The sequence below is a fragment of the Pipistrellus hanaki genome, assembly GCF_964339955.1.
Source record: "Pipistrellus hanaki genome assembly, chromosome: 16".
Taxonomy (NCBI): Eukaryota; Metazoa; Chordata; class Mammalia; order Chiroptera; family Vespertilionidae; genus Pipistrellus; species Pipistrellus hanaki.
In genome coordinates, this window is record NC_140518.1 from 11242511 (window position 1) to 11385318 (window position 142808).

General features: G+C 43.8%; 4 protein-coding genes and 1 long non-coding RNA gene across 17 annotated transcripts; 3 read left to right on the forward strand and 2 right to left on the reverse strand.

Annotated features, from left to right (window-relative positions):
- The first annotated feature begins 14055 nt into the window (after window positions 1–14055).
- NME1 (NME/NM23 nucleoside diphosphate kinase 1) lies at window positions 14056–18836 on the forward strand. The gene is made up of 5 exons (XM_084863665.1): window positions 14056–14178; window positions 15570–15699; window positions 17321–17422; window positions 17956–18068; window positions 18523–18836. Exons 2-5 carry the CDS (start codon window positions 15574–15576, stop codon window positions 18638–18640), a joined length of 459 nt encoding a protein of 152 aa, XP_084719791.1. The 5' UTR covers window positions 14056–14178; window positions 15570–15573; the 3' UTR covers window positions 18641–18836.
- A 1797-nt stretch (window positions 18837–20633) lies between these two features.
- Window positions 20634–26126, forward strand: LOC311611431 (nucleoside diphosphate kinase B). 3 transcript variants are annotated; one of them, XM_084863662.1, is made up of 5 exons: window positions 20634–20763; window positions 21937–22066; window positions 22971–23072; window positions 23738–23850; window positions 25877–26126. In XM_084863662.1, exons 1-5 carry the CDS (start codon window positions 20732–20734, stop codon window positions 25992–25994), a joined length of 495 nt encoding a protein of 164 aa, XP_084719788.1. In that variant the 5' UTR covers window positions 20634–20731; the 3' UTR covers window positions 25995–26126. The 3 variants fall into 3 exon arrangements, with proteins under 3 accessions (XP_084719788.1, XP_084719790.1, XP_084719789.1); XM_084863664.1 differs by having other exon boundaries at window positions 20705–20796; XM_084863663.1 differs by lacking the exon at window positions 20634–20763 and adding an exon at window positions 20985–21466.
- A 3437-nt stretch (window positions 26127–29563) lies between these two features.
- Window positions 29564–75921, reverse strand: MBTD1 (mbt domain containing 1). 10 transcript variants are annotated; one of them, XM_084863474.1, is made up of 19 exons: window positions 75360–75609; window positions 74635–74698; window positions 70647–70740; window positions 63295–63496; window positions 60829–60968; window positions 59419–59533; window positions 58581–58663; window positions 50456–50573; window positions 47702–47836; window positions 47340–47428; window positions 46634–46868; window positions 45977–46032; window positions 45537–45641; window positions 44334–44481; window positions 43470–43552; window positions 42749–42983; window positions 42143–42220; window positions 37450–37641; window positions 29564–32751 (listed from the first exon to the last, which is right to left on the reverse strand). In XM_084863474.1, exons 4-19 carry the CDS (start codon window positions 63446–63448, stop codon window positions 32633–32635), a joined length of 2085 nt encoding a protein of 694 aa, XP_084719600.1. In that variant the 5' UTR covers window positions 63449–63496; window positions 70647–70740; window positions 74635–74698; window positions 75360–75609; the 3' UTR covers window positions 29564–32632. The 10 variants fall into 10 exon arrangements, with proteins under 10 accessions (XP_084719600.1, XP_084719603.1, XP_084719601.1 ...); XM_084863477.1 differs by lacking the exons at window positions 74635–74698; window positions 75360–75609 and adding an exon at window positions 75645–75921 and having other exon boundaries at window positions 63295–63470; XM_084863475.1 differs by lacking the exons at window positions 74635–74698; window positions 75360–75609 and adding an exon at window positions 75645–75921.
- An 84-nt stretch (window positions 75922–76005) lies between these two features.
- Window positions 76006–97267, forward strand: UTP18 (UTP18 small subunit processome component). Of its 2 annotated transcripts, none has more exons than XM_084863508.1 (14): window positions 76006–76460; window positions 78010–78122; window positions 80314–80412; window positions 82703–82770; window positions 84486–84574; window positions 86281–86406; window positions 86510–86684; window positions 87008–87108; window positions 87390–87480; window positions 88400–88523; window positions 89304–89478; window positions 91492–91634; window positions 92866–92904; window positions 97003–97267. In XM_084863508.1, exons 1-13 carry the CDS (start codon window positions 76125–76127, stop codon window positions 92888–92890), a joined length of 1665 nt encoding a protein of 554 aa, XP_084719634.1. In that variant the 5' UTR covers window positions 76006–76124; the 3' UTR covers window positions 92891–92904; window positions 97003–97267. The 2 variants fall into 2 exon arrangements, with proteins under 2 accessions (XP_084719634.1, XP_084719633.1); XM_084863507.1 differs by lacking the exon at window positions 97003–97267 and adding an exon at window positions 94355–94488.
- A 1515-nt stretch (window positions 97268–98782) lies between these two features.
- On the reverse strand, window positions 98783–101639 carry LOC311611315. Its single transcript, XR_014793098.1, has 3 exons — window positions 101510–101639; window positions 100166–100280; window positions 98783–99163 (listed from the first exon to the last, which is right to left on the reverse strand). It is a non-coding gene; the product is annotated as an uncharacterized lncRNA (long non-coding RNA).
- Between the last annotated feature and the right edge of the window lie 41169 nt (window positions 101640–142808).

The window sequence follows — 142808 nt, forward strand, 5'->3', positions numbered from 1 at the left end:
AGGGGATGTGCAGGAGGCAGATGATCAATGATTCTTTCTCATCATTGATGTTTCTATCTCTCTCCTCCCTTCCTCTCTGAAATAAGTAAAAATATATTTAAATAAATAAATAAATAAATAAATAAATAAATAAATAAATTCTCAGGCTAAGCTTATGTACCTGACTGAAGGGGTCCATTTGCCTGTCTGCATCAAAGCCCAGTAAGACATGAATAGGAGTTTGCAGCCAGGAAAGTAAGGATTTATTAAGAAGATGGTGCCATGCCTGGAGTCATAGGTAGCTCACACTCAAAAACCTGTCTCCCCAATGGCTTCCCAATGGCTTCCAGAGGATGGATTATATGGGGGTCGGGTGGGTGTGGGGATCATTAATCATGGTAACTAACAGAGTTAAAGTTGTGGTCACTATTAATTGGTGGTAGGGGTAGGGGTAATTGATCACAGCAACTTGATGTTAGCCATGGAGTTGACTTGTTCAGTTTCCCAAGGATTTGCTCTGTGGGATCATTCCATTTTCCTGGGTCAGGAGCTAAAACACAACTGAGGCCAAGATATTATGCTTTGTTTGATTGAAACCTCTGTTTCAATAGTCAATAGACCCAGGACCTTGTTTCTAAGACTATTGGATGCTGACTAGACCTCACTGTTCTCCAGAGCTAGATACACTGTCAGATCCTTTGGCATTAGGAGAAATGAAAAGTCAACTGCACTGTCCATGGGGCTGAGGCAGAAGAAATCTTGGCGAAAGTTCTGAAGGTGAGACAGTATGATTTACTAAAAAATAACTCCTCAGATACTGGAAGCTTGGGTTTTGGGACCCAGGAATACATGGATCTGGAGATCAGATATGTCCCAAGCATTGGCATCTATGGCCTGGATTTCTGTGTGGTGCTGGGTAGGCCAAGTTTTAGCTTCACAGACAAGAAATGCAGGACAGGCTGCACAGGGGCCAAACTCAGAATCAGCAAAGAGGCAGCCATGTGCTGGTTCCAGCATAAGTGTGATGGGATCGTCCTTCCTGGCAAGTAAATCCCCATTTCTATCCAAAAGGCCAATAAAATGTTTTCAGTGAAATGTTAAGGGGGAAAAAAAATCTAAACTGTTTCAAGTTTAAAGCTACTGAAGCATTATTAGGTATTGCTTTGATGCTGGGTTTTAAATTTTTTAATGTTGTTAGCAAGCATGCTAACCTATTTTAATGCCAAAAGCAAACTGCTTGCTCTTCGCCCATAGTTTATTTAAGAACTCTTCAGAAAAGGATTTGTTTGCCCTAATGAATGCTGCTGGGTAAGAACACAGCATAATGAGTGAAATGCAGAAGCAAGCACTCCTAAACCTAAGCAACTCCAAGAAGAATGAATGTCCACTTTCAGTTGGTACATTATGAAGACTCTAACTTTTCCTTAAATACAATAACGTTTTCTTTTTCCTTTATTCACAAGATTTCTAAATATATTTTTCATGCAGGACAGTTTTTCAACCTTGATGTACAGTGACTGTGTAAAATTTTCCTTTCATTGGCAACCTATAATCTTTAAGATATGGTAAGTATTTTATCTGTTTTGAAGGGAATATGTCAATAAATCTACCAGATGAAAAATCCTGCTAAAAAGTAGAAAAGCTTTTGTAATTTACTCATTGTGGTGGTTTTATCCTTTTTCTTTTTTCCTTTTCTCCCTTGGTCTATAATGAAATTATTACAGCAGTGCAAAATGAAATCCTATGTATGGGGGGGAAAAAAGATTGAGAAGCTTTGGAAAGAAAGCAGAATGGGGGCACTGACCACACAGATGGGAGAGGGGAACGGAGATCCCCAGAAGGTGGGACAGAATATCCAAAAACTAAATAGAAAAACCATCTTAAAACTGGGCAGAATTACTTTACAATTTTCTCTAAGATGGGAGCTTCAGTGAAGATATGGTAAAATCCAAGAGCCACACCTTGAACAAACTATCCTGAAAATGACACCAAAATGACCTCAAGCAATCCCAATCACAGCCCTGGCTGGTGTGTCTCAATGGATAGAGCATCAGCCTACACACCGAAGGTTCATGGATTCCATTCTTAGTCAAGGGCATGTATGTACTTGGGTTTCAAGTTCGACCTCCAGTTGGGGCACATGTGGGAGGCAACCAATCGATGTGTCTCTCATCAATGCTTCTCTTTCTCTGTCTTTCTCCCTCCCTCCCTCCTTCTCTTCCTTTCTCTCTAAAAATAATCAATGGGGGAAAATATCCTCTGGTGAGGCCACCACGGAGATTGTTTGCCCAGTTTCAAAGCACATTGTCTACAAATGGAAACTGAAATAATTTATAAGAATATTGACATTACTATGTTTTTTAAAAAGTTCTTAATTTTTCACTAAAAGGAGGAAGCTATTAGTTTTATTATTAAATACGGTAGATATTAAAATTCCTCTTAGAAAACCAGTGATCCAATGGTCCCAGTTTGAGCTAAGTACCCTGTGAGTATGAAATGAATTAGTGACAATCAGAACAAGTCTTAGTAACAGATATTCAAGAGGAAGTTGCTATTGTTGCATTGATTTTAATATTTGTACATAAACACTGATTTTTTTGAGCATTATTTTGTATCTGTTGTACTTTAATACCTGTACAGTTCCAGAAATAAAAATCTGGAAATCTTTAAAAAAAAAAAAAAAAAGAAAAAAAAGAAAATATCCTCTGGTGAGAATTAACAAAAAGAAGGAAAGAAAGAAAGAAAGAAAGAAAGAAAGAAAGAAAGAAAGGAAGGAAGGAAGGAAGGAAGGAAGGAAGGAAGGAAGGAAGGGGAAAGAGAGAGAGAAATCCTGATTACTAAGATATGAATCTCTTAAGGGGATAGACCCCAAGTTCTTTGCCAAGAAGCACAAGAAGGCTAAACACACCAAGAAGAAGCAGGACAACAACACCAAGGCCGTGAGTGCATGTGCCACGGCTATCGAGGTCCTCGTTAAACCCAAGGAGGTCAAGTCCAAGATCCCAAAGGGCAGCGGTCACCTTGCCTACATAGCTCACCCAAGTTTGGGAAGCAGGCTGGTGCGCATCACCAAGGATCTTGGGCTCTGTCAGCCGAAGTCCAAGGCAAAGGCTCAAACCAAGCCCCAGGCTGTAGCTGTGGCTACAGCTCAGGCTCAGGCTCCCAAAGGTGCCCAGATGCCTACAAAGGCTCTGTCTGCTGATGTGACGACAGAAGGAATGATGTGACCCCTGGGCTGGTGTCTTCCTATGGTATTTGTACAAATAAATCTGAGGCAGAATCTATCCCAACAAGAAACAGACCAAAAAAACTATTTCAACTTCTATTCCTGAGAAAAATACAAAAACACAATTCTAAGGATAAGGCCAATCCACCCACAGAGAAAAGGATATAAACAAATTAAAACATAGTAACATACTGTTGAATATGTTTTGTTTATTTATTTATTTATTTATTTATTTTTATTTTTATTTTTAAAATATATTTTATTGATTTTTTACAGAGAGGAAGGGAGAGAGATAGAAAGCTAGAAACGTTGATGAGAGAGAAACATCGATCAGCTGCCTCTTGCGCACCCCCCCTCAGGGATATGCCCGCAACCAATGTACATGCCCTTGACCGGAATCGAACCCGGGACCTTTCAGTCCGCAGACCGACGCTCTGCCGCTGAGCCAAACCGGTTTTGGCTTGTTTTGTCTTTAATTGTTTTCTATTTAACATATGCAGCTTATGTAAAATAAAACAGAGAAAGAGGGGCTGGCTGAGAGCAAGTTCTGGTCAGAAGGTAAATAATCCACAGAGCCTCTATGACCTTTGCCACTTTTTTCCTCCACATATTCATGTATGAAAATGACTCAGCCCTAACACGGGTGTCTTATTTTTAGAAGGGGCAATAGAGCCAGGTGAAAACTTAAGCAGAGTAACCATTGCCAATCAACAGCCTCACACGTCAGCAGCAGGGAACAGACACTAGTGCGTTCTTTTCAATTTTATATGTGTGACTTAAAGGGAAATGGAGAGCCTGCTTCTTTCAAGCTGTGTGTTTGCTCTCTCCTTCCACCACAGTGTTGGAAATTCCTGGCAGGAGAGTTTCTCTCTGGCCACGAGATTTCAGCATCAGGAGGTCCCTTAGTCAGTGTGGAAATGAGTCCAATTCCGTCCTTTTCTAACTGAGGAATCACCCACAGTTACATGTCAAGCTATGGCTGCGTTGGAGCTATGAACTCTCAGCTCAGTGTCCCATTCGACCTCCCTTTTTTCAAATTAGTAAGTCAGAAGCCAAATAAGCCCTAACGGGTTTGGCTCAGTGGCTAGAGTGTCGGCCTGCAGACTGAAGGGTCCCAGGTTCGATTCCATTCAAGGGCATGTATCTTGGTTATGGGCACATCCCCAGTGGGAGGTGTGCAGGAGGCATCTGGTAGATGTCTCTCTCTCATCGATGTTTTTAGTGCTCTATCCCTCTCCCTTCCTCTGTAAAAAATCAATTATATATATATATATATATATATATATATATATATGTATAATTTTATTTTATTTTATTTTTTTAAGAAGCCAAATAACACATCTGACATAAGGCCGTCGGTCTGGAAGAAAAAGACATATCCTGGGCTGGTGTCCCATTCTAATGTAATGTAAATGTTGCATGCAGAGGAATAACATTCTGTTGTCCATGATCAGATGACCAAAAATCAGGGTTTAAAGGGAAGTGGTAAAAATGTTAAAATTCAAAATCTCAGCCAAGCAGGAAGCAATAAATAACAGTGAGGAAGTACAAAGGTGTCTATAGTTAACTGCAAGGGCCTGAACTGTGCTTCTGCCCCTTATTTGCTATGATGTCTCCAACAAGTTACGTACTCTCTGTGCCTCTGTTCTCATCTGTAAATGAGGTTGAGAATAAGAGTTCACATTTCATAGGGTTGTTCTGAAGGTTCAGAGAATTAATGCACATAAAGCACTTAGGAAGTGTCCACCACTTGCGTGTTTAATAAATGGAAGGGAGAGAGTGGACCAGCAGTGGCCTCGGACCTGCCTTCCAGAGGATTAGTTCAATCTGCTTCTATCCCTTCAGTATTTCCCCTTTTTGCATCTCACCCCTGTGAAAGAATGTTTTTTGCTCTTAATAACTCCAGTTTTAGGGGGTCTTTCCAGACCGCTCTCAGCTGGGCAGCTCTTGGAAAATGACTGGATGTAAAACTAAGATGGGGCTAAGGAAGAAAACATTCCAACCTTGGGGCATGCCCGTGAAAGGGCAGAGGCAGGGTCACCTGGCAGGAGATTAAACATTCCAAACAAGAATCAGATTAAACAATAATTTGTGGTTTTAGAGGTAGAAGGATAAAGTCCAAGGTAAAATGGATGCACTGGGACTAGACTGGGAAAGGAAGAAAGAGTACAGGGGAGAATACATTCGAGAGAAGAAGGCAAAGAAATTCCTGCTCTCAGAATGGCACCTGATCCTCCATACTTCCTAGGTCCCTTAGAGTTACAAGGCCATTTGAATGGTCTGGTCAACGGGCTGGAAGGAGCACGGACAGGTGTCATCTCCAGGTCAAATCAACCATTTAGGAACTTTCTGGCCCTTCAGCTCTCTGCCCTGTTCTACTACACATAGGCTTTATACTGAGATGCCAGAGCCATACACTGGGAGAACTGTGCTCCCAGAATCAGGGCAGGGTGAACTAACTGCAGTGCTGACCCTGCAGCAGATTTTGGGTAAGTATGCTTTTTGTTCAGGGCAATGATTGAATGTTTATGTGTCTCCCCTCCCCCCACCCAATTAATATGTTGAAATACTCAAGGATATGCTTATTGATTTTAGAGAGGGGAAGGGGGGACAGAGAGAGAGAGAGAGAGAGAGAGAGAGAGAGAGAGAGAGAGAGAGAGAGAGAGAGAAACATCCATCAATTGGTTGCCTCTTCTACAAGCCCTGACCAGGAATCAAACCCAAAACCTTTGGAGTAGGGACAAAGAAAGCTTCAACCCAGTGAACCACACTGGCCAGGGCTCATATGTTGAAATCTTATCTCCCCGGGGTTGGGGGAAGGGAGGTGGGTGGAGATGGAAAAGGGTATATGGGGGATAAATTATGATGGAAAAAATAAATAAATAAATAAAATTTTAAATGAAAAGAGAGAGAGAGAGAGAGAGAGAGAGAGAGAGAGAGAGAGAAATCCTAACTCCCCAGATGATGGCATTATTAGGAAGCAGGGCTGTGGGGAGATGATTAGGTCACTAGAGTGGTGCTCTCATGAATGGGATTAGTGTGCTGCTAAAAAAAAAACCCTGGGAAATTCCAATGAGAAGACTATATGAATGAGGAAGGAGATTCTCACCAGACAAAATCTGGCATCACCATGACCTTGGACTTCTCCAGAACTGTGGGAAATCAATGTCTGTTGTTTATGTAGATGAAAAAGGGGTTCTAGCCCTGGTGGGGTGACCCAGTTGGTTTGAGTGTCATACACCAAAAGGTGGCGGTTCAATTCCAGGCTGGGGCACATACCTAGGTTGCAGATTTGATCCCTGGTGGACGCAGGAACTGGAGGCAACCGATCCTTGTTTCTCTCTCTCCTTCCCTCCAGCCATCCCTCTCCCTTCCCTCTCCCCCCTTCATTTCCTAAACATATTCTAGGGTGAGGATTAAAAAAAAAGGGAGAGAGAGGATTTGCCCTGACCAGTGTGACTCAGTTGGGTGAGCCTCCTCCCAGGCACCAGGAGGTTGCCTGATTCCCAGTCAGGGCACACATTCAGACCCAATTTGGAGAGGCTGAAAGGAGGAAGGAGAAACTTGCTGAACCAGTCTAGTATCATAATCATCATCAGTAAAGACAAAAGATACCAGGCCCATGTCAAAGACCCAGTAGCGGTCCTGGGTCTGGAGAGTCAAACCACATGAAAGCAAGAGGGAGATTAATGCTAAATCACTGCTCTGTGCCTCTTCAGTCACATAATCCTTCCCCCCTGAGAGTTTTAGTCTGAAAGACTAGACCAGGGTCAAGGCAAGTGGAGATTCTGTTACAGGCAAAGAGCCCATATTTTTGCTAAAGGCTTTATTATATTTAAGCTTAGAAAGTGGAAACAAGAGGAGGCTTGTAAGAGAATGTAAAAATAAATGGGACTGAGGAGTTTAAGGAGAAAAGATAAGTGGTATTAGTGTCACTGTTCTTAGGCCAGAAAATGCAGGGGAGTCAAAGGCAACGTTGTTGGAATAGGAAGAAAAAAGATGAATGATATGACTTGGATTGGATTGTGACCCTTAAGGTCTCACTGGGCCAAGGAAATCTATGATTGACATCATAGTCTATGGTGCATAGTATGGTAGTTAAGCAGGTAAACTCTAAGCACAAATCAGATGGATTCACAGTCAGGCTCTGCCACTTACTAGTTTTGTGGCCTTGGCTAAATTGCTTAATCTTTCTTTCTTTCTTTTTTTTTTTTTTAATTGCTTAATCTTTCTGTGTCTCAGTTTTCCCACCTATAAAGTAGGAACTAGAATAGTGCCCAGATTGTATGGTTGTTGCACCAGACTATGTGAGTGTCTAAGGACTTCCTTCCCCAATCAGCAAATAACTCAGGTTTCCAAAAACACTCTCCCTCTCCCTCCCTCCTTGGGGATTAGTGCTTCACCCAGAAGACTGAAGAGGCAGTCTCCAGGGACATAGTCTGGAGCCAGAAGCAGACTGATGAGCTGTGTGTAGTTTTTGTGAAACAGGCAATTCCTTCCCCCAAAGGTCCTGCTATTTGATTTGTTGTTTGACTCTGGAGTCAAAGGTGGGAGGGTTCATACTTCATTCTTGATTATGGGCCATGACGATCCCCTGGGGGCTCATTCCCAATTACGATTATGAATGTTCTCTCTTTGCCCTGCATCCCAAGATGCCTTTCTCTTTCTCACATGAGTGCATATTGCATTAGTTGCTCTGACTCCTTAAATCATTAATAACAGGACCGACATGACCTGGATCAATTCTATTCTTTGCAGGGTATTCGAGCTAGCCGTTTTGTTGGTCTCCCATTATAATTTCCCTGCACTCATGGCGTCCCTCACAGAAGTGAGGCCTAGGAATAAAGCTCTGCACACAGTCAAGCAGCACATGGGGTGTAGAGCTCAGGCTGTCTGAACTTGGGCAAGTCACTCACTCTTCATGAATCTCAGTTTCCCCAACTAAACGTGGATTATAGTAGGATTTACCTCATTAAGTAGTTGTGCAGCTTAAATAAGTTATTATAGGTAAAGGACTTACATTTTTAAAAAGTGATTTTAGAGAAAGTAAGGGAGAGAGGGAGAAACATTGATCTATTGTTCTACTTAGTTATGCATTCATTGGTTACCTTTTGTATGTACCCTGACCAGAGATCAAACCCGCAACCTTGCTATATTGGATGACGCTCTATCCAACTGAGCTTCCCGGCCAGGGCTAAGTAAAGTACTTTTTGCCTGGCACAAACCAATTTTTCCATAAACTTTAGCTATTATTATTAATTTATGTGTAACAAATGAATGGTAATTATTGCTCCTTTTAAAATATTGTTTAGATGACCTACAGATCATGTTTTATGTAGATAATTCCCACTTCTCTCTACATAGGCCTAGCGTATCATCTAACTCTAAAATAAGTACCTTTAATTGATTACTATACATTTTTTTCCTTTTTTTTTTTTATTAAGGTATTATATGTGTACATATCTTTCCATTGCCTCTCTACCCCATGATTACTATACATTTTCTCTCTTGTATCACCCACCAGCAAATTCAACATGACACCAAATTCATCTTCTTCTGGCTGGCACTCTCTGGTCTCCCCTATTTCTGTTAACATCGTTATTGTTACAATTTATTAGGTATAAAATTTGGTTACCAAAAATCTAAAAAAAATACCCAAACAGCTGACACTTATTGTTTACTATGTGCCAGACAATGTTAAATTTTTAATGGGTTCCCTGGCTTGGTAGCTCAGTTGGTTAGAGCATCATCCTGACATGCTCACATTGTGGTTGGATCCTTAGTCAGGGCATGTACAAGAAGCAACCAATGAATGCATCAATAAGTGGAACAACAAACTGATGTTTCTCTTGTCCTTCCTCTCTCTCTCTAAAATCAATTTTAAAAATTAAAACATTTTAATTGGATTACTTTATATAATCTTCACAATAACCTTTTAAAAATATTTTTATTGATTTCAGAGGGGAAGAGAGATATACTAGTAGAAACATCAATGATGTTAATCATTGATTGGCTGCCCCCTGCATGCTCCATGCTGTGGATTGAGCCTGAAACCTGGGAATGTGCTCTGACTGGGAATAGAACCATGACTTCCTGGTTCATAGGTCAATACTCAACTACTGAGTGAGCCGGCCGATACACAACAATCATAGTGAAATTATTACTCCCATTTAGCAAATACAGAAACTGGGGTTTAGTGATGGCTGAGTAACTTGTTCAAGGTTACAAAATTAATAAGTAACTGAGCCTAGAATCAACCCCCATCCTTTGAAAACAGAGCCATGTTCTTACTATTGCTATGATATAGGTCCTCTCTATCCCTTGTTCATTATATCTAATCAACTCCCAAATCTTGTCATTCATCCTAGGAATCTATATATATAAAAACCTAATATGCAAATAGACCAAAAGGCAGAACAACTGAACCACTGGTCGCTATGCCATGCACTGACCACCAGGGGTTGTGCGTGGAACATGGCGGGCATTGGCCACGGTGGAATGTTGGAGAGGTAAGTGGTGGTGCCAGACCAAGGCAGGGCGCCAGTCACTGTCATTGGAGCGAGCCTCAGATGGTTACTGAAAATTCTTTGATCTCACACACTGTGGTCCTGCCAGCACTTGCACCTGCTGCTGGTGCCAGCCCTGCTCGCACCCGCTGCCAGTACCGGAGCCACTGCTTGCACCTGCTGTCGGTGCCTGGTGCTGGTCCTGATTGCTTAGCGCCATTAGCAGATTCAAACTGCGGCTGCTGGCCCCGATCACCCCTGAGGTCTTCTCCACCTCCCCTGCTCCTGAGGGGCTATTGGGGCAGCAGCTGCCGCTTGCACCTGTTGCTGGCGCCAGCCCAATTGCTCTGCACCATCAGTGGGTGCAAGCAGGGTCAGCACTCTCAGTGCATGGGAGCAGTGGCAGCAGGAGCAGGGCTGCTGGCAGACAGGAGACTGGGAACCATGCCGGAAGGAGCCGGGGAGGCACACAGAGGATGAGCTGAGACCCTCCCCCGTGCCCACTGCAGCCTCATGGCCCACAGTTCCTTTCATGGTGCATGAATATGTGCACTGGGCCCTTAGTCTATATATATAAAAGCCTAAGCAACCATTAGGATGGAATGACCAGAACAATTGGAATGACCGGTCGCTAAGATGTGCACTGACCATCAGGGGGCAGATGCTCAACACAGGAGCTTCCCCCTGGTGGTCAGTGTGCTCCCACAGAGGGAGCACTGCTCAGCCAGAACCCAGACTCATGGTTGGTGAATACAGTGGTGGTGGTAGGAGCCTCTCCTGCCTCTATGGCAGCACTAAGGATTGGTGAGAGTGAAGAGAGAGAGAGAGAGATTGAGAGAGAGAGAGAGAGAGAGAGAGAGAGAGAGAGAGAGAGAGAGAAAACAGCGAGCAGGAGAGCACTGAGCTCGAGCCAGGCAGCACCTGGCCCACCTCGGGCTCCTCCCTGGCCTCCTGCCACTTCGCACACTGCTACATCCCCTGAGGGGTCCCAGATTTCAAGAGGGTGCAGGCCAGGCTGAGGCTCCGCTCCCCCCATGCACGAATCCATGCACTGGGCCTTTAGTTCTACCATATAATAAACATTCATTTGACCACTTTAATCAGAAGAACTGTTATCCTCATACCTTGATTATTGATGATGCCAACACCCTTCTCATCGGTGTCTGCTTCCAGCCTCTCCTTGTGCAACTATCTACCCTTTGGAATACAACTTGATTTCCTACTGTCTAAAGCTCTCCATACCAGTGTCACCTTAAAGAAATTGGGTCATCTCTTTTGGTCTGTTTGTATCTCTGTAAAGTGAGGGAATTTAATGGCTTTGAGGCAGGAGAGAAAGAAGTTAGGGAAAAATCCCGAGGAGTGGAATGAGGAAGTAGGAGCTGACATCCTCCGGCCAGAGCCCCCCACATCCCAGCAGGATCAAAGATAAAACAGTTAACGGAAGGAAAGCCCTTCTATGATCTTGGAAGTCACAACAAGGTCTCTCCCAATCAGAAGGTGGAGTCAGAATTTAGTGCCACAAACTAGGGGACAACTCCTTACCCTTGGAAATGCATAAAATCCCACGGACTAACTGACCACACCCACAACTTTCCCCGGAGTCGGCCCTCGTTCACTGGGACAGGTACTTTTGTATTTTTAGCTTCTTTCACAGAGGCGCCCGAGCCCTGCCCTCTTTGTTTTTCTCTACCTGAATAAAACCTGCTTTATTCTTACTCCAATTCTTCCTTAAGTCTTTTCTAGGTGAGTCAATGCCCTGGCGGTCGCCTCATACGGAAAGGTCCCAGACCCTGCGTAGACAGGACCAGCACCCAGCAAGGAAGCAGTCGGTAAATAGTTTCAACAGTTTCTTTGAGTTCTAGAATTTTAAGATGTTTCTCATGTCACTGTCCTATCCCCCAAATTCAGTGACTTGCCATTAACTACAGTCCAGGGTCTCAGCTTTTAAGACTAGCATTCAAAGTTTGTCACTAATCTGGTGGTTTTATCCCTCAAGGGTTATACTCTTTTAGGAATGTCTAATCAGTTTCTGAGACATTTCCTACTTTCCCCTGCTTGCTTTCCCTCCCTTGCTCTTAGCTATTTTTCTGGTCCCGTGATACCTACAGACTTATCTATTTACATCTTATTTTTGTATGTTGAAATCCTACTCCTCTATACTAGTAAAATCTTCTCCACACTCTATCCAGGCAGCCCAATGACCACTCTCCCTCTCTTTAAAACAGTCGATATCTTAGAGCAGTTCACTAAACATTTCTCATTATTGGCCTTGGCTGGGTAGCTCGGTTGGTTACAGCATCGTCCCAATATGCCAAGCTTGGAAGTTTGATCCCCAGCCAAGCACATACAAGAAGCAACCAATGAATGCATAAATAAGTGGAACAACAAATCCAAGTTTCTCTCTTTCCTTTCCTCTCTCTCTCTCTCTCTCTCTCTCTCTCTCTCAAAAAAAAAAAAAATTTTTTTTTAAACATTATTATTATTATTTTTGAAGATGAATACATTTGATTATGTTTTAGCAAGGGGTGGGTGGAAGGCCAGTGTGATCTGATGTTTGAGGGAATAGATGTCCTTTCTTGGAGCTTTCAAGAAGAGGTGGAACCCCCTTCCTAGGATTTCTGGAGAGGGGACTGGTCCATATGCCCTTTAAGATCACTTTTAGTTCTAGCCCTGGCTGAGTAGTTCAGTTGGTTAGAGTGTAGTTCCTATAAGTCAAGGTTGTGGATTCCATCCAAGGTCAGGGCACAAACAAGGGTCAACCAATGAATGCATAAATAAGAGGAACAACAAATTGATGTTTCTCTCTCTCTCTCCTCCAATCTCCTATTTCTCTTTTCTTGTTTCCCTTCCTCTCTCTCTAAAATCAATAAATAAAAAATTTTAAGACGATTACTTTTAGCTCTAAATTCTTAAGTTGTCTGATTTAGTTTGCAGAAACATTTAGTAACAGTGGAAGCCTGGAGGCTGGGTTGGGAAAGGAAGGTTAGGGTGGAGTCATCTAATCAGGAAGGCTTCCAGGAAGAGATGAGACTTCCTGTTTTCTACTGCTCACCCCCCTTCTCCAATCTGCCTGGGCGAGACCTTCCTCACCTGGATCAGCCATTTAAAAGAACCTGGCCTCCGAAGGTGGATGTGGCTCAGTGGGTTCGGCATGGCCTGTGTACTAAAAGGTTTCTGGCTCCATGTTAACCTCTCTCAATCAATCCATGTTAACCTTTCTCACTTGGATGTGCCCCTCTCTAAAAATCAATAAACTATTCTTTTAAAAAATATATATTTTATTGATTTTTTTATAGAGAGGAAAGGAGAGGGATAGATAGTTAGAAACATCGATGAGAGAGAATCATCAATCAGCCGCCTCTTGCACCCCCCCCCCCCCCACTGGGGATGTGCCAGCAACCAAGGTACATGACCTTGACCGGAATTGAACCCGTGACCTTTCAGTCCGCAGGGTGACGTTCTATCCACTGAGCCAAACCAGTTTCGGCCAATAAACTATTCTTAAAAAATAAAAAAAGAACCTAGCTCTAGGATCAGGTCTTGTAGAGTCTATCAACCAACAGTATTGAAAGCATCAAACTGCCTTCCAGGTTTGGCTACATGGAAGGAGCCTGTGGACCTAAGGGTCCCGGGTTCGATTTTGAATAAGGGCACAGCCCAGGTTGCGGGCTTGATCCCCAGTAGGGGGCGTGCAGGAGGCAGCTGATCAATGAATAATTCACTCGCATCGTTAAAAAACAAGCAAAACTCATCTCTCAGATAACAACCGAACTTGCCCCCTCCCTTTATGCACATCGATCTTCAGAGAGAGATTTCCTCAACCAGCCTTTTAAAATATGTAGTTAAATCCTTCAATCTCCCACCTTCCCCTTGGTTGTTTTTAAAATAGAATTTACATAATGCCATATCCATTTCTTTATTGTTTGCCTCCATTCCCAACCCCGCCAGAAGGACCAGGAGAGTCACTGCTGTACCTCCCAGGCTCTAGAACAGTGCTTGGCACACAGTAGGTACTCAATAAAGAAGTTATGGTTTGACAGACCGGAAAAGTTGAGTAAATTAACTAAAGCGATAAAACGTGTCTACCTCCGAGTCGGGCGCGCGTCGGCTTCACGCAAAGTATGAGCGCCACCTCGCGGGCAGCCAATTTGCTCCAGAAAAAGCAGGAAGTGAGTCACAGTCTTTAAAAAAAAAAAAGAAAGAAAGAAAGAAAAAAGATGGCGGCGGTCTGCCGGAAGAGCATGGAACAGCAGTGCCGGAAGTTAAAGATCGGAAAGTTGCTTCCTAGAATGACAACCGACTCACCGGAAGAACCGTGGGCAAGTGGTGTTCCGCAAAACGGGCTCTCCGGCAGCGGACTTAAGCAGAAGGGTTCCGCGCGTGCGAGTACCGGCAACCACGTGGGGCCGGGGCGCGTTTCCGGTGCGGAGGACGGAGGGCGAAGTGGGAGCTCCAACAGCTGGAAGGGTGAGAAGGGTCCAGGGTCCCCAGGGGAAGGGAGAGCGATGGGGCCGGGGGAGCGGGGAGCTGCAGGGGTCCTATGAGATATGAGAGGTGGTGAGGGGGGCGGACTGGAAGGAAGGGTGGGGCGGCGCCGCGGGCAGGTGCGAACCTGTCAGCCCACGTCCCGCGCCACGTGGACTCGCCTTTGTCGGTGGCTCGCGGCTGCCTTTTGCACCAGGCCGCGGCTGAGGAGCTGAGCCTTATCTGCCCCCGGGTCTCGGAACTGGCGCTCCAGTGTGTGATTGCTGAATGAATGGCGGGGGTGTGTCAGGGTGGGCGTGGAGGGACGTTTATAGGCACTATTTCTGGCTCTTTAGCCACGTTTCCTCCCGGTGAATCCATGCCTGTCTCGAGCTTTCTCCAGTCATTGTGCTTGGTCTCTTTTTCTTGGAGGGCAAAGTGGTTATCAGTTAAGACTTTTTTTGTTGTTGCATTTTTTTTAAGTGCTAGGCCCTGGCTAGGTGCCAAGAACAAGAACAGTCCACAGATCACCAGGGAAGACAGATACACAAACATAAGATTCAAATGTATCGTTAAGGTGCTATATTAGGGGGTTAACTAAGGTGGAGGAAGCTAGAGCCAGGAGGTGGTCGTGATCCTCTTTAGGGGTTGTCTTCCAAGGTGAGGGGCCTCTTTTCTCATCTTGTGGAGGCAGAGTAGGTCTTGAATCTTCTCTGTAAAAGAAAAGATCTGGTATAGATGCTTTCCAGGCTTCCTTCCAGCAAATGCCCCGTATCAGATAGTATTACTAATGGCTCAAGTTCTCCCGCAATCCAATGTTCATTGGTCAGAGTATTCGTTACATTTTATGATGAACATAAATTGCATATGGATGGGAAAATCTGGATTTTTGCCCTCATTCTGGTGCTCTAGATCTGTTCCCTCGTCTGCAAAATGAAGGGGATTGAAATGGAAATAACCTTTAAAACTCCTTCCAGTTCTAATGCCATGATGTGTTAGTAGGTCAAATCGTATTTCAGACTGCCCTCTACCAGATGTCACTTTCACATCATCAGTGTTATTTTGCCTCATCTGGATAATTAAGATGGTCTTTTTAATTAAAAAATTTTTTTTTTACATCCCCTATCTTAATTCTGCCACAGTATTGGGACTCAATAGATGCTTAATATAAGTGTATTAAATAAAATGGGATAGAAATGATAGCTGCTCCTTTTGCACTCTGGAATATTAGTTCATACATGAGAGAGGAATAGGGTTTTACTAGAGAGACTTGGAGTCGACAGGGCAGATTTAAGCCAGATTTATGGGGTGATCCGCTTGAGAAGGATAATGCTGGAGGCAGGATATTCACTGCTGTTTCACTGTCGGGCGCTGTTCCCCTCATCTGTCCCCAGGACCATGGCCAACAGTGAGCGCACCTTCATTGCCATCAAGCCCGATGGGGTCCAGCGCCAGCTTGTGGGGGAGATCATCAAGCGTTTTGAGCAGAAGGGATTCCGCCTTGTTGCTATGAAATTCATGCAGGTAAGTGGCCTTTATTCTATCCGTTTCTTTTGTGGGGGAGGGAACATTGTAGGTGAGTCTCTTTCTCCCCTCCCCTTCTTAAACCTCTCCATGTAAGGTCATCACAAATGTTCTGGAACCTGGAAGCTCTTCGGTGACCCAGCACCTTGGATCTTGAAGCAAGCCAAGCTATTTGGGACTTTAGAGAGTAGCCTCCACTTTCCTCAGCGATGCAGACTTCCATATTCACGGCAGGACTGTCCTCTGGCTCAAAGCTCTGGGCATGTTTGACCACTGCTCCTGAGTTTCCTGAGCAGATAAATTTAGAGATTTTTTTTTTCTCTCCTTTGAGGGAAGTAGTGTTCACCAAGGAAATCTTTCCATCATTTACCACACACTTAGTGTCTCCCATATACAATATTAGGCATCATCCACCATTGGGACATGTCGGGGGAGAAGTATGGTTTTGCCCTTGGGGATGCCCATCTGAAACAGCAATATTTCAAAACACCTGCAAAGCAATATTTCAAAAAATGCGCAGGATTGATTGGCCAAGAACCCTTCCTCACACCAACCTGGAGTAGGAGACTTCACATTCTCAAAAAAAAGTATTAGGGGACAAATTTTTTTTCCTATTAAAGAGCCAACTTTGGACTCTGGTGCATCTTAACTTTGGTTTGATTTGCAGTTTAGTTCCTATGTGATGTTTAGAAAACCTGCTTTAATAGTGAAGGGAGTAGACCGATGTCAATGCTGAGGGGAGAGCATGATGCAGTGATCAGAGCCAAGCATTGGACAGACAGTGCTTTCCAGATAGTTAGCATGTTATGTTAGGTTGGAAGGTCGGGTGACATCAAAGCATTGTTGATCGGACATTTACCATGTGCTGGGCACATGAGCTTTCTCACCCAGCCCTGGTAACAACCCTGAGAGCTGCCTCTTCCTATTCCTGGTTGTTAGTGATGAGGAACCTGACACTGGAAGGTTAAGTCATGTGGCTGAAAGCACAGAGTCAGTGATGCAGCTGGAATTTTACCTCGGGCTTCTCTGACTCCTAAATGCATCTATTTCCTCCTTTCCAGTTTCCTAATAAAGGTGTGGGCATGGTGAAGAGTTGTAGGAGGCGTAGCTGCCACGAGTCTGCTGTGTTATATATATATATTTTTAAAATATATTTTTATTGATTTTTTACAGAGAGAAAGGGAGAGGGATAGAGAGCGAGAAACATCGACCAGCTGCCTCCTGCATATCTCACCGGGGATGTGCCCACAACCAAAGTACATGCCCCTGACCGGAATTGAACCCGGGACCCTTCAGTCCGCAGACTGACATTCTATCCACTGAGCCAAACCAGTCAGGGTGCATTGTTAGATTTTCTGTCTAAACTGTGATGGTTGGACATGAATCTAATATTCTGTAGCTTTATTCTGATCAGACAAGGCCAATAGGGGGAGAATTGGTACAAAGCTGAAGCATTTAGTCCTGGTCACTGCTCCCCTCTGGTCCCGTTGAGAATGAACTGGGTTAGAACAGAATTAATGAGCCGAGAGCTCATGTTTTAAACTGCAGGATGGGTGAGTGGGAAGCAGCCACTGGTTTGTAGTTTTGGGGGCCAATTCTCATTCTCTGTCTTGCGGAATAGGCTTCGGAAGACCTTCTCAAGGAACACTACATCGACCTGAAGGACCGCCCCTTTTTTACCGGCCTGGTGAAATACATGCACTCAGGGCCAGTGGTTGCCATGGTGAGTGTGCCTGTGTGGGGTGTTGACGTGAATGACTCAGTTGAGAGTGAAGAATGAGTGGTGTGATGCCAGGTCCTCATTGATGCAGAGGGACCTGGGGCTGGGAGGATTGGACAGTTAAGATGAGTCAGCTCTCTGATCCACTCAAGACAAGATGCATTTGCTTGCTGAACTGAAGACTCATTGCTGGGAGAGGTCGAGAGGGCTCTGCCTGATTATAAGCTTCTGGAGGGCAGGACTTAACCCAGAAATTCTCCAGATATGTATGGCGATCATCATTCTGCCAGGCTCTTTCCTAGTCACTGGGGATGCAGTCATGATTGAGACAACTTAGCTTTCCTTGCCTTCACAACTTTAAAGGGAATGGGCAGGTCATGAATAAACCTGTTTCTGTCTCTGTATATTTGCGCAATGAATGAATGTTGGATCCAGGGGGGGGTTTAACCTTTCTTTTGAAACAGTAGTTTTCAGATTTTCTCCCGGGGGGGGGGGGGGTGTTTCTTCCCTGACCACCTCTTCTTTTGTCTTTCAAGGTCTGGGAGGGGCTGAATGTTGTGAAGACAGGCCGAGTGATGCTTGGGGAGACCAACCCCGCGGACTCCAAACCTGGGACCATCCGAGGGGACTTTTGTATCCAAGTTGGCAGGTGGGAGTTGGTGCTCTTTACCCTTTTCCAAAAGCTGAGTTGCTATGGAATTTGGGTTCTTGTAGCTAGTGATGTACATGATACCTTATGCAGAACATTTTCAATCAGTTCTGTTTTCCTCTCTCTGAAGTTGGTGTTGGGCTTTATAGGCTCTCTCTTTCTCTCTATGTCCACTCGCTGCGGTTGTGCCTCTGATGAGAGGGTAAAACCTGGCACAACACACTTTGCTGGCTAACGTCCTTCCCGGAGGCTCGCTGCTAGCCTCCATGTTGCTAGGAGGGCATTCTTCATCCTACCTTCATGGTAGTCATTAGTTTTTCTTTTAACGTGAACTAGTGACGTGAGCTTGGGCTTTTTCTGCAGCGGTGGGCTTTCTGGCAGTGGGAATGAGGGGCGCTTCTGGGCAGTTTAACCCTGTGGTCTTGGTAACGTGGCCATCTCTTTCCCTGCCCAGGAACATCATCCACGGCAGCGATTCCGTGGAGAGCGCGGAGAAGGAGATTGGCCTGTGGTTTCGGCCGGAGGAGCTGGTAGATTACAAGAGCTGTGCTCAGAACTGGATCTACGAGTGACGGGAAGGCCGCCGACGGTGGCTTTCCTCGCCGTCTCCTCTCCCTCCCACGGCAGGGGACCAGACTGGCTGCTCTACTTACCTCTGAGAACTTCCTTCTAACCTGGAGGGACACTCCTGGAGCTGAGAGTGGTCCCGGGACAGGGTTACGTGCTACCATCAGATTAAAACGTTTTACCCTAACTGGGATTCATCGCGTTGGCTACTGTGTGCGGCTGTATTGCTCTGCATTCTTTTTTTCTTTCCACATCTTCTGGCTAACCTGAGCTAATAGAGAGTATAAATACTATATAAATGGTTTATATTGGTCTGAGGGATCACACACACACACACACACACACACACACACAATCTTTGCCTGTCCCTTTCCCCCCTGTATCCCATCCACTCTTGTCACTGAGCCAGTCAACGGGCAGGTACAGAGGATCTGTTGGCTGCTCTAATCAAATAGACGTGAGACATTTATTTATTTATTTATTTTTTAAATATATTTTATTGATTTTTCACAGAGAGGAAGGGAGAGAGATAGAGAGCTAGAAACGTTCATGAGAGAGAAACATCAACCAGCTGCCTCTTGCACACCCCCTACTGGGGATGTGCCCGCAACCAAGGTACATGCCCTTGACCGGAATCAAACCTGGGACCTTTCAGTCCGCAGACCGATGCTCTACCACTGAGCCAAACCGGCTTCGGCTAGACGTGAGACATTTAAAGAAGAGGAAATAACCAAATATAATTACGTCCGCATGACGGAGTCTGAGAGCCCACATGGATGAGGTTCAAAGACGGGAGGGGAAATAGGTACACCCCACATTCTGAGCTAGGGATAAGGTAAGCACCCCGGGGCTTCAGTCACTGCAGGGAACGTGTTCGGGAATTAGCAGTTTGTCCAACGAGGTTACCGCCGATGTCTTCTTACGGACAAGGCCTTCCACTCAGTGCTAGGTAGTTAAGGGCAAGGCAGAGATTTCTCTGGAGCCTGCAGCTAGAGTTGCCTTGGGCTCAAAACTATCCACATACCACAGAGGTGCATCCTGGGGTAACTCATTTTGAACCCCATGGTTGCCAAGACTCACCTGGGGGCAGAGGATTCATTGGAAATAAAAGGCATCCTTTCTGCAGATGGTGGGCCTGGGTCCCTGGGATGGCCTCAAAAGCAGAAGTCTTATAATGAACTTGGATTTGTTAGGACACTGATTTGACTATCAGAGACAAGGTAGAGATTTACTTCTCTTTTATTTAAAAGTCCACACTGGAGACCTGTTCAGTGCTGTGATTATCCTACATAATAAAAGGCTAATATGCAAATTGTCCCCTCCACAGGGATTTCGACCAGGGGCCAGGGCCCCTCCCCTGGCCAGCCCCAGATCGCCCCCATGACCTCTAGTAGTTAATACTATTATATGCTGTAATTTGCTAAGAGGGTAGATCTTACATGTTTTCACTACACACCAAAAAGAAAGAAAAATGGTAACTGAAATGACGGTTATGTTGGTGGTGATCATTTTACAATACATACAGGGATGGGCCAAAGCAGGTTTGCAGTGGTGAGAACACAAAAGTTAATTTTTGTAATAATTATAACCCGCATATCTTTCTCCATATGACAACTGTAAACCTGCATTTCCCCACCCCTGTGTGTATATCAGAACATCTAATTGTATGCCTTACATATAATACAATATTTACTTATCCAATATGCCTCAGTAAAGCTCAAAAAAAGTTCAAGTAGGTGAGTAGGGCGGGGATGGTGCTAAGGCTATGATTCTGGGGCTGGCCCAGGGGCAAACAGCTCAGCTAACAGTGCAGCCCCAAGACCACTGGGTGACAACGCCATTCCGTGGCCAGCGGCAGCTCACCGCCCTGAGGACAGAAACAGGCTCTGACCATTTCAGAGCACTGTCACTGCTGGGCGGGTGTAACCGCTGGGTGTAAGGGTACGCACACACATACACTCATTCTCTCCAGCGGGCCCAACCACCAAAGGGCGGGGAGGAGGTGGGGACTGTCTGTAAATGGAAGGCCTGATTTGTAGGAGTCTTGAATCTTGTCAAGGGTGTGTCCCCGGCTGGAGTGGAGAGCCTGACCGCACATGCTAGGCGGGGCAGAGATCTCCATCTCCGGGTAGGAAGAGCAGCCGGCTACCGGGGCAGGAAGGTGGGTGGGATGGGGAGGTGGGTGGGATGGAGTGGAGGAGACAGGCAGAGGGAGCAGGGCTCTCGGTGGGGTGCATGGCTGTCTGGCTAAGCGGCTGGACAGAGGCTCGGATGGGTGCTGGCGAAGGGTGCGGAGGGAGGCCGGGTGCGGGGAGGGGTCCGGGTAAGGCCGGCTGGGAGCTGCGGGTTTGAATGAGGAAGGCGGAGGGCTAGCACCAGGGATCGGCCGAGGGGCGGGGCGGGGAAAAGGATCGGGACTGGTGGGTGCATGAGAGGAGGAAAGAGAGCCCAATTCTGGGTGAAAGCAGATGGTGAGGCCCAGACCAGGAGAGGTTTGAGAGAGAGGAGGAGAGAGGGAGAGGGAGAGAGAAAAAAAGAGAGAGAGGAGAGGGAGAGAGGGGAGGGAGAGAGGGGGGAGAGAGAGGAGGAGGGAGTTGGCTGGGTTTGGAGCTGCCAGTTCTCCTGGCGGGGCACCCGGCGGGGAGAAATCACTTCCTGCCCCGGAGCTCACTGGCCGCCGGGGGCGTGGACAGCGGCCGGCGGCGTGCGGCCCGCGGGTTGGGCGGCGGGCCCTCGGGGTGTGGCCGCCGCGGCCCCTCCTCCCGGCGGCTCCGCTCGGTGGTCGCCCCGTCCCCGCTCCGGCTCCGCAGCACCGCCGCGCGCTCCTCTCGGTAAGGGCGAGGGGACGAGGGCGCTTTTCCTCCCTTCCACCCCACCCCCTGGGCCCTCACCCCCACCCCCCGGCCCGGGGCCCTCCCCCGCACCCCCAACCCCTCCCCCGCCGCGCAGGCCACTCGGGTCTCCGGGGCCCGCGGCCCCGCGTGGTCCGAGCGCGCCCTCCGGGCTCTGCGCCCCGGAGCCCGGCGCCCTCCGCGGGGCCTGGGGGGCGGGCGGCGGCGCCGGCAGCCACGTGTCCGCGGCCGCGGGGGGAGAGGGAGGGGACGGGGCAGCGGCCGCGGGGGGAGAGGGAGGGGACGGGGCAGCGGCCGCGGGGGGAGAGGGAGGGGACGGGGCAGCGGCCGCGGGGGGAGAGGGAGGAGGACCGGGGCGCTGCCCGGCGGTGCACGCCCCACGTGGGCTCCGGGCCGGGCGCGGGGCGCGGCCCCTGGACCCTGACCGCCCGCCCGCTCTCCGCCCGCAGGACCATGGCCAACACGGAGCGCACCTTCATCGCCATCAAGCCGGACGGCGTGCAGCGCGGCCTGGTGGGCGACATCGTCAAGCGCTTCGAGCAGAAGGGCTTCCGCCTCGTGGCCATGAAGTTCCTGCGGGTACGCGCCTCCCCTCCCCCTTCGCCCCCGGAGCCCGGCCGCGGGGCTGTGTGCGTCCCGGCGGGGGCCGGATGCCTCCTCTGCCACCTCCGCCCCGCGGGGATCCCTGTGCCCGCCCGCCCCCCTGAGCCTCCCCAGGCCCGGAGCGCCGGCGCCCTTGGGAAGGTTAAGCGGAGGTAACGTGACTCCCGCCCGGAACCGGCTTCCGACCCGCGCGGCGTGGCGCCGGCGCCTGCCCGCGGCCGCAGGGGGGCAGCAGAGAGTGAAGCCAGCGCCCCTTCCCGCTTCCCCTCCCACGTGTGTCTGCCTGTGCCCTGTGCCCTGTGCCCAGATGGGAGCTTGTGTTTCAGCTTGCAGCTGAGATGAGTGCGGTTTGGGGTGGGGTGTTCCTTCCTCTGCCCTTTCTCTGGGCTCCCTGGGTGGATGGCGGTCATTGTTCTCCACATTAAGTTTGGGGCACGCAGATCTGGACCTTAAGGGATAAGGACCCAAGCTCTGAAATGTTACCCAAGCTCATCCGTGAACAAGAGAATGTTTCCAGTTCACATCCGAAATGTTGGAACGGGGAATGTGAAGGGCCACCGGAGGCGGCCAGTCCTCCATCTGACATAGTTCAGTTGCATCCACTCTCCCCCTGAACTTGGTCCTAAAGCCGTCTACTTTAAGGGTTATAGCATCCAGACAGTCATTGACGTGATGAGGGTGCCGTCAGCAGCAGAACAGTCTTTTGGTAAAAGTTTCATGGTTTGAATGGTTTTTTTTTGTTTGTTTGTTTTTTAATATACACACCTTATGAGCTGAAATACTCAATTGGCTACCAAGTTAGTAGGTTCTGAGCCGGGGATGGACCATAGTCGAGCCTCCCCGGTGTAGTCACTAATCGGTACCCTCTCTGCGGCGGCAGGCCTCCGAGGAGCTCCTGAAGCAGCACTACATCGACCTGAAGGACCGCCCCTTCTACCCGGGGCTGGTGAAGTACATGAACTCGGGGCCTGTGGTGGCCATGGTGAGTGCTGGCCAGGGAGGAGGGAAACCAAGGAAAAGGAGGGCGGACAGTAAACGGCCTGGGTCAGTGACTGCCTCTTTTTTAGACATCTTCCAGTGTCCTTGTTTGACAGATGGAGCCTGCTGGCTTTTAGTTAACGGAGCAACTAGGAGCTTGGGAGGCAAAAGGAGTCAGAGCTTAGGGAACGTTCTGTGTGCCCCCAGCCGGACACAGAGCAGGCTGTTCCTTCCCGTGGCGTCAAGGGCCAGTTGGGAGTGAAAGTAGAGGGTGCAAATGATTGAGAAAGTAGATCTACTTCTTGTTCCGTGAGGATGACCTTTTCTTCTTTGTTCTTCCGGAATACACTTTCCTCTCTCATGGCAATCTTTGCCATCTGTTGCTCTTAACAGTTTTCTGGGATGCCCTTGCCACTGATCCTATTTCAATCTGGTCACTTTCTCTACCCTTCTTCAGTATTGTGTATCTCTGCCTCAGCTAGACTAGAAAGTTGTGCAGTTCTGTTGACTTTTTCTGTGTGTCCTAGATGGAATACTTTGGGCAGGCCCCCTGCTGAGGTTAGCTGATGCTCATGTCACTGGTGGGTCTGATGGATGGGTGCTCTTAGGGGTGTTTGTTCTCAATGGTCCTGAAGGGCACACCTGATGTTCCTTTTCCCTCCCGTCAAGGTCTGGGAGGGGCTGAACGTGGTGAAGACAGGGAGACTGATGCTTGGGGAGACCAATCCAGCCGATTCTAAGCCAGGCACCATTCGTGGAGACTTTTGCATTCAAGTTGGCAGGTAAGTCCTGAGGGTCACTTATAAAAATCATTATTTGGCATATCTCAATTTTAGAAGAATTTGAAGTCCTAAATTAGGTGGTAATTATCATCGGATGAAAGTGTTTTGTTTTAAATGTATTTTTATTGATTTCAGAGAGGCAGGGAGATGGAAACAATGACGAGAATCATTCATTAGTTGCCTCCTGCACACCCCCTACTGAGGAATTGAGCCAGCAACCCAAGCATGTGCCCTTCCGTCCAAAGGCTGACACTATCCACTGAGCAAAACCAGCTAGAGCTCTAAGTGTTTTTATTTTTTTTATTTATTTTAAAACATTTTATTGATTTTTTTTTTTATATAGAGGAAGAGAGGGATAGAGAGTTAGAAACATCGATGAGAAATATGAATGAGCTGGGGATGTGCCCACAACCAAGGTGTACATGCCCTTGACTGGAATCAAACCCAGGACCCTTTAGTCCGCAGGCCGACACTCTGTCCACTGAGCCAAACTGGTTTCGGCTCCAAGTGTTTTTAAATAGCTATTCCCTAGGCTACTTCAGATTCTAACTAAGACAGTGCACAAGGGAGCTTCCTGCCAGTGGAAAGCACAGAGCATGGGAAAGGCAGGGTTCTAGCCTCCGCTCTGCTGTTTGTGGCACTATGCCCATGGGTCTGTCCCTTTACCTTTTGGGTCCCTCACCCATACAAAATCTGTCCAAAAACTTTCCAGACGAGATTCCAATGGAAAAAAGGGATTGTTAATAAGCATGTATGTCTTGGTGGGGTTTTGCAAATTAGTATTAAGAAAATGCCCTTGATAATGAATATGTCACTACTTCAAGGTATTTATTTTTAAAATACATTTTTATTGATTTCAGAGAGGAAGGGAGAGGGAGAGAGACAGAAACATCATCAATGAGAGCCGAAACTGGTTTGGCTCAGTGGATAGAGCATCAGCCTGCAGACTGAAGGGTCCTGGGTTCCATTTCGGTTAAGGGCATGTACCTTGGTTGTGGGCACATCCCCAGTAGGGGGCGTGCAGGAGACAGCGGATGGATGTTTCTCATCGATGTTTCTTAACTCCCTTCCTCTCTGTAAAAAGTAAATAAAATATATTTAAAAAAAATTTTTTTTTAAAGAAAAAAAAAGAAACATCATCGATGAGAGAATCATGGGTCAGCTGCCTCCTGCACACCCCCTAGTGGAGACCAAGCCTGCTCCCTTGACTGGAATGGAATCCACGACCCTTCAGTCCACAGGCTGATGCTCTATTCCCTGAGCCAAACCTAGTTCAGGTTTTGACTATTCCCATATTTTCAAAATTAGAGAAGGAATGTTTTGTGGTACAGCATTCTTAGGGTATGAGCACTATTTCTTTTTATTTTTAAAGTTTTAACTTACTGATGTTTGTTTAGAAAGAGAAACATTGATTGTTACACTTATTTATGCATTCCTTGGTTGATTCTTGTATGTGCTCTGACTGGGGATTGAACCCGCAACCTTGGCATATTGGGACAATGCTCTAACCAACTGAGCTACCTGGGCAGGGCACGAACACTATATCAAAGGGGGAAAGTTGGAAGCATAATAAAGTTGAACTAAGGGGTGTTTTGGATTAAGTGCTTTTTTTTTTAAACGATAAGACACATTTATTTTTAAAAAAATATAGTTTTGATTTCAGAGAAGGGAGAGAGGACTAGAGAGAGAAAAATCAACGATGAGAATCCTTGATTGCTGCCGCCTGCCTGCCCACTACTAGGGGAGTGGGAGGAACCGAACCCACAACCGGGGCATGTGCCCTTGGCCGGAATCAAACCTCAGACCCTTTAGTCTGCAGGGTGACATTCTATCCACTGAGCCAAACCAGCTAGGGCTGGGTTAATGCTTTTATAGTTGCTTTTAAAGAGGAAATACTTTGGGGTAGTTTCCTGATTCAAGTGGCAGTTTGGCTGACGAGGTCTGCAAGGGTTGGTTGTCCTGTGCTTTACCCATTCCACAGCCTTGGTACTTCGAAATGGGGTGACGGAGTCTTTTTCTCTCTTAGGAACATCATTCACGGCAGCGACTCGGTAAAAAGTGCCGAGAGAGAAATCGGCCTGTGGTTTAAGCCTGAAGAGCTGGTTGACTACAAGTCTTGTGCTTTTGACTGGATCTATGAGTAAGAGGTGGACAAAGCATCCGTCCCCTCGGCTCCACTTGAGGTGTCCCCGGACACAGCTCTTCATTCCACGGACTTGGAAGCAAACGATCCATCTTTTCTAAAGCGTATTTACAATAAAGCCTTTGGAAACTGGCGCCGCCTCCTGTGCTTCCTTGGTGCTGAGCTGGAAGGAGAGACTTGGTTTCCTGGCTCGAGCCGTTAGGTTAGCATTACCCAGGACTAATCAATCCTCAGCACCTCGGTGTATTTCCCGACTCGTGGGAAAGTAGTGAAACTAAAGGGGGGCCACGTGCGGCACTAGTAGTGCCTCTAAGAAAACCAATAAGGAAATCTATAAAAGTGTAATTTGCTAATTAGAGTGGACGACTTTCCAGACGAAGCCATGGCTGCAAAGGAAGCGGGTCCTGGGTGCCAGAGGGGAGGCCTGCTCCACAGATTTTGTGCATCGGGCCTCTAGGAGCCTAATGTCCCAATCTCTTTAGCTGATGTAGAAATGTACATTTCTGTAGTTTGTTGAAACTTGATAGTGAAACATACTATCATCCCATGTACATTTATGGACTGCAAGTTGGGCGAGTTCTACATGAGGAGACAGAAGCCCCCTGGCTTCTGTGAAACGGGGGCATCACTGCGGGGCAGGGGTGGGTGAGCGAAGGAGTGCCGGCCCACTGCGGGTGCACGAGTTCTGCAACCCTCCGGCTCTCTCCTCCCCGGGGTAAAATACTTACCGTGCCTCTTTCTTGGATCAGAGCAGTGAGTGGTTACAAAATTCATCCTCTGATGCCAAATGGCACTGATCACCCGGGGTCGGGCTTAAAAACGAGATTCTAAAAATATGTGGGTCTATGAATAACTGTTTTGTTAGGAAACTGGTGAAAGCTAAATGCCACTTCCATATGAAAGACTCAGTGTTATACTTTATTTTAATTATTTGGTTTTTCTTTACTTTCTGTTTTGACTTCAGTGTTACTTTTAATGCATACTGCTGCACAAGACAATGGCAAATAACACAGCTTGGTGTAAAAAAATGCCAGGAGTCAAGAAATGTAACATTTTCTAAATTATTTTCCCACTTAAAATTTACTCTCGTGTTCACATGTGGTACATGATTTCACCACATTAAGCGGTGAAGTTAGATGGTTAAGGTTCCATGTTCTGGGGTGGGCCTGCGGATCTGCCTTTTAATGTGTGCTCCCCTGTGATTCTCGTGCACACTGGCGGAGGTACTCAGATCCAAAGCAGTCCTTAGTGCTAGCTTACTCTGTCTGGGCCAGGGCTGTTCTAAGAACTTTACACACATGAATTCATTTTAATCTTCACAACTCTTAGGAGGTTGGTACTAGTGTCCCCATTTTACAACGGAGGAAACAGACATCTCATGCGACTAAGAAGGGAAGGTATCAGTCTCCAATCTGAGCAGCTGGCTTCAGATGCCATGTTCTTGGCCACTGTGCTTTACCGTCTTTACAGTAATCCACGGGATTGAGCAAGTCCTGAATTTGTAGGGATAAGTGAAGTCAAATTTGGAGTGGTGAGAGCTAAGAGGAAGGAGTGGATGCTAGGACTTCATTTTGGTAGAAGTGAAAGGAAAGGATAGGCTATGGTGAGATCGAAAGCACTGCCTCTGAGGGAATATAGTCAACAATAACAACTGCATGGTGCCAGGTGGGTGTGCTGGCAACATTGGGCAGCCACTTTGTAAAGTATATGGTTGCCTAACCACTAAGCTGTACACCAGAAACGGAGGCAGAAGACTGAATGCAGTGCTGGCCTGTGCGGCTCGGTTGGTCGGAAGGTTGTGGGTTTGTTCCTGGTCAGGGCACATACCTGGGCTTGCAGGTTCCATCCTGGTCTGGCCGTGTGTGTGGAGGTGGCCCATCGATGTCTCTTTCACATCCTGTTTCTCTTTCTCCCTGTCTAGGACCAATAAAAAAAATTCCGTACCGGTAATTGAAAAATAAAATTAAAAAAAGTACTGCTTTGGAGGAAGGTTGGGTTTTGGACATAATCCTATATACCAGCTGGTTGTGAAGTGGATAACTCATGCATGATTTCAATAAAGCTTTTGTTTGAATACAGTAAATGCATTATGGGTGGGCAAAAGTAGGCTTACAGTTCTTCAGATGGAAAATAATACAATAATAAATTAAACTTTCATGTACTCATAACTGTAAACCTGTCACCCGCCCCTGTATTTAAAATAATTTTTTTTTTTTTTACATTCTCATCTATTTGTCGGCTATAGGCAGTCCTTATTTTGCCTGCTTGAGAGGCCTGACACTGAACAGGCCCACAGCATTACTCTAGCCTCAGTAATGATCTATAGGAAGGAAATAGAGTCACTGTTCTCCCAATCTCAGCGGCTGGATAAACACAGAGCTAAACATTGACTTATTAGGGAAAAGCACTGGATGCTCTTAAAACATAATCCTGGGCATAAAGCACATTAGGAAATAGTTTCCCAAGAGGCTGGAATGGTTTAAAGAACATATACAGATAAAAACTTAAAAATAACATATATACCAGAGCTTATGGGATAGTAAATGGGACCCAATCTGGGAATTTGAACTTTCTAGGGCAATTGTTCAAGCCATTTAAGGTAGCAAACGGCAGGAATTAGGTTCCACACCTGTTTCTTGGAATGCCTTTAAACTCCCGAAGAGACCCAAACCATCTCCTCTCTTATATCTAGAAAATTCTCTACGAACTGCTTTTGCACAAAAATTGAATAATTTTCCATACAGTCAGTCATTGGTAAGGAAGAGGTCCTTGTATTCCCTCTCAATGCAAACAGCACCAGCTGGCTGGGACAACTTATTTATATCCTATGAACTTTGCTTAAGAGGTGAACTGAGCTTGAAAAAAAGGCCCCTAGCAAGCAAGTCAACCTTGAAACACCACGTTCCAGCTAATGTTGTGTAAGTCCTCTCTGGCCTCTTGGCTGGTATCCGGGGGCAGGGGGTAATCCGAGATGCCTGCCTTGTATTCCCCGCACCTCAGAGACGGGCATTGCAAAATGGAGGCAATCGGGAACTTCCTGCTCCCAGCCAGGTGAAAGGATGCCGAACGTGCCAAGATCAAGGAAAAGAGAGATAATGAGAAGTTTAAAGTCTGATGCTACAGACACTTTTATAACCTTGGTCATCACTGAAATAGTCCCTGCTCCCGGGTTTGGCAGGGAAGGAGCTGAAATGAACCAGACTCCCACTTCCTGGTTCCACCACATACAGCAATTAATTTTTAATGTTTAATGTTAAACATTAAAAAACAAACAAAAAACCCCACTCAGTTAATGAAGTAAATCACTCTGAGCGGTCCACACTCACCTCTGCTTCTGTGGTCTGTAAAACCAGCTCGGATCCTCCTTGTCCACACCCCCACCGTATCCTCTGCCTTCCCTCTCAGCCAGGAGTCAATTCCCTTTACCTTGTTCGCCGGCAGGGGCCGTGAGGAAGAATCTGGACTGACTCTCACAGGGGCCGCTGACTGCTTACAGAAGGCACTCAATATTTTTAAGAAAAAAAAAAAAAAACCTCCCAAGGACAAAAGCGTATTAAAGAATTGCTCAAATACAAAGTAACTTTAACATTTTTATTTTGTGTAAAAAAGGGCAAATTTAGTGAATTATTTTCATCTTGTACACAAAGTTATAATTTTAATGCTTTCACATTCATGCTGGAAATTTGCAATTTGGTAAAAATGAAAGGAACATAAATTTCTCCGAAGAATTTTTCACGCCATTATATACACTTCCTGAGAAAGTTTCAAATACTTTCTCAATGATCACAAGTTACCAAGAAAATAAAGGATTAAATTTGTACAGATATTGGTCTATATATCAAATACATACAGAAATGATGTAAAAACCTTATGCAGTTTACTTTGACCTCTGTCCTCCAAAGACTCGCCCAGGGACAGACGCTTTTCTTTTGTATAAATGACTGTGGCTTTATTTAAAATATGAAAATCAAAGGAAGAAACCCAGTTTAATCACAGTATTTTTAAAATCCCTTCCCAAATAGTAAAGGATCATTACCAAATATATAGCACCATAATACAAATATCGATGGGAAGAGGGTATTCACATCACGCAAAATTAATAATAACAACAAACAAACACTGAAAACCCGTGTTAGTATCCGTAGAATAAGAAGTTGATAACAGCTTTAGCTTTCCTCATACACAGCAAAGAAAAGGTTAAAGAATTTAAACTACCAATAGCCCCAAATAATCCTAACAGGAAAAAAACCAAAACAAACCCAAGGTCAGCAGTACATTTTGAACCGTAATAGATACTGGGGCCGAGTTGTACAACTGGAGTTATGGCTAATACAGAGCCCTCCTCTGCGTGAACTGACTCTCTGTTCACTGGCAGCAGGAGTTAGAGTCTGAGCAACAAAGAGGGCTTCAGATTGTACTGAGACTGTAGGAAGTCCTACCAACCTTTAACTGTGGCCATGGGATCAAGACAAGAAACACCTGTATCAAGAGGTGGGAAATGCACACACACCCAGAGCCTGGCTTTGCTCTAGAACCGGAAGCTTATAAACAAGTGAGCGTTTCACAGAACTAATGACCAGGCTCCAAATCCAATCCCTCCAGACTCACTCAGTTCCCCACTGAGCCTCTGAGCCCAGCACACTGGAGGAGCGAGCCATGCACCGGGCTGCACGCCCGGCTCCTGACCTCGGAGTCCTGGGTTTGAGCCACTGAGTCTGAGGATAAAGATGGTTTGACTCTTGCTTTGGAAGTCTTCTAGGCTTTAAGTTTACGGGAAGATCCTTGAAAGTTAAAGATTTGGGAAGTGTGAGGATGTCACATTTACAGTAGGTCCCTCTCAGCAATGTTGTTTAAGATAAACATCCAGTAATTGAACAGCTGAATTTCACATATATTTGACACATGAGGATCAACTTGACGTTGATATGATCTGCATGTATGCCCCTCAAGATTCAGTATTAAGAAATGTTGACATGCAATTCCACACATTCTTACATCATAAAGCAACACATTTTACTTCCAGTAGCAACTACAAAACCTTATGTTATTAACCCCTCTTGCATAGAATGAGGTAAACCTGTGCGTATTACCAATGCTATTATTCCCAAAAGTAGAGCATTATTTTAGAAAATAAATTGCTGGTTTTTAATGTTCTATGCACTTTAAAATTCAAACAAAAAATCTTACCTACACGTCTCCTGGGGCTTTCCATAACATTTTTTAAAGCATTCCATAGGTGGAAGGACTGTAGAGTTTAATCATTTTGATTAATTTCTAATGAGCCCTACCTATATTCCAGAGCAGATGCTCACTGTCACCACTCTGAAGAGGCCAGGCCAAGACCCAGAAGCACTTCTAGAACAGACGCAGTAATTCCTGAGAGTTTAGTTTATGAACCTCACTGGTAAACGCTAGAGCTCTCTCATTCAGTCACAACTCAACGCTAGAAAATGCAGAGAGCAAACCTTTCACCAATTTACGCTTAGATCCTTTGCTGAAAGGAAGCCATACGAATTTTAAAACAGGGAATGTTCAAAATGGTCCAAATCAGTTATTTTTGTTCAAACTAATTCTGAACACAAATAAAGGCAGCTCATACTATATAGATTATATATGAAATTTTAAGAAAATTAAATTCTCTTTCAAATTAGTTTTCTAACAAATCCAGGATAGTTAAAAGCAGAGCTGGAATGATTTTGAGATCAAAACTTATTTTGGCTTTCAACAACTTTGAATTTGATTCTCCTGATGATACAGAACATTGGTTTTGGGGTGTGGTCATATCAAGTTATTATCTCACAGATAGATGGAGGGAAGTGGCAGAGAACTAATCAAAAATCCCTTTTGCAGGGTACTTTTTTGGTAAGGAAAATAAAATAAACTTAGAACAATATTGCATTTTTCCCTACCCCTCAACTTGTAGAATGACATCCTGTATATCCGGTCAACCATTCCAGTTTAACACTTTAGTGTTAGGATCATTTTTAACTTTTTTTTAATTAAAGGAGAACATATAAAAGTATCCAGAGTTCTTCCAGTTTCATATAGAACTCCAAATAAATGTTCACAGAAAGAAAAACATTTCTGTACAAACATTTAAAACGGGCTGCAATGAAGATGCCGACAAGCGGAATCATCCCCCCTTCCATGATCCCCTCTGGGAGGGGCCCAGTTGCATATTCTGCAGCAGAGGAAGCTGGAGATGTGACTGGCCTCACTTCTAAGATCCCCAAGTCTCCCAACAGGTACCAAAAAGGTTCATTTGTATTGACAGTTCACTTGCATTTACAACTATATCCTTCTGAAATCATTTCCTTCAGTCCTGCTACCTAAACTTTAATCTTACCAGAAAAGTTAGAATTTCAGTTCTTGTTAACAATGCACATAAATCCAAACGTGTAAAATATTACAAAATTCTTTCAAAAGCTTCAAATACAACACAAAAATTGTCCATCTTTATAAATTGAAAAATTTCCCCCCACGACTAAAATAGCTTCCCCGCCCACCTGAAAAATCTGGAACGGAAATTTTCTATGTTTAGCAAAATGTCCCAGTAGAATAGCCCCGCTGTACAGCTGGATCGATTACAAATCAGTCCTGTGTAAAAGTCTCCCCGCCCCCCCCGCAGTGTCCGAGCCCTCAGGGCTCCTGTTTGATGTAGAAGTTGGCAGAGCCATTGCTTTCCTGGTCGGAGGCTCCTTGCAGGAAACTATAGTCCTCTCCGTCTATCAACTCCTCCTTCAGCTGCAATGCAGTCACTGCGGGAGAGAAAGGTATGGATGTCACTAAGCCTTTCTGGGCATTCGGATTGCTTTTAATCTTCAGGTTCTACCGGCTTTACGGAGAAGTACAAACGTTTTGGTTTTCAAAATCTATTAGCAGTTAAGGAAAGTTCCAAAATAGAACAATAGTGCATAGTGGACACTGCACAATAGATATCTTCAATAAAATAGTCAAGGTAAGAGCGCTCCCAAATTTGATCAGAATAATTAAAAATTTTCTTATGGTTAAGTATTCACTTTTATGTCAATGTCTATACAGACAATGCTGTATTATGTTGTATGGTCCTGAGCTATATTTAAAAACTAACAACACAAGAAATATGACTTCAATATACCGGTACTCTTAATAACTCCAAGGAGTATCTTTATTAAGAAGACTCCCGGTAGAAAAGAGATATAAATCTGATATGCAAATACAAAGTATTGCCTATAATATAAGTAGAATATGAAGTATATAAATAACCTACTAATAAATAATAAACTGATATTAGGTAAAACAAAAAATGTATTGACATCAACAATTTGAAAATAATTGGTGCAAAATGGCTAATAGTACCCATAGGATCACTTAATAGCAGTATTGTCTGTGTGAGTTCTCATCTAATGACTTGCTTTTTAATTAAAAACAAAACAACAAAAAAACCCTACAGTATAGGCAATCCTCAATTTACAAATAGGTCATGATCTAACTGGTCTTTATTTTTATGGAGAATTATTTTTCTGTTTCCATATTTTTCAGTGGAGTTTAGATTTCTGGATAGCCATTCAAATCATGCTAGGCAGAATTTCTAGTGACAGAAAGGCTCTTTCTATTACACGGGCAAGGATGAAGACAAAAAAGAAATTTTTCTTTGCTGGGTCCAGCACTGGTCTTTTTCTTTTTCTTTTTCTTTTTTTAAAAAAATAAAAACATTTTTTATGGACTCAGCCCTGGGTCAATAAAATATTTTTTATGTGCCCGGGCTGGGAATGAACCAGCAACCAACCAACTGAGCCACACCGGCCAGGGCCCAGCACTGGTCTCATGCAAACATTTTAGCTGTTCAATTCTGGGATTCTGCTAACTCTTTTTATAAGCCCCTCAATTTAAATGGATGTCTCTTGGAATAATTACCCAGTAACTTCAGATTGTCCCAATTCCCTTCCCTGAGAGCTAACCCCAACTTCCTATAGAACTCATCTCTTCCAAAAACCACTTTCCTACTTTCTAAATAAAAATGACCTCAGTCCTGGCCGGTGGCTCAGCTGGCTGAGCATCGTCCCACATCCAAAGGTGTCGGTTCAGTTCCTGGTCAGGGCACCAACCCAGGTTGGGGGTTTGATTTCCGGTTAGGGTTCGTAGGGGAGGCAGCCCAGTGGATGTTTCTCTCTCTCCCCCTACCTCTCTCTAAAGAGAAAAAAAGACCTCAGCTAAGTGTTAAAAATAAGTTTTAATAACAACCAACCCCTAAGAGATGTGTTCGCAAGTTTCTTAAAAAGTTATTGCTGAACCAAAATTGAGTTGGTCAGGTTTCAAAGAATTTAAAGAACAGGTGATCTTGTATAACATACTCCCTGGAATCTAATCCATGGCGAGCAATGCTAGATGCCTCACCCAGATCTGCTAAGTCAGAGGTAGGTAACACACTGTGCTTCCCCCATCTTCCCTGTGTCCCTTGGTTCATTTTAAATGTGAATATTTTGAAACCAAGAGATTTCACACAAAGGGCTCTGCAGTGGAGGGCTGGCGGCTGCTGTCCTGGCGGCAGCGGCAGTCCAGGCTCCCACACGACGTGTGGCTCCCGGAGGGGCCTGCTTGCTTTCTGCAGGCTCTGGCTCACAGAAGAGGAGGAAGTGTCTGTATCCTCCATACGGATTTTCCGTTACAATGGGAGGGATGTGTATATAGGGATGTAAGGTGGGAACTGCTTATACGGAAAAGAAGTTGATTTATGGGAGAACGAGGGCTCTGTTTAGATTAGTAAGCCAAATGAGCTTTCATAGAGGAGAAACTCGGCAGTGTCTCCGTGTAGAACAACATTCAAGTGGCTACACTTTTAAAGTCAGATAGTGTAGGCATAGAAAAATACGTCTTGATTTTAGTTTAAAAGATCGGTTTTAAAAATAATGGTCTTGGATATATTATTTAATATTTTAAAGAATAATCACTACAGAGGTACCAATTTATTCTATTTTACTTTGTTATTTGTTTTCGTAATGATTAAAAAACTCAGTAGCCAAAGGCAGAAAAGTGAATACAGTATACCTTGATAATAGCAAAACAATACCGATCAGACTGCTGAAAGGAAAAGCAAACAAGACTGTGCAGTTTTCCTTTCTTTAAAAAAAGCACTTACTAAAAATGCTTTTATAGAGTATCAACTATATATGCTTCAAATTTACCCAACATGCATTAATGGTTATGGACATCTGAACAATACCATGAAAATAAACACACAAAAAGAAAAAAAAACCACCCAAGTTTCATTAAAGGTGCAGTACCCACAATAAAAGGTTGATTAAAACAGTGTCTTGTTATATGATGATCAGATGGCTAAATGAATGATAAAAGAATTACCGTGCTTCAAGACCAAACATGTTCCATTCAAACAGATGTTGATTTTTTTTAAATGCAAGAAAGGTAAGTTAAGATTCTAAAGCACATCCTGAAACTATGTATGTGCATTTATTATTAACACCAAATTTCTGGATTATGCTTCTACTCATGTTAAAATATGGAAACAATATGCTTAAAAAAAAGAAACTCAAGATAAAGGTGAAACATTCACTCAGATGTGGAATGTTCGGATGCAGTTTTGTTTTAATGGAACTAAAGGAAAGCATGCCTGTATCTTCACACTGCTCATTCCTCCTCTCCAATAGCTGGCTAATTTCCAGGTCTTATTCTCAATGAAGGATGGATGAAACAAAATAGATCCTGTGGCTACATTTCACTTTCTACACAAATGCACCTTTCCTTAGCTCCATTTTTAAAAGGAGTCACATTGCTGACTCTAACCATTAACATTTCAGGAGATATGCTAAGGGGAATCACATTTTCCTAGCAAGAAGCCCATAAATATAATAAACTCAACAGCTAACCAACCGCAGCTTTTACAAAGTTTAGACATCGTAGTCCCTCGTTGCACCAGAGTAGGACACATGGGCCGCAGGGATGTGCCCAGCTCAGAGGACACTACAGATGCCGGGGGCGGGGGAGGGAAGGGGGAGGAGGGAACCACCGGGACCTGCCGTTCCCATACCAGGCAATGAGCTAAGTTCCTGGGTTTGAAGTCAAGTCTCATTTTACACGAACCAGTCACCGCTCACAAAATGTGGCACCATCTTCAAAATCAATCTAATGCAACTAAAAGCCAATAAAAATGAAAGTACCTACAGCGCTCACAATATCCATAGTTAATTACGTACATTGAAGAAGACAATTTCTTATGTAACAAGTACAAATAGATAAAATTATAGAGACAAACAAGAAAGAAAACGATAATGTTCTTTAGCTGGACTTTGAAGTTTCTTTCATTAAAGAGCACATCAAGTTGGGTTTGCAGTCCTAATTGATTACATATACACACATATATATGTGTAATGTCCTCTAGCTATAAGGATATCAGAAAAAACAGTCTAGGAAGGGTCAAGTTGACCTATTAACACCATTAGGCAAAAACTAAAGAACATCTTAAAATGGCAGGGGAAAAAAAAAAAAAAGGCTGATAACATAAGGTGCCAAAATATTATCAACCAACCAACCAACCAACCAAATAAATAAATTAGCAAACAGAGGAATAAGGAGACGGCAGGTATCAGTCCCACCTTGGTTTTCAACGTACAAAAGGGATTTTAAACAATGCTGGTTAGATAGAACAACCTGGTTTAAAAGCAACAGTTAGGACGTGGCAGAATATATGCCAAGGCAGACACAGCTGTGGTTTTCAGCCATCTGATCTGCTCACACCCACTCTAGTTCATCTCACGCAAATGCAGCCTATCGGATATTCCACAAAAATGTTTGTTCTTGGCAATTACAAAGGGCAAAACCTTCTGCAGTCTTCCTAACAACCTACCAGCTTGGCCTAACCAACTAAACTCAAATGAAATACAACTCAATCATTATACATAAACAAATTTCACTCAAATCCAACACCAAAATTATACGGGTACTGTATTTCCAAGTCCATGTTACTCAACTAAAGATTGTGGTAAATGTTATTACCGGAACCAAGACTCCACTGAAACACATCTGTTCTAAGGAGGGAGATGCTATGGAATGCTATGATCCAAGTCTCATCTCTGGATTGATTAATCAGAGCGATCCCTAATGGCGCATTTCTCCCCCAGGTCAAGTCAAACAGAACTCTGTAATGCAAATGTTCAACCATTCCAATGAAACCAGGAACTCATCCAAGTTGTCTCACAGTGCCATAAACTGAAATAACTTTACCCTAATTTGAAGCTCAGATATGGTTTATGACAAAGATAAAAAACCTTCCTTCCCTGATGATTCACCTCTCACTAAGAGTGAAGTAAGTGACTGTTGAGGAGGACTAGTGAAAATGAAGTTTCAGTTGAAAGAAATGGAAAGTTTAATGAGTCCGCACCTGTCACGCCAGACCCTGTCTCCCACCACCCTGCCCAGACGTGACCCTCTGCAGTACCTGAGGTGCTGACGCCACTTGTTACCTGTTTTGAGGCTGGGACTGAACTCTCGGCTAGTGCTGGGAGGTGGGAAGGCCTCCAGGGCTGTCTGTGCTGGAAGGGTTCGATATGGAGGAGGAGTCAACTCTTCGTCCCCAGAGAAGCTCCTCCGCACCCCGCCTGTCATGGGCAGGCTCGACAAACTGACAGGCTTCTTCCCAATTGGCATCTTCCTCTCTAAATATCAAGTCAAACTAAAGTAAGCTTTTACTTACACGCCTGGCAAGAAAAGTGCGTTATATAACTAGGAAAAGTCCTGCTGCATAGGATACTCTGAAAAGAGAACCAACTATGCAAGATTTGTATTTCTAAAAACAAGAGGAGGGTGTGTGTGTGTTGGGGTTAGGTAATGGGGAGGTTATTTCTAGACTTTGAGAGTCTGGTGATCCTGGTTCTTGACTCTCAAAAAAATTTAACATAGAATAAAGCAAAACGAACTAGAGAGAGCATTACTAGCAAGGAGAATTGCTGGCTAATTTCCTTCACAAATATTTTAGCTTGAGAGGAGTTGAAAATTCTATGCAAGAGAGAGAGGGGGTTTAGCCTGGCTGAGTAGCTCAGTTGGTTAGTGTCGTAGTCCCAATACACCAAGTTTGCGGGTTTGATCCCCAGTAGGGCATATACAGGAATCAACCAATGAATGCATAATAAGTGGAACAAGAAATTGTTTTGTTTCTTTCTCCTTTCCTCTCTAAAAACCAATAAACAAAGTTTGTTTTTTTAAAATATATTTTATTGATTTTTCACAGAGAGGAAGAGAAAGGGATAGTCAGAAATATCGATGAGAGAGAATCATTGATCAGATGTGCCCGTAACCAAGGTACATGCCCTTGCCCGGAATCGAACCCGGGACCCTTCAGTCCGCAGGCCGACGCTCTATCCACTGAGCCAAACTGGTTTCGGCCCAATAAACAAAGTTTTAAAAGCCCAACTAGCATGGCTCGGTGGTTGAGTGTGTTGACCCATACACCAGGAGGTCACAGGTTTGATTACTGGTCAGGAAACATGCCAGGTTTGGGGCTCAATTCCCAGCAAGGGGTGCTCAAGAGGCAGCTGATTGATGTTAATGTTTCTCTCTCATCAATGTTTCTATCTCTCCCTCCCTCTCTCTAAATCAATAAAACTTGCTCTAGCTGGTTCGGCCTGTAGACTGAGGGGTCCTGGGTTTGATTCTGGTCAAGTGCACACGCCTAGGTTGTGGGCTCCATCCCCAGTAGAGGGTGTGCAGGAGGCAGCCAATCAATGATTCTCTCTCATCATAGATGTCTCTCCCCCCTCCCCCCCTTCTCCCTTCCTCTCTGAAATAAATAAAAAATATATTAAAAAAAAATAAAATCAATAAAAACTTGCTAATTTTTCAGTTGTTTTCATAGGGTAGCATTTCTCTGCCTATATATGTCCAAACACTGACCTTCAGAGAGAAAGTTTAATATATTATCTGGATGGTAGGGTTTTACTGATATGTGCTCCTCTAAATTTTGGTTTATAATAAGCAATTTTAGAAAACACGTGTATTTCTTGGCGCCCTCTTATGGACATTTTGAGACCACCACCATAGTTAGGGATTAGTTGAAATAGTGCCCTCTTGTAGACAATCTGAGAACAGCACCCCAGTAAGGGATTACTTGAATAGTGCCCTTTTAAAATTATCATTTTTAAACATCTTTATTGTTGAAAGTATTACATATGCTCTCCCTTCTACCCACATTAACCCCTCCTAACCCGCCCTGGCCCCAGCTCCAGGCCTTCACCATCCTATTGTTTTGTGTCCATGGGTTATGCATATATGCATACAAGTTCTTTGGAAAACACTTGTATTTCTTATTCTGAAGAGCAGTTCTAAAATTTAAAGCATTGCCTGTAAGTCCTTAAGCAATCTAACTTTTTAAAAAATCCTTTGGTTATAGTTTCATAAGGAAACATAAGCTGCCTTCAAAAATTTATACAAAAATTTTAAAAAATAAGATATTCTAAATTTTGCAAATACTGAACCAAGCATACTGCATTAGTCAGGTTGAAAGCTAAAGAATACTTACATATACTCGTGAGTATAAACTGTATCTGTTTTCTTCCAGAGTATACAAATGACCCAGGCAAGGGCAATCAGAAATTATGCTTCACAAAATCAAGACTAAAAGATAAATCTAAGTCAGACAATATTCCTCTGTAAAATGATCTGGAAACTAACCTAAGCTATTAGAAAGTACACATTCACCTCAACTGCCAAACTGAAATCACGTACAGCAATCACTCAGACTTCTCCTAATACACTACACACCTAGAGGTAAAAATGCAAGGAGAATCTCCACCTCTACCACTTCTACCAGCCCCTGAAGGTGACAGAAACAGTGCTGGTTTCCTGGCTCTCGAATGACTAAACCTTGAGGGGAAAAGGCTTTCAGACTGGACGGAGCACATGCACACAACAGTCTGTGGGACCCTCTTGGCAGAATAGGACTTACTTCCCAAAGCACCGGTTACCAGTTACCCTCTTACAGCGCGAACACAGCTCACTGCAAAACAAGCTGGAGTAACGAAGCCAAGCAACTGTCTATTCCTATAAGACACAAGCACTACCTACCAATATATCGATGGATGACTGGATACACAAAGACCACAGAGTGACAACAACAGAGCAGAATATAATCATCTGTAGACAAAGTTCAAACAAATGAAAGGTTTTGTGGCCTCTCTGCTATTGATAGAAATCTGAATGCAATGGGTGACTTAGGTTCCTGGACCCCAAATTCTTTCTTATTTGGTAAGTCAAGTTTTGTGTGGAAAACTTCTAACAAATGATTTGTTGACTAATATAAAAAAACAAAAGAAGCAAATAGTTCCCTTACAATGAAGACTGCTTCTTCTTCATTCATATGGCACATTTCCTTATCCTCAATTCGAAAATTCCAAGTTTCTCTAAAACTTTGGAAACAAAATCAGATCTCACTTGATGATACTATTCATAATCTTTATTTGGCCCATTTAATGTAAATATTTATATATATTTTGCTGCATAAAATGCTCCAGAGTCTGCAATGGGTGTTACATTAATGTATACTACACACACTATACTTTTCTAAAATCCAAAATATTCTGAATTCCAAAACACACCTGGCCCCACAGGTTTACTAACAAGAGAGTCTGAGGCCATAGTTCTTCCCTCCTGTGTCCAAAGGACAATTTAAACACATTTAGATAGAAAAAGACATTAGAGATCATGTCATAACGAGCAATTAAAAGGTTAAAGAACACATACATTTATAGCTCAATTCTTTTTTCCCAGCTAATCCAGCAACCTGATAATGTTAAATGTCACTAAAAACTGGGGTACTGATATGTCACTTCACTAACTTCATATTCTCCCTATGTTTCTAGCAGGTTAAGCTCCATAAGCCAGAAACAAACCCTGCAAGTGCCACATTAGAGAGAAGCATATGAATTGTATATTACAATACTCAAACTAGGTGTGAAAAATATCGTCATATAACCATGGAGCAATAAAAAAACATTTCTAAAATTCAACGTCTTGGAAAGGAATTTGAAATCTCCAAGTCTCACCCAGCAGAAAGGAAGAAGACCGCTAAGAGGCCTGCGCTAGTCGACCGCACAGAAAGCTGGTCCCGGCCAGTTCCCAGTGAATTCTCCTCCTCATGTCCAGAGAAACGGGAATCACTTTGGCCACCTGGTCTGGCAATGCTCTCTACAGTTTGAGTACCAAACGTGGCAAGCAGCTAGCAGGCAGAGTAATTCTGGGCCATGGGAAACGCATGCCTCCCATACAAAAGACAGGGCGAGAGACAGGCCTGAAGGCTCTGTGCTAGAAGCACACTAAGGTGCCAGGGCAGCGGTTGGTAGGAGTTTTCAAGTTCCCACAGGAAGAATTATAAGCCAACAGCTATGCCTGGGAAGCATATTGATTTTTTTAATGCTTCTTCAGTCTTCCCGTTGCTAATGAGACAGATTAGCACTTATTTGAACTTATGGCAAGTCAGCTGGGAAAAAACTGATTTAGCCTTAACCTTCAAATGTACTTTTTACTTTTAAAAATATCTTTACATGAAAATAATTGTATCTTAGAATGAAAAACTCCACGACCATCTTCATGAAGAGAATCTGTGGCTCTCTATGGTGGAGAAAAAAGATTTTAAAAGAATCAGAGCTATCAATAAATTTGGCTATTAACCCCAGTAACCATTCATTGTAAGGTAAATATAATCTAGAAAGCATATTTTTAAATTTTTTTCTTAAGTTTGACTTTGTTAGCCATCCACTTGAATTTCTTATAAGTACTGTTCTAGAGTTTTGGTTTATAAGACTTTCGGGTTTAGTAGGCTCCAAGTCTATTATAAGCATCAAGCATCTGCTTTTAAAATTTTTAAATAAAAATGTTTATTAAAAAAATTAATTTCCTGTTGGTTAACATATTATTTCAAGAATTATTTGTAGTCTCTATTCTTTATCATATATGTTATATTATAATCATTTTTCTTGTCAATTAAAATATGTGGTTCTCATTATTGCGAATGTTTGCCTTTTATGGCATACTGCACCTTTAAGCGTAATACACAATGCACAGTCATCAGCTCTCACAAGGGATATCACTTTCTGTGCAAAAATACCGTGACCCCAATCTGTTAACAATTTAGGAAATGTATATAAACACCATTTGGTGACCCACTTTTCTTATGTCCTTTGTATTGCTGGGACTTAGCCTTTTTCTTCTGTTTTGATGAACCTGATTGGCTTTCTCTTGTCGCTGAAAGATAAAAGGGAAAATTGGTACAAGGTAATTGCTTACCACTAACCATAGGTACAACTTATATGAACCATCTTTACCAAGAACTGTTATATTTGGCATACATTCATATTATAAAGTATATGGATGCTCAGAAAAAATTCTATCAATGTAAAATTACACAATGCTTTGAAAATAAGGGTGCTTCTTCCAATAAGACCATAAACCTCAATACCAGACAGATTCCACTATCTATTCAATAAGCACTTACCAGATTCCAGTAAATTCTTAGCTTATAATTTTAAATTCATTAAAATAGGCCTACTTTAACGTGGTAAGTGCTCTTACTCCTGTTTCTACAGTTATCAGGAAACTCACTATTGAGTTCGCATGGCCATGGTACACTTGGTCTAATTCTGTGATACTGTTTTTGAGTCTTCAGATCTTACCTGGCAACCAATCAGACATAGGTATGATGATCATTGTGAGACAGTCCACTGAAGAACTGCCGACTTTTACAAAAGGACCCCTTTCTGTAAACCAACTTACACTGTGATGCTGGAGGCTGTAGTTGATATCCAGTTAATTGACACCACCCTACAGGATAGAGGTCAGGAGACTCACAGTCTACCCACTGGTCATACTCTTCTTCCCATCCATCAAAGTGTATCCTCAAGAGGCGATGAATGATTCGCGTTACTGTGGCCACACATATTAAACGTGGCTCCATGAGATCGACTGCTTCTAACTTCATTCCGACACGAAAGCCGTGATTTGGAACATCCTGGCACGGAGAAGCAGAACATTAATACCGGCAAGAAAATGAATGCGTTAACTCCACTATCGATACGAGAGGGAAAGGAAGGAAGCAACATAAGCCGAATAATGTGACTTAAACCAAAAACCCCCAAATAATGCTGTAGTTACTGAAGCGTGTGAAGGTGAAGCATCTAAGAACTAGTTTGGCAATGTATTCATTTTTATGTTACTCAGATTAAAAAAATAAAACCCTGTTTGGAAACAAGCTTCACTTCCTAGGTAAAGGAAGTATTTACATTGTTTTATTACTCTCTATTTTTTAAAATATAAATCTCTAATTAAAAAAAAAGCAAGAAAAAAAAACAAAACAAAACAAAAAAAATAAAAGAAATAAAGTATATAAATCTCCACTAAATAAGAAATTCTAATAAAAGCAAAGATAGTTTATCAGTAATGATGTACATTTGTGTGTACGATTCCACATAATCATCACGCCATCATTGAAATTTACCTTATTAAATAGTTTTACTGGTGCTGCAATGGAGCCAGTTTCCCTGAGGTAGTCAAACCATTTAAAAGGAAGTTTAGTGTAACCTGAAAGACACAACTGGTTTAAGTAGCAGTTCATTTAAAATTAGCATAATACTAGAAGCAGGTAACAAGTAACTCAGCACACGCTCAGCTTTTATATGATAAACTTTTAATTCACGCTCTAATATGTTGGCTCTAATAGCACCTCCATGTTATAAGACTTTCCTCCTTTCCTAGGTAGACACTGGTACACCACTTATCCTAACGCAAAAGTGCCTCTCCTTTCCTCTATCACCACCAGAACTGTAGACTTCTGCTTTCTCAACCCTAATCTTAGAACAGTCTAGCATTTAACACTTTCCAGCGACATTTTTCTTTCTTTGCAAGAAAGAAAAAACTCACTGGTCAAATACTATTTTTTATAGACATCTGGTTTTGCTCTCCTCCCCCTCCCCCTGCTCCTACCACCGACTCCTTAAGAGAAAAACCATAGGCTTAGATATTAAAATCAGAGAAGTTGTTAGTTAAGCCATGAGCGCTATTTAAAGTTCTACCTTCTTCTAAAAAGCCACATGACTCTAAAAATGAAAACTTGCCCCCTCAACACGAAAGTACCTACTAAAAAATGTTAAATGTATGCAATAACCTATTGAGCTTAATCACCATCTCAACATGGCTTGAGAATACAAATTCATACTATAAAGTATATGGATGCTCAAAAAAAATTCTATACTAACAATTTGATATTCACACAGCATCTAGGGCTGTGTTAAATGCTGTAAGAAGATATCATATAAAAGGAAAGCAAGAATGAAAACCCAGTATGTGTATTAGGATGAAGTACCTCTAGGTGGAGTAAGTTCAATCATGTTAATTTCACAGAAACCAACAGGGAAAATAGAAGGAGAGGTTGCATGATAACAGAACCAGTCAGATCCATCTGCTGCTTCTGAGCCATCGATCCCAATCATTAGGAATCCGTCAGCCAGCACCTTTTAAATGAAAAGAATTCCAAGTATTTGAAATCAGACACCATTATTTAAAAAAACAAAACAAAAAAAAACACATATTGATTTTTACAGAGAGGAAAAGAGAGGGATAAAGAGTTAGAAACAGCCAAAACTAGTTTGGCTCAGTGAATAGAGCGTCGGCCTGCAGACTGAAAGGTTCCAGGTTCTATTCCAGTCAAGGGCATGTACCTTGGTTGCGGGCACATCCCCAGTGGGGGGTGTGCAAGAGGCAACTGATCGATGATTCTCTCTCATTGATGTTTCTAACTCCCTATCCCTCTCTCTTCCTCTCTGAAAAAAAATCAATAAAATATATTAAAAAAAAAAAAAAGAGTTAGAAACATTAATGAGAGAAACATCAATCAACTGCCCCCTGCATAGATATATGCCCTTGACCAAAATCGAACCCAGAACTCTTCATTCTGCGGGCCGAGGCTCTATCCACAGAGTCAAACCAGTTAGGGTTAGACACCACCATTACAAAATGACCCTTTAAGTTTAAGTGGCATACTAAAAGAAAAGAAAATCGATGACATAAAGATTCTTAAAAGTAAAAAATGCTTCCCAGGGGATTCTTGGGCCTGAGAACTGAGAACCACTCTCTTAAATCTTTTCTTAAAGCAGCTTCAGAAAAGAGGAAAAAGAAAAAAGAAATAAAAAAAAAAAGGAAAAAAGGAAGTACTGCCTACCAAAAGGGAGGAAAAGGCACAGTTAACACTGGAAACTGAAGATAAACTTGGCCTTGTTGGACTAGTTTTGACCAGGAAGTAACTTAAATATTTTTCCTTTAATTTAGGATATACTTCAACAAATAAAGGTAGCTGAATCAAGATGACAATCTCAACAAGCTATACAAAAGGAGAACCTCTGATAAGAGAATTCAGTCACTATAAATACTCATAACCGTATTGTCTCCCCAGTGAAGATACACACACACACTTTATGTCAAAAAGAGCTCTATTAGGGGCCTCCTTCTCCTGTAACTGTGAAAACAGCTTTATAATTGCATTCCTGTATTTTAAAACCCTTTCTCTTACCTTTCTAATGGTTGCCACACATATTGTGGAAAGATTTAATGGGTCTATAGCTTCCAATTTCATTCCTTCCTTGAACCATTCCCCAGTCTGGTCCACTTCTTTTACCTAAAGATTACATGAAAGCACATCACTGTAACAAATATTATCCTTTTAATAATGAAAGTTACCAATTTGAAAAGATTTACCAGATGGAAATACCAAATGCCTTCTCCTACCTACCTAATATTTTAATGCAAACTTCCATTAGGGAACAGAGAGAATTCAGACAAACAGAATTTAAAAATAATTATAATCAATAGTTGTGACACCTATGAATTACAAGGTTTTAATCCTTTTAAGTGAACATATGTAATTGTGATTTCCATAATTTTAGGAAAAAAACCCCACAACCCTCTTTTAAACATAATTTACAAATGAGGGTTCTTATAAAAACTTCTTACCTTAGCAAATAAATGTGGTGGTGTATCAAAATGTCCATCCTGTTTCTTTGTAATATCTACAAGGAAAAGTTACATACTAATCTGTCAGCATTTGTGAGAAGACCAAAAACCACGTTTCTTTGAAGGTTTCAAACTCACAAGGTCTGTATACACTAAAACATGGCAAAAATATATGCCTTCTACATTTATGACTAATAACCTTTAATAGTCTTACTCTCTGCAGAGTACAAGTGTCATTAAGTACACTCAGCCAATTAGAATGCTGGTAATCCCCTAATGAGAGATTTATAACTTTAAGTGTGTTTTAATGTGTTTAGTATTAAGTTTAACCACATGTAATTCTGCTATTCTGATTAAAGTTGAATGGAAAGGGAAAGGATAAAGATTGAGATCTTTCAAATGGGGTGGATAAGAAAAATGTAAGAAAACAAATGTAGTTGTGACCAAAAATGCATTATTTTTTAATTGAGGACTAGTGGAAGAAGGAGTTCGCTAGGACACACATATTCTGTGTGAAGATTCTCGATTGAGGTAGGATAAGCTGCCCAGACGAGAATGCTATCTTTGACCTATGCTATTCTGTAGAGAAAAATAACCAAGCAGCAGACTTCAGCCTCTCTGACATTGCCAGCAGGAGTTCTCATGACAGGTGCTTACCAGATCTTTTGAATCGATGGCCTATGCTTCGAGACCAGCCGACGTGATGGATGAGGGGGCTGTGCATATGGCACCAGAAGTCGTCCGTTTTATCTTCGCTGTCTTCATACACTAGTCTTAACCGTCCTCCGATCACGCTCTCCACCACTGCCACTCGTGTTCGACACAAGTGTCTCTTGTCAACCACTTCTACTCTCATGCAAGGTTTGAAAGGATACTGCATACTTTCTGAAACCTTGAAGCAAAAGCAGACAATAACTCTTTGGGATGCATGACAGAAGTCTACAAATTATTTTACTATTGCACTATTAAAAATAATGATATTTACTCCAGCTCTGGCTCACTAAATTAACACAATTCCTTAAAATTTACTCCAGCTCTGACTCACTAAATTAACTTGAAAGTGACTCCTTTTGCAGAGCTATCTTTTGGCACTTCAGTCCCTTTCTCAGATCCCATCTTTACCTTTTTTTTTTTTTTTTTAAATATATTTTTATTGATTTTGTACAGAGTGGAAAGGAGAGAGAGAGAGAGTTAGAAACATCGATGAGAGAGAGTCATCGATCAGCTGCCTCTTGCACACCCCCTACTGGGGATGTGCCCGCAACCAAGGTACATGCCCTTGACTGGAATCGAACCCGGGACCCTTCAGTCCCCAAGCCGACGCTCTAGCCACTGAGCCAAACCGGTCCCGGCCCATCTTTACCTTTTGTGAGAAGTCGGGAGGAAGTGTTTTGGCACCAGTAAGTCGTTTCACTAGAAAAGCTTTCCAGTTCGTATACTTATGATGAATAGCTGAAACGAAAGAAATAACCAGTTACACTTCAGCAAAGAGTGAATTGCTGCATAAAGTATTTGTTTTAAAAAAATAGCAACAAATTTCCTTGCAATTTAGACTATTAAGGCCCTGAAGAGCAACAAAAACAAACAAGTATGTCTTGCCAGCAATTAAGTTAATTAAAACCAAAGATACACTTTTAATTTCTGTATCACCTTAATGTTACTGTGAGTGAAGCTGCATCTGAGTATGTGCACTGACATTGCAGTAAGGACAAGTAAGCTACGTACTTCTAGGAGGGACAAGAGGCTTCCCACTGGCTGCACACCAGCCAACCGGACGGATATCGGAACTACAGATATTGCACCAGAAGTCCAGAGCAGAGTCGTTTTCAAATCCTTCATATCTTAAAAGGGCATTGTAACCTGAAACCGACAAATTAATCACCACGTAAGGAGAGAATAAGTGAAATAAATCAGGATCTAGCTGCTGGGGATGCCTGTAAAACGTTAGCGTGCATCTGCAACAGAAACACTTGCAGGGTTGAGAACAGACAGGTGGCTAGGCCCCACCCCTGAGGTTCTGACTTAGCAGAACTTGGGTCAGTCTGAGATGAGAACCTGCATTTCTAACAAGTCCCCAGAGATGCTGCTGCCTCTGGTGTACATATCAGACTTTGAGAACCATTTGTTCAACACAATCAGTTTTACTGTTCTCAGAGCATGGCTTCCTCCTTAGGATATATTTCAGTTTTATCCATGCTTTCTTAAATTTTAAAGCAGAAATTCACATGAAAACAGAGTTGGGAAAGTTCTATTAGAATGTGTAGTTTTGAAAATAAAAGAAAGATGATTGTGTATGGTTAATCTTTTCAAGTCAGAGAAACACAGATAAAACACATTTCAAGACATTATTTTACTCAGCTCAATAGGAAACCAATTATTCTTGGGTAATTGGGATTTAGCTACTTCAAGAGTCTAAATTTTTCTGTCCTATTTATTTGGAAATAAGACTTGAAAATGATAGGTAAAGAAATTCAGTAAACACAGATAAAAGTCAGTGAAAACACTTAAAAAACTGTATGTACTAAGCAAATAGGAAGCTGTATTTTGTAGAAATAAAAGAAAGTATAAGATATAACCTGCTTATAATTTAATAAAATCTTATGTTAAAATAGGTTAAAGTTTAATTTAAGGTGTTTAGTAGAATAAAAGAGGCCAAATAAACTTGTATTTCAGGCCAGGAGCTACATTTAGCCAGCATTTACACGTTAATATCTAAGATAAAAATTTATAGCATTATATTGTTAGTTTTAAAATACAGTAAGTCACAGAATAATTCATGAGTTTGCTAACTGTTGCTGAGCTCTAGTTCATGATTAACACCAGGCTCACTTCTCAGAAATCACTAAAGTGGCTTAGAGTAAGATATATGAGGCAATTAGATAAAACAGAAATGTAAAATCAGAGATGGAAGGCAGAAATAATTCTCGGATAGTAATGCAGCTGACTTACACACCTGGGACAGAAACAACATATGGCCGTTTTATATTATGTTATAGAGGGTAAGAATAGCATTTAGAGAATGCTTATAAAGCAGGGGAAGCATTTCAAGGAAAAGGTAGGAAATGAATTGGTTAAATGCCAAGTGCAAAGCATGGGACATTGTGAGAGTAAGCAAAGGCACAGAGATGACAGAGAACACACTGTATGAGGGCAGAGGAAGAGTAATTTCTTTGGAACAGATCACTTATATTGGGAAGCAACAAAAGATTTGGTCACTGGCATACGGTGCAACTCAAATGGCTGTGAATGCAGACCATCTACACCCTTTAAAGACAAAAAGCTAGAAGGTCCTGAAGAAGAGCAACAAAAATAGAGAAATGCCTGTTCATTTGTGCATTAAAGACCTTTGGAAAAATGGAATTAAGATCATTTTTAGGGAAGTTCAGTCCATCGATGACTGGGGGAGAAGTTCTGGAGATAGGACTAGAAAGAGCAGGATAAGACACCTCTTCCAGTAATCTCAGGGTAACTTTTCTTATCTGAGTGCCTGTCCCTCCCTAACGTGCTACAGTGCCCTGTGACACCACTTGTCATAAACTTTTTAACGTTTGGCAGATGTAAGCTCACAGAAAAAACAAAAAACAAAACAAAACAAATAAGTCTTGCATTTATGCACATCACCTGCCTACAGTGTCTAACAGAGGAAATACCTAATGCATTTACTTCATGAGCAATAAGGTTTATGGGTCAGGGATACAAAAGTAGCGGAAAGGAAGAAAAAGGAATTCAAGATACATGAAATTATCAATACTAGTTTACTTTTGGTGTTGTGACTCGTCACTTTTTTTTTTTTTTTTAATACCTCTATTGTGTGTTACTTTTCAAAGTATTTTCCTCTTCCAAGGGTTGGCAAACTATATTATGGTTCACAGATCTGTCTGATTTTTATTGTTGTTTTAAAAAATATTTTTAATGATTTTTAGAGAGAGAGGAAGGGAGAGGGACAGAGAGAAACAGCAAGGAGAGGAGAACATTGCCTCCTGCACACCCATCACCGGGAGATCGAGTCTACAACCTGGGCACATGCCCTGACCTGAAATCAAATCCACAACATTTTGGTGCATGGGATGATGCTCAACCTACTGAGCCACACTGGCTAGGGCTGGCCTGATGTTTTATTGTCTGCCATTACATTTTTAATGATTGAAAAAACAACAAGGAATAGTATTTCATAATAGGTGACATTTACATAAAACCCAAATTTCAGTGGCTATGACGTTTTACTGGCACACAGGCATGCCTATTCATTTGTGTATTGCTACAGCTGTTTTCAATGGTAGAGCTGAATAGTTGTAACAGAATGTTTTGCCCAAGAGGCTGAAAATACTTGTCTGGCTTTTAACAGAAAAAGTTTGCCAACCCCTGCCCTATTACCATATTTATTTATCTGGCAACATTTGCAAAATTTACAAGTAGTATGTTTCCTTAAACGTTACAAACATAATCGGCATTTTCTAGAACAAGATGCGTGCTTTTCACCTGCTAATTTTACAATTCCAGCAATCCAGAAGACTTTGGTAGGTAGGCTGCAGTCTGTATTGGGAACTTCTACTCTCACATTTTCTGAGATATCACCCCAGCAGGTCCCCATAGGTGCCTGTCATATAAAAATTACTAAATTATCATCTTATTAACATAAAACCTAAAACATACCATTCAAAATTAAGCATTACTATCAATAATAAAAGTATTAAGCTAAAAATACCATTTAATTCATTCACTTTTCTTTAAAAATTCACAGAATTCTATTTGTAAAAATCCAGTGACAAGGTCAAGCTCAGAATGAAGAGGATTCACATATATTAGAATAGATCCATGTCGATCAAAATTCAATACTGTCCTAATATAAGACTTGAGCAGCAATTTTTGTAAAAACTGAAGCACAACTTGAGGGGTTTCACAGGATAAAGTTGACTTAAGAAACTCATTATTTTTAATATGTACTGAATACACTTTAGCTTAATCTCTAATTTTAAAAGATCTCACCAAAGAGCAGAAAGAAAAATAATTCCCATCAGCACTGTGGTTTCCAATAACAAAGGAGAAACAAAATTTAAATATATTTTCTACTTAGTTAAATTCATAGAACAGAAATATAGCCTGTTAAACAGACATGTGGCAAAAGCACTGGGTACAGTTATCTAAAGCAGGAGTTGAAGAGTTTTTGAAGATGCATACCATAATAACTTGTTATAGAATTTGTTATTTCTAAATTTATCATGCAGAAATTACTATAAACAAAGAGAAAACTTTCAATGTTAGAACCGGTAATCACTAGCCTCCGGACCAAAAGGTTAAAATGAGGATTCAGAAAAACCAATCAATTGACTATCATGAAAGGATTTTCCAAAATCTCACATGTTTCTAAATTACAATTTCCATTACTACATTTTAATCCTTATAACTTGAGGCCATTTACAATTATCTGGAGCATATTCAATGGTAAATTCAATGGTGAATTCAGGAATGTAAATGCTGATCATACCAAACAGTCTTTGTGGCCTTTGATATCAGCTCCATGAAATATAATTCAGAAACTTGATCATGATTAGGTGAGACTATTAAAGACCTGATAATACGAGCAAATCAGGAGAAGACAAAATAGCTTCCAGGCTCAAAGATGAGTAAACACAAAGAATCTAGGAGTCAAAGGATCTAGCCAATTTGAACACTGGGCAATGTTTTCCATGCAAAGCCTTCCTTACATTGGCAAATGCTAACCCAGCAAGAGGATTAGCCTAAAACAGTACTCGAACCCTAGCCTCTCAATACTTTTTATGGAGCTTCTGAAGGAGAGGAAGAGAATGTCAGATAATACCGAGCTAGGATAAGTCTGACACCAAACACAGAATCCATTTATGGCTATTGCTTGAAGTAGCAAACAGACTTGAAGACAGTGGCCTATCTTAACTAGGTGTGACTCTGGAAGGATACATGTAACTACCTCCCTGAGCTGTGCAAAAAATAATACATCCATCACGATAATCTCTTTCTGCTTTTTTAAAAATGGAAATACTGGATTCTTCGGGTTCTGCTACCTCCCCCTATATCACTCTAGACTGTAGGGCCATCCCTATTGCCAGCAGATATGATCAGAAAAGGAGAGGCTGGGAGGAAGATAGGTAACATAGATTAAGCTAAGATAAATTAACACAAAGACCATGTATTCAATTCTGTGAGAATGGACCAATTAGAGTAGACAGATGTAGTTAAATGCACGTATTGAATTAAAGTAGGGTAGTCATTCACCCTTCTTTGTTTGGCTGCCAAATCTTATGGAATGGGCTTATTTCTCACTGAGAAGAGGCATGGCATTGCTGAGCAGTTGGGGTTTATGTTGGCACATCGCTAAGTACATTTGGCAGACAGGGCTCCTTTTTGCACTAGATATGACAATGTCACACTGATTTTTTTTTTTTTTTAAAGTCTTAACAATTGTTTGGAGAAAGTAACTTTCAGTCACATTTTATTAAAGAAAACAAAGTACCAATATGCTCACTTAAAAAAATAAAGTTCATGTTGACTTTAGCAGGGGATGTTATGTTCTGGTCCCTACAGTCTGGATTGGTATAGGAGAAAGTAGCAGAAAGTGACATTTGTTCTTGCCTGTAAGTTTGTGGTTCTGCTAGACCCTCTTAAACCAATCCATATGGTTTACTCTAAGAAAAAAGAGAAGAAAAAAACAACAAAAAAGAGCACTACAGCCATTGCATAGTATGTGCTCGATGTGTTGAAATGAGGTAATTTTACAGATATATCTGCCCTTTTGTTTAAAATGAATATTCTTAAGTGTGGAAGACTAAATGACCCAGGGCTTGACAGCCATCTTCATCCAAGTCATCTGTCTTCTCTTGCTGGCAGGAGGGATACCTCTGAAAGTCTGGATTGGCATAGCATGAACTAGCAGAACCATAATTTACAGGTAACAACAAATTTACCTTCCAGACTCAGGGCGAGAGGTCCACCTCAGGCTCCTCCCAAACCAGGAAGATCTGCGTCACCACTTCCTGCTCCGGGCCGCTCGCTCGGGAGGCTATCTGGGAGGCCTCTCCTTCCCTGCAAGGTAAGCTATCATCAGGTCCTGTGGGCACGCCGGGCCAGTGCCGAGGCCCCCCGCACAAATGCACAACCTGCACCTGACTGTCCGCAGAAGTCACCGACGGGGAGCCTTTCTGCCCTTCAAGAGCATCCCAGACAGTCCAGTAGCGGGGTGGCTAGTATTTAGACGCTCAGAGGGCTGATTCACTGCACATAAGAAGATTCACGACAGAAATACAGATTTCTTTCCATACAGCTGCCAACCTATAATTTTTTTTAATCCTCACCTGAGGATATTTTTTCTATTGATCTCTAGAGAGTAGGAGAGAGAAGAGGGGAGGGAAGGAGAGGGGGGAAGATAGAGAGAGAGACAGACAGACACTGACGTGAAGAGACACATCAATTGGTTGTCTCCTACACTCGCTTCTACCAGGCTGGGGAACCTGCAACTGAGGTATGTGCCCTTGACTAGGAATCGAACCTGCAACCATTCGGTCTGGGGACGGACACTCCAACCATTGAGCCATACTGGTCAGGTCCAACCTATAACTTTTTTTTTTTTTTTTTTAAATATATTTTATTGATTTTGTACAGAGAGGAAGGGAGAGAGATACAGAGTTAGAAACATCGATGAGAGAGAGTCATCGATCAGCTGCCTCTTGCACACCCCCTACTGGGGATATGCCCGCAACCAAGGTACATGCCCTTGACCGGAATCGAACCCGGGACCCTTCAGTCCCCAAGCCGACGCTCTATCCATTGAGCCAAAGCGGACCCGGCCAACCTATAACTTTTGATAATCGCACACAATCTTCAATATTAACAGAATTTAAATGGGCAGAGGTTAGCCTTGAAGTTGCATATAAGTAATAAAAATAAAAAAAATCAACCCCAATGATGATATGGCAAATGCAGAAAAAGTCGTCATTAGAATATTTTAAGACAAATAGGCCTATGATTACTAAAGTGCATCAAGTAGAAAAAGATAAAATACTTGGCTAAAAAGGGAGAAAACATTATAGGAAATTAACTAGGAAGAAATTAAACTCCTAAATACTCTACTTGCTAGAATTAATAGGAAGCAGAAACAGAAAAAAAAAAATCGTTCCCATTCACTTTTAATACTAGAATCTATTTTTTGGGGTGGTGGCAGCTGGGAGATGGGAATTGCAAGGCAAGTACAAAAGGAAAACAGGATGTTTGGGGTGAAAGGATTACAAACGAAAGAATGCCATGTGCACATAGAAAGGAAAAGCAGTGGTTACTAATTTGAAAGACATAAAAACAGTACATGACTAAAAAAACATATTAAACCAATACTGTTTAAGAAAATAATCTAGATTACTTAGGTTTTCTTTAAAACTGGTGATTTTTATTATATTACAGTTCACTGCTTTCCTGGAGAGAATCACTGTGGCAAGACAATAACTAACTCAGATGGGGCACTACTAAGAGCCAGACGCTAATTTAAGTTTTATTTCCTTCTAGGATGACAGAGTGGAGATTCTAACATCGTTAAAATGAATGCGAAGTCATATTTATTTTCAGCTTTCAATGAGTAAGTGCCTATGTGTGATCAAGGTTTTTCTTTTATTCTTAAAATTTTAAAATATAATTGTGATACATGCTGCAAAGAAAGGGTTAGAAAATACCATGAGATATATACAAGCTACTATTTGTGGAGGCAGGATGAGAAAGTATAATAAACTCAGCTTTAAAGTTATGGCACACATGTAAAGAGGACCTTTTAAAAATATAAAAAACTAAAACTATTTTCAAGGGGGTAAAAGCAGGGTGACAGCATTTCTGGCTTTAGTGATCACAAGGACAGGACACCAGAATATATAGTCCAGGGATAAAAAAACAAGAACACACCATGTTGAGTGAAATCAGCCAGTCAATTGAAAGAGAAATACCACATGACCTCACTCACTTATGGATAATGAAGAACATTATAAACTGATGAACCAAAAGATATTGTAGATATAGAGACAGTAAAGCAACAAGCAGACTGTCAAATTACAGCGGGGAGGGGAGGGAGATCTGGGGGAGATAAGAGATCAACCGAAGGACTTGTATACATGCATCTAAGTACAACCAATGGACACAAAACTCTGGGGAGGGAGGGGATGTATGGGAGGGGGGAGTGGCAATGGTAAGTTATGTACACATTACTTAATAAAAAAAAAGAAAAAAAAATATGAAACATACAAACACATAACTGAAGGAGGAGGATTTTAGCTTTCGTGTGGTTCATGTACATTTGATATTGACCAATTTTGCCCCCTGCTATAATACTTAGGGAACGTTTTACTTGGTTTTATAAGGCAAATCATGGGAAATAGGAGCATTTCAACCTAAAAGACTGCAGTCTTTATGGCGACAATGCTCTAACCAACTGAGTTACTGGGGCAGGGCTGAACTAAATGATTTTAAAGCTGACTCACAGTTTTGTGCCACATGACTTAGAATTAAAAGTGCTATTGTCTAACTTAGTGGTTTCCAACCTCAGGGACTGACGAGGAAGGGGGAGCCAAGGGCTAAGGCCCTGGCCATTCCATTCCAGCCCACCTCTTTTTAAAAAAAAATTTTCTTTATTGTTAAGGTATTACATACGTGTCCTTATTCCCTCTATTTTTTTTTATTGTCTAAAGTTTTACATGTCTCTTTTCCCCCCAATTGACACTTCCCCCCTTTCAGACACTAAGAACAGCTTTTTCTTATCCTAGCTATGTTTATTAGGGAAAAGGGGAATGCTGATGCTTAAAAAAAAGACTGAACACTACCACTTAGAAAAAGATATATCAGATATGTGGCAACCATAATATACAGATTTTTAGGTAGATATATTTAATGATAACTGAGTTTGATCTCCATTGCTAAATTATAAAAAACATCAAATGCTGATGTAATTGAGTAAAAACCACTATGCATAAATATTGCAATTATCACACCACCCTCCGCCCGAATTCCTGGTTCAATCAGAACAACTCTGCTTCCACATTAAAAACTGGATGTTATTGTTGTTGTTTTTTAGGTATATTTTTATTGATTTCTTTTTAGAGAAAGAGGAAGGGAAAGGGAGAGAGATAGAAACATCAATAAGGAGAGAGAATCATTGATCAGCTGCCTCCTGCATGCTCCCTAGTGGGGGATCAATCTGGGCATGTGCCCTTGACTGGAATCAAACCTGGGCCCCTGCAGTGCATAGACTGATATTCTATCCACTGAGCCAAACCAGCTTGGGCCATATTGGATGTTTTTAAGGATTATGTTTGAATAAAGAATTCCCCAGCAGGGAAAGCTCCCACCCTGTGCTCAAGCTGAAGACCAGGAGGATCTAGAATCTGGAGGAAGCAGGCCCTACTGGTGAACCAGTGTAGGGCGGATCTCACGTTTCCAGCTGATCCCGACAGTACGTTTTCTAAAGCCAAAGCGAGTAACCCTCGTTGGAGACCAAGAAACATATCTCAGGGGGAGAACCATGAAGAGTCAACTCTAAACAACACCCCAAATCAAGTGCAGCATGAGGTGTGACCTCCTAAACCAAATGGTTTCAGATGAAGATGCTTGTTAAGCCACAAGGCAAACTCATTAGTATTAATGCATATTTAGAATTACCAATGTAAGTTTTTTCCTATTTGGTAAGGAGAAGGCAGTTAAGAAAGATGAGTGGAGCGGAAAGGCACTTGGTGACAGATGCCTTGTCTCTGCATGCAAAAGGAGTCTCTACTGTATTATTATTATTATTATTAAAATTGATTTTAGGAAAAAAGAAAATTGATTTTAGAGAGAGGGAGGGTAAAGGGGGAAACCCAGATATAGATAGAAACATTGATTGGATGCCTCCCAAAGTGCCCCAACCGGGAATTGAACCTGCAACCTGGCCATGTGCCCTGAACAGGAATCAAACTCACCACATTCTAGTGTATGGGGAAAGGTGCTCCAACCGACTGAGCCACACCTGCTAGGGCCACAGCATTCATTACTGATAACATGATTTAAACTAGATGTTCTATTTTCTATAACTAGAGGCCTGGTGCATGAATTCATGCATGGGTGGGGTTCGGCTGGCCTAGGGGAAGGGATGCAGGAGGTTGGCAGGCCAGCCCCATCCCTGGTCGAACTCTACCCCTGGTAGAACCCCGGTCAAACAGGCAATTTGCATATTACCCTTTTATTATATGGGATAATACTTTAATCTTCATAAAGCAAAGTTGAAAAGAAATTCAATTTTATTATTATAATTAAGATTTTCTTGCAAAGAATTTTAATATAGTTTTATTATTCAAAGATATGGATGTGAAATAAAACATGAAATTGGGTCTTTGATATGCTATTTAAAAAATATCCTTGACTACTTACATAAAATAGCTAGACATGGCTTATGATATTGAAACATAAAAACCAGTATTAAAATAAAGATAGTAAAGAATAAAGGCTATTCAGGAGACAAGAGACAAGTGTTCCAGGAATCTGGGATGAAAGACTTATTACAACTGAAAACAAACTAATTCTGAGCTTCTTAGTACCAGAAAGAACTCTCCCAAGAGGACAGTTAAAGATTTGTTTAATAATTCTCTTTAACACTGTTGCCATGTATTTAATAACTCTCACAAATGTGACACCACTATCAACATTACAGTAAAATAAATCACCTACTTTCCACTGTGATAAGTATCTAAGATTCCACTTAAGTTGGTTCAGATAGTTACGATGCCACCAGGACTAAGGGCTTAACACTTGTACTATTATTTAAAAGTATAGCCCTAACTTAATGAAATGTTAAGTGTAAACAAAATTTCATTTATTATTTTTCCAAATTATCTTTTTTATAAATGGTCAGTAGCAGATAGAACCTTTACATATAAATTGAACTTGTAGTCAGGTTACAAAAGCATTGTAGGGGAAAAATTGCAGATAATTTATCACAGGCTCTTGAATAAAAAAGAAATAGAATCAAAAGGAAAGAACTTATCATCAGATACATTTTATACATAACTCTGAATTATTCCTGATGCTTTGTAACAATCTAATTGCTAAAAAAAATCTAAGAAAAGGTTATGCATGATATATATCCCACATATGTCAGCCCACAATACTGTATTACTAATGGTTCCTTCTGTGCTCTGGTGCTTTTACATTTGTAGACAAATATAAAACTGAAAGAAAAACCCTTTCTTTTCTGAATTATCAGGTCAAATCACAAAGATTTAAGTAATATATATGATAGGTGATTTCTATTGTTGAACCACATGACATTGCCACTGTATAACTTTTTATACAAAATCAGCAAGTTAATATATTGCTGGTTTTGTATAAAATTGGATGAGACTAGTATTTTCCCTTGCATAAAATAATTTCAGATTGCAATTTCTTTATACAAAGGCTTTACTTATAAAATTTATAGAAGTTATTTTTTAACTATTGATAGGTATAATAAAAAAACATTTCCATTACAAGGTATAAAATAAAGATCTAAGGATAAGATGCTTAGGTGTTATTGTACCTCCAGATTTAGCAATAAATAAGCATTTCAATTTGAGGTGAGAAATCCCATACTCACATGTTTAAAGCAGGTAACTGGAGCTGCTATAAAGCTATTGCTATTGATGTAGTTACCCCAGCTGAAACCTTCCATAGAGATTACTGTTGAAATAAAAATAAATTTATATATATTACAATTCTCAAGTCTTTTATCTTTAAAAAGACTATTATTTTAAAATGTGAACTGATATAAAATTAATTTATCACCTTTAAAGGTGTGTTTTTTTGTAAAGATTAAACAACTTCTCTAGATGAGCATGAATTTTGGCATCAATCACATTGGCAAACAAATAGCAGTTAAATATTTTTTTATATACAACATATACTCCTCTGGAAGAGAATTAAAAGCTCTCCAGTTATGAGAAGCAAAGAACAGCTGAGCAGGTGTTCATAACTAACATGGCTATGGCTACTTTTGTTTTCATTCCCACACAATTCTTAGGTGAACCTGAGGGTGAAGTCTATCCAGTATCTACCACCTAATAGTAGGATTTTCATTACTTTACTCCCTATTTACCTCTCGGCCAGAGAATATTCTATTAGAAATGGTCCTTTCCTCTTAAGACTCGCTTCTACCCAATCCCTGCTGAATGTCCTGTCCCTACCATCCAAAGCACTGAGAAACATAAAAAATACCGAACTGGATAAAAACCATTAATATAAAAGAGGATGTCACAAGTATGGGACCTTCTAGAATATCCTCTTCTAGAATAACTTACTGAAATCAAAACAGTCATGTGCTAATAGGGCATAGAAATAGCTTAGTTTACTAGAAACCAACTTAGAATGTCATTAATCAAAACTACATAGATGAATCTATCAAATTATTTCACCTTTATTAAATTCACCCACATTACCTGTTTTAGTCTTTGCTTGATTTTGCAAGGTAGCTTGATACTGAGCATATGCGGCTAGTTTAGCAACTAAAGGTTGTTTCTGAAGAACTTTTGCTTTCTTTGTTGGAGGCTTACCCTAAAACAAGAAGAGTTAAGTAAATAGGATTCTTTTCACCTCCCCCCGCCCCATCAAATACTAATCTGATTGCATACTACTCATTCTGCTTAAGTAAACATCAAGGGTTTAGAAAATTATTAAAGCAGAGGGAACATACAAGGAATTTTAACATGAGAAATGTATTCTGGAGTTCTGGCACAATGTATTATAGATATCTAACATGGGTAGCAGAGCTGGCATAGACAAAAATAGCAATATGCAAATTAATATGTTAATAAAAAATTACATCCCACAAGATGTTAAAATACAGGCTGTGGTGGATACTTGATTCTTTCTTTTACTAGATAAAACCAGTGGTTATTCACTCATGCAGGTTGCCAAGCATTGCTATTTATATGGTAAGAAAAGATAATTTAACGTTTAAAGAGTAAGTGACTGAGGTATATACCTTTAGCGCTAACGAAAAAGATCAATGACAAAATGATCATGGGCCAAATTCAGTGTGATAAACTGCCATCCATTTGGGTACAGAACCAATGCTCAGGATCTTTAGGCACTGTCTTTCTGAAATATAGAAATACATCTAAGTGATGTATTTCCTTAATTTGGGGGACTTAAGTAATTCTTTCAGTGCTATGTAATGATCACAATATTAAATTAAAGGAGAATAAGAATGTGATCACAAAAATAAAATATATTAAAAAAATCAGATGTGCAATGCCTTTAAAACGTTTATATGCTACAACAGTAAAAACTTAAGACAAATGGTCAACTCTTCAGTTATTTTGTAAATACTGATATATAGAGAAATATGATTTTCCTTCTATATCATGAACATTTTTCAAAAAGGTTAGTTGGATTAACCAAATACATTTGGGCAAGGTATCAAATGGGTTGTTATCAAAAGTACAAAGCAAAAAAGATGGGAAAATAAAACCAAAGTGAAATCATATCCCCTCAAATACTGAAAGATTCTATCTTAATGTTAACTCAAAAGAAAACAAGGGAAAATGTCTTCAATTTCTGCATAAAGAAAGGTATTTATTAAATCTATAATTATTTAGAAAAAGGGTTTTTTTTTTTAAACCCACTTATACAATTCATTTATCCTGGATACTATGCCTTGTCTATGTATAATAGTTGTCAATTCTACAGATGGAACACACATTGGAGCGGACCCATTTCCTAAAAATGTGGGGTGTAAAATGGTAACTGACCAATGGAGCAGAGTGGAGTGCAGTGAATCACAAATGACAGATACACAGTGAAAGCCATAGAAATAACGGATATAAAGAATAAGAAGGTTTCTGTACCGTTACCTGAAGTCTGGCCAAAATGCTTGCCTTCTTGGAATTAGATGAGTAACTTCTTGAACATGAAACACTGCAGAAACGCTTTGTTTTAGAGTAAAAAGCATCTCGCACGCCAACCATCCCACACATTTCACAGGTCGCTAATAAACAAAAAGATTGGTGTCCTGATCACGTATAAAATCAATTTTAATCTAACAGTTTAATAATTTCTCCAATTACCTAAAAGTTTTCATTTTAAAATTTTCCTTCTCAAGGATAGAAAATTTATTCTATCTGTTGCTATTCAAATGGTAGAAAAGTCGAGACAAAAGTTAGAGAAAAGATTGGATATGGTGGCATGGCTACGAGCACCGAAGGTCTGAGAGGTTTTAAAAGGGATCAAAAGACACAAATAAATATGTTAGATTTATTTCCTCAGTGCTCAGCAGGTGCCAGGCATTTTCATCTACGAGCTGCAGTGTTTGAAAGGATTATAAACAAAAGATGAAAGGTGTAACACAACTGAGGATTAATACAAAGTATTAATACACTGTAAGCCTTTAAAAAATTGTAGAGATTGGTACCTAAAAAACCAGTTCTTGGAAAAATTCAAAGGGCAAAAGAACAATTCTCTCAAGACCTGTTCAGAGACAAGACAAACTATATGCTCTATATTTAACTAATAAAGGGCAACAAAACCCCACTATTGTGCATCTTTTGTAAATTAGCTTAACGGACAATAATGTGAAAGGCAGAACAGAAAGGAGGATTTACAAGAACTGAAGTTCAAAAAAGATAAACAGGAACATACCCAGGAGTGGAATTGCTTATATTTTTCATTTTTTTGTTGTTGAGGATTTGTCATACTTTTTCTTTTTTTTCCTTTTTAAAGTTTATTTTTAAATGATTTTAGAGAAAGGAGAGAGAGAAAGGGAGAGAGAAGACAGGAAGGGATGGATGAGGAGAGAAAGGGAGAGGCAGAGAGAAAAACATTGATCAGCTGCCTCCTGTAAGCACCCTGACTGGGGATTGAACCCACAATCTAGGCAGGTGCCTGACCTGGAATCAAACCCGTAATCTTTTAGGGGTAAGGGATGACACTCCAACCAACTGAGCCTTTAGGCAGGGCACAAGATGGCTGACTGAATTTAGTAAGTAAAAGGTTACTGAAGAGTTTCAAAGTCTTATATCTTGGTTTAAAAAAAAGATCAACCACAAAAGCATATGACCGGTTTAAATTGGTTTATTTTATGTGGTACAGATCAAAGGGTTTCAGTTATTTGTAAATTCAGTATTAGTTTTAAAAAATGTTAAAGCAATTTTATTGGCATGAATGGAAACATACTGTCTTGAAAAGAAGGGAGAGAAAAGAACTGCCTTCTGCCCTAATCACACAGTGTGACCAACCATTTGCCTGAGATATTTTCAATTCTAAATCCAGGATGGTTTTGGACAAGTTGTTACCCTATTACTGCATAATCTAAAATATCCCCCAAAACAAGTGAGCAGGATATTGAAGAATCACTGTGCTACAATGAGAAATGACTAGAGCAACTAGGGTTACTTAGCATGCCAGAGACATGCAAAAACTATGTCACCATACAAAAATTAGAATTATCTGTGTACCTTTAAAATGGGTGTCGACCCATTAAACCAGGAAGTCACAGATGGATTCTAATCAGGGCATATGCCTGGGTTCTGGGCTCAATCCTCAGTAGGGGGTGTGCAGGAGGCAGCTGATTATTGATTCTCTCTCATCACTGATGTTTCTCTATCTCTGGAATCAATAAAAATACATATATAAAAAAGTAAAAAGCAGCCCTAACTGGTTTGGCTCAGTGGATAGAGCGTCAGCCTGCGGACTGAAGGGTTCTAGGTTCAATTCTTGTCAAGAGCAGGTAGCTTGGTTGCGGGCACATCTCCAGTAGGGAGTGTGCAGGAGGCAGCTGATCGATGTTTCTCTCTCATCGATGTTTCTAACTCTCTATCCCTCTTCTTTCCTCTCCGTAAAAAAATCAATAAAACATATTTAAAAACCACAAAAAGATCAAAAGATAAAAGTTAGAGCAAGAATAATTATGGTTAAATATAAAGAATATTCACTAATTAGATACCTAACCACTGAAAGTATTAAAACAGAAAACTTGTAAGAAACTGTCATAGAGGAGAAGTCTCTTTCAAATCTATAAGTCTATTAGCTTACACACTTTCAGTCACATAAGGTTTCATTATCTAATCTTAAAATTTAAGTCCCCATTGAGTTTCTCAACTGCCTTCTCTTTTCATTTTGTCTTACTTGTTTTCCACCCGAAGGTGGCTGGTAGACAAAGAGATCAAGCACAAACCCAATGATCTACTCTAGAACTATACGTTTCTTCAAATTGCCCTTAAAAAATTCTGAGAGGGAAATGACAGAAGATATGGAATCAAAACATACCCTAAAAACAGAGTTGTATGGCAGGCGCAGGCTGAGGCATTCATACTCACCCATGCCAGATTTGCCATCTGGGTACGTGTAGACTTGTCCATTGTTTTTGATAATTGGGAGATTAGAAGGTAAAGGAGCAACTTCCTCTTCACTCTCCTCAGAGCTGGAGCTGCTACTTGTGTCCTCACTGCAGCTATCATAACCGTCAAACATCCCGAACGAGTCTCTTCTTTTCCTTTGGGATCGTGAATAATGTTCAATCTTAAAAGTAGAAGAAATTAATAATACATGACACAGCACTTAAATACACCCCCTAAAAGACCTTAGTTCAAAATCTGGCAAATGGGATTTGAAAAATGAAAACCTAGCCCTGAGATATGCTAATTTTATTTTAGAATGAAAAGCTAAACGTTTGTGTCAAAATGGAGTCCTCCACTTCTCTGAGACACAAATTTATTAGCTACAATGTTAGCTAACAAGATTAGCAATAATGATGGTAAGAACACTGACTGAATCAGAAGCTCATCCTGTTATTCAAGTTTTGCCATAAACTAGGTGTGTCACTTTCCATAAAAGAGATTACATCAGTTGATTTAAAAAAGTTTGTGCTAAAATACACACAACAGATGAGTTCTTAATTTGCTTTTCATCTCTAAAACTGCCAATGGCTAGACCAGCAATTTTCAACCAGTGTGCTGCAAGATTTTTTAAAACATGCAATACCTATTTAGTCATTGTCCTCTTTTTCCTCAGACTGTCAAATTAAAAAATGGCAACAGCTAACAATCATTGCCCAGTGTGTCTTGAATCATAAATATACATGTGATATAACAGAGCAGCAATTTATTGGTCACATCGAATAATAAGGTTGCATCTGATTATTTAATTCTTGGCACCAGAAATCCTCATATACAAGAATAGGCATCTGATTCTTTTAAAAGCCACTTTGGAGCCCTGGCAGGGTAGCAGAGTTGGTTAAAGAGTCGTTTCAATACACCAAGGTTGTGGGTTCAATCCCCAGTCAGGGAACATACAAAAATCAACCAATGAATGCATAAATAAGAACAACAAATTGATTTTTCTTTCTCTCTCTCTCAAATTAATGCATAAAGTGTCACTTTAGAGCAAAAAGAGTAGGTAATTACTATTTTTCTCCTGAGCAGGTCTCAACAGGTTTAAAATACTCAGCGACCCATGCTGTAAATAGATGTGCTGCCATCCAGACTTTGTTGTTCCATTAACTGTCAGAATAGGTTTAACATAATTCTTAAAGACCTTGGATTTTCAGAACGGTAAATGAGCACTGGCTTCAATTTACACCATCAGAATTAGACCCTAACAAGAGCCAGCCTGCCTTTGAAGCTAGGCATGGACTTCTCTTCTCTGGCTATGGAAGTCCTAAATGGCATCTTCTTCCAATATGAGGCTGTTCCATCTTCACTGAAAACCTGTTGTGTAGTGTAGCCATCTTCACGGTCGTAGCCAGATCTTCTGCACAGCTTGTTGCATCTTTTATATCAGCGCTTTGCTGTTTCATCTTGCATTTCTGACATGGAGATGGCTTCTTTCCTTAAACCTCATGAACCAACATTTGCTACCTTCCAACTTCCCCAGTGTCCCCATCCCTCTCGGCCTTCCTACACTGCAAGAAAGTTAGGGCCTTGCTTTGGATTAGGTTTTGGCTTAAAGGAATGTTGTACTTGCTTTGATCTTCTACCCAGACCACTAAAATTTGCCCCATAAAAACAAGGCTGTTTCACTTTCATAACATTTGTATGTTCACTGGAATAGCACTTCTAAATTTCAAGACTTTTTCCTTTGCATTCACAACTTGGCTCTATGGCAAAAGAGGACTAGCTTAAAAAAAAAAAAAAAAAAAATATATATATATATATATATATATATATATATATTTCATAGAGAGGAAGGAAGAGGAATAGCAAGTTAGAAATATTGATGAGAAACATCAATCAGCTGCCTCCTGCACACCTCCTTTTGGGATGTGCTCACAACCAAGGCACATGCCCTTGACCGAAATCGAACCTGGATCCCTTTAGTCCGCAGGCTGTCGCTCTATCCACTGAGCCAAACCAGTTAGGGCGAGGCCTAGCTTTTTACAAAAATATATTTTTATTGGTTTCAGAGAGGAAAGGAGAGGGATAGAGAGCTAGAAACATCAATGATGAGACTCATTGGTCAACTGGCTCCAGCACGCTCCACACTGGGATCGATCCCACAACTCAGGCATGTGCCCTGACAGGGAATCAAACCTTAACCTCCTGGTTCATAGGTCAACGTTCAACCACTGAGCCATTCCAGCTGGGCAAGAAGCCTAGCTTTTGACATGCCCTTATCAGTAAGCTTAATCATTTCTAGATTTTGATTTGAGTAAGAGGTGCGCAACTCTTCCTCTCACTTGAATACTTAGAGGTCATTGTAGGGTTATTAATTGGCCTAATTTCAATATTGTTGCATCTCAGAATAAGGAGGCCCAGGGCAGGAAGATGGGGAATGACCCATCAGAATACACACAATACTTATCAATTAAGTTTGCTGTCTGGCATAAATGTGGTTGCTGGCTCCCTAAAGCAATTACAACAGTAATGTCAAAGATCACTTATCACAATAATGAAGAAGTTTGCCCTAGCTTGTTTGGCTAAGTGGATACAGCATCAGCCTGTGGACTGAAGGGGGTCCCAGGTCCCATTCCAGTCAAGACACATGCCTAGGTTGTGGGCTCGATCCTCAGTAGGGAGCGTGCAGGTGGCAGTCAATCAATAATTCTCTCTCATTAGTGATGTTTCTCCCTCTCCCTTTCTGAATTCAATAAAAATATGTATTTAAACAAATAATGAAAAAGTTCGAAATGTTATAAGAATTACCAAAATGTGATATAGAGACACAAAATGAGTAAATGCTGTTTTTCTAATAAGCTTGCTCAGTGTAGGGTTGCCACAAATGCTCAAGATGCAGTATCCATGAAGCACAACAGAACGGAGTGCAATAAGGTACGCCTGTATCTTTTATAGTACACTAGATATCTTTGTTACCTAAGCTTTTCTTTGTTTCATCTGAAATCCTCTGAATCACTCCTAATAACCTATATGCATTAACCTCATTCTAGTTTTTCCTTTCCGTTCCTTCTCTCAGGTAATTTTTTTATTCCATTCTTTTGTCAGAACAGGTAACATTTAGGTACTGTTCTTCTACTTATCTCTACTCTTGATTTTAATCTTAGCTAAAAAAGATAAACAAAACTTCTTTTTTGCTGCATTTATAGCGAAGATAAAGACTATTCTCAGCAATCATCGGTCAACATTCCAGAAAAGGCTGACCTCACACTGAAGGGATGCAGTTATTGTGAAAGTCAACGTAGAACTCTGTCTCCTTGGAAGAAAAAAGAGGGTTGATAAGTGGTGGGGAACTAGAAGTGAACTGGCTACACAATCTGCAGTCATGTGAAGGTGGTGATCAGGGAGGTTGCACTGGTGTTACAAGATGAGGTCTGCTATGCTCACTTCCCTGTCAATGTAAATATTCAGGCGAAAGGTTCTTTGTTGAAACCCAAAATTTCTTGGGCTAAAACACAAAACAAAATACATGAAATATTCACTGTCAGTCTTTTTGCAGAAAATTTCCCAAACACGTCTTACTGATGAAATTGAGCCCTTAAATTCCTTCAGGAAGGGCTAGTGAGTACAGTATTTCCCGAGTTTTTGGCATATTCAAATTGCTTTTCTAGTCTTGACACTCGAAGGACAGTTGACTGATCATGAAATCATTGGTTAGCATTTTCTTTCCTCATGTTGCTCTACTGTTGAGTTTATCTTCTTGTATGAACTTTTGATGTTCAAATTCAGATCTTTTATTTCCAGAGTTTTCTTAGATAGTTTTAAATATACTTTTTTTCTTCTTTAGGGACAATAATTACACACATTAGATTTAAAATATTTTTATTGATTTCAGAGAGGAAGGGAGAGGGAGAGGCAGAGAGAAACTTCAATGATGAGGGGGAATCATTGATCAGCTGCCTCCTGCATGCCCTACAACCCAGGCATGCGCCCTGATTGGGAATCAAACCATGACCTCCTGATTTATAGGTTGATGCCCAACTACCAAATCACACTGGCCAGGCCACATTAGGCTTTTTTGGACCTATCGTCCATTTAAACTGTTAAATAAAAAAAATGAATCTCATTTTCTGATTGTTTTCATGTTTTTCTTCAGTGTATTTCATTATATGCACATGGGAATCTATTGATCCTTGGTAACTTTATTATAACTGAAGTCTTCATTTCTGACTTTTTTCTTTCTCTTTTCTGAGTTTGATCTACTCTTACTTGATTTCTTCCTGGTTTTCTTCCCTTTCTTTATACTTTTACATTTCTGATTCAAGATGTTGCTCCCCTCTTCCCCCTTCCCCATCAATTGAAATGCTTTGATTCAGTTTCTTTCTTAGAGCAGTTCTGTATGGAGATGGTCCACTCTTTTCTCTTTCGATTTGTTTCATGATCAGAGTTCCTAGTCCATGAACACATTTTAAGTTTACTTTCTTTCTTTTCCTGTAGCATCATTATTTTTCCCCCTTTTTCTTTCTCTTCACTGCCATTTCTCCAAGTCTCCATATCTTCACCCCTTCCCTATGAAGCAATGCTTACAATTTAAGACTGTCTATTTTGGTAGATTATTTTCAAGTTCCTCTCTGTGGTTAGAGCTAAAAACTATCAAATTTCAAACCTGTATTCAGTATTTTGGAATTTAGTGTTGAACTTTTCCCCTTGGAAGTGATATTTTGTGCTTCATCTAAGTCTTCCATGCCCCGAACTCTTTCAGTGAACTTGTTAAGCCTTCCCTCTCCCACTCTTCACATCCACAGTAAGAGCAGAAGGAGCTCTTAGAAACTGATTTATTTCTCTACTTATATGTAATCTGAAGGTTGTGCTAATCTCTTTCTTAATAACACTGAAGGCATGGGTAGGCTTTGATTTATATGTGCTCTTTGTTGGTTTTATAGGTTTATAGAAAGGTGGGTGGGAAAATTGGATCAGGCCAGAAATAGAAGTCTACACATGCATATTTAAGTAGTACATTAGAATATATTATTTTAGAAATATTGCTTTTGTCACTTTCTGAAACACTTCATTTGTCATTAGATTCACTTTTTGTATCATCTAATAGTTTTCCAGAGTAAATCTTCATTTTTATCTCATTTGGTTCAGAAACATAGTTTGCTCTATAGGAGTTTATTTGTAAATTCCACAATAACATCTTATAGGATTACTTTTTATGGTGATTTGTAAAAGGTCTTATAATTCTTAATACAGGTAACATTTATAGGACACTTAGTATGTGTTAGGCACAGCACTTAATGTGTAGTGATATATTTAATCTTTACAAGTACTATTTACTATTTTATAGATGAGGAAGTAGAAGATCAGATAATTACTATTAGCCCAAGGCCATACAGCTAAAATGAACACTAATAATATGAGTCAAAGGAATGATCTTAAATCCAGGTTAAATTTTAACTGCTTTTCTCTCTCTCTCTTTTTTTAAATTATGGTTCTGTTATTTAACATCTGCATGCTTCGAAAACAAGGATCAAATAAAACTGTTTCAGGTAATGTGACTTTTTGAACACTGCTTTTCAAAATAAAACTGAAAACTCGTGTTAGGTGACTAAGTCCTTGAATATATGGTGACAAGATGACTGCATGTGAAGAAACCTCACCTACTTTTGAGCATATATGGTAACTCTTTATTCAATAAAGTGGAAGGAAAAAGAGAATATCTAAAATTCATGCACTGAGTAATATAAACCTAATATTTAGAATAATGGAGGTAAATACTAGATAAGAAAGGTAAATGAATTAAAAGTAGCTGCCTCAAGAGAACTGAATTGGGAAAGGGACCGCTGCAATTATTTTTTTTGAAAGTACTTTTATCAGTTTAATATTGTACCATCAAATGCATGTCTTTTACAAAAATAAGTATTATTTTTAAAAAGTATAAACTACTTTTTGAAAATTCATGAAATTAATAAAATTTGAGAGACATTTGGCATTGGCAAATTTATGTAGGAAGGCAAATTTATGCTATCTTTTTGGAACGCAACTTGACATTATGAAAACCTTTTGACCATGTAATTCCATTTTTACAAATCTTCCTACAGGACACAAGAATCTATATGGAAGGGTTTCTTGCAGCAATAATGTAATAGTTAAAAAACACACTGTCATTAGGAGAACGATTAGCAATAGGTAAAAGTGAAAAACATAAATTGTGATGACTAGCACAACTCACTTTTATATGCTGGTGCATGTAGAAATATATATATATATATATATATATATATATATATATATATATGGACTTTAGAAAGATACTAGAAGGAAAAGCTAAACTCTTAACAGGTTGAGAATGGGATGGTAGAATGAGTTAAACATTTTTATATTTTTCTTTTTTTTTTTTTAAATAGCAAAAAGTAAAACAAAATATAAACTTTTATAGTGGCAAAATGTAAAGAGTCACAAATAAGTAGAATTTCATTTTCCTACTATAACTGTCACACTGATGAACATTCCTCCCTATAGAATCTACAAAGTATTTAAAAGATACAGCTATTAACTTGTTGAATAATCACACAAAAGTTCCAATGAAAGTCTAAACATTTCTGGGAGAAATTTTACAGAAAATACTTGAGATTCTAAATGTATAAATATGCAACCAAGTAATGATAGTATAATTTTGATATAAATAAACTCATTGTTAACAGCTAGTATACAAAATATCACCCACATAATTTTCAAAGTTTTATATTTTGACACGAAATATGTTTCCTAAGTCCTTAAATTTGAAAATTGTATGTGAACTTACAAAATTCAAAATAAAAATTAGTAGACACGCTATAATGACTGGACTCAGTAGAGGCTTAATGAGCTATTTAGCTCTTAGGTCTCTTCCCTATTCCACCATAAGATGGAAAGCACAATCCAGCACAGTGATACAATTCACCAGCCTAAACGGATATGCCTTCATTCTTTCTAAGCTTACTGTAGGAGGAAAATAAATGGTAAGGATTTGGAATTACTGAGTTTTTGTTTCCCACAAGTTCTAGGTGAAATAAACTCAGGTTAATGCTACAATCAGGAGGAAATGGAAATTAATATCCTGAATAACCTACCTAGAGAAAGTGAAAAGTACCCAGGGAATGACGGGAGAGGTTGATATATTACATAACTATGCTCTAAGATTTAAAGTAACAGTGAGCAAAAGGAAGCTATTCCTTGGTCTGTAAGAAATACAAATTTCTACTTCTTTGGGTTCTGGTTCTATCACTTATGACTTTGGATGTTCACAATTACTTGAGTCTCAGTTTCCCTCTCTTCAAAATAAAGAAAACACTACTTACCACACAGAAAGGATGATAAAATAAATAATTCACATGAATGGACTTTCAGTTCTTCAGAAGAAAGCTATGAATCCTTAAGTATGAACCTGAAAAGCTATGAAAAATAAGACAATCATGTCAACATTAAGTCTGAAACATAGTAACCTAGAGTGTCTTTAAAATCATTATTAGCTATCAATTTACCCAAATGACAGAATTCATACTAAAGCTGTAATGCAAATGTAACCCGAGCGATCCAACGATATCATTTATTAATGTTAATATAGGGAAAACAAGTTAAACAGGTTATTCAGTATCATGCTGACTAGAAATAACCTAAAAATATTAATGTAACCTGATGATATTCTCTTGGTGCTTATTTTTTAAAAACATATTTGGCACAGTTGCTCGAAAGTAATCACTAAGCAGTGATAACTATGGGGAATTGATAATAAAACCATCACCCTGGCTCCGTTGGTTGAGCATTGTCCTGTGCACCAAATGGTCACCTGTTTGATCCCCCCAGTCAGGGCACATAACCAGGTTGGCGGGTTCCATCCTGGATCAGGGTGAATACAGGAGGCAACCAATCAATGTTTCTTGTTTTCACATCTATGTTTGTTTCTCTCTCTTCCTTCCTTCCTCCCTCCCTCCTTTCTCTTTCTTCTCTCTCTCTCAAAAAAAAAAAAAAAAAAAAAAAAAAAAGGTTAAACACTTATGGTTACACAATGGGTTATTTTTCTGGTGTATAAAATAATCTGAAACTAACTCATTAAAGTTTTGAAACCTAAAATTAAAGTATCAGTTGGTATTAACCAATACTTTTTGAGCAATAGATACAAATCATTATGCTAAGCACCAGAAATACAAAAAAAAGTGTTATAGATTTAATATGTCCTAGGACTAGATGGCAAAACTATGGCCAAATAGAGGGGAAGACAAGAAATGACTGTATTAAGGGATACTGTATACAACCAGTTCTTTAAGAAAGAAGTAGGAATTGGATAACACAGTGAAAAGGGACAAAGAAAAAGGAATTCTGGAAAGATAACATTTAAATTATCATTTATAGCAACTTACATTTTCTTATACAATGGTCACAAATGATTAGAAATTTACAGAAACCTTAGGAAGGAGGGAGGCAGATTTCAGCCCATATTTTAGATTAGAAAAAGGAAGCTCAAGAGATTAGGGAGTTTGCCTAAGATCACAGGTCAGGAGGTGGCAGAGCTAGAACCAGACCAGTTTGCCAACTCTGTCCAGAGCTCATTTCTACTCTGCCAAGTTATCAATATTAAACTGAGAACTAGAAGGGAGCTCAGAAATCTAACGCAGTGTTTCCCTAACCAATGTGATACACTCTGTGGGACATGCATTAAAATCATATATTCCCAGACCCACTACAAGCCCACTGAATGAAAACCTCCGGGAGAGAGGTTTTGTATTTTTACAAGAAATCCAAGAGGTGATTTCTAGTGACTAGCTGAGCTTGGGAAATACTGTTGCATATCTATATGTCCAATATGGCATAGATGCAGCTATTTCAATGTACACCGATTACATCAATGACGTAACCTACCCTCTAAGTGCTCAATAGCCACATGTGGCTAGTGACTGCTCTACTGTACAACACAGAGAGAGGACCTTCCTATTACTGCAGAAAGCTGTCTGGGATGAGGATTCTAGACCAACCCTTCAACTGTGAGGATAAGAAAACAGGCACAGGATCTTGTCTAATAAGTGCCATGAAGTTAGTTAGTGGCAGACCTGAAATCCTAACCTACTCTGCCAATTCCCCTCTTATTATATAATTTAATCTCACCTCAAATTCAGGGTTTATTCAAATATAATTATTTTCTTTCCACTCTTGTGGATCCAGCAAAGGAAGAAGAAAAACTCTAAATCTGTGTGGGGAAAGTTCTAGATAAAAGGTTCATTAAAAAAAAAAATATATATATATCACAAAATTAAATCTAAACCAGCTGCAATTACTGTATAAAATTAAAAGTAATCTTAGTTAAGAATATCCTAGTGTTAGGAGGCATATTCTAGCCTGCTTGAACTATTTTAAGTCTTTCCTCTTCTAGTGTCATGATATTTTTATCTTTAACTAGATCCATTTCACGACTTAACTTAAAATTATACATGTGAAATGGTTAAATCTTACTAAGCAACCAGTTTAAAGATGAAAAACTGAGAAACAAGTGGCAACCAAAAAACTTGTCTAATTTTAAAATGTGGCCACTCAACCACTGAACACTCCTGGCTTATAGTAATTCAGTGATTTAGTATTTATACCTTACAACATTGCATTCACTTCTAAGCATAATTTTACCTTTTGACTACTGTGTCATGTTATAAAACAAGTTAAATTGTGTTAGCTTCCAATGAAACTGAGGAACGAGAAGCACCTGAACATCTAGGAAGGCTTGGGTACTAATTAAATGAACATAACCAGCCATAAAATACAGCAATGTCTTCTTTAAAACAAAACCAGTTGTTCCTGTTTAGTATGTTTAGAATGCAAATATCTCCAAAGTTAGCCAACTTAAGTCATGACAGTTCATGTTTAAAGCAACAGGAAATAACTTGGAGCTCCATACGACAGCATCTGAAGCTCTGAAGACAGAATTATACAGCTCTATTAATTCCTCTTAGTATCTACTATTCTTTGTCATGTTAAATTCCAGTGACTAAATTTAGAAATACTGTATGTCAAAGTTTGTACAAAATTAAAAATCAAATGATTAAAGGACATGACCCAAATAAGATACTATGAACCCATACTTATTTAAGACAGTTTTTGCCATAATTTACAAGGCACCCATAAGCCTGGGATGGGGTTCTATATAAATAGAAGCAATTTGTTATTCAGAGGAGGTGGTGAAAAAGACAGCTATTTTCTTTCTAAACACTGTCAGATGTTGAGGTAAACATATGAAAAAAAACACCATACAGTCTAAGCACACCGGAGCAGAGCAGCAGTCTCTAAGCCATAAAAAGGGGAGAGAAAAAACCGTGTGCTAACATTTTAACCGGGACTGGGAGTTTAAAATGGCTTTTAGACCAGATTCATTACTTCTACAGTTTTATCTGTTGTGTCTTAACTCCCACTTCACCATATTAGGAAGATTCTTAAGCCAACAAAACTACTTTTGGTGGCAGTATAGCTCACCAAATTGAAGGAGAACATTAGGAAAAGGCTCCGTGACAGACAATAGTAGGAACTGAACTCTCAACTAGCAAGGGCTCAATCCTGGCGCACAACAACGTAAGGAGCATGAAGCATATTGCAAACTCTGAGCGAACATTAAAGTGTTGCAAAAGTCTCAAATCTCATAAAAGAGTTGGGGGAGAAAACAGAGACTGCAATGACAGCATTGCGTAGGAGGGGCCCTGAGAAGGAAGACCAGCTTGAAAGGAACACACAGGCCAAAAAGAGGGAAGGAAGGGGGTCTTCAGATCATCCCTCTACCAGGAGAAGCGTGACAGCTTCACTGCTGTCCCCAAGAGGCAATTTTAGGCATCCTCGAGGGAAGTGGTTTAGGCAACAAGCAAAGGTTGGACTGGAGAGATGATGCTAAACTTCCTAACTCCAAAAAGACGCACTATTGAGAGACGACAGCCCTGAACTCCACAGGCCGCAATTCCCCAGCTTCCTGTAGAAAAAATATCCATCATTCTCAGTCAGATAAGCCGGCAAAGCTTTTCAGCTGGCCCCTCACCGTGCCTCCAGCCCTCCTCCCTCCACCTCCCCGCAGGTCTTGCCTGGCACACAAAATACAGGCCAACGGGCCGTGGGTGGGTGAGGAGGATGTGAGAGAAGATTTGAGAAGTAAAAAAGGGAGCAACTCAACAAGGACATGAATGAGACTCCAGGGTCTATGAAGGGTAAGCAAATAATTAGTACTGAAAAAAACAAAACAAAATAAAAAAAAACAAACCCGGAGAGCTTTCCTGGGCAGCAGGGAACGTGTGTCGGGACGGACGCAGAGGGCAGACTACCTACCACTGGTCAGAGAGGCTGCGGAGGGGACGGCGGCTTTGGGTGACCTCTAACGTCTCTTCCCACTCTGAAACGTCAGGATTCTCACTTCACCAAAGGGAACGGGAGGGTCCTGGGAGCCCACCGCCGGGAACCCTTTTAAAACCACCGCAGCCCGGGCGGCCGCCTCCCGAACACCACTCCCACCGCTCCCTCCCACACGTGCCCACCCCGCCCCCTTCGGCAGCCACCTCCACGTGCAAAACGCCTCGCGGCGCTCGCCCCGAAGCGGAGAGGGGCTCCCTCCCCAGCACAGCCCCACAACCGTGCCCCCGGGGGCAGGGAGGGCTCCTCTCTCCCACCCTGGGCCGCTAAAAAAAAGTAAAAGTCACAAATCTAGCGCCCCCCCCCCCCCTCCACCAGCCAGAGCTGAAGGGGGAGGGGACGGGGAGCAGAGAAAACTTTCTCCCCAATGTTTTCCTCCAGAGAGTGTGCAGAGAGCGGAGAGAGAGAACCCCGACGAATCCGGGGCCGAGGAGGTGGGGGGAGGGGAGCACCCCCCCCCCCCGGAATCGTTTAACGGCCGGTAGGGGGAGGGGAGCTCCGGAGGGTTGAGGGGGCGTGGGATGGAGAAACGGGCCCGGGCGCGGGGTCAAAGAGCTGCAGGGGCTCCTGGGGTCGGGAAGCTGCAGGCGTCCCCCCACCCCCTTCGCCCGGCACACAAAGCGGCTGCGGCGCTCGGCTCTCACCAGATCCTTTGTGTTTTCCATCAGGGCCTCATGGGTAGGGGTTGTCCGTGCTCCCCAGGCCCGCGGCGCCCCTTCCCCGAGCAGGGGGCAGGCACCTCTCCCCGGGGCAACGGCGGCTACAGGGGTGCCCCGGCTGGGCCCAGACCCGCGGCGGCGGCGGCAGCCCCCGGATTTCCCCCCTTTAACTCGGGTGGCCCCAGGATATCAACAACATTAGCATAGCCCTCCCTCAGCAGCGCGCCTGCGCCGTGACCCGCGCCCCGATTGGCCCACTTCCCTACCTACCCTCCTCGCCCGCGTCCAGCGTGGGACCCTCGGCAGGCTCCGTACTCCAAGGGCCGTACCAAGACGGAGGGGGGTGGAGAACACAACAGGGGCTCGCGGTCAGGGGAGCGGTTAGAAAGCCAGGCGGAAGAGGAAAGGTTTCATTCAGTCATCTGAGTTTATAACCTGGCTTTCTCGTGCTCCTTTCAATCAGTTGCCGCTGCGAAGTTGTGTCGGAAAAAAATTTTCCACTCCAGTCACGCCGCCTCCCCCCACCTCCTCCACCCGGAAGATTGTTCCTCCCCGAGGAACTCCCACACGGGAGGGGCGCGTGCGGGGGGAGTGGGCGTTACGTCGGGCGAGAGTGGTGGTCACGTGCTAGCCGGCTGCGCATGCTCCTTCCGGCCCCCGGGGGCCTCGGCCGCCGCGGACGGCTCCGCGCCTCGGCGCACGCGCACTGGGGTTCCACGTGAGCGCCTGCGTTTCTTCTCCGACCCAACGATGCCACCCGAACGGAGGAGCCGAGCGAAACCGGAGCGGAGGACCGGATCGAGGCCGAACCGGAAGGTCCCAATGAAGCGGGACAAGAAAGCCGGAGCGGGGCCAGGCGGGCCGCCCCGAAAGGCCGCTTATTCATCCCAGCGGAAACCGCCGGCCGGGCCGAGAGCAGCGGCCGCTGCGGTCACGATCGCGGCGGAGGAGAGCCGGCTCCGGGAGCTGAACCGCCAGACGCTGGAGGAGGACAAGCCGGCCGTGGAGCGCTGCCTGGAGGAGCTGGTTTTCGGCGACGTCGCGGACAACGAGGACGCGCTGCTGCGGCGTTTGCGAGGCCCGCGGGTGAGAGAGGCCGCGGCGCGCGGGCTGGGCGCGCTCGGGCGGGGCGCGCGGTGGGCGGCGAACCTCCGGGGGCGGAGCCTGGGCGACCTGCGGCGCCGGGAGACCCAGGTGGGAGGGAGCGGGCGGACGCGGGCGCCGAGGGGGGCCTGGCGGAAGGTCTCGGAGGGCGGAGACCGCGCCTTCCCCGCCGGCCTGGGACCTGCTGCGCCTGGTGCCTGCAGGCGCTCACCGCCTATTTGTTTAGCGGACTGTGTGGTCCGAGCATCTTCCCTGGTTCCGCCCCGCCTATCCTCATAGTGACCCTCCCTCGGGGTCGTCCGATCGCCGGTGATTCCGGAGTTCCACTTGGTTTGTGGAATTAGAGTTCGTGGGCACGGGCCTGGGAATCTGCGTTCTAACATTTCTCCAGATTATTTTCTTTTCAACTTTGAGAATGATTACGTATTCTGCCATTCAGCAAATGTTTTGGGAGCCCGTTAGGTGCCGGATATTTTTTCCTGGCAATGAAAACCCTGTTTTTGCACACTTTAAAAGAAAATCAACTCTTTCATTATATATTTGGCTTTTTATTCGAAGACAAGGAGTCCCAGGCATTGTTCTGGGCACCGGCGGAGGGAAAAAAACTGACAAAAACCCCTGCCCTCCTGGAGCTTCCGTCCTGTGGCAGAGGTATAAGATAAAGGAGAGAAATACTGTAAAGTTCTCAATGACAAGTGCTGAAGGGGTGGGGGGGAAAGGCAATCGGGAGAAGGGAGATAAGTGTGCGTAGAGAAGGGTGGCCCAGCAGGACCTCAGTGGTGATTGCAGTTTTCCAAATAAACGTGGGCCCAGCAAGTAACAGCTGATTGCCAGAAAGTCCTTTGGGTGCCTACGGGAGAAGCTGCAGAAATCCGGGAGATAGAGAACTACTGTTGGAAAAATGCTGAGCCCTGTGACTGTTTCCTACTCAGGAAAAGAAACTGTGAGGTGGGATTTATTGGGTTTATGAGGCTTGGAAGGGTCGTAGGTGGGTGATACCCAGTAGAAATAATTTATTTCTACCTTGTGGCTTGGGGAAAGCTCAAGATCACTTCAGGGGGTAGTGTGTGGTCTAGATTCAGACTTGATAGTACAGTATGACATTTCTTAAAAAGCTAGGGGGTCAGGAATGACAGAAAAATGGAGAAGAGATATGTCTAAGAATATGAAATGTTATCGGTCATGTTATTTGATGCTAGTCTGTCTCTGGTCCCGTAATTTCTGTAGTTCTGGGATTTTTTCCTGCTCCTTTCTTCATCTTGTTCTTGTCTTGCTTGGTCTTTTCTTTCCAGCTTGTTGATGTTCTCTCCTTGACTTTCATCTTACCTCCAGTCAGTGTGTGGTACCATTCTCTGATTTCCTCATTTTCTATTTTTTCCTCCAGCATTTGCTGTGATAGCATTCTGTTTTACTATCTTATCCGAGGGCTGTAAAAGCAACACATTCTACTAGCCATGTAACTTCAAGGTCTATGTGTCTTTCACTGTGGGACTGAAAAACTTAGTGCTTGAGGGCATTTTTTCTTCTCTAGGTTCAAGTACAGGAAGACTCAGGTGACTCAGAAGTGGAGAATGAAGCAAAGGATAATTTTCCATCTCAAAAGAAGCCAGTTTGGGTGGATGAAGAAGATGAAGATGAGGAAATGTAAGTTGCCAAATGTTTTCTTCTGGAATCTCTCTGAATACTTTAAAATTTATTCTGCAGGTTTGAAAAAAGTTCTTTTTACGAATATGTAATTATGTGAAGATTTGAAAAATATTAGAAAGTAGCCCTAGCTGGTTTGGCTCAGTGGATAGACTACCAGGGGACAGACAGATGACTGGTCAACCAGTCACTATGATGTGCACTGACCACTAGGTTAGCTTGCTTCTGGGGTCTGAGCGAGATGGGCCGGACATGCCCTGGAGCCCTCTCACAGTCCATCCCTGGCTAACCAACCTCCCACATCCCTGCCAGGCCTGATCATGCACAGGTAGGGTCCCTTGGCCTGGCTTGCGCTCTCTTGCAATCTGGGACCCCTTGGGGGATGTCTGAGCCATTTTCTGAGATAGTTGCTGTGATGCACATTGACCACCCGGGAGTGGAGGGGGTTGGGGGCAGATGTTCAATGCGGGAGCTGCCCCCTGGTGGTCAGTGTGTTTCTACAGTGGGCGTGCTGCTCAGCCAGAAGCTGGGCTCAAAAAGCAGCTGGAGAGCACAGTGGTGGTGGTGGGTGCATCTCCCACCTCTGCATCAGCACTAAGGATGACCGATTAATGGCGTAGGCCTGCTGCCTGTGGGGAACAGGCCTAAGCTAGCAGTTGGACATCCCCTGAGGGCTCCTGGACTACAAGAGGGTGCAGGCCGGGCTGAGGGACTCCCCACACACCCCCTCCCCCAAGTGCACAAATTTCATGCACCGGGCCTCTAGTTCTCTTAGACTGAGCATGAGGTCCTACCAATTTATCGGCCCATTAAGAGGTGCCCATTGCATTTCGTTCTTCAAGCAATGCTTTTTTTAGACTTTGTCAGTTTAATGCGTGGAAAATATATACTTAGTGCTGAGAAAACATTTTTCATTGGTGTTTCTTAAAATACCCTCTATTATATCTTTGTTTTACTTGTTTACTGGAGAGACTTTATTTAGTAGAAATTATATGTATTTAAGGGTACAACAATATTTTGTAGTAAAATGATTGCTAGTCAAACTAATTAACATATCCTTCTCCTCATATAGTTTCCATTTTTTGTGTGTGTGATGAGAGTCTCTGAAATCTACTCTCTTAGTAAATTTCCACTATACAACACAGTAAATATTAAGTGTAGTCATTATGCTTACATTAGCTCTCTAGACATTCATATATAATTGCATTTTTGACTATCTCCCCATTTTCTTCATCTCCCCATCCCTGGTAACTACCATTTACTTTCTGCTTCTATGTGGTCTGCCTTTTTAGATTCCATATATAAAGAGATCAATCAGTATTTTTTTGTCTTGATTTTCCCTCTAAATATATTTTTATTGCTTTCAGAGAGGAAGGGAAAGGGAGAGAGAGAGTGAGAAACATCAAGAGAGACTCATTGATCCGCTGCCACATGCATGCCTCCTACTGGGGATTGAACCCACAACCCAGGCATTTGCCATGTCTGGGACTCAAATGTGTTCTAGTTCATAGGTCGACATTCAGCCACAGAGCAACACCGCCAGGCTCTGTCGGTGTTATTTCACTTAGCATAATGTCTCCAGGTTCATCCATGTTGTCACAAATGGTAGATGAGGTTGTTTCTTAATGATCTTGCTATATCAGCTCCTTACATTTTGAGAATTTCAAACCTTTATGTCAAATTTATTGTAGGTTTTTCTCTGAGCTTTCTGTTTGCCTTTTAATGCTTTTTTAAATGTCTGATAGGATATTTACATTTTTTATATGGTTAAGTCTAGGAATCTTTTTCTTATTTTTGTTGTTAAAAAGTAAAAAGTCCACTAGAGAGAGAGAAATGGGAGCCTATATTTTTCCTTCATAGTATTTTAAGTTTTTAAAAAAATTAACTTGATTTTTTATTTTACCTGGATTTTATTTAGGTGAATGGCATAAGCTGTGTGTAAAGTCATTATGTATTTAAAATATTAGCTATTCACAGGGTGAATTGTATAATCAAAAATATTGGAGACTTCTTTTTGCTTGTTTTGGGGAAAATAGAGAATGTGTGTCTCAGATGTTCCATATTTTACAAGTCTTGACCTATATTCGCCAATTAAATTACTAGTAGTTTTCTCAAACTACTAAAGACAACAGTTGTTTTTTATATTAGTTCTTTAAAAGTCAGTTAAACCATGCTGTTCTGTTTTTTATAGGGTTGACATGATGAACAATCGTTTTCGGAAAGATATGATGAAAAATGCTGGTGAAAACAAACTTTCAAAAAATGAGCTTCAGAAGAGACTTAAGGAAGAGTAAGTATCCTTTTTTCATATGACTTAAAGAGGAGGTCTTTATAACCAGTAGTTTATTTTGATTCTCTCAGTCTTTGGTTGTAATAGCTTCTTGAGTAATATAATATGATTTCCATTTTGAAACAGTAGGACCATTGCTTTTAGAAGACATGATTAAATTTTAGTATTTTGAGGGAAGATGAAATACAAGTACAAAAAGATTTTGGAAAAAACTTGTAATCCCATCATCCAGATATCATAATCAATAACATTGCTTACTTGCTTATTTGTTTGTATATGGTAAGCCATCTCTTTTTCACACTTTCCAAGCTCTTTTAGTTGAACAGAGTTAGGAAATGTGTGTATATTTTAACATAATGATTTCATATTGATTCTTTCTGTTCAAACTTGCATATTTTGTGTGTGTGTGTGTGTGTGTGTGTGTGTGTGTATAGACTGACAGTCCAACCAACTGAACCAGGCCAGGGCAAAATTTAAAAATATTGAAAAATATTAAAAATATTTTTGTTTTTTAATTTTATTTATTATCTTTGTTGAAAGAAAGTATTTTTGTTTGTACTGACATTTAAAAGCATTTCTAGAGGTTTATTGCATTATTACTTTTTAAAAAAGTAAGTTTATTGAAGTATAATTTACAGCAAAATTCACTCTTCCAAAGTATCTTTATGAATTTTGTTGAACACATAGTCATGTAAGCACCACAATAATTAAGATAAGGAATAAAAATATAGACCATTGCCATCACCCCCAAAAGTTCTCTTCTACTACCCTTTGTAGTCTATCCTCTCGCCTCAACTTCTAACCCCTCTAGTCCCTGACAACCACTGGTAGTTTCTGACCTTATAGATTTGTTTTTTTCCAGAGTGTCATCAATAACATATACAGTATGTACTCTTTTGAATTTGTTAAGCCCACTTAGTGAATCTATTATTTCAGGTGTTACATTTTTTCAGCTTTATTATTATGTATTTTTGTAGTTTTGTACTTTTTTCAGCTTTAGAAGATCTTTTCAGCTCGAGACCTTGTTGTGTTTTGTTTAGTTTCTGTTTCCCTTTTGTTATGTTAAACTTCCTTTAAATACTTGAGTATTTTTGTATTAGCTACTTTAAATTCCTAGTTTGCTAATTCTGTTATGTCTGTCTTTCTCGTGTCTGTTTCTATTGACTGACTTTTCTTCTGGTTATGGGTCACATTTTTTTGCTTCTATGCATGTCTAGTAATTTTGGATTCTGAGAAGTGTGTGTTAACTTCAATGTCTGGATTTTGGTTTTTGCTTTAAAAAATTGTATTGATTTTAGAGAGAGAGGGAGAGATATAGATAGAAACATTGATGAAAAACACCAGTATTTATTGGGTGCCTCTTGCACACCCCCCTGCTGGGGATTGAGCCTGCAACCCTGACCAGGAACGGACCCGGTGATCTCAGGTTGACACTCAACCACTGAGCCACACCTACCGGGCTGTTGTAGTTTGTTTTTGTTTTTGTTTTGCTTTTAATGACTATTAAACTTTCTGTTGGTGGACAGTTAATTGGCTCAGAGGTCAGTTTGATCCTTTAAAAGTTTTCTTTTTAGCTCTGTTCTAGAGTAGTATATTATACTCGAGGCTGGTTTAGCTCCATTACTAAGGTATGCCCTTTCTGGCATCTCTTTCTGAATGCCCAGTGTTCAGTAAGGGCCTTCTCTAATTGGTTGGAACTCCAGTGTCTGAGCTTTGGTATTGTGCACCTTACAGCTCCTCAGAAGCTGTTGGCCTCACCTCATGGAGTTTTCATCCTACGAGTGTGCAGCTTAGTATTCGTCAAAAGTGTCTGCCAACTACTGGGCAGGTTTCCGGAGCTTTTTCATCCACAGTCTACTTCCCCTCCAATGCTCGTTGTCTCAGCCTCTTCCAGGTCTGATCTTTTTCTCTGTGCCAGGGTTTTTTAAAAATTCCTTCAAGGGAAAATCCTGGTGATGGTAGGACTCACCATCTGGGATGAGTCCCAAACGGATGTGTTAAAATGAGCAAATAAGACAACCGTATAACTAGATGTAAATAATTAACAACAAATATGTATCCAGGTGTCCTGCATCCAGGACTAGTTTAGATAGATAGAGGTTCATGAAAGTTTCTAGGGTTAGTTCTTTGGGACTATTTTGTGTGTGTAGCCCTTTTGTTCTTAAAGATAACTTATTTGGAAGAGAATATAAACATGTTCTCAAGGATTGTCTTACCTATATTTTTTAAATGTATCATGCTCTATGAACATACAGTGGTTACCATACAAATCTATCCTGTTTTTGCTTAGATTTCAGCATGCCATGGGGGGAGTACCTGCCTGGGTAGAGACTAATAAACGGAAAACATCTTCAGATGGTAAGTGTTGATGATACCTTTGTTAGTAAAGAAGTTCTAGTCCTGATCTGTTATTATTTGAGCTTTCTCATGAGGCTCATTAAAACCTGGTGTTTTGTGCTTGCTTCGGCAGCACATATACTAAAATTGGGACAATACAGAGAAGATTGCATGGCCCCTGTGCAAGGATGACACAGAAATCTCTAAAGCAATCCATATTTTAAAAAACAACAAACAATAAAACCTGGTATTTCAAATATGCCTTTTTTTTTTTTTTTAATATCTGGTTTTGAAGTCTACCATTTCTCTGAGGGAAGCCCTTTTGCAATAACATAAGGCTTATTTAACAGCATATTCTCCACTGTGAAGACAATGGGTGGATTTTATAATTTTTTTCCTCAACAGAACTGTGTTGCATTATGGCATAGGATTAAGGAAAAATGAGTATACTGTTACTTCTTGATTCCTAGTCCCTTCTGAAGACGTTGGCAACTAATTTAGCTGAGCAGTAGGAAATGGGCTGTCTGCCTAAGGAGCACATGTCAGGTCAATCTCAGATAGTCACTTTATAAAAACTTACTTTCAGTTCTAGGTTTTAAGTTTGGTTTGTACCATAACTGTTTTCTGCTTTTTAGATCCTTGAGTTTAGATATAACTATGAATGGTTAAGCCAAGATCTGACTTCTGTGCTTGGAGTTATAAATTTTATACTTGGAATTGACCTTTGAAATCCTTTAGGAAGTCCCAGATAAGTTCTCCCACATAATGCAGGAGTCCTTCCTTAGCATCCTTGCTATCTGATGAGTTTCTGTTTGATTACCACCACCACTTCCCCTCCCTTTCTCCACCTGCCAGTCCTCTCGGTAGTAAAGTACACTTTCCCCACACCCCTCAGTCCTCACAGCGCTGAAGTACAGGGAGCCGCCATACACAGGAGCTTCTTGTTTTATGTAATGCTGTTGGAAAACTCAACTTGTTATTAAGTAGAAGTGTGTCTTCTGGTTTCCAGCCAGATACTTGTAGAGGTTGAGGGAATCTTTATCCTCTGCAAGAACCTTTTCTACAGCATCTGTTAGATGGTAATTTAACCTTTGCTTAAATATATCACATAATGTACTCTTTCTTCCCCCTATTTTTTTTAATACATATTTTTATTGATTTCAGAAATGAAGGGAGAGGGAGAGAGAGAGAAGCATCAATAATGAGAGAGGATCATCCATCAGCCGCCTCCCACCCACCTCCCAACCCCTCTGGGGACAGCCTGAAACCTGAGCATGTGCCCTGACTGGGAATTGCTCACCCACTGAGCCACAGCAGAGTGCTCTTAGCTCTCTGAAGTTCTGATACACAGTTTGCTGACATTGGTCTTGCAGTTCTATCTTTTTCACCCGAGTTGTTAAGCTAGCTGTCCACCCTATTGCTAAAGAACTCAATATGAATTCTTTTCACATTAAATGCTGACTTTATTTCAACTTAATTTCATCTTGTTCTAGTCACTGTGAATGTTTGTCTTTCATTCTAGCGTCAGCCTTGATTTTGATTATATATATGGAGCTCTGTGTCATCCTTTTCCTCTATTTCAAATTTATTTTGCTGTTTTTACCAATTGCAGCTTAAATAAAGTAGTTAAGGCTGGGAGGCTGAGCAGGGAGTTGAGGTTTCAACTAGAGACATCTGGGGTAGAGAATGCTCATCTCAATTACCTAAAGATCAGCCTTTGGGTTTGTTTGACTTAGATGAAAGTGAAGAGGATGAAGATGATTTGTTGCAAAGGACTGGGAATTTCATATCCACATCGACTTCTCTTCCTAAAGGAATCTTAAAGGTGAGAGTCAGTGAAGTTGCCCAAGCTAATTACCTCTGAAATTCATATGCTTCCCAGTTACAACGGTATGGATTCCTTTTATCTGTGGGACTAAATGTGTTTGCTGTCATTTTGCCTTGGTAAATACTTATGCTAGTTTTTCATCTGTTACAAGAATGATCAAGAAAATTAAATGATGTCCCTAGGAACCTTTTAGGAATCTTACTTGATTTCTCCTCTTGCATTTCTCATTATTCCTCGTGGCACCAGCCTAGTTCATTCTGCTGTCTTCTGTCACCCGGTTACTGCAGTAGCTTTGTAACTAGTTTCCCCACGTCCACTTTACTTCCTCCCAACTACTCTTCATGTAGTTGCCAGAGAGATATTTTTAAAATAAAGCATTTTGTCACTTTCATTGCGCTTTGAAAACTTCTATATTTCTTTTCATGGTCTATGCTGCCCTTGATGGTCTGGCTTCTGCCTACATCCAAACTTCATCTCAGACCTTTCTCCCGTATTTCCTAGTCAAGCCATGCAGGCCTTCCTGTTTCTTGAATGAGCTGAGTCCTTTCTTGCCTAGAGCATGTGCTCTTGCTCTTCTTTCTGCCTGCCTGTTCTCAGGCACTGCTATTAGCCAACCATTACTACCTTCCTGCTCAAAGGACACTTCAGAAAGGTCTCTCCTGGCCACTGTGTCTAAACTGGTCTACACTCACTGCTTTCTAACTCGTCACTGTGGTTAGCTTGTTCGTTGCAGTAACCAAGTGCCTACCCAGCACCGTGCTTCAGTTAAATATCTGCCACATGGACAAATCTCTCTTTGACATGGATATTTTTCCCCACTATAAAACAGTGGGACGTGATTTGGATGGGGGAGGGGACTCTATTATGGTAAATTATTAGGAAAAAGAGTGATTCTGTCTCCCCAACCTTAAGACAATTCCTTGAGCTCCTCGGAGGGTGAATACACCTTCATTGAAAATGGAGTCACCCTAAAAATTTAACTTCAGTGGTTACAAAGCATACACATAATACCTTGTTTTTTATGTAATTAAAATTTTATTACGGAAGGAAAACCCTGTAAAACAAAGAAATAACTGGAAATACTTCTAATGATGCATGAAATTGTCATTACTTTAGTTTAAACTAATAATCACACACTTGCAGAACATAAATACTTCATGCTAATCATAGAACCTCTTGTGCCATCAATGCAAAGATGCCGGATAGTTTTCAGTAAAATTACCCTGGAAGTCAGTTTTCTAACCCAAATACGGTGTATCCCAAAAGGTTGGGGATTTGATTCCTGGTCAGGGCACATTCCTAGGTTGCAGGTTCAATGCCCCCTTGGGCCAAGTATGGGGAAGAAACCACTCTCTCTCACATTGATGTTTCTCCCCCTTCCTCTCTCAAAATTCAATAAAAACATGTCTTCATAAAAAAACACAAAAAAAACACACAGCAACAATAGAGTGCATTTGGAGAAACGACTGCATCCTGGGGCTCCCCGAGCTTAATGATCAGATCCTCATTTGGTAGATAGTAAAAATGGATTATTGTGTGGTAAAATGACTGGCTAGTTGGTAGCCGAGCTGTGGACTTTTGGTACCATTCTAGTGGGCTTTGTTCTGCAAATAAACCATTTTATAACGTCATTCCTTCATGCTCTGAAGAAAACAATGTCAACCCATTTGAGTTGATAAAATTCCCACTTTATTTTTCCACAGATGAAGAACTGCCTACATGCCAATGCTGACCGTCCTACGACTGCTCGGATCTCGTCTGTGCAGTTCCATCCTTGTGCTCAGGTGGTGATGGTTGCTGCACTAGATAACTCTATATCACTGTTTCAGGTATGTCACTGCATTTTTAAATGGAGACTTGGAGTAAAAGTTTGCTACCAGGATACAGGGTTTATGGAAATAACCGAAAGGAATATTTTATACTTCCTTATAGGTTGATGGGAAAACAAATCCTAAAATTCAGAGCATCTATTTGGAAAAGTTTCCGATCTTTAAGGCTCGTTTTAGTGCTAATGGAGAAGAGGTTTTAGCCACCAGTACCCACAGCAAGGTGCTCTATGTCTATGACATGCTGGCTGGAAAGTTAATTCCAGTACATCAAGTGAGAGGTAAGGTTTCTGTTGAACACATAGCTGCTCATCCCCCCCACCTCCCAGCCCATAGCTGAGTTCATTTAACAGTATTTACAGCCACTTAGTTTCCTCCTCATAATTTTAAGAGAATTTTTATACTCATTTATTTGAGCTAAACTAGTGACTTATCCAGGGAGAGAGGGAAGGAGGGTCAGACTTACTCAGTGTCCAAGGCTAGGTTTTGTTTAATTTGAGGTACTTGGATATTTTAAAAGATCAGAAACTCAATTGTCAATGAAAGATAGCCTTATGGAAAACCATATTAATCCTTATTTGATTGACTCCCCTTTTTTTCTAAGGTTTGAAAGAGAAGATAGTAAGGAACTTCGAAGTCTCCTCAGATGGGTCCTTCTTGCTCATAAATGGCGTTGCTGGATATTTTCACCTGCTGTCAATGAAGGTGAAGCATTACTAGTTGTTGCTTCTTCTGGGATAGGACATTAGTGCAGGGATGGTCTTGAACCATAACTCATGGTGTCTGTAAGTCTGCATCTCAAATAGAGGAGCAGAGTGGCACTTGGGGAGAAGCCATGGGCAGTTGGGGGAGAACTTGGAGTTCAGGGGAAAAGAACGTTGAGTAGGTGCTACAAAATGGAGAACTGGGTTGTTCCTATGCTGCACTGTGTGATTCTTCTGTGCACCTCCTAAAACGATTGATAAGCATATTTATTACTCTTTTAGACTAAAGAATTGATTAGTAGTATGAAAGTCAATGGAAGGATTGCAGCATCCACGTTCTCTTCAGATAGTAAGAGAGTGTACGCCTCGTCGGGTAAGTTAATGACATGATCGGCAGCTTCTTTGAAGCTTTGAAGGTGTTTACATTTCAAGTTTACAAAAAACTGTGTTTGATTTTAGACTTTCTTGTTTTATTAAGCAAATCAGTTTTGTTTTTAGCATGCATTTTTTGTTGCCATTGGCCTTCTCATTTACTAACTAATAATAGTGAAGGGCTAACCATTTAACATACACCGCTAACATGGAGGAAAAAAAGGGAAGTAAATGCTTATTTATTTATTTATTTAATATATATTTTATTAATTTTTTACAGAGAGGAAGAGAGAGGGATAGAGAGTTAGAAACATCAATCAGCTGCCTCTTGCACACCCCCTACTGAAGATGTGCCTGCAGCCAAGGTACATGCCCCCTACTGGAATCAAACCTGGGACCTTTCAGTCCACAGCCCAACACTCTATCCACTGAGCCAAACTGGTCTCGGCCAAGATACTATTTATTAATGACTAATTGAGAAGCAGTTTTTTTTTTTTTGTTTTTTTTTTTTTAAATATATTTTATTGATTTTGTACAGAGAGGAAGGGAGAGAGATAGAGAGCTAGAAACATCGATGAGAGAGAGTCATCGACCAGCTGCCTCTTGCACACCCCCTACTGGGGATATGCCCGCAACCAAGGTACATGCCCTTGACCGGAATCGAACCCGGGACCTTTCAGTCCCCAAGCCGACGCTCTATCCATTGAGCCAAACCGGTTTCGGCAAGAGAATGCGGTTTTTTATACATAGGAGTGTATGCAAGAAATATTTTTAGGCCAGTTTTGTAGATCTAGGTTATTTATAGTAGGTATTCATTTGAAGTCCCTTGTATTGATCAAAAGGGACTAAGATTGGTCAGTTCTCTTGCCTTTCAAGTTTAAAACAAAATTAACCAAACCTTCTTTGGCTCTTTCATTCAGCGGATGGGGAAGTTTACGTTTGGGATGTGAACTCCAGGAAGTGCCTGAACAGATTTGTTGATGAAGGCAGTTTATATGGACTGAGCATTGCAACATCGAGGAATGGACAGTATGTGGCTTGTGGGTGAGTAAAGAGAGAATCACATTGTGGTAATGAGACAAAATTAAATAATTAAATATAGTACTAGATGGTGCTTAAGTACTGTTTATAATCTATTCAGTAATAGAAATCAGTAAACCCAGGTTGGTTACATTTTATTGTCTTAGTGCAGTGCCTCATAATATTGTTGGTGGTTTATCTGTTCTTTAGCCAAGAAAATACTGGACTGCCTTATTTTTCTTATATTCAAAACATCCATTTGATCACATCGGATTTTCCTATTATTATTTTAGTTACTTGTTTTACCCTTAAAGGCACTTAAAGCATTTTTGCCTTGATCTGGCTCGGTGGTGTAAACCAAAAGCACACGTTCTTCGGAAACACTGTTTGTTAGCACAGTAGGAAATGTGAAAGTATTATCTAGGACGTTATTGTGTGGTCACTGGAGACAATGGTTATTACACTGGGGGAAAGATGGCTTCATTCCCTGCTTGGTTCCAAGGACCCAGGTTGGGAGGAGGCGGCATTAAATACTTACCTGTAATTCCTACCTACCAAACCACTGACCAGCACCTGTAATTTTAGAGCTTGGAGGAGTGGATTTTTATGACTTTCTTAGCCTAAACACAGTTGATCCCTAAAGAGATTTGTCAGATCCACCCTGGGTAGGAGGTCCGGAGGGTCTGGTTGTCCAGAAGCAAAGGCTGGTGGGGCTAGATGTTCAGATAGGCCGGGACCATCGTGGCCCCTTTGGCTTTGCTTTTCCCTCTGCTTGTCGTTAAAAATTCCCTTTTTCATTTGCAGCTCTAACTGTGGAGTGGTAAACATATACAGTCAAGATTCTTGTCTCCAAGAAACAAACCCAAAGCCGATAAAAGCTATAATGAACTTGGTTACCGGTGTTTCTTCTTTGACCTTCAATCCTACCACAGAAATCTTGGCAATGGCTTCAGAAAAAATGAAAGAAGCTGTCAGATTGGTAATTTTTCTTTACCTTTTCCTTTTATCATTGATAACTTGAAAATATAAGTTAAAGACATGGAAAAATAACAGGAAAGGAGAGTTGGATTATTTTAAAAAGAGGAGCTTCTTTTGATGTAGAAATTACTAGCATTGAAGCTTTTGGGTGTGGTTGTAGGAAGGATGCACAATAGCCACCGTATTTGTATTATGTCAGTTCTTTTGGGAAAGCTGTGCTGTTTTATAACATTTCAGAAGTCGCCAAAACCTGTTTGGCCTAGTAGATACAGCGTCGGCCTGCAGACTGAAAGGTCCCAGATTTGATTCTCTTCAAGGGCATGTACCTTGGTTGCAGGCGTTTCTAACTTTCTGTCCCTCTCTCTTCCTCTCTATAAAAAATAAAATATATCGATATATATTTAAAAACAAAACAAAACATTTCATAAGTGGCTATTCATTTCCACGGGTTTCTTTATCGCAGCATATTATTAAGGAGTATGTTTAAGGCAAACACTTCTTTCCTCTTCAGTTTTCTTTCCTCATCTACCTTCTGAGGTATGTTGTCTTAGTGGAGTGGAGGCAAGTTTTAGATTTTGAGAATAAATTGTGCAAAAAGATTGCATTTTAGCCCAGCTGGCGTGGTTCAGTGGTTGAGCTCTGATCTAGGAACCAGGAGGTTCGATTCTTGGTCAGGACACATGCCAGGGTTAAGGGCTCGACCCCTGTGTGGGGTGTGCAGGAGGTGGCCAATCAGTGATTCTCTCTCATCATTGATGTTTCCCTCTCTCCTTCCTTCCTTCCTCTCTGAAATCAATAAAAATACTTTAAAAATTATCTCTCATCATTGATATTTCTCTCTTTTCCTCCCTCTATCCTTCTCTCTCTGAAATGAATAGAAATTTATATTTTTAAAAAAAGATTGCAATTTAAATAGCTAGGTAGTACTTGGGAATATACCTTTGTACTAGGAGTCCCTGGGACCCCTCCCAGATTTGGTGATTTTGTAGGAGGAACCACAGGATCAGTAAATAGTCATACTTATGCTAAGAGTTGTTAACAGGGAAAGGATAAAGAGCAAAATCGACTTGGGGCAAAGTCTGGAGGAAACCAGGTGCAGGCTTGAATAGTCCTCCTAGTGGAATCACTGAATTAAAGTCTCATCTGAAAATGTGGAGGATGGCAGACTACGAAGATAACCCGCTGAATGATAACTGTGTTTGAATGTGAGGGGCTGTATTTCTTGGAAGAGCTAGAGAACATTTGAAAGCGAGAGCTGTTAAAATCCTATTCTGCTCACGGTAACTGATTCCGTGCTTGAGTTTTACGTAGAGTGTAGTTTGACACCTCATCTCTATTGACTAACAAAATCGGCATTTTCTACCATAAAACCAACTGGGTGAGGACTTGTCCGGCCTCCCTGGACTTGGGCTCCTTTTTCCCAGTAGTGTCGTGGAGAAAGAGGCCGTGTGCCTGTATGCTTGGGCCTGGCCTTGAAGTGAGCTTTTGGCTCTAAATCAGAACACACTTTCCCTTGAGAAACCAGGTCTTCATGATCCAGTCCTCCTTGAGGAGAGATGGCAAAAGGCAAAGGACGTGTTGCATAGTTGAAAAGTAAAAGCGAGAAAATAAATCACACGCTATTGATGTGACTTTGCCTAGCTTCAGTAATGTAAAATCAGACGCTTCATAATGTTAAAGCTTCCATTCCCTGTGACAGATTTTAGTGTTCTTCACTGTGGTCATTAAGTGAGAGCATTAGTGGGTATTTCCATTGACTTATTCACCTATTTGGCAAGCATTTGATTCTCTCGGGCACCATGCTAGATGCAGCTTTAAAAACATCCAGAAAATGTGTTTTTTCCTTCCCTCTCCAATTTGAAAATTAAATTTTAATTTTGGAATGTTTGGCTACATTAATGTGTACTACAGTGAAAATGAGCTTTTTGTTCCAGCCAAAAGATAGAGTGAAGATTAAAATTTAAGAAAGTTGAGTTCCCTGGTGTTGAAATTTAAAGCTTTTTATTTCCTGCAGGTTCACCTTCCTTCCTGTACAGTGTTTTCAAACTTCCCAGTCTTTAAGCAGAAGAATATTTCTCTTGCTCATACCATGGATTTTTCTCCAAGAAGTGGATATTTTGCTTTGGGGAATGAAAAGGGCAGGGCCCTACTCTATAGGTAGGTATTATTTATGTGTAAAAGTAAAAAATATCTATAATCTTTGAAAGTGTGAAGAGATGCTATTGTTAACAAATTATATATAATTTGTTAATTCTGTAATCAGTTACAATAAGTGTTTAGTTAATTGTAGAGTTTGACATCTCATCTCTATTATCTAACAAAATATGCATTTTTCTACCATAAAACCATACAATGGCACTAGGAGAAAGGTCCACCTGGGGATGTTTTAATTTTATTTTTTTCAGCAAGCTGTATTTTGAGAATGTCAAATTGAGGAAAAGTAGCCACTTTAATAATATTGCCATTGTCTTGTGCCTTGTGTTGATTTGGCAATTTGCTATTTACTCATTAGATTTACATTAAAAAAAAAATTCTTTCCCTGCAGCTGTAAGCTATAAATAAGGACGTTAACCACAAAGATATCCAAGAGTTTTGCTCTGTCCAGGGTCTTTGCACTCAGTATACTTGGCTGTGGAGCAGGAACAAGTGCAATCTCATTGCATTGTAGCCAGGAGGGTTCGGTGACAGGTCTCTCTTCAGGGAGAACCTAAGAGCTGGGGACCTGCGACTTCAATGGCAGCCCGCCGCCTTGCTCCCTCGCGTTGGGAGTGGGTGCTGCACAGAAGCCTGTGTGTATGTATATATGCTTTGGGGAAGGTCTGTTTTCGAAATAAAATGAAATCTGGAGTGAAGAAAAGGAGGCATGTAAATTGATGTTGAGGACATAGCTGTGAAAAGAGAATATAGCAAACAATAATATGGTTTCAAGTTCAACTTACTTGGAAAGGAAAATGGGTTATACCTGGAAAATTGATATTTCCATCCTCATTTCAGATCATTTTTGGTGATTATTTCAGTTTGGATTATATAAAAGAATATAGAGTCTTGTTGTACTTAGAAATTCTCTTCCTTTGGTTTATGTTTCTAACAAGTAGGTCGGACTGACAACAGTTCTGTGGGGTATGGCTGGTCAGGTATTTCTTAGACCCCAATTTGATGCTTTGGGTCAAGCTTAAGACTTTCATCTAAAATCTGAGGTATTAGCATTAGTCTCCTTCAGAATGCCGGATTGAGAAGTCTCAACCTAGCTGCCTGGTGAGAGAATGATTGTGATAATACTCCACCCTCTTACCCCCTTAAAATATTCCTAAGTGCCCTCTGTGCTCTGATTGACAACACTCTGGGTTATCACAAAGTTGTTTAGATGATTTGTCTTTTACTTTTTCAGGTTGCACCATTACTCAGACTTCTAAAGAGATCATTTGAAGTAAGAAAATCCTTTAAATTGCTTCTTCAGGTTTTAAGGGTACACCCATTGCTATCAGTGGCAGAGGGACCACATTAGCTGTCTTTGTTTCTTTGCCCCTGTGTTACTGTACACTGAGTGGCCAGATTATTATGATTTCTGAACACGTAATAATATGGCCACTGTGTGTGTGTGTGTGTATTAGAGACCCTGTGCATGAATTCTTGCATGGATGGTTGGCCGGCCTGCCTGCTGGTTGAATTCCTGGTCGGGGACAATTTGCATATTAGCCTTTTATTATATAGTTTATACACTGAGCCGGAACCAGTTTGGCTCAGTGGGTAGAGCGTCAGCCTGCAGACTGAAGGGTCCCAGGATTGATTCCAGTCAAGGGCATGTACCTTGGTTGTGGGCACATCCGCAGAAGAGGGCGTGCAGGAGGCAACTGATCGATGTTTCTCTCTCATCGATGTTTCTAACTCTCTCTCTCTCTCTCTTCTCCTCTGTAAAACAAAAACAATAAAATATATATATACATTTTTTAAAAAGGATATACACTGAGTGGCCAGATTGATATGCGTTCAGAGATCATAATAATCTGGCCACTCAGTGTATATTCTTTTAGGCGAGTTGTATGGAAGGTAGATCAGGAAGAGCCTGGTTGGATGTGAATCTTCCTTGGGAATTTCTTTTTCTTTAAATCAATAAATTTCAGAAAGAGGGAGAGGGAGAGGGAGGTTCTCATACATGATGAGCATCATTGATCAGCTGCCTTCTGCATGCCCCACACTGGATTGAGCCCAAATCCCAGGTATATGCCTTGACTGGGAATTGAACCGTGGTCTTGGTTCACTGAGCGCATCCTTGGGAATTTCAACAACAGTCTGGCTTTTTTCTTTGGAGGTCAGCTCTCTAATGTAATTACTAAACATTTAATCCACAAAGGAGAATAGACTAAGCAGTGAGAGAGAAGTATCTTCAGATAGAATTAAAGCTTCCCTGAGCTTCAAATCCTCTTATCTTATGCTATATGTTTCTTGAGAGATTATAAGTGCTTGCCCTGTAGCTTGTTAATAGTGTGTTGTCATAGACCTAGTTCATGTCTGGTCATTAGTTTTGCTGCCCAAAATTTAAAAACGTAGGACATGCTGCTTCTCCCAGGGTTTGACCTTTGAAATGAGACATGGTAGACACGAGGCTGAGCTTTGCAGTGGGCCTGTTCATTATAGTTGACTGATTTGAGATTCATACATGTTGGGGAGAGACTAGGAGTGCATACAGATTTAAATAGAGGAAAAGAATTTTTGAAGGTAAAATAATACTGAGGAAAACATTAGTGTGGGGTCGGGGGAGGCACTCCAACCATCTTGTCACTGAAAATTACATTGTCAGTACATGTTGTTTGTTTTTTACATGTTTGTTGTTGACCAGCAGTTATAAATAAGGTATGATTTCTTTATTCTTTCCTCAGATTAAGTTGAGTCACAAGAGAAGCCCATCCTGATAGATCTGAGAAACTTTGCAGAATCTGGGATAATGTACGGATGATGATTTTTTTTTTTTTGAGCCAGCTGTACATACTTGTTAATAGAAATATATAAGAAATACATGGCAACTTTTTTTTTTTTTTGAAAATAAATTATGTGGGAGAACAGGGGTGGACTAGAAAGGGCTAATGAGGGGAGAAAAGGGGGACATATGTATTACTTTCAACAATAAAGATTTTTTTTTAAAAGTGTATATGGTTCTTCCCTCCCCACCTACACACAGACTCACTTCTTTTAAGACGAAACCTGAGCGATTGGAAACACCTGTCTGCAGCCCAAAGTCACATAGGCAGATGTTCTCATATTTCACACTGAGCCCTTATTAATAGGTCCTCCTTTCCCAGCATAGATCTCTCCATGTTTCAGGCTCTGATCGATCAGCTTGACATGAGAGCGATGAGATCTCATGCCCCAGCCAGCGGGACAGCAACGTGGGAGCGAGGAGACACCTGGAAGGGAATGAGGGAGGACAGGAGATGCGGAGAAATGGAGGCAAGACAGGGTTCTGATCAAGCCTCAAATTTTATTTGTTGCAGCTGCAATATATGTACACAGGTTGTAGGGGGAAGTTGCCTCGCAGACATTCCAGGGCGGGGAGGGACGTGTCTGCAGGGGAGGATAACAGCAGAGATTCTCCGGGGCGGGGCGAATTATCACAACAAGTGTGCCTTGCTCAATGGCCAGATGTGCTGCTAGGCATTTAGATTGTTTCTAGTTAACTGCCACACAGCAGCTTGTCACATGAGTTCTGGTAAGTCAGAAACTCAGTGTCTAAGATGAAGGTGTCTTTTAAGATGTAGTCACTAATTCTTTTTCGGCTCCCGACAATCTCATAGAATGAATTTTGAACTTCCAAGTGGTCCTGGAAAAGAGATTATGGGAATGAAAAGCCTTTTCTGGACTTAGTACTTCAAGTGGTTGCGACTACACCTGTTCACTTGTCCTACTAATTATTAGCCACTCCCTGCAAATATTCCTTATCCTGACTTAAAAGTTTCCTTTGAGTTCCAAGGTTGGCAATTGATTCCATAATTCTTTAATTGTAATATAACTTTGCTTTAGGCTAGTCCCTACATTTCTTAGGAAAAACTGACACGATACCGTGAAGTATTGGATGTGAGAAGTATCGGGTCTAAGAGCTTTCAGTCCATCTTCTAACACATGGAAAAGTCAGGAGAGGAAGTTTTTCCAGGGACATAAAAAGACTGTTCAGGAAAGTAATAAATCCTCCATAACTTCAAACAGACGGGTCCGGGGCAGGTATCTTCAGTGTGTTCGCTCTAGAGTAGCCCAGTTGGTGTGGATTGTGTTACGATATCCCAGCATCCTTTTAAAAGGAAATTTTCTCTTTAGACGGGCTATTGCTGTGCAACTGTGGAGACCTGTTCTCTTGTAGCAACATTTTTTAAGTTAATTATGAGCATTTCAAATGCCTACTCGTTGGCTTGTTAGTGTTACTTCTCTCTCCAGTTGCTAGAGGGCAGCATTGGGTTATGAAGTAACTGAAGTTATGGTTTTGTAGATTTTAACCACCTTGTCTTTAGCTTCTGCCAAACCATTGTTTCAGAAACGGACACCAAGCCTTGGATGTGCTTATTCTGAATATGGTTTTCAGAGGCTGGAAGACTTACAGGAAGTTATTCTAGAAAAATCGATGGTAGCAGAGTTTAAGTTTTAACTCTAACATCTCTGGGTCACTTTTATACTCTCCTAGGAGCAGAGCCAAGAATCCCCAGTTCAATCTCCTGGATAGATAAATACGCTGTTCTACAGACATACTACAATCCCATATCTTGCCTTTAGTGGTTTTTTTCTCTCTGGGGAAGTTGAGAATTTGAGTCAGGTTCATACTACTTTTCTTGGTAACCAGTGCTTGGTTAGCTTCAAAGAGGTGAGAGCCACAATCATGAACTCACACAATTCTCTGTTGGCAGTTGCAAAGTTAACATGAATGTACAATAGCTCATATCTTCGGGGGTGGGGGGGGCGGGGATAGGAGGGCGGGTGTGACTGCCTTGAGCTGTGAGGTGCTATTTTGCCATCCAGAGCCACACAGGCTAAACAGGTTTATTGGAGTGATGAGTTGGCAAGTTGAAGTCTGGTGATCCCCCTCATCTCTCCTTCCATTCCCATCCATCTTCATTAAAGGATTAGTCTGGGCTTTCTTTGGACAAATTACAGGTGAGACGTCTCTTGTGTTCCTGTGTGTGTTTCTGGTGAGGATACATAAGCCTTTGTAAGCCTGCACGGGTGAGGTGACCTGCTGTAGGGTTTGTGACCAGCATTGTTACACTTGAGCTTGGGAATGGAGGCAGGCAGATGCCTGTGAAGACGAAGTGCTTGCCTACACCTGCCATCGGCTCTCAAGCTTATTGGGATGTCATTGGAATCCATTTCCAAATTTGCCACACACAACAAAAAAGCATTGTCTTGTTAATTCTTATCTGGAGGAAGTGGGGGCTGGGGTCGGAGGTGTGGGGTTGGTACAGCATTTCTGAGCCCTTGGTGCCATACTTGTGCTGATATATGTGTATCTCAGGAGATTCTCATTGTTCTTTTCCCCTTTTTACAGGGAAGTAAATTGAATTTCAGAGAGATGGAACATCCCAACATTAAAGCCATCATCCTAAGGAAGACAAGTGGTCCTCAGGGTTTATACACTCTTTTTAACTTTATTTTTCAATTGCCGTTTACACTGTGCCATTTTGTGTCAGTTTTAGGTATACAGCACAGTGGTTAGGTAGCCATATGCTTTACACAGTGAGCTCTGTGGAAGTTCCCTGAGAAGCCAGCTGCTTTCCTCCCCGTGCCTTTGTTTTTTCTGATGCTTCCTCCTTGCCTTTCTTTTTGTGCCTTCCTTTCTTTCTTTCCTTTTAAAAAAAAAATCAATCTTTATTGTTCATATTATTACAAAAGTTCCTCATTTTTTCTCCCCTCCACCAGGTTCCCACCCCACCCTTTGCCCTTTCCCCACCCCCCATTGTCCTCATCCATAGGTGCACAGTTTATGTTCAGTCTCTTCCCGCCTCCACCACTCTCCCCCCCACCCCAGAATTGTCAGTCCACTCCCCTCCCGAATCTGATTCTATTATAATCAACAGTTAACCCTTTGCACTCCGAACCATTCTGGACATTGGCTACCAGCTACTCGACGCTACTTTGCGGCGGACACGTGCGTTGAATTAACTCAGTTCCCCGTAATCACTAATAAACTGCAATGTCCCCCCTGAGAGGGGACATCCCCGTGATATGCTAGAATTCCGATGTCCCCTGAGAGGGGACAGCGGAGTGCAAAGGGTTAATATTGTTCATCAGGTTTTATACTTTCCTTTTTTAAATTAATAAACTTTTATATTTTTAAGAATAAATTTTAAAATCTAATAATTTTAAACCTTGTTTTTTCTGCCCTGGGAACTGAGAAGCAAACTTGTTTACATGTAAACTTGCCCTTGTGCTATCAACAGATGTAGCCATTCAAATGTGAATGAACACATTGTTTAAAGATAGCTGCTGGCTGGAATTGGATTACCTATTCTGGATGGGAAGGGCATGCCTTTCAAACTGCACATCTAGCCAGCCAGAGATGGATTTCTGTGATAGGATTGATACCCTTTGTTGCATTGTTTGCTTATACTGTCTTTCCAAGTTAGATTTTAAGTGGCTTTCCAAAACCCACACAGCAGGGTCTGTCAGGCAGTCACTTGACATCTCAGGACAAAGAGTTTTGTGTCCAGATCTAACCCTGACTTGCCATGTATCCTCAGGCCTGTCCATGTCCCTCTCCAGCCCTCAGTCTCCTCATCTGTAAATGGGATTGGCGACACCTTACAGGGAGGTGATCTCACAACACCCCCTCCAGCTAGAGCAGCTGTGCCTTCTGGATAGCATCAGCCCGTGAACCCTGGGGGGTGGGGGTGGGGTCGGGGGACTCAGGGAGGGGGGATGCCTGCACCCCAATGTGGACGCAGCCCTGGGCCCCACTTGCTGCAGTACGGTGCCTTCCCCACCTCCAACCTGGAAACAGAGAAGCTACATCACAGCTTGAGTCCGCGCCTACCCCCAGGACAAAGACAGTCATCAGGAAGGAGGCAATCATTTATTGCAGGGCAGGGAGGGGAAAGGTGAAGGTAGGGAAGGAGAGGGAGATTTTTTTTTTCTGTCAAGGGCCATTTGGATATTTGTAATATCACTTTAGGGCCATACAAGATTATCAACAAATTAGCTTGCTATATTTGGTCAAACATTTAATTCACCCCTAATGCTCTGACAGGGCCAGATCCAATGATTTCAGGGGCCTTATAAGGCCCACAGCCCAGATGCTCCCCACCCCTGATTTATTGACTCTTTTGGCACCAGGTTCAACATGTCTCCCCTGCTCCTGCACCCTCCAGCCGCTGGCCCCAGACCCTCAGTGCCAATCACGTTTGCAACCTGAGGTCCCTGTGGGGTCAGAGAGGCACAGGGAAGCAGAAATAGAGGGTTCTATAATTTAAATATGTAAAGCACTACCACCCACCAGACCCTCAGTGGCCCAGCAGTGTTGGCCCAGAACAGGTGGAGGGTGGAGGGGTTGGGGGTGGGAGGTGGGGGCAGGTGAAGCCACGGGAGTCCAGGGTAGAAGGAAACTGGATCACACTTCCGTAGGCTAGCAGGGTTTTATCTTCTGTAAGATAGCGGTAACCCATTTGTCTGTCTTCAAGGCACAGCTCTTCCTGCCTCTTTTCATCTTGAATCTGTGGACAGAGAAACAAAAGGGCACTGAGTCACCGGCCAGGCACCGCACACGAGTCCTGTTGCCCCTCCTTACCGCTGGGTGCCCCTACGCTGCAGTCACAGCGTCAGACCGGGGTGGGCTCACCAGGGCGCACCCATGCTTCAGGGGAGCTTAGGAAATGGCATTTCCTGTCAGCATCCTGAGGATTAGCTAGCATGGAAAATTCCCCTCCTGGGACTCTTGGAGGGCTTCTCTGCTCCATTCTTCCTGCGTACTTTAGAAACATTTAGTCATTCTAAGGGTGTGTGTGTGTGTGTGTGTGTGTGGGCGTGCATACGTGTTTTTGAGTGTTTCTGATCTGCTTACCTCCTGAGCTTGGCCATGGTCCTAACAGTAGACCAGTTTTGCCTGTTATTATCTGGGGGATCCTCAGACAACGCCCCTGAACCTCAGTTTTCATGGTAATGAAAATATGTGACCCCAAGATGATTAACCAAGACAATATACACACAAGTGCCTTCTAGAGCCACGAGGTGATAACGTCCCTGGATGCAGCTATGGTGTGTATTCCACCTCACAGGTAGGAGTGCAAAGGAGCACCTGAAGAATGCAGGGCAGAGAGGCACCTGCCCAAGGTCCCCTAAGACTAGAGGTTGGCAAATCTGGAGTCAGGAACTAACCGTGACCCCCTCACTCTTCCTACTGAGCAGTAATTCGGGGAGCGTGTAAGCAGTTCCTTCCTCTGGGCATAGCCTTCTGTGTTAGGATAGAATGCTTGGCTCGGAGCTCCAAGAAAGCAGTCACTGCAGGAACACACCGGTGCAGGCGAGGACGCGGGGAGCACCCTCGGGCACCCACACCCAGCTCTGCACCCAGGTTTTAGAGGCCTTGCTCTCAGGGCTTAGAAACCTTAACCTGGAGGGACATCGCCATCTAGCGTCCGCTAATCTACGGTAATTCCAGTAGCCTTTTCTGTTCTCTGGAGGAGGTGGTCAGGAAGGGAACAGGGAATGGCACTCACATTATACGATCCTGGTGGGAGCAGGAGGAACTGGAGTTTCGGTAACACTGGATCCCCTTCAGGGAAATCGGTCTCCTCACAGGTGTGAAGCAACAACTGGAAGACGACACTTGCACTGGAAGAGAAACGCAAAAATGTTCACATCTCATCAACCTGGCTTTCTTTTCTCTCGACAACAAAAACCACCCTATCCGGTTTTAGTCTGTGGATAAAGGGTCAGCCTGCATACTGAAGGGTCACTGGTTCAATCCCTGTCAAAAGTGCAACCATTCAATTTGTTTCTCTCCCATTGATATTTCTCTGTCTTTCCCTCTCCCTTCTACTCTCTCTCTCTAAATAATAATAATAATAATAATAATAATAATAATAATAATAATCAATCCTTGGGTGAGGACAGGCTCAGGCTTTGGGAGGGCACTGGGGCAGCCACCTAGTTCTGTGTTTAGGCAGAGTCAGGACACTGGGGTTCAGATCTTAGCTCCTCAACAAACCAGCGGGTGACCTTGAGCAAGTTCACTTGGGCCCCCAGACCTCCCATCTATAAAATAAACCACTTCTGAAATCCCACCATTCGTGTAAGGTTCTGCCCCAATATTGCAGTTCCAGGACTCTGGATCTCATGCTCTGGGGGCCTGGTGAGTCTGGCCCATGCAGGACAATATGGTCCAAGAACATGGGGCTGGATTAGACACCATTCAAGGAGCTCAAACCGAGAGGTACAAGGGAAGTCAGCTCCCCTGCTGGCTCTCAGAATGCCCTGATCCCCTGTCCTCAGTTCTGTCCTGAGCCCCCACCCGACCCTGCCTGTTTCTACACCCCCCACACCCCACCCTCCTGGCTCCTTCCTCCAGGTCTTACTGTTTACAGAGCCCCTTTTGTGTATTTATCATTTTCTAAACAGCCCTGGATGTTAGACATTCTCAGTCCGGTGCTAACGATGGAGAAATCAGTTAGAGAAGTAAAGCGAAGACTTGCCGAAGGCTAGCCAACTCTTACAGCCCCAGTCCTGACCTCTGCCCTTTATCTGTTACATTGTGGAGGCAAGACCCAGGGCCCCTCTGGACCTCAGGCCTCCAGCTGATAACCTCAAGGCCCCCTCCATCTGTCTGCAGGGTCTGGAGGAGGCCGGGCCTCCTTTTGCAGGAGCCAGTGGCTCAGCTGCCTGTGGTTGCCCAGGTTCCTGGTTCTCCTTCGGGCCCTGTGCCCCACCCATTCCTCCTCTTCCAGGAGAATTCTTGCTGGAGCAGGGAAGCCGGAGGCAGAGAGCGGAGAGTGAGCTCTGTCTGCAACCCTGGGTGCCTGCCCACACTGCTGCCCTCCCCAAGGAGAAGCTAAGGGACTCACGGCTCAAGCTGTTCCCATCCTGCGGCCACGTCCCCGTCAGCAGCAGGCACACCAGGACTGTGGTGGTGAGCTTCATCGTGGGCTGGCTTGGGTCTCTCTGAAGTGGTCTCAACGAGTTGGTGAAGCAAGTGCTCCCCGTGGCCCATCCTGCAGTGGCCGGGCTTTTATAGAGCGAAATGGGACCTCCCAGGTGGGGAAGTCACCTGAGGAAGAGGTGGGTACAGTGGCCATGTTGACCACACCCCTCCCCACCCCTGTGAGGGAAGAGACTTACCCGCTGCCCGAGCAGATAGGGATCTTGAAAAAAGTGAGTAGGAGCTGCCCTCTGAGAAGCGGAGAAGAGTGAGAGGAAGTGGCCTGCTTGCGGCTTCTCTGATCCCAATCTTTTCATCCAAGGATGTCCCCAGCTAGAGGGCTCTGGACCAGGACTAAGACACTCCCTTAGCAGGTTTTTGTTCTGCCCTTTCCTGGCAACAAAACACTATAAACAATTATTTATTCAGAATAGGGTTGGGACCAGATTTGTGACTTGGACTGAAGGCTTGTGCAACATAACGAATGAAGTCACATTTAGTTTTGACAGAGTCCAGAAGAGGTAACAGGTGAGAGTACTTCAGTAACGGAGCATAAAAATATGCTTTCCACCCCCTCTCCCCCTGCCTTCACAAGGTGTATTGTTTTGATTCAGGGTCAAACAGCTCAAGAATCACAAACATTCGGAATCCAAACTCCTGTCCTGCCACCGGGCTTCTCTGAGCTCCTGACTTCCTGGTGCTTTCTCAGTTTCAGCTGGAAGCATTTTGCTTGTGGCCCATGACTCCTGGGGTAGCTGGGAGCTCAATGCCTCAGGGGCTGGGATCAGCCCTATTAGGCTCTGTCTGTTCCCTGGACCCTCACCAGTAAGGGAATGTGACTTCTTGAAGACTCCCTCAGCATCACAGGCCTGACCCAAAGGCCAGTTCCACCAGGGGGCAGGGGTCTGCCCACACATGAAGACCCAGAGTCATCATGCCGAACCGCAGAGGGTCCCAGGGCACCCAGGCTGGGGACTTCGAATGGAGTGAAGTGGTGGGATGGGACTACCTGGGGAGGCTTTTCAATGCACTCCAACTGCCCTAAACCCAGAATAGGAAGTTCCAGAGTGGGGCTCTAGCACATGATAAGGATAAAAGGTTCCCGAGTAATCCTAACATGCATCCCATTTCTAGGGAAAAGAGTCACTGAGTTAGGCCAACCTTCATACATTTCAGGTGAAGAAATTGAGGCCCAAAGATAGAAGGTTACTTCCCCAAGGTCCCACAGAGAATGAGCAGCAGGGCTGAGAGGCCCCATTTCTCTCTCTCTCTCTCTCTCTCTCTCTCTCACACACACACACACACACACACCATATATATATACTAGAGGCCTGCCCCCTCTCACAGCCTGGGAGCCCTCAGGGGTGGGAGGCAACCCAGCAATCATGGGGAAGGTGATGCCCCCATCACACCTCTGCTGCTGCCACTGCTGGTAGCACAAGCCTCAGCTGGCCCTGGTTACCTTGGGTGGCTCTGGGAGGCTGGGAAGCTGACATTTGAGGCTTGCCTGCATCTTGGGTCAGCCCTGGGTGGCTAGAGCTGAGGGGACTAGGGAACTCCGGAGGCAGGCATGCAGAGCGGCCGGACCTTACTGGGGGTGGGCCCGGCTGTGCAGCATGCCTGCCGCCCTGGCAGGCTGAGGGGACTGGGCACCATCATCTTGTGGTTGTGGGCACCGTCATCTTTGAGGGTGTGACAGTCAATTAGCATATTTCCTCCTTATTGGCTGTGGGTGCCTCCATATTTGTAAGAGTGTGACAGTCAATTAGCATATTCCCTCTTTATTAGATAGTATATTTTGTACTAATTGGTTTGCATTTCCACTCTGGGGGTTGCCTAAAACACCCAGTGGGCAGAAAAATATCACAGTCACTGAGGCCAGCTTATTCCTCATGTTTTCGTGCCTCCTCAAAAATGCAGCAACCTATTGAATTCTACCAACTGCCAGCCCACATGGTTGATGCCGAACTCTAAACCAGCTACAGCCTGTCTTTAAAGAACAAAATCAAGCCTGGTCAGGTTACTTCAGGCACAAATGTCTCCAGGCCTCAAGTTCATTTGTCATGCTCTTCTCTGAGATGCTAAGTTTAGAAGCCTAAAACACTGCACTTCCCACACTCCTTTGCACTTGGCTTTCTCTAAAGTTCTGCAAATAGTAGACAATTAGAAGGCAGGAGGATGGAAAGCAACTTTTCTGTTCCAGATCATGTTGATACCCTGAATAGCAAGCTCAGACTCCCATTCTATGAAGTTTTGAAGAATAAAATTTGCGGACAAAAAAGATTTAAAGCAAAAGTTAGAAGCTTATTGTAAGTGTATACAAACTTCCCTGAGGAGGGGCACCCCAAAATGGGAGATCCCCCTCCCTCCCCTCTCTAAAATGGGGGGAAAAACTTAGTCTAGTGAATCTCTTTGTCTATGGGTTTATAAATGCTGGCCACATCTTTGTCTTGTGTATGCTACTTTCTATTTGATCCTTCTTCAATTTATGTCCCCCATGCTTTCCTAATTGGCCACTTTCCTTCTTTTCCCTGCATGGGATCAGTTTCAAAGCTCACCTGGTGCCCCCTCTACTTCTGCCCTTATCTTGTAACATTCTTGTAAACAATATGGCAGCTTGGTGCTATCTCTGCCCATCATGTATGGATTCCTTTTCCTAAAACTGCTTCTTCTGTCTCTAAACTCCTTTCAATGAACCTCCAGAAGAAGAGAAAGCCAAGGCTCCAGCCTGCAGCTTCCTCTGGTGCTGCCAGCACCAGTTATACCTGCCCCTGGGAGGTGCCACCCTGCCCTTAGCTGGTCAAACCACACTGCACTGATTGACTGAAGAGGTATGAGCACCACGTATGCAAGTCCTTCCCTCCATTCAGCTCTGAGTGTGCAGGAATTTTAACTCCTTGCTTCAAGCCCCAAGCCTAGGATTGTACACTAGTTACTGCAGTTTCTGTGACCTGGGTGACACCCTGGCTCCCTCTCTCTCTCTCTCTCTCTCTCTCTCTCTCTCGGCCAACTTTGCAGGAAATGGTGGGAAAAGCACCCCAGCCTTTCCACCTTACAGATGAGAGGCAGGAAGTGGCAGCAATCTGACTCCAACGTATGCCCACCAAACCCAACGGGACACCATGATTCAAGTCATGCCCACAGCCTGCTGGGAAAGTCCCCCCAGGAGCCCTTCTCTCTCTGGGGAAACAGAGGGACAGCCTGGGGCCCACCACAACCCACAACCATTTCCCAGTACACTCTGTTCCCACAGCCCCGGGCACCCAGTTGGCCTGGGAAAGGGTGCTTTTCTCTCAGGCTGGATTCCCGGGCTTAGCTCAGAGTTGGCCTACACTGAGAGATGCCACCATCACCATGTGTGTCCTGGGTTGCGGAGTGAGCTGATCAGGCTACAGAGAATGCTCTGAGCTTACACAGCTCACCCTTCAGAACCGGAGTTGGGCTCACCCCTCAGAACTGGGGCCAGGCCTCGGACACGCTGACATTCGGGTCTCCTGGCCATCACCTCTATCCCATGGTGCAGGGGTGGGGAATGTCCGTCTGCTGGCCTTATAAGGCCCGAAAAATCATTTGGTCCGACAAGGCATTAAAGGGTGAATTAATTAAATGCTTGACCAAATAGAACAGGCTAATTTATTTTTATTTTTTCACAGGGGCAAGGCTAATTTATTTTATTTTATTATTTTTACCAACATTTAATGTACATTTATTCTTAACACATGGAACATATAGTATAAAGATTTCATACTGAATAAATGATATTCATGAAGCCAGAAAAGGAAAAAAGGAGGAATTTACATCAAGTTTTAGCTACATGGTTTGAAATACAAATATGCAGATTTTATCACTGAAAAAATCTCAATTGTGTTTCTTCATCAGGAACTTCAACTGAACCTAGAACTTTTTCACACCTCGATTAGAAAGAAAACAAAACAAAACAAAAACCCAGGAAAAAATAAACTGTAAGTTGATTGGCTGCTGAGACAGCAAGGACTTTTTACAGAGACCTGTACAGCATCGCGCCAAGGGGGGTGATGTCTGGCAAGAGATTAAATAGCTGTGTCTCTCTTTGTGCAGGTCACCAACTTGTTAACTCGTCAGGGGTAGCTGGGAGGGGGACCAAACTGTGGGGACTCAAGGGTATGTGCAATGTACAACGTCATATATATACACACATGGCAGGACAGTGGCTGCAGCTAAAGGTTAAAACCAGTTCTAAGAGGTGATCCCAGGGTTATTCATACAATCAAGGAGGAGAGAAAGAGGTCAGGGTGTTGTAGATTCACACATGATACTTTGGGGTGGGGGGAAAGCCTTTTTTTCCTCTCCTGAAAGTTTGTTTCTTTCTTTATTTATTTTTAAACATATTTTATTGATTTTTTACAGAGAGGAAGAGAGAGGGATAGAGAGTTAGAAACATTGATGAGAGAGAATCATCGATCAGCTGCCTCTTGCACACTCCCACTGGGGATGTGCCCACAACCAAGGTACATGTCCTTGACCAGAATCGAACCTGGGACCCTTCAGTCCACAGGCCGACGCTCTATCCACTGAGCCACACTGGCCTTGGCCCTCCTGAACGTTTAACTAAAAACATTTTTAAAAACTACAGCTTGCTGCTAACCCAGAGGTTTTTTCTTGTTTCCATGTGAGACATTATTATTACAGGATGTTTATAGTAGCAGGTGTACAGTACAGTACATGAAGGGGTCTACACTCTACTGCCCAGGCCTCTCCAGTGAACAGGGTCTGTCCACAACTTCAAACTTCTCGGCTTCTGCAAGATTGTGAATGTACAACAATAAACCACACACAGTTCAGCAGTCACTGTTTTGTCCTTCAGAGGGTTTTTTTTTGGTATATATATTTTTTACCATTAAAACAGTTATGAAATGTGGCATCCCATTGATGCAAGGACCGGGAAAGCTATTTTTATTTTATTTCCGCCCCCCCCCCCCCAAAACTCACTGTAAACAACAGTAACTTTGGTTAAAATAAAAGAAGTTTTCTATGTAAGCAGAGCTTTGTTTTTTCAAATAGGGTAAGGTCCTGAAGGAGTGAGGACAAGGAACAGGAAGGTAGAAAGGTGAGGGGAACTGGGAAGAAAGAGAAATAGACTTTTTTCCCAAGGGAGAAGCTGGACAGCACAGGGCTAACTGGATTTGGAGGTGGTTTTGCATAAATAAAGGGCAGCAGTCAGTTTCTAAGTTCTCCACACACGTACACGCACACGCACACGCACACAGGGGGGGAGGTGTCCCATGGTTGTTATGATTGGGCAATCAAAAAAAGTACGTCATGAGAATCCAAGATGGCTGCACAGGTAAACACTTAGCCACAGCCGCACACAACAATTTCAATAAAATACAACTAAAATATAAAATGGACATTACCCAGAACTACAGGAAAGTCGACTGACTGGAAATTCTACAACGAGAAGCAAGGAGAAAACCAGAAGGAAGCGCGGAGGAGCTGTAAAAGCCTAAGGTACGGAGACACGCGGCACACGGAGAGGACGGAGCCGGAGAGGAGGGAGGCTGAGTGCCTGGCTGGCGTTCCCTAGCGGGAAGGAGATAAAAGCTCCGACTGCTCTGAACCCCAGTTCTAGGCCAGACCCCGGGGACCCAGGCTCATCCAGAGGGAGCTGGGCTGCAAGGCAGAACCCCGGGGGAGCGGCGAAAGGAGGTCCCAGAGGAGCGCACATTGCGCGTAGAGAAGGGAAGGTTGCCTGTGCCGCGGGATTGCCCTGGCGGGAAGGAGACAGGAGCTCCAGACTGCTCTGAACGCCACCTCCAACTCCACTTCCAACTGAACTGAACCCCAGTTCCGGGCTCATTGGGGGAAAGCCTAGACTGTTTGGTAGCAGGCAAAAATCAAGGGCACTTTTCTCTCAGAGGTGCTTGCAGCGAGTACTGAAGGACCCTGAGCCGCAGGAGCCGCATAGGGCGGGGCTGACAAAGCCAAGGCTGTAGGCTCCACCCTGAAACCTCGCCCCATCAGGGAAGCTGCGAAAATGCGACAATGAAATAGATCACAAACGAAAGAAATGGAGGACAAAAAGTGACCGGATATAGAGTTCAAATCTACGCTTATAAGGTTTTTCAAGAATTTCCTAGAAAAGATGGATAAGACCTATGAGGATATGAAAAGAGATCAACTAGAATTAATAAAGAATCAACAAGAAATGATAAGGGATCAACAAGAAATAAAGAATACATTGTCTGAAATAAAAAATATTATGCAGAGTCCTAAAAACAGAATGGAAAATCACAAGAATCAAGTCAAAGATTTTGAACATAAAGAGCCAGAAGACACTCCTCCACAGAAGCTAGAAGGCAAGAGAATCCAGAAAATTGAAGATAGTGTAAGGAACCTCTGGGACAACTTCAAGCGAACCAACATCAGAATTATGGGGGTCCCAGAAGATGAGAGAGAGCAAGATATCGAAAACATACTGAAAGAAATAGTGACAGAAAACTTCCCCCACCTGGTGAAAGAATTAGACTTACAAGTCCAGGAAGCCCATAGAACTCCAAACAAAAGGAATCCAAAGAGGATCACACCAAGACAAATCATAATTAAAATTCCAAGAGCAAAAGACAAAGAGAGAATATTAAAAGCAGCAAGAGCAAAGCAGGTAGCTACCTATAAAGGAGCACCTATATGATTGTCAGCTGATTTCTCAACAGAAACCATGCAGTCCAGATGGGAATGGCAAGAAATATTCAAGGTGATGAATAGTAAGAACCTACAGCCAAAGATAATCTATCCAGCAAAGCTATTACTCAGAATTGAAGGTCAGATAAAGAGCTTCACTAATAAAAAAAAGCTAAAGGAGTTCATCACCACCAAACCAGAATTATATGAATTGCTGAAGGGGGTTCTTTCAGAAGAGAAAGTAAATAAAGATAAAAATTATGAACAACAAATACGTGACTATCAACAAGTGAATCTAAAAACCAAGGAAATTAAAAAAAAAATCTGATGAACAATATTAACTGTTGAATATAATAGAATCAGAGGTATGGAAGGGGAGTGAACTGACGATTCTTGGGGAAAAGGGGAGAGGGGAAGGTGGGAAGAGACTGAACATAAACTGTACACCTATGGATGAGGACAATGGGGAGTGGGGAAAGGGCAGAGGGTGGGGTGGGAACCTGGTGGAGGAGAGCAATGTTGGGGGGTGGGGGGGAAAGGAACATTTGTAATAATATGAACAATAAAAATTTATTTAAAAAAAATAAAGACAGGAGCTATACTTAACAACAACAACAAAAAAAGTATGTCACAAATGACTGTGAAACCAATGAGTTCATCAATGGTGAGATCGCGAAGTCCAATAGCTGTGACTCATACACGAGAACTCGGTGTTTCTCTTTCACTTTCGGGCAGCCTGCCGCTTCATGTCCACACTAGTTGGCCTGGCTCTGCTGGAATTGCGTGGCAGCAAGGCTGTCCTCCAGGAAGCTGAGGAGGTTGCCTATGCTGCCCTTCTGCACGGCGATGGCACGGGCTGCCAGGCTGTCTCCCTGCGCCAGGTTGGCCAGCAGTACCACATATTGCCATACTGGTTGTACACATCTTGCTGAGGGGAAGGCTGGGCAGCTTGTTGCTGGCTGGCCGGCTGGGGCTGGGCTGGGGGGCAACTGCTGCTGCTGGGGCTGCCCCTGCCCAGTGCTGTGTGGCACACTGTACCCTTTCGTGCCCTTAGGCAGTAGGGCCATATGTGCTCCTCATCAGCCGCTTGTAATTCTGCTGCTGCTGCTGCTGCTGCTGATACATTGTGGTCTGCTGGCTGAGGAAGGGGCTAAGGCTAATTTATTTTAATAATGGATTAGATTCAAGTTGCTGGACCAGAAAAGTCGTCTTCTAATGATTTCTTTTTTTAAAATAATTTTTAGATTTCTTTATTGATTAAGGTATTACATATGCAGCATTTGCTATATTTCAGAAGAGAAGTCAGTGAGAATGGCGGATAAAGTCTGTATGGGCATGCATGTAGGACAGGCAGGGACCAGCTCGTGTGAAGCCTGGCAGGCCATGATGAACTTCAATTTTAATCCAAGGGCATTGGGAAGACAGCTGAGAAACAGCAACACAGAGTGGAGATGTCCATAGCAGAAGGGCAGGCGGGAAAGAGGGCAGCTTCCGCCAGCATGGGGTGTGCCAAGGGTGTGCTAAGGGTGTGCCAAGGGAACGGACCTGTGTTGTGACAGGACTGACATGGTTAGGTGTGGGGGAGAGAAGAGGAAGCATGACGTTGTGGTTGGCCTACGTCAGCATTGAGATAAGAGCAGCTGGATGGAGCTACTCAAGAATTGTGTATCTTGGGTCTGATCTGGGCCTCAGTTTTCTCTATTTGGGAAGAAAGGGAGTAGAACTAACCAACTTCTAAGAATTCATAACTCTCATAGTCTATGACTTTTTTTAAAAAAAGCAATCAAAACAATCTGTTTTTAAAAGTTCCAGTTCTTTTTAATAATGCCATCAACGCATGTGAACAATCACTCAAAACAAAAGCTAGTGCCTGGACAATAACCTACTTCTAATGTAGTTTCCCTCCACTCCAACCTGACTCCTCCCAACCCAACGTACCCAACACCCTGAATTCATGAATTTATAAAACGTATGTATTTTTACTTTAATAAAGGGCATCATGCTGTTTATAACTGTAGGGACTTGCTATTTTACCCAATAGTATTTTTTTTAAAAAAATTATACATCCATATCACTGAGTGTCACTGCAATTCATTGTTTTAACTGCTGTGTGATATTCCATCGGGTAAGTATACTACTAGTTTATTCATCTGCTCCCTCTTGGTGGGCATTTGAGTTTTCCTCCAGATTTCTGTCATCGTAAACAGGGCAGCTATGACCATTTTTGTATAAGCAAGACTTCTGTTAGGTATAAGTAAACCTGTGAAACTGCTGTTTTAAGAGATTCACTGTTACGAGATAGTTCCATTCATTTTCCAAAGTAGATACATAAAAACACCAGCAATGCCTACAAGACCATGGTGTAATGTAAGGATCCAATGGAATCTTTTCTGCCAGGTGGATTGCCATTTTCACAGGCCTAATTTTTGAAGTCTCATCTCTCCCCATTGACCAGACAGATAATTTCAACCATATGTGGTTCTGTTTCCGGGCTTTCTCGTTTCATCCCATTGCTCACCATTTCCATCTCATTGACGTAGAACTCAGAACAAGTCAGCGTATCTGGTCAAGTAAGTCCCCCTCTCTGTTTTTTTTTGCTTGTTGTTTATTGCTTGTTTTTCAACTGTACGTGTTGCAAAGGCCTCATCAAACATCCGGCGTTTCCTCTCATTCTCCTGCACGCTCTCAGCGCCCAGCTCACCCAGGAAGGGCAGGGGATGGATGACAAGCCTGAGGCCACACAGCCTGGCTCCTCTGCAGAGTCACCAGCAAGTGCATGCTGTCACTGCTGAGGATTCCTGGTGCCAGCAAAAACTATGCAGGCAGGCTATATCTGAGTCAGCTCATTCTCACCGAAAACAAAACCCCAAAACAACAACCCCCAAAAACAAATAAAAATAAGTGAGCCTGACACCTGGAGATGGTTCATATTGAAAGAATTCAGGCAGTTGGTCTCCACCATAGAGGAGTGTGTGTGTGCTGGTATACACCTCCGAGCAAACTTTACTAATTTGTGGATTGATGCTTTATACCCATTCTATTCTTAGTCCTTGAAAGAGGAGGCAGTGTGACTAGTCTCTCTTAGAGTCAGTGAAACAAAGGGTTAAATGAGTTGCCAAGTCACTCCAGTTCTCCATCACTTAGACAGTGGGAGTAAGAAAAGCAGTTCATTGACAAGGTTTTTCATTGCTTAATTGTCCCCATCCCGGTTGTTAGGCAAGCACATACCTGGGAACTTGGGGCCCACCCTGGACCAACTGAGTTTTAGTAATCTCTGCATTCATTCACAACCCAACCCCCATACCCAGATGAGTATGGTCCCTTAACCCTTTACTGGGGTGATTCTGGTGCTCCTCCTCCCCTTTACGGAGGGCCCTCTCTGAACCCATGCGCTGTTGTCAAGGGGTCCAGCCCAGACCTAGGGGCGGGAGGAGGGGAAGCTGGTGAAATCGGACAACCAATGGGTCCGGGCTGCCTGTCACTACTTGAGCCAATTAAGCAGGGACAGGGTTGAATCACATTTGAGTGTGTTTATTCCAGTACTGAAGGCATTATGGGAGAGCAGCAGGTCATCCACAAAAATATGCTCTGTAGCTCTAGCTGGTTTGACTCAGTGGATGGAGCATCAGCCTGGGGACTCAGGGGTCCCAGGTTCGATTCCGGTCAAGGGTATGTACCTCGGTTGCGGGCACATACCCAGTGGGGAGTGTGTAGGAGGCAGCTGTTCGATGTTTCTGACTCTCTGTCTCTCTCCCTTCCTCTCTGTAGCCCCCCATAAGCCAGCTGCTTATATTGGGTAGGACCAAGATTTCAAGGGGAAGGTGGGAGTATAGGCTTGGGGAAGTAGCAATGCGGGTTGGGGTAGGACTCCATTGTTTGGGCGATGAGGTTGTTAATCTTCCCATGATAATAGACAATTCGTGACTAAGACTGGACCACACTCCAAGTTGGACTCCCAGTCCAAGGTAGACTCCAGCTTCTCCAGCTTCCACTGACACAGGTCCCGTGGACATACAATTCCCAGCCAGGTTAGAAGGTTCTTTCTTTAACCAACACAAGGCAATCATGGTTAACAGAGCATGATTAATATTTCCCATAACCATAACTAGTCTCCATTATTATATCCCCCCCCCCCCCAACACTGGGAAGCCCTCTCCAAGCCACCTCCTGGGTTCTGAGAACCCTTCTGGCCCCTGCAGAGTCACACTTCCTCCCTCCCACATGCAGTGGCCCTCTTGGTCTCTGGAAAATCCCATGGCACCTTTCATGCTCAAGGTGGGTGCTCACAAACCAAATTTCCACCCAAAAGCTGAATGAGTGAGGCGGCATTCAAATTCTCCCAGCTCCGTGGTCAGCAAACTGTGGCTCGCGAGCCACATGTGGCTCTTTGGCCCCTCAAGTGTGGCTCTTCCACAAAATACCACGTCCTGGCCGAGCCTATTTTGAACAAGTGGCATTAGAAGAAGTTTAAGTTTAAAAAATTTGACTCTCAAAAGAAATTTCAATCGTTGTACTGTTGATATTTGGCCCTGTTGTCTAATGAATTTGCCGACCACTGTCCCAGCTATAAAGACCCTTGTGTGTCCTTCCCTCTGCTTCCCGACCAAATAACACGCAGAAGACTGTGTTTAGAAGCCTGGGAAATGGAGTCAGTCAGACATAGGTTATCTGACTTGGAGCAAATTCCGTAACCTCCCTGAGCCACTAGGAAGCAGTTACTGCCTAATCATGACCACACAGTGATGTTGTGGGAGTCCAGTACGATAATGCATAGAAAGTGTTTAGCACAGGGTCTTGGCTCAGTGTTGGTGCTCAGAGAAAGTGGGGGCTTGAAATGGAACCTTCCCTCTCTCTGAGGCTCTGAGGAGGCGGGGTGTTGTCACGTGATCAGAATGGATCAAGAATCAGATCAACTTGGTGGGGGATGGTGGACAGGAAGGAGACCAAGAGAAGCCCAATGCTGTGTCAGTGGAAGCTGGAGAAGGGACAGTGACTCAGACAGATGTACCCACTAAAAAAATCTGCCAAATATGAACCACAGGAAGTAGATAGGGATTTAGGCAGAAGGACATTCCCATAGTGGAAACCCATGGGCAGTGTTCTAGGGAGGGGGTGGGTGGGGGAAGCCCAGATGGGTAGGGAGGAAGGAGATTAAAACTAAGGCTGGAGAACAGAGACGGGACCATAGAACCCAGGGTCTCTCAAAGCCCCAATGAACAACATTAAAAAAAAAAATGGCAATACTTTACCAGACAAAATAGACTTTAATACAAAGGCTATGACAAGAGGTAAAGAAGGATCCAGCAATTCAATTCCACTTCTAGTTATTTATCTGAAGAAACCCAAAATACTAAATAAAAAAGACATATGCATCCATATGTTCATTGTAGCATTACTTATAATAGCCATTATTTATGGAAGCAGCCTAAGTGTCCATCAATAGATAAGTGGATAAAGAAGTGGTGCATATATATAAAGGATTGTGACTCAGCCATAAAAAAGAATGAAGTCTTGCCATCTGAACAACATAGATGGACCTAGACGGTATTATGGCTACCGGTAAGTGAAATAAGTCAGACAGACAAAGACAAATGCCAGTTGATTTCACTTATATGTGGAATCTAAAAAAACAAAATAAACAAGCAGGACAGAAATAGACCCATAGATACAGAGAACATTTGTAGGGAGTGGTTATAGGGTTAAGCTTCGGACTGACCTGCTGGCAAAGTCACAAACAAGTCCCAGCTTAGTCCTCTTAAGCATAATTAAGCTTGATCTTGTGACTGCTCCATAGATCTTTCCTGGGTAGCTAATGGACTGTAGGATGGGCAGCAAGTGCTGCCAAAACAAGTGAAACTTATAAGATCATTGTAAATTACCTTGTTTACCCCTGACTATAAATAAGGCATCAGCTTTGCAGTCTGCATCTGTTCTGTGGCCTTAGCAAGGCAGAGAAGATCCACCTAGACCCAGCTTATTCTCTGTCTGTCTTTTCTTCATCCTTCACCGGCCCTCCCTCAGGCTCTCGAACCCTTGGCTGTGCTGGTGCAGCACAAACATTTTCACAGGGTTGCTGGGTAGGAGAGGGTTTGGGAGGATGGGTGAAAAGGTGAAGGGTTTGGGAAGTACAAATTGGTAGTTACAGAATATCCATGGGGATGTAAAGTGCACCTTAGGGAATATAGTCAATAATATTGTAGTAACCGTGTAAGATGTCAGAGGGGTCCTAGATTTATCTGGGTGATCACTTCGTAAGCTATATAAATAGTCTGATCTTGGGGTTGTACACCTGAAAAATATACTACTGTGTATCCCCGAAAATAAGACATCCTCCGAAAATAAGACTTAGCGCATGGAAAGATAAGACATCCCCTGAAAATAAGACCTAGCGCAACTTTGGGAGAAAAAAATTAATATAAGATACTGTCTTATTATCTGGGAAACAGGGTATTGTGTGTCAACTGTAACTTACACGTTTTTAAAGGTGAAAAAACAAGAAGGCTGGAAAGAGCAAGCTGTCTGGGACCCAGAAAGGACCTGGCTCAACTCCAGCAGAATATGCTCTGAGCTCTAACCCCAGGGTCTTCCGTGGTCTGCATGAGTGGGGACAGCATCTCTTCTTCCACTCTCCCAAGAAAGTGGCTTCGCAGCTGACCTAAATCAAGTGTTGACACTGTGCCAACGCCTGGCACTAACTCCTTCAATCCTCATAATACGAGATGCAATAGGTTCTGTTAGTCTCTTGGTTTATAGCCAGGAGAACAGAAGACTTTGCTGAAGCCTAGAAAAGAAAAAAAGGAACTCCTGTCGATCAAGCCCCTACTCTGTGCCTAGGGCCAGACTATCTTGAGCTTTATCTCTGGATGCCTCTCGGGTCTCAAACCAACCCAACCCAACCCTGGAGAAGGTAGCCCTTGGCTGAGGACCCCATGGAGAGAGAGCCCTCACCAGCTAGACAGTGGCAGAGCAGGGATTCAAACCCGGACCTTCTGCACTCTCGTATCCATGCTTTCCTTCCAGGCAGGTAGTGCCTGGGGCTGTCAGGACCAGGTTCAAGTTCATACTTCCATGACCTGGGACGAGTAACTCATATCTCTGGGCCTGTTTTCCTGGCTATAGACAAAGGCAGGTAGTAGTACTGTTGCTAAGAGTGTTGTGAGGATTGAAGGAGTCAAATCTGATCCAGTGTCGGCACTTGATTTATGTCAGCTGTGGAGCCACTACTCAGGAGAGTGGGAGAGGAGCATGACCCCCCACCCCGATGCAGGATGCAGTTGGGAGTATTGGGCTTGGGGCCTTTAGAGTTACCAGGGGCGTGACCTTAGACAAGTCACCAGACCTCTCTGAACCTCATCTCTAGAGTGAGAATAATACTGACTGTGAGGGTGCAGGTGGGACATCAGTATATGACAGCACCTACCATGGCTCAGAGTGAGCAGAGCAGAGCAGAGGAGGCAGGGACTGGAATTCCCCTGTGGTGGAGGGTTCCGGTCAGCGGTGGGCAGTGTGAGGGAGAGGGGAAGGGATGTGGAGGACATTTGTGATGCCCAGAAAGATCCAAATTTCTACTGTGAAACCAAACGTGGGCCTTTCCCCAGCCACTGAGAGAGATTCTGACATGCATGGAGCAAAGATGAATGGAACATTATGGGGTTGGGATCTTTAGGTGGTCACCAAGGAGTTGACTGTCCAACGAGAACTTCTTGCTGTGTAACCCGGGTGGAAGTCACTCACCCACTCTGTTTCTTCTCTTTCTGGTGTCCACACTAAGAGAAAGCGAAGTTCACCAAGCCCCAGGTGGGAGGGATGAAAAGGCAATATTAACCACCAGAAAGGAAAGAGATAGAAGACCTCATCAAAGAACCGCCCAGTGGGGCATTCAATGGTGTCTCCCTGGCTTGCGGTTGGGGTAGGAGGACTTCACAAGGTTCGTGTGACTGAGGAGGATCAAGCCACAGAAACCAAAATTAGCAACAAGGTCGCAAGCAGGGAAACCCTTTGTGGGCACTGCTCTGCCTTTCCCCCGTAACAGCACAGAGGGAGCTGAGCTGCTGCAGAAAAAGGTGGGTGTGGATGGCTGCTCCCCAGCCCCCTTCTCTCTCCCAGCTCCCACCAGGTCAAAGTGGAACCAGCATGAGTTGGGGGTGATAAGGGGAGGAAAGATCTGGGATAATATTCCAATGGTGTATCTTTCCAGCTGTGTGGCTAGAGTCTCCATTTTCTTGTCTCTGAATGGGATGATGATACCTACCTCACTGAGTAGTTGGGAGGAGAAAATACAGCTATAAGATCGGTATCTACTGGTATATGTCAAAGTGCATTAATCTTCACCACAACTCTGTCATGGTTTCAGCTCCATTTACAGAGAAGGAAACAGCTTAGAGAGGTTAAGTGATTTGTCCAAGTCACACAGCTGGTAAACAGCTAGCTGGGTATGGGACACCTGATCTATGGGGCTCTATTCATGTTTTAGAGCTGAGAAATAGAGGTTCATTCTCCCCTCTGAAATCTCTCTCTTGGTTCCTATTCCATCCCTAGTGGCTACCCCACTGCCACTGCTGGATTTACTCCTTGGCCTTGGCCTGGGACAGAGGCGGCCAACAAAGAAGTCTAGGACTGTGATCTATTTACTCTCGACCATACCTGCTGCTGGCTAGTGGTGTTTCTTTCCCACAGATACCAAGAGAGATAATCTAGCAGGAGGAAGTACATGACCTGGAATGAATTTCATTGCGGTTGGGGTAGGAGGATTCAAGATCATATCTATGATCTTGAATCCAAGTTACCTTAAACACTGCTTCTTCTGTCTGCTGTGTTATGGTAAAGGAGTGAACTCAAAGAGGACAGAATTGAAGGTGTTGCATCCAACAGAAAATCAGGCCAGTGATGTCAGACCAGCCAGACCAGCCACACCTTTCTTAGATTCCATTCTGTTTTGAGCCATAACATGTCTACATCCACAGGTCATCTATGATAGATTAAATTAGACAAATACTGAATACTCATTACATCCAAGCCATGTGAAAATGCCAATAGTCATCCATTTTCATCTACAAAATGGTGATTTTAAAAAATATATATGCTATTGATTTTTTACAGAAGAAGGGAGAAGGATAGAGAGTTAGAAACATTGATGAGAAAGAAACATTGATCAGCTGCCTCCTGCACCCCCCCCCGCCCCCCCACTGGGGATGTGCCAGAAACCAAGGTACATGTCCTTGACTGGAATTGAATCTGGGGCCCTTCAGTCTGCAGGCTGACGCTCTATCCACTGAGCCAAACCAGTTACGGCCAAAATGGTGATTTTTTTTTTTTTTTAATGGTGTAGCCTGGAGATGATTGTTAAAGCCATAGCATTGTATCAGATCACCAAAGTCTGGATGTAGGCATAGAAGAAACAAGGTCCATTGACAGTCCTGGCATTCTCCACTGTTTAAGTACCAAGAAGGTGAGGAGAAACCAAGAAAGAACACCAAGAACATGGGTGGGAGCGTGTCCATGAGAGACCAAGAGAATATAGTGTCCCGGAAGTCAAGAAGACAACGTGCTTCAGGGAGGAAGGAGTAACTAAGCCAGATGCTTTTGAGAGTTCAAGGTGAATGAGAATTGAGGCCTGACCTTTGGCTTTATCACTGGGGACCTTGACAAGAGTTACTAGGATGGATTCAGAGAGAATGGATTCCAGAGAGAAGCCAAGGAAGGAATTGGAGACAGCAAGTATGGACAACTATTTACAGAGTTTACTTTTTCCTTAAAAAATAAAACAAAAAAAACAGAAAGGGCTGCTGTATTTGAGTTTTTGATGATAGGCAAAAAGCTGAGAATAGAATATTTGAAATAAAACTACACAGAGTGCCGAAACCGGTTTGGCTCAGTGGATAGAGTGTCGGCCTGCGGACTGAAAGGTCTCAGGTTCGATTCCGGTCAAGGGCATGTACTTTGGTTGTGGGCACATCCCCAGTAGAGGGTGTGCAAGAGGCAACTGATGGATGTTTCTCTCTCATCGATGTTTCTAACTCTCTATCCCTCTCTTTTTCTCTCTGTAAAAAAACAATAAAATATATTTAAAAAAATAAAACTACACAGAGCAAGATTCTAATTCCTTCTTACCAGCAATTAGCGAATCCCTTACTAAGACAATCATGTCTATGTATAGAGCTCACCTGGATCCTTCTTCTCTGTCACCCAGATCTGCTGATACTAGGCCCAGACTGGTCTGATCCTATGCCAGTCTGAGCTGGGAAGGTCACTTCCATGTATCAACATGTTTCACATTAATTACAAAGATGGTGTATGCCTTTGTGCAAAGTTCCAATTTTAAGCAGAATTCTTACTACCTAGTAAGAACTAGGCCTTTTAAGACCTGGTAGTCTTGGTAGTTCAAGACTTGGTAGTCTTGTATTTATCAAGACTTGCAAAAACACCTGCTGTTATCTGGAAGGACTGCCCTGTCTGGCCCTACAGCTCCCGCTGGGAGCTTGTAAAAACACCAAGACACGAACCCCTACCGACTTCAAGTACCCATGGCCTTTCCACTATGAAGCACTGGCCCTTGAACCATTCTTTGAGATCTTAGGGGAAGTAGAACCTGCAATGTCAATGATATGCTTCCCTACAGATTACTCTGTGCACCCACCTTCCACCACGAGTCTTCAGATAAATCATGCCAGCTAGAATGTGAAATGGAATTTTTACAACCACAGGAAATGATCGTTACTTAAAACATCTCAGCTTGGAAGAACCAGGGACTGAATCACCCCAGATAGATGTGGTCCAAAAGAATCTGTTAGATTCCAAGATCTGCTCCAAATACTGACACTTAGGGCTGACAAAAATCCATACTGTCAGTAGTAGGATATGCAGATTGATTTTAAAAAGAAGCCGATGAAGATGAAGAAGAAGGAGGAGGAGGAAGAGAAGGAAGAGGAGAAGGGGGGAGAGGAGGAAAAAATAAAACATGTTGTCAGTATCAGGGCTGTTTGTTTGCTTGGTTGTTGTTTTTTAAAGGTCATTGTTTAAAGGGTAGCCCCTATGGGAAAGAATGCATGAGAATTCTGATGAATTTTTAAAGCCTGTGACATTTAGACATTAAATGATATTTGAAAGTTCGCTCTCTCTGCTTCTGTCTCCGTCTTTGCCCCATGTCTCTCTTTCTATCTCCCCCAGATACTGGAAGGGAGAGTACTAAGCAATATATAATTATTTTTATTGTATCAGGAAACATATGATTTTGAAAATTCCCTTTGTAGTTCCCCTTGATGGAGCTGCTGTTGCTTTGGGGTCCAGGCAGAGGGACCGCTACTTCCATTGCAGTTTCCCAGCTCTGGAGGTTCAGATAGAGCAGGAGACAAAGGTGACTCGGTCTGCTTACCCTCCGCTAAGCACAGAACTCCTGAGGTGGCCTGATTTCACGCCTGAGGATACCTAAATCAGAGAGTTCTAACTTGCTCACCATTCACAGAGTTGCAATGATTTGCAGTGGAAAGAGCTCAGACCAGGGTATATTTCCTAGTTGTACCCTTACTGGTGAAGGGCCCTCAGTTTAGACTTACCTTGTCCCCTCACTCATGCCTATAAAATAAGCATAATAATATCTTGGTGTCTTAGTTAAGACATTTTTTAAAAATATATTTTTATTGATTTTTTACAGAGAGGAAGGGAGAGAGATAGAGAGCTAGAAACGTCGATGAGTAAGAAACACCAACCAGCTGCCTCTTGCACACCCCCTACCGGGGATGTGCCCGCAACCAACATACATGCGCTTGACCGGAATCGAACCTGGGACCTTTCAGTCCGCAGACCAACGCTCTACCACTGAGCCAAACCGGTTTTGGCTTAGTTAAGACATTTTGGTTGTGACAGAAAGAGAAGTCAGTTCAATTTTTCACTTAGCACAGTGCTTAAAATAGTTGGTGCTCCATAAAGATGTGTTAAATGAATGAATAAGTATAGTAAGAAAATAGAATGCTTATCAGAAGGACACTGGGGCATCTCATAGCATCAGAGATAAACCTGGATGGACACGAGAGCCTAGGAAAATCAGGAAAATCAGGAAAATCAGGAATCATGGCAGAGTAATGTCCAAGACTGGGTGTGCCAGTGCCTCCAGCCATCCCTCTCCCTGACAATGCTGGAGGGGTGTCCGTGTGCACTGGTTATATGAGATGTCAAAGCAAAACAGGAGGGACACAGAGGTTTCTTTTCTGGTCTCATTCCAATCAAGATTCAGAACAAGCACGGCTGCTAATTCCACCCCAAGACCATCTTCAAAGGAACCAGAGGGAATGAGAAAGGAAAGACTGAACACAACCAAGATCTACCTTTGCCTCTTAAATGGGACAAGGCTACTCACATGGTCTAGAAGGGATAAAACAGACTGAGTTCTAAAACCAAACTCTAATTCTTTAGCAGGAGAATCAAAATGTGAGAGTAGCCCTCACTTAGGAAAAGGGATCCACCCAGGTGCCCAGGACACAGACATGATCACAGAAATGGTCTTATTTTATCCTGAAAAGATCACAGGCAAAGACTGACATATTAAGCATTGAAGACTCCTTTTTTTAAGAAATGAATATCAATGCAATGGAAGAGTACGAAACCCTCAGAACTTACTGGTTCAACGACATTAAAAGACACACACACACACACACACACACACACACACACACACAGAGGCATCTGTGAAATTATTCAGTGCAAAAAGCACACAACACAACAGTGGGCAAAGAGAGAAAGATACAATGAGGTGTGTTCATGTCTAGTGAATATGGATAATATTTAGAAACTTTCATAGAAGTTTATAGACCTTTCAACAGAATGTAAAATATTGAGGAATAAAGCCATTTTGTACATTTATATTAAAAAAAATTATGTGAATCTAATTTATCTTGACTATATTCCTCCTCATATCCCCCAGCAGAGAGAGGAGTCATGACACTCTTGGTCCATTGGTTACCCAACCAGAACCTAGTTGTCACCCTTAGCTCCTTCCTCTTCCTAACCAGCCCCATCTCGCCAGTCACCAAATCCTGGCAATTCTCTCTCTCAAGTACCATGAAACCCCTCTGCTTCTTCCTGCCCCTGGAGGCCACCGACTTGGTTAAGAGTCAGCATGTGAGATCATAGGCTGGACCGCCACCACATGCCAGCTTTGTGCCTTTGGTCAACCTCAGCCTATGGAGCCCTCAGTTTTCTCCCCTGTAAAATGGAAGGAATCATAGTACCCGCCTAGGAGGATAACTAGGAGAGTGAAATGGGTAAGCAGGTCACCTTCCACTCGACTTCGCACCCCTCCCATGTCTTTGCTCATCTAGATAAGCCTGGCTAATCCTGCATAGCAAACCCTGGGTAACTGCTAATGTTCAGTGCGCACCTCTAGCATTGTCAGGACACCCCTCCGCTGTGCTAAGTGAAAAATTGAATTGACTTCTCTTTCTGTCACAAAATCTCTTAACTTTGGAGGGGCTGTGTGTGTATCCTCTATTGCCATCCCCACCCAAATGACTCACCTCCGAGTCAATGTCCTTGGCTGGAGAAACTTTGGTGTCTTAGTTAAGAATTTTGTGACAGAAACAAAATCCTATTGCTTAGGCTCCCTGCTTCACATCCTGACCCCTTCTTCGAGGGGCAGGCAGGGACCTCACTTGAAGTGCAAGTCTGGTCTGTCACTCTTGCTGCCTAGCAGAAAGAACCACATTTTCCCCCTTTAAGAACCAGCATGGCGGCCTCTCCTACATCCATAAGAGATGCTGTGCTTATGTCTTTGTTCTTTAAATACCCCGTTCTGATCCGCTCCCCTCTTCGTGGCATGATTTAGGAATGCTTACTCCTCTGTGACTGGGTAACTCCTCGTTTGTGCGATTTATTTCTAATTTCATTGAACCACAGCCTCAGGATGTGGAAGGCAAACTGTTTCTGTCTTTTCCTATTGAATAAGTGTCTTTGTCTCCTAGTGAATGATACATTCCATGATGAATCTACCCAAGATTCTTCATGTTCAAGTTCAGGATTTGGGGGTTGCTACTCAATAGCTCATCCCCATCTATCAACCAGGCATCTGAAGAATGCAGCAGGCCCAGGCTGTGGGGAAAAGAGCAGGTTTTGGAATTGCCTGCTGAGCTTCCAATGATCTTTGTGCAACTTTGGAGGGGCTGTGTGTGTATCCTCTATTGCTATCCCCACCCAAATGACTCACCTCTGAGTCAATGCCCTCAGCTGGAGAAACCATGAATGAAGACAGGTGCACACTGAACATTAGCAGTTACCTCGGGTTTGCTATGCACGATTAGTCAGGCTTAGCTAGATGAGCAAACACATTGGAGGGGTGCAGCACAGTCTTTTAATGAGCTGATGGGAGGTGGAGGTAGACATAAGGGTTGTCATTATGTGGCTGCTCTTTGGTTCATAGAAGAATAGGACATGAACATTCAAGACATGACAAGAATTAAGACATGAACATTTCCCCTCTTCTTTGTCCCCTATCCAACACTTTCTTATTTTTCAAAACTTGATTCAGAGTTAATTCCTCCGGGAAGTCTTGCCCATCCAACCTCTGCCCCCATCCTCACACCATTGACTATGGTACACACAGGTCACCTCGTGTTATCCTCCTGTCACTGCCTGCTTCCTTGTGCCTCTCTACCCCTACACTCTGAGCTTCTCAATGGCAAGGTCTGGGAATTACTTAGAGGAGAGTGAAACGGGGAGAAGGATACCTGATATCCTGGAGGAGGTGTTGAATAGAATACTGTATTGAAGAGCATGCATAGGGCATGCATATTATCCCAAGGTTGTGGAATGGACTATTTATTCAGCAGATATATATGGAGCACTTACTATGAGCCACGCACCAGACAAACGGCAATGAACAAGAGTGACATGACTTCTCTCTGCTGGGGGATATGGACTTCTAAACAGGCTGATGTGAAGGAGGCAAGCATGGGTGAAGTTCATATGACAAGGCAAACAGAAATGAGCTCCGGAGGAGTAGGTCCCTGCATGGCCACTGCTCTCAGGGAAGCAGGAAAGAAAGGCAGGCAGGTGGGGGATGCAGACCACGGAAGCAGAGGAGGACCGCGAGCATTGGTGAGCTCGGAGACCGTGCACCTGCCCAGCACCAAGGTGGCACGGTGTGAGGTCTAGCTTCAGGAGTTCTCACCAGCCCAGGGCGGATTGAGGAGAAGGTGTCCAGGTAAACTGAGTCAAGTTGGAGAGTGCAACTGGAAAACAGTGGGGCAGAGGGATTGGAAATATTGGCATTGAAAGGGTGGGAGTCATATTCTGTGGACTCTGGACTGATTGGAGGGGCTGTGAATCCTCTATTGCCATCCTCACGCCAAAACACCGCCCACCCACCAACGCCTTTACTACAGGACTCACGGGTATTACAGTCAAGATTCCTTCTGGGTCTTCTTGCGGGGTTCCGGGCCACTCTCCTGGGGTGGAGGTAAGGGGAAGCTACAGACACATTACATTACTCGAAACAATTAGCCTCGGGACGGCCGGACCCCTTGGGGGCACTTTCAGGCCAGGCCCATTTGAAGGAAACATGAGCCTTTCCTTTATCTCAAGCTCTGAGGTCTTTGGGAAGCTTTCCGGCTCTGGCCTAATTGTAATCCCTAAGTACATGTTCTACATCCCAAAGTCAATAGATGGAGTTAATGCGATGCCGGTGCGAATCCCCTAAGTCCCCTAATAGAATCTGACGGCTCGGGGCGCTGGACGCTTACTCTTCCAGGTGAAGAGCATCTGAGGATTTGTCTTTTACTGGCACCGAGAGCCCAGCCCTCCTGAGCGATTAAGACTCGAAGTGTCGATCGTTGAAATTGCCCTTTGATGAATTATAAGCAGCAAAGGTCACTGGAAGAGAGATTCCCGAGACGAATTTGAAAACTCTTCGGTAGGCCAACCGTGAGTTTTCCGGGAAAACTCACGGTAGGCCAGCCTAGGGGCACGTTGGGTAAAGAGATTGTTATTTAATAAACATCACCGGACCATTGGCTAATGGGCCAGGGGAGAGTTCATTTAAATTCACAGCGCGTGCGGGTCAAGTTCAGCCCTATCGTTCGGTTTGTCTGTGACAGACCTGGAGACAAGAGACGAGCATCACCAACCTGCCAATAAGATCAATTCTGAGCTGTTGAAGAAACAGATGCCATCGGAGCTCTGATGTATGGGTTCAGCTATATAAGACTGAAGATTTAAAAATAAATATTTTTTTATTGAATTTTTACAGAGAGGAAGAGAGAGGGATAGTTAGAAACATTGATGAGAGAGAAACATCCATCAACTGCCTCCTGCACCCCCCCTACTGGGGATGTGCCCTTGACTGGAATCGAACCTGGGACCTTTCAGTCCCCAGGCCTACACTCTATCCACTGAGCCAAACTGGTTTCGGCAAGACTGAAGATTTTTGCACCACAACGTAATATCAATAAATATCAAAAGGAAGGCGGTGGCATGCATTACCTCAGTCATGTGCTCCTCCCCAGGCCTGATTTCGGCCCCAAATGGGTAATGGATGGGCTGTGGTGTGATTCCCCCGATTCTGAAGAGACTGGGCCAATTTGCATAAGCAATCAGCTTCATGATTGAGAGAGGTGCCGATGTTTAGACTCTCTGACCCAGTCATTTCCTCGTCCATAACAAACCCTGTGGCGTTAGCCCCAAAGAAAGAAAAACGTGTATCTCGGCCTTACCTATACTAACTAAAAATTGTCAGTGACCCAAAGGCCAAAGCAGCAGGGCTGACCCAGCAAAGTGACGCGTGTTAACACAGCAGAACAGCGCAGTGCCATCGCACATGGTGGGCACCTGGGCTCCGTAGCTTCTGGAAACGTTTCACATGGTCATCATTAGCATGCATATCAATGTCTTCCTGCATATTGACAAAGAAGAGGCTCTGGATGGGATGGGATTCACTTCGAGTTTAAGGCTCATTAAGATTTTATGGTGCGATGGATGCTAACTTTAGTCATTGATTCAATATTTATTGAGTATTTACCACGTGTAAGAACCTGAGGATATGAAGATGAGAAAGAAGTGCTTTCTAGCCCAAAGAGCCTAGGGTCAGAAGAGAAGATGGGCAGACAGACAGACAGACAGACCGACACACACACACACACACACACACATACACACACACACACACACACACACACACACACACACTACAATCAAGCGTGGCAAATGGTACCATAGGGGTCGAATGCAGAGGGGAGGGGTGGGGGTGGGTTCAAGGATCTTCATACATGGGATTAAGATAACTCACAGGCTGGGCAGATGGGGAAAAAGACAGCGTTCTGGGCAGAAGGAACAGCATTGCATAGTGGCCTACAGATGTGTGTGTGTGTGTGTGTGTGTGTGTGTGTGTATGTGTGTGTCCTCTATTCCAATAGATCTTCAAGGCCTGAAGAGTCTTTCTTGGGACCCAGGATTGCTGTCCCAACCCAACTCTGTCATGTCCAGTCACTGCGTACAGCCCTGAATCTGCCCGCCCTTCTCATCTCCACCACACCCTGAGATCATCCAAGGAGATATTTCTGGGAAAGATGCTTTTATTATGTTGCGTGCTGTGCCAATAGGTGGTGTGGTAAGCGGCACAGGGGTGTGCCTGCACCCCGATGGCCAGTGTAAATAGGAAGGGATTCTTATTTGACCTATTCATTATGTTCTCCCTTAAAGGGTGACCTCAGGTGCACTTTGCCAGCTACCAAATTCCTGAAGGCGGTGGACACGTGAACCGTTGTTCATAAATGGGGTAAGTGGGGAGAATAAATCAGAAAGGCAAGCTCACTGGCTCAGAGAAATGGTAACAGGTGCGTGGGTGTGGAGAATGTCATCCAGGAGAAATCCTGAGCGCAAGTAGCCACAAGCTGGCATTGGGATGTTGCTGTTTTGAGAGCTGTGGGCATCATGCTAATGCACCACGCAGTCTGGTTGAACAATGTACAGCGTGGCATTTAGAAACCAGTGTTGTGTGTGCGAGGAAAGCTGGGGGCTGTGAAAAGGAAACGAGGACATCAATCAGGAGGTGCTTATGTGAGGGTAATAAAAGGAGGGGCTTTGGCTCTGGCGAGTAGCTCCACTGGTGAGAACATCGTCCTCTACATCAAAAGGTCACAGGTTCGATTCCCGATCAGGGCACATATACCTAGGTTTCAGGTTCAATTCCCGGTTGGGGCGCATACAGGAGGCAACTGATCAATGTTACTCACATCAATGTTTCTCTCTCAAATAAATCAATAAAACACATCCTCAGGTGAGGATTTAAAAAAAAAAAAGAGGGGGCTTCATGGAATGATGTGGTCACCAACACATCAGCATGAACTCGTGACTTTGAAAAAGTCATGCTGGCAGAGCCTTGCATGTAACCAGGAGGCTTGCAAAGTGGCGTCGATGTAGTCACAGCCCAGAATGCAATTCTTCCCTGCTGTCATTCTCCCGAGACTGGGGCTCCCTGAAGAAGCGGCCTTCCCAGAGCCAGATGGAGGGAGGAAAGCTGGGTCAGGAGCCTCTAGCTGGAGAGCAATGATGCTGAGTGGGGGGCGTTCTGGGCCGCGGTGGGGGTGAGCAGGGGCCTGCCTGAGACAGGAGGGACCCTCTCATGGAAGCTGTCCTACAGCAAAAGGTAGGGCTTCAACTTGAGCATCAGGTGATAGCCACAGCCCATTGGGCGGCGGAGAGTCTGTGAAAGTTACTCAAGTCTGCGGTGCTCCTCTGCCAAGGAATGTTAACGTGAACGGAGCCGACAAGATGGAGCAATGGCCGCTGAAGAGTCAACAAGATGGAGCAATGGCCGCTAAAGTGCTGTTAAGAGAAATCCTGGGATGCTGTCCATCAACCACACTTTGTTATCCGAACACATTCCCAAGTTCTGATGTGTCTCAGAGCCACAAATAAGTCTCCGGGCAGCTTAGTCAAAATTCACAATCTGCCCAGATGATTTTATCAGGTTTGGTCAAAGCATGCACAGTGGGTGGATAGATTCCTGCCTTTGCCCTGGAAATGGTCATGGTAACTAGTCCAGAGCTCCAGGCGGAACCAGCTTGAGGGATGGCTGAGGGGAGTCTCCGTGGAGACAGCCACGGCCCTCCTCCACATCCTCGGTCCATTTCCTCGGCTTCCTCTTCAAAGGGCCCAAGCTTGCAATTTGGACAGGGATCGTGTGCCAAAGACTGCTCTCTGCTCACCAAAATCTATGTTCTCCTGTTTGTTCATAACTGGACTGTATTTCCCAGTCTCTCTTGTGTGGCCTTGTGCCTACGTCTGCCCTGGCCAATGGGTGATGAGCAGAAACATGTGCCCTTCACTCCTGGGACTGTCCCAGACAAAATTCCCACCACGTCCTCTTTGCCGCTCCTCCTCTCTGGCTGGCTGAAATGGTGACCAGCCTTGGATCCCCTTGGGAGCCCTTAGTTAAAGGCGGTAGAGCATCCACAGTCTGAGGCCCAGAGACCACAGAAGGACAGCCTCCCGCTCCCCTGACCACGCACCAGTCCTGGAACTGAGGGAAGAGGTAGCCGCTATCACTTCCGGGCCATGCTACAATGTGGGGTTTATTTGTTAGAGCAGCAAGCATTATCCTATCCCACTCGGATGGCCACCAGAGTGAAAACCGCAGCTGCCAATGGATGATTTCACTGACCCCTTAGTGCTTGAGCGTCGACTTATGAACCAGGAGGTCAGGGCACATGTCCGGGTTGCGGGCTTGATCCCCAATAGGGGTCATGTAGGAGGCAGCCAATCAATAATTCTCTGTCATCATTGATGTTTCTATCTCTCTCTTCCTCTCTGAAATCAATAAAAATATATTTAAAAAACAAACAACAAACAAACTAACCAAAAAGACCAGAGTCACACAAAGTTTGTGAACAGGATTATCCACGCATGTGGTCCCTGGGCTGTGACCTGCTGGGCCCGTGACGTGCTGGGGTGCCCCATGGGCAGAGGCCAGCTCTGAGCATCAGGGCGGCAGTGGCAGAGAAGGCAGCTCCAGGGAAGCAGGCAGCCACCCAGACAGCAGGTGCCGTTTGCCTGTGGCTGCTGGCACAGAGCTCTCATCTTTCCAAACGATCCCTTTGGTTAAAGGTAATAAATCTCCTTTTCAGTAGCACACGGTTGGGCTTGTTCTTTTTGCTTTCAGGCCCCTGAAACTGGCTAAAAGAACAATTCACATGAGCCACCAGGGAAGGGATGACTCGGATACCTGGACCAGAACCAGCTCTCTCCACCGCTGGGCAGCCCAGCAAAGGGGACCCTTGGGTAGGTCACTAAAGATTCCTCCAAAATCCAGGAATTCACGGACCTGCCTCAGAGCCCAGCCTCACGGGCGGTTCTTGACTTTATACAAACCAACAGGAACACATCCAGGGAAGCCAACCAATGGAAATAGAGGAAACTGAGCCATAGCCACCAAGCCCAGGGCTGTTTGGTTGAGAGAGGGAAAGGCCCGGGAAGGAGGGTGATTCCCACAGACTGACGGTCCCCAGGTGGGTCCAGGAGGCCTGTGCTGTGAGAACACAGGGAGGTGGTAGAGGAGAATCAGGATGGCTATCCCTCAGGGAGGTTGTTTCTGGGGCTCCCCTTGGTCTGGGGTAATGGAGGGCGGGGTGGGCGGTGTTTGCAGAACCGTCCTCCTGCTTCCGGTTCTTTCCCAAAAACAGAGCGGCACCTATTGCTTTGTGCTCCTCCTTCGTACCCACTCTCTCCTTTCCTGATGTTCAATGCCCCAGCATGCTTTGCAACACCCACCTCTTTCACTCTCTGCATCTGAGGCAAGGGGAGCCACCCCAGCTCCAGGCACAAAGCATGCTAATAAAGCCAACCGTCAGGTCATGGCTCTGGGAAGTGATTCACTCAGGAATGAGTAGCAACTGGGTTAGTCCAAGTGGAGTGGGCTAGTTCAGGAGGAGTGGGTTAGTCCAGGAGGAGTGGGCTAGTCCAGGTGGAGTGGGCTAGTCCAGATGGAATGGGTTAGTCCAGATGGAGTGGGTTAGTCCAGGTGGAGTGGGTTAGTCCAGGAGGAGTGGGTTAGTCAGGATGGAGTGGGCTAGTCCAGGTGAAGTGGGTTAGTCCAGGAGGAGTGGGTTAGTTAGGATGGGGTGGGTTAGTCCAGGTGGAATGGGTTAGTCCAGGAGGAGTGGGTTAGTCAGGATGGAGTGGGCTAGTCCAGGAGGAGTGGGTTAGTCCAGGAGGAGTGGGCTAGTCCAGGAGGAGTGGGTTAGTCCAGGAGGAGTGGGTTAGTCCAGGAGGGGTGGGTTAGTCTAAGTGGGTTAGGCAGGAGGTCTCAGGGAGAACATCGTTTTCTCTCCTCTAGGCCTGAAAACAGGTCGGCTGAATGAATCTGCTGCAGCCTTCTTGCCCACATGTAGCCCACAAGATGGAGCCATTGACAGGACTGGGCTGAGAGGCAGTGAAAAACCAGGTCTTGATCACGTTGCCTAAGCATCTGGATCCAGCCACACCTGAAGTCAGGAGCCTTTCGTTTTATTTACTCATTGTAGTCCTGGATGTGATTTTTTTTCTTCACTTAAAAAAAAAAAATTGGGGGGGGGGGGGGAATAAATAGTACTATTTTTATTTAACTCAATATAGTAAAAAAATTAGTATGTCGACAGGTAATCAATACAAAATTATTAATCAGCTATTTCATGGGTTTTTTTTTTGGACAGTCTTCAAAATTCAATTTGTATTTTAGCATCTCTTTCAGCACATCCCAATTTTTTATTTATTTTTCACAGAGAGGAAGAGAGAGAGAGACAGTTAGAAACATCAATGAGAGAGAAACATCGACTCAGCTTCCTCTTGCACACCCTATATTGGGGATGTGCCCGTAACCCATGTACATGCCCTTGACCGGATTGGAACCTGGGACCTTTCCGCTGATCCAAACCGGCAAGCTGGCGCTCTATCTGCTGAACCAAATCGGTTTCGGCTATCCCAATTCTTTCTTCACTTTTAACAGAAAGCGTGTCCTGGCTAAGGTGATGGGTCTCAAGGGGTGGGGTCTTGGAAGAACTTGTAGGACCCAACTTCAAGGTCATCTCCAGGGAAGGCTGCAGACAGAGGAGAGGGGCTGTCAGCGTCTGCCCCCGCGGGGCTCCCAAGGCTGGGCCTCCCACGCAGCCCCTGGCCTGCCCGTTAGCCTTCTCCCCGGAAGCGCAGCCCAAGGAAAAGCACCCGGAGGCTCCGAAGGCGTCCTCCAGGAAGCTGCTCTCCGAAGCATCACGATGACAGTTAGACATGGCAATCGGTCTGACTGTCCATCCATCCGGGGCTGGTCCAGCGGGCCCGCCGCCTCCAGAATGCCATTTGGGGAGTGTGCGTAACGACACGGAAAATATTGATGGCAGTGAGAGTGAAACCGGCGCACGGAATTACACGGTCAATAGGAACTCCACTGCGTGAAAAGGGGAGAAAAATTACGCACAGGAAAAGCAAAGGAAGCAAATGTACCTCCAAGTTAATGCTCGGGGAGGAGGGCCATTCTTTCAGCCCGGCTCTCTTCTAAATTCTCTCCGTGCTCTTTTTTTTTATTTTTTTTAAAAATTTTTTATTTTTATTTTTAAAAAGTATATTTTATTGATTTCTTACAGAGAGGAAGAGAGAGGGATAGAGAGTTAGAAACATCGATGAGAGAGAGAGTCATCGACCAGCTGCCTCTTGCACACCCCTTACCGGGGATGTGCCCGCAACCAATGCACATGCCCTTGACCGGAATCGAACCCGGGACCTTTCAGTCCGCAGGCCGACGCTCTATCCACTGAGCCAAACGGGTTTCGGCTCTCTCCCTGTTCTTATAACGGGAGGCAGTTCCATGTGACGTTGCATAGGGAAAGGGGGACGCAGAGAGACACACGGTGTCTGAAACAAAGGCAAGACGAGGGCCATCGTGATCCCTTTCCCAGCCAGAGGAGGGAGACCCGGGGAGGCAGGCGGATCTGGTCCCAGATGTTTCACGTGGCAGCTGGCTGACCTGTGGCAGCCCCCTTTGTCTCTCCGGCCCCAGTATCCTCCTCCACCAAAGAAAAGGCCTCAGGCCCTAGCCGGTTTGGCTCAATGGCTACAGCATCAACCTGTGGATCGAAGGGTTCTGGGTTCAATTCCGGTCAAGGGTACGTGCCCCGGTGATGGGCTCAGTCCGTGGCAGGGGACTTGCAGGAGGCAGCCTATAAAATGGCTCTCTCTCATCATTGATGTTTCTCTCTCTCTTTATCCCTCTCCCGTCCTCTCTGAAGTCAATAAAAATATATTAAAAGCCAAAACTGGTTTGGCTCAGTGAATAGAGTATCGGTCTGAGGACTGAAGTTGTTCCGGGTTTGATTCTGGTCAAGGGCATGTACCTTGGTTGAGGGCACATCCCCAGTGGGGGGGAGGGGGTGCAGGAGGCAGCTGATTGATGCTTCTCTCTCATCGATGTTTCTAACGCTCTATCCCTCTCTCTTCCTCTCTTTAAAAAATCAATAATATGTATATAAAGAAAAAGAAAAGGCCTCAGAACAGATGTCCCGAGAGCAGCATCCAACAGGAGCCAGGTGCCCAGGCTCCCCACCCACAGGCTCAGCCGTATGCTCGCTGAATGAGCTCCCGTCCCAACCCCAGTTCCATTGATGGGGACGGCCCGCCCCCTCTGCCCGCCCGTGGGCTGTGCACGGGGGAGGCTGTCTTCCTAGAAAGCTCTCTCCCGCTCGGCCCCGCGCGGCCCCATCTGCCGTCATCTCGGCCCACTCGAGCTAAGCCGTCTGTAAATAGCAGCTCGGCGCTCTCCGATGGCTCTCCAGGCTTTAGCTTCCTCCAGCAAAGCGGGCTTGTCCTCTCTCAGAAACCCGCTCCCACCCCGCCGGACTCGGCCCCCGAACGGGAGCGTCCGGCTTCCCAGCCGCGGAGCCCAGGCCTGTCTCGCAGAGGAGCGCCGTGTGATACACATCCTAGGAGGCCGCCTTTTCCAAGAGGGCGGAATGGCTCCTGTGTCTTTAAAGGCCCGAGTCCCAGAAAGGGGACGTGTCAGAGGACGAGGTTACAGAATCCTCTTCTCAGCGGGTGTCCGCAGGAGAGTGTGCAAGAGCAGAGGAGGGAGAACCAGAACATTCCTTAGCTGGTCCGCCTGCTCCCGGCACAGACGGGGAAACCAAAGGCAGGAAGGGCTGTGACCTGCCCCAGGCCTCGCGGCTGGTCAGCAGCAGAGTTGAGGTTCAGTCCCAACTTTCCCTCCCCCCTGCTCCTGCACTCACCCCATCAGCACCCCGCCTGGGCCCAGGGAGTGAGGGAGGGCCTGCCCACAGCAGGGGAGGCCAAATGACACCCCCCCTACCCCGGGGGGCCCTGTGCCGTGGACATGGAAGGCTTCCATTTGCCTGGATTCCGTGTGGAGCCCTTAGCCCCGTTCTCTGCAACCCTCAGCTGAGACGGGGAGTCTCAGGACTGAGAAGGGGGGTCGTTCTAACAGCCCCAGCTCAGACGCTCTTCCTCTTTCTCTGGGACCTTTACGCTGCCTCTGGTTGGCTCTCTTGAGGCAAGACTCCTGCCCGCAGCCACCAGCGAGTCCCCACTGCCTTCTGCTAACACCCAGCCCCTTTGTCTTCCCCGATGAGGCAGCGCCCATCCACCCCTTCCAGCCACGCTGAGCCTGCGGGGTCTAGGGTGTCCCCTTTCTCTGTCACCCACTCTGGCCAGGCACGAGAGAGGAAGGGGGCTCCAGGGACAATTATGCTGGGACGCCTTGTATAGATGGGGCATATCAGATACCCCTGGACCTGTGGTCACTCTAGCTAAACCAGGTATTTAACTTGAACACGTTCCCAGCACCTGTTTTCTAATCTCATCCCTATCAATGTGGCAAAGCTCTATACATCCTTCAAGACAATAACACATGTTCTGGCTGGGCTAACACCCATCTTACAGCCCTTGATGCAGGTCTCCCCCCTGGGCACTCCCTGACGTTTGGGGCCCATCATCCTTTGTTGCAGGAGGGCGTCCTGTGTGCTGTAGGATCTTTTGCAGCATCTCTGGCCCCTGACAACGGAAAACACTGTCTCCAGGGACCCAAGCGCCCTGAGCTGAGAACCTCTGTCCAGTTGTGTCTTCTCGTCCACGATGCAATGGCTTTCCAGAGAGTGTGCCATTTCCCGCACGGGTCGGTGCCCAGCCCATAAGTAGGTGCTTAGTAGAAATTGCCAGAATTTCTACGAACTGCTGTTAGGAACCTGCGGAATAAACCCAGAAAGGTTGTCCCGTTCTCCTGCTACACCAGTCATTCCCTTTCCTAACCACTAGAGGGCAGAAAAGGCCCGCCAAAAGCGCAGAGCTGGTGCTGCATGTCCGGCTTTGGGCGTGTGGCCACCAGGCCGCAGGCTCCTGCCCTGTGCGTATTCCTGCTCTGGGGCTTGGTCCTCCGACCTCTGCTCTTTCCAATCGATCCTCCTCCTCCCTGGGCAATTTCATCCAGCGTCGGAGTTCTAAATATGGTCTGCATGCTGATAGCACCCACGTTTTTACCTCCAGTCTGGCATCGCCTCAAATTCAGAATTGTATTCCAATCGCCTCCCTGAGCCTGCACTTGGAGATCTCATTAACAGGAATCTGGCTTCACAGAGTCAAACCCAAGCCCCTGAGCATCCGCCAGCTCCACGCCAAACCCCACTCCCTGCCTCTCAGTAAGGGCTGCCCTGGCCTCCCGGGTCCCTGGACTCACTCCCTCCCCATCCTTCATCCAGTGTGTCAATAAATGCTGTTGGTTCTACCTTCAAAACACCATCTGTCAGCATGCAAGCACTCCTTTCCCTCCTGGACCCTCCTAATACCTTGGCACAGGCCATCACCCGGCCCCCGGACCTTCCACTCAGGCCCCTGCACACACCTGCCCTGCAATTTCTTCTCTCAACAGCCGGGGCAGCCCCTTTAACCACACTGAGGGCCCCCCTGTCTCCCAGACACAAGTCAAAGGCCTTGCACTGGTTGAAGGAGCTCTCCATGACCGACTCCCTACACCATTCTCTCTCTGACTTCATCCCCCAACCCCAACCCCACCTCCACCCCCAGTCACACCGGTCTCCCTGGCCTCTTGTTCCCTGGCTTTGTTCCTGATGCTCCATCTACCTGCCTCACATGCACGGGGTTCATCCCTCACCCCCTAGGTTGATTGTTCAAATGCACCTGCCCTAAACACCTGCTCCCCCCTTCTCCCCCCCCGCCCCCGCCTGCCCGGATTGTCTCTACCCCCCAGCCTGGCTGGTGTCCCCCTGGCCCCTCAGCTCCCTGCCCATGAGCCCACCCAGCCCGGCCCAGCATCCCACTTTCCCTGAGGGTCATCACTGCCCTTTGCAGGCTGTTTCCCCACACAGACTACCCCCTCCCCTCCCCCCGAAGACAGAAGGATGAGTGGATGAAGGAGGTGAGTGAGGGAGGGAGGCCCCACTGGGGGTCACCACGCCTGGCCCTCAGCCACCGCTGGCTCAGCCTCTCTTTCCCACCCCTGAGGCCAGATGCCCTCTGTGGACCATGTTTACTTGGAGGCTCTTTCCCGCCGAGCCCCCAGACCCTACGCTGCAGGCCCCTTGAACCCACACAGCAGGCTCAGGGGACGTCCAAGGCCCGGGCAGAGGTCCCCCAAGACCCAGGGGCTGAGAGTCCTGCCTGGTGAGGCCACTGCATTGGCCGGGAGCATCTGGACGAGGGAGAGGCAGTCAGGAGCACAGAGCAGCCCATCCGCAGAGCCCAAGCCGGAGGAGCCTGGGACATCAAGCCTGCCGGCTGCAACGCCCCGCGCATATTTAACAGCTGTCAATATTTAATTAGTGCAGACAGATTAACTCCGGAATCACACACTTGGGCCGGACTCCCGCCCTGGAAGGAGAGGGGGAATGTTCAGAGGAGTAGGTGCCGTGCTCAAGCCATATGGGCAGCGAGGCTGCTCACGGTCCCCGCCCTTCCCCTTCAGATACCCCACTGCCCCCCCCATCCCTCTCTGAGGAGCCAAGCGGGAAGGGTCTGCCTCTCTGGGGGGGTGAGGGGGGATCTGGGTGCCAGTGGGTGAGGGCATCGCTGGGCATTCCTCCTGCCAGCAGCCCTGGGCTGGGCCGCGGGGACCCAGCCCGACTTGCGGGAGCAGGTGTCGGTGTGTGATTGCCTCTGTGCCTTTGGCGAGCCTGCATCGAGCTGCTTGTTTACAGCATCGGCAACAGAACCAGGAGTCTCCTATGCCCTTGGCGTTGCTTTGAGTTTTACCGCATCCTGTGTCGCGTTTTCATTTGACGGAGTTTCCCCGGGCCTCACCAGCTGGGAATACGTTGCCGTGGCGGACGCCTCGTTTTTATGCCATTTGGTCAGAGACTTGCCAAGTGTCTGGCAGGCCCAGGCTCTGCTGGTCCAGCACAGAGAGGGGCTTGGGTTCCATGGCTGTGCCAGTGTGCTCAGATCTCCGGGCCTGTGGCCATGCTGTATTTTCTGCCATGGGCAACCTTCCCTCTCTTTCTCCTCCGAGACTCAGGTCAGGGGTCTTTCTCCTCCAGGAAGCTTTCATTGACATCATCTTAGTGCCAGATGTTGGGTGACATTTAACGCTCGTGGGTCTTGATCTGGCATCTAGAAGGGTTCTGGAATCTGGAGAAGGCTGTGCGAAGATTAAATAAGCGTCCAGAGAGGAAAGATAATTTTGGAAGGCATTGTGGGTCAGAGGAGCTTTAGCTAAAGGAGCTAAGTTCTCTTTGTCTCAGGACCCCTGGCTTTTTATTAACACAAATTGTCCTAAGGCAAGGTGGAGATACACATTTCAAAGTGTAGGGTTTTGTACAGAAGCATTGTCAGATTGGGGAATAGCCTATGGCTGTTCAGGAATTTGCCAGTAGGAGGCAATAGCATGTAGATTAAGATGCCCTGAGCTGTCTGGCAGCCATCATTCTTTTCAGGTTTGGGAAATGCTGTTAGCCATTCCAGCAGGCAATAACATATATGACTCAGCCCTTGTTGAGTCTCCAAGTTCCATCAACCTTTTGATGAAATTCTTGCAATTATGACGTGCTGGAACTGGCTTCTGGCATCATTTGTTTACCTTCCCGACTTCCCTAGGCTGAGCTCCTGAAAAACAGGAACCCAGACTTCTAAACACATGGCAGTGGGCACACAGTGGATGCTTAATCCTCTTTGGAATCGGAACAATGTGGGTTCTGGTTGGGCCCACCCCTGCTTGCTGGCTGAGTCACCTCGGAGAGTCCTCTGATCTCCCTGGGTCTCAGTTTCCTTGCCTGTAAAGTGGGTGATCACAGAACCACACAGCTGCTGGGGGGTGAAGTGACAGAACCTTGGAGATGCATGGTGCCTGGCTATCGAAGAGCTCAACAGGTGGTTCTGTCGTCCCTCCTTTATCCCAAGCTCCTGGATCTTCATTGATTCTGCCTTCCTCTTCAAACACACACACACACATATAAATTACTATTATTAAAACACCTGCCAAGGGTTTAATCATTTCTTCAGCTAATTCCCTTCCGACCCCGAGGCCTGCGTCCAGACGTGGTGATTTGGACCGGGAAGGGCATTATCCAATTCCTCTAAGTATCCTCTTTGCTACCTTCCATCAACTCTCCTGACAAGGCTTTTGTCCCCTTCTAATTGCCCATCCCTTGGATTTTTTCCCTCCCCCCCCCATTTTCCTTGTTAAAGACCAATTTTACAAAGCACTTCAGCGGCTCAGCCATTTTTATCATCATCATTAATTTTATTTCCCTTCTCATTTATTAATGGGCCAGGCATCTCTCACAGATCTCTCTTCCCTGATAGATTTGTAAAACGCCCTTCTTATTCCCTTCGGCAGTCCCAAGACGCTCTGCAGCCTTTATGTCTTCCCTTTTATTTCCTGCCCCTCTGTGTCTCTGAAGCCTTTGCTGAGTCCAGATCTTTCTTTCTGGGGCCCCCTCTACTCCCAAGGCCTCTGATGGCCTTCACGCCCCCTCCCTCCTGGGGATCAGGCCTGGCCTCTGATGCTGGCTCCATCGGAAGGCCCGCAGTTTCTAAATGAGCCAGGGCATGAGATGATGGTGGTCAGGGAGAAGGAGGAATGGAAGGAAGTGGTTGGACCCTGGGTACGTCTTAGATGCAGAGCGAACAGAATTTGCCAGCTGGTTTCACGGAGGCTGAGCGAGAAAGAGAAAAGTCCTGAACGACGCCAAGGTGGTTAGCCTGGGAAACAGGAAGAACGGACCTTCCGTTAACTGAGACAGGGCCTGCTGCAAAAAGAGACCAGCAGCTCGGTTTGGGCCACGCAACGTGTGACCTGCCGTCTAGACCAGAGGAGCTGAGGGGACTGTCAGAGGTACAGATGAGGAGCTCAGAGAGGGACTGGAATCAGCAGCAGCTAGCTGGTGTTTAAAGCCACGAGACATGAGCAGAATGGAATCCAAAGGATATTTTATTAATATCTAAGTCAGCCTCGGCCAGTTTGCTCCTTGGTTAGAGTGTTGGGTCTCAGATAGAAAGGTTCAGTTAGAGGGGAATCGAACCTGGGAGGTTTGATTCCCAGTCAAGGGCATGTACCTCAGTTGCAGGTTTAATCCCCAGCCCCTGTTGGGGCACGTGCAGGAGGCAACCAGTAGTGTGTCTCTCTCACATCAATGTTTCTCTCTCTCCCTCTCCCTCACTCTTCCCTCTTCCCTCTTCTCTCTCTCTCTCTCTCTCTCTCTCTCTCTCTCTCTCTCTCTCTCTCTTTCTCTCTCTCTTTCAAAGATCAATGGAACAAATATCCTCAGGTGAGGATTAAAATACTTGAGAGCCTCGAGGTAGGTATTTCTGGGATAACTGGGTTGGAGAACGGGGCTGAGGCCTAGAGTTCTAACACGGCTTCTTATTTCCTTCCCCTGAATCTGAAAGCAGGCCTAACCGATCCACCCGACTTGGGTCCAGAGTACAAGGCCTGATACTTGGGACCTGCCTTGTCTGCCTACCGTCTCCATAGGAAACACAGAAAGGGGGGCTGGCCTGGGATCCCCACGAGGAGGCAGGAAGCCCCGGAGGGGATGGTGCCCCAGGGCACAGGGTCCTGCCCACTTCCTACTGTTTCCGGGAGAGTCACATCCCAGCTCCTCTTCGCTGGCAGAGACGTCGGCAGGTGGGAAGAAGTGGAGCATGGGCAGAGAGACTGCAGGTGCCCCCCAGCAAAACTCTCACAGAAAGAAGGCGGCAAGCCCTTTACCCTGAACAACTGGCCGTGATTATGACAACGCAGAGGTCACCCGTGGTGGGGCACCCCTGCTTTCTTTACCACAACAGCGTGACTAACGTGTAGGCCTTACCCCCTGCTCCAGGGACTTGCGCAGTCTCTCTGCCCAGCTCCTCCCCTCGCCCCATCCACCAGGAAACACACGGAGCTCCAGCTCTCACGTGGTCATCACGTCTGGGGACTCCTGGGGATCCTCATTCTCCACCACATTCTCTAGTAGATTCTCTTAGCATGTGACTCTCCTGATCTCTCTAACATGTTCTGGACCTGGCTCTTTGAACTTGAACTTGACTCTAGGCACCGAGCCTCCCGGGCCCAGGAACATAGCAGCCTCTTACCCTCGATTTGAGCTTTTGCTCTATCTAAATGGTTTCAAGATACCTTGAGGACTCATCATCTGTTCCTTCCACCCTTCTGCCCCTCCCTTCACCTCTAGCACCTCATTCCAGCCAGAGGGGTCTTTTCATGAGACTGAACACTCTTCAAACCAAGTCCTGGTAACAGATACAGAAAGGCAAAGCAGCACAAACTTGTAGAAGAACTAACTCCTTCTCCCAGTTATGGAGGATGGGGAGTATAATACCTGTTCCCCTGCAGACCAAAAAAAAAAAAAAAAAAAAAAGGCGATTAAATTTAAGCAACAGGGTTGAGGCATTTGAATTTCAAAGACTGTCTATGCTAAGCATAAAAAAAAAAAAAAAAAAAAAATCCCAAGATTGAGAAGAGAGTTGATACAAATGATAACTGACAAAGTACAACCCAGTGGTCCCCGGGCTTTAGAATTTTGCCGTTCAGCAAAAATGTGAACGAGAACATTGGAGGATTCAACGTCGAGTTGCCAGCTTTCTATCCTGCCAAGTACAGCAACTCAAGAAATCAGCTGTAGTCGGCCACCACACATTATTTCAGAGATGAAAGGATGTTTTAACACCAGGAGTGCAGGAAAGATATAATCCCCAAAAGAAAAGGACAGTGCTATCGGGAATGGATGCATTTAGCTGTATGAAAAACTCACTCATGTTTTTCTCACCTCTCCACGAGCGGATGCAAACGTTGGCATGGGGCGCTGGAATGCCTAACTTAAACACGTATTCATTCCCACAGAACATGCGCAGTCCCAGAATCGCTGCACCCTCACCCAGACGTGGCCTTTTGTCATCTACATGCAAATGAGAGAGGCCCTGAGGGGAGGAGGGGGCGGGGTCTTGCCCTGGGGTCTTGTCCTGTCTTGTCCTGGGGTCTTCCTTCCTAGGAGAGAGGCTCCCCTTAGTCCTGTTTGAACAGCTGACTTCCATTAGCTCATTGTCATTCTTGGTCTTCCCACCTTCTCAGCTTTGTTTTCCCATCGCCAGTGTTCCCCCCAGGTTTCTGATAAAATCCAATCCCTCATTCTCAGAAACTGATCGCTGGGTTTCCAAGAACCACCGTTTCTCAGTAGACACCTGCGGAGTTTGGCATAAAGGATAAGGCTGCTCCCTGCTGGCTCTGCAGCCGTCCCTGGTCACGCACAGGAAGAGCCACACCGGGAGCCCTCCATGCCTGCAATGCTTCTTATGGGTCTGTTCACCGCTCTCCAGGACACCTCTCAGGAACATGAGACAAAGTGGGAGTAGATGGTACGAGGAAGAAAGTTGCTTTAGAGTCTGCACAGATGTCAGAATCCTATGGTGTCTGACTCAGGAAAACAGGGGAAGTCTAGGGCTGCTGCCGGGGCAGTGAAAAAGCACACGAGCTGAGAGACCAGAGAGGAGCCAAAGCAACCTGTAGGTTCAATGCAATTCCTATCAAGATACCAATGGCGGCCCAGCTGGCGTGGCTCAGTGGTTGGGGGTCAACCTATGAACCAGGAGGTCACAGTTCGATTCCCGGTCAGGGCACACGCCCAGGTTGCAGGCTCCATCCCCAGTGTGGGGTGAGCAGGAGGCAACTGATCGATGATTCTCTCTCATCATTGATGTTTCTATCTCTCTCTCCTTCTCCCTCTCCCTTCCTCTCGGAAATCAATAAAAATATATTTATATAAAAAAAGATACCAATGGCATATTTCACAGAAGTAGGACAACTATTCCAAAAACTTATATAGAACCAAAAAGATCCCCCCCCCCACCCCCCAAATAACCACAGCAGTCTTGAGAAAGAAGAACAAAATTGGAGGAATCAGGCTACCTAATATCAAACTATAGTACAAGGCCACAGGAATCAAAACAGCATGGTGCTGGCGTAAAATCAGACAGATAGATGGGTGGAACAGAACAGAGAGCTCAGAAGTAAACCCACGCCTTTATAGCCAATTATATTTGACATATGAGGCAAGAGCATACCATGGGGTAAAAAATATATTCAATAAATGATGTTGGGAAAATGGACAGATACATGCAAATAAAAATGAAACTAGACCACACCATATATAAGAATAAACTCAAAATGGATTAAAGACTTCAATGTTAAGACTCAAAACCATTAAAATCCTAGGAGAAAACATAGGCAATACCACCTCAGACATTTTTCATAGCAATACGCTTTCTGACATATCTCCTCAGGCAAGGGAAACAAAAGAAAAAAAAAAAATCAAATGTGACTATATCAAACTAAAAAGGTTTTGCACAGCAAAGGTAGCCAACAACAACAACAACAACAAAATGATGACCCAGTGAATGGGAGAACATATTTGCCAATGATACATCTGGTAAGGGGTTAATATCCAAACTTTATAAAAAACTTATAAAACCCCACACCAACATGGATGGAGTGAAATAAGTCAGACAGAGCAAGACAAATGCCACGCGGTTTCTCTCATATGTGGAATCTAATGAACAAAATAAATGAACAAACATGATTGAAACAGACTCACAGATACAGAGAGGAGACTGACGTTTGCCAGAGGGGAGGGGGCGGGTAGGAGGACAGGAGGAACAGGTGAAGGGATTAAGAAGTACCAATTGGCAGTGACGAAGTCGTCATGGGGTGAGGCAGTGCAGCATGGGGAATACAGTCGATAATACTGTAATAATTTTGTACGGCGCCAGGTGTGTACTGGAGACATCAGGGGAACACTTCCTAAGTCATATAAATGTCTGCTCACTGGATTGCATACCTGAAACTAATATAATATTGTACATCAACGGTACATAATTGAAAAATTAAACATTAAAAAACCCCCCAATCCTACCAGCTTCGGTGAGCTGTGGGAGGGTTAGAGGAACCTCTAATACAGTGCCTGGCCCAGAGTAGCCTCCTTCCCTTCCCAGATTCCTTGATTGGAGGGAACGCATCCAGGCAGGCAGACCTGGAGAAGATAGATGTGTTACAAGGTCAAGGGAAGAATCTAGGTCTACAAGTGACAGATTCGGTCAAATCACAAGTAACCCAGCCCCGGCGAAACCTGTTTGGCTCAGTGGTAGAGCGTCGGTCTGCGGACTGAAAGGTCCCCGGGTTCGATTCCGGTCAGGGGCATGTACGTTGGTTGCAGGCACATCCCCGGTAGGGGGTGTGCAAGAGGCAGCTGATCGATGTTTCTCTCTCATTGATGTTTCTAGCTCTCTTATCTCTCTCCCTTCCTCTCTGTAAAAAAAAAAAATCAATAAAATATATTAAAAAAAAAACAACCAAAAAACCCCCCAAAAAACAAACAAACAAATAAACAAGTAACCCAGCCCCAGGACCCGCTGGCTTAGGCAGCCCTGAGTTGGTTTGCAAACTCAGGTGATGCTTCGTGATGCACTGAGGTCTCTACACCAAGGGCCTGGACCTGGGCGGGCTAGGGGTCCTGCAGTCACCCTCACACAGCGCCCGAGTCCGCCCTCCGCTGGGCGCTGCTCCTGGGGCAGGTGTTAGCATCTGGTACCGTCTGCACGGTGCACAGCAAGAGGAACAGAGGGCTTTGTCAGGTGCCAAAAGGCGTCAGATGGCACCAAGAGACGCCACATGCAAAGCAGGTTTGCCCTTGTTCTGTGCATGCTGGTGTCGCCCTTGCCCAGGGAAAGGGAGACTGCCAGAGAGACATACGTGGGGAGCCCTCCCCGCAAGGCTGCAGAGGGAATCCTGACCCATGTGATGCGTGCTCCCCTCGGCTAGGGAGACACAGAGGTGGGCGGGGGCATGGTGGTATCTGGGGAGAGTGCTCTGTAGATACAAAGTGGAAATGAGGGGTGCAAAGGACAGTTGGCATCTTGATCACCACCCCTCCCTCTCTTATACCTCCCAGGCTTCCTCTCACCAGCCTCCTCTTGCCCCTCTCCTCTCCTCCTCCCTCTCTCCCTCAGGAGCATCAAGGAACCCAGCCTCCTCCCAACTATGACCCTGGCACCACCTCCTCTGAGCAGCTGGGCCCAGGAGCCTTCGCCTCCTTCCATTTCTTCTATGT

Excerpts from the sequence above, each read along its gene's own strand:
- NME1 (XM_084863665.1), top strand. The coding sequence starts at position 15,574 with ATGGCCAACAGTGAGCGCACCTTCATTGCCATCAAGCCCGATGGGGTC. Across the intron at positions 15,700-17,320 it reads TTGCTATGAAATTCATGCAG|GCTTCGGAAGACCTTCTCAA; the intron begins GTAAGTGGCCTT and ends CTTGCGGAATAG. Across the intron at positions 18,069-18,522 it reads TTTTGTATCCAAGTTGGCAG|GAACATCATCCACGGCAGCG; the intron begins GTGGGAGTTGGT and ends TTCCCTGCCCAG.
- LOC311611431 (XM_084863662.1), top strand. The coding sequence starts at position 20,732 with ATGCTAGGCGGGGCAGAGATCTCCATCTCCGG. Across the intron at positions 22,067-22,970 it reads TGGCCATGAAGTTCCTGCGG|GCCTCCGAGGAGCTCCTGAA; the intron begins GTACGCGCCTCC and ends CTGCGGCGGCAG. Across the intron at positions 23,073-23,737 it reads CGGGGCCTGTGGTGGCCATG|GTCTGGGAGGGGCTGAACGT; the intron begins GTGAGTGCTGGC and ends CCTCCCGTCAAG.
- MBTD1 (XM_084863477.1), bottom strand. The coding sequence starts at position 63,448 with ATGTTTGACGGTTATGATAGCTGCAGTGAGGACACAAGTAGCAGCTCC. Across the intron at positions 47,837-50,455 it reads TGGAATTGTAAAATTAGCAG|GTTACAATGCCCTTTTAAGA; the intron begins GTGAAAAGCACG and ends TGTCGGTTTCAG. Across the intron at positions 46,033-46,633 it reads CCATCGATTCAAAAGATCTG|ATATTACAAAGAAACAGGAT; the intron begins GTAAGCACCTGT and ends TTTTCCTTGTAG.
- UTP18 (XM_084863508.1), top strand. The coding sequence starts at position 76,125 with ATGCCACCCGAACGGAGGAGCCGAGCGAAACCGGAGCGGAGGACCGGA. Across the intron at positions 78,123-80,313 it reads GAAGATGAAGATGAGGAAAT|GGTTGACATGATGAACAATC; the intron begins GTAAGTTGCCAA and ends TGTTTTTTATAG. Across the intron at positions 84,575-86,280 it reads TTCCTAAAGGAATCTTAAAG|ATGAAGAACTGCCTACATGC; the intron begins GTGAGAGTCAGT and ends ATTTTTCCACAG.